This window comes from Dreissena polymorpha, chromosome 6 (genome assembly GCF_020536995.1).
Source record: "Dreissena polymorpha isolate Duluth1 chromosome 6, UMN_Dpol_1.0, whole genome shotgun sequence".
Taxonomy (NCBI): domain Eukaryota; kingdom Metazoa; phylum Mollusca; class Bivalvia; order Myida; family Dreissenidae; genus Dreissena; species Dreissena polymorpha.
In genome coordinates this window covers 112,193,337-112,337,515 of record NC_068360.1, presented here as the reverse complement: position 1 = coordinate 112,337,515, position 144,179 = coordinate 112,193,337, and the positions used below count along the sequence as shown (strand labels likewise).

At 35.2% G+C, this 144,179-nt stretch overlaps 1 protein-coding gene and 1 long non-coding RNA gene across 12 annotated transcripts; both read left to right on the top strand.

Annotated features, from left to right (window-relative positions):
• Positions 1-36,478: 36,478 nt before the first annotated feature.
• Positions 36,479-39,746, top strand: LOC127835382 (uncharacterized). The gene is made up of 3 exons (XR_008028504.1): positions 36,479-36,528; positions 36,686-36,776; positions 38,175-39,746. It is a non-coding gene; the product is annotated as an uncharacterized LOC127835382 (long non-coding RNA).
• Positions 39,747-49,518: 9,772 nt separating this feature from the next.
• LOC127835370 (ATP-binding cassette sub-family C member 4-like) lies at positions 49,519-143,013 on the top strand. 11 transcript variants are annotated; one of them, XR_008028488.1, is made up of 27 exons: positions 49,519-49,683; positions 56,271-56,381; positions 57,236-57,356; positions 58,137-58,352; positions 60,292-60,381; positions 65,184-65,347; positions 65,836-65,961; positions 111,870-112,125; positions 115,584-115,700; positions 117,724-117,813; positions 118,780-118,971; positions 119,773-119,954; positions 120,793-120,889; positions 122,146-122,469; positions 125,257-125,432; positions 125,910-126,184; positions 126,606-126,685; positions 128,436-128,586; positions 129,429-129,659; positions 130,628-130,728; positions 132,090-132,287; positions 133,780-133,935; positions 134,304-134,393; positions 134,748-134,920; positions 135,622-135,727; positions 136,915-140,180; positions 140,616-143,013. XR_008028488.1 is itself a non-coding variant. In XM_052361759.1 (26 exons), the coding sequence occupies exons 1-26, from the start codon at positions 49,610-49,612 to the stop codon at positions 137,548-137,550; spliced, it is 4,452 nt and encodes a 1,483-aa protein (XP_052217719.1). In that variant the 5' UTR covers positions 49,519-49,609; the 3' UTR covers positions 137,551-143,013. The 11 variants fall into 11 exon arrangements, 9 of the variants coding, with proteins under 9 accessions (XP_052217719.1, XP_052217714.1, XP_052217720.1 ...); XR_008028487.1 differs by having other exon boundaries at positions 136,915-140,615; positions 140,761-143,013; XM_052361759.1 differs by having other exon boundaries at positions 111,870-112,044; positions 136,915-143,013.
• The last annotated feature ends 1,166 nt before the right edge of the window (positions 143,014-144,179 follow it).

Below are 144,179 nucleotides of genomic sequence, written 5' to 3'. Positions count from 1 at the left end.
ATCAAGACTCATTATTACAATTAATAATACGTGTCGCGCTTCGCGCTCTATAGCGCCTTTATTAGTAACTTGATGGTTAATAGGATAGTGGAACAAAGAAGGTTTTAATGTGTTTACGAACCCCCCACCCTCTCACACATATATTTCATGGGCATAATAAAAACAAAAAATGGTTACAATAAAACAGCATATTTATTTAAACTAAAATATCTACATCAAAACAAAAAGTTAACATAGAACACAAATAAAATAATTTGATTCTTCTGGGCCTCGAACCTTGGACCTCTCACATGTGAAGCGAGCGTGTAACCACTACACTACGGAATCGCTTGAAAAATCACCTTCTAACTTAGATATTAAGGTAGTGGGAGCCTAATGGGTACTTTTCCAGAAACACTCTTTGTTATTATTTCCACAAAGTAAATTGTATATCACAACTAATTGCAAAATTTTAAAACTTTTTACCAGCCGGTTTACTTTTTATACTTGGTTGAATACACCTACCCCTTGACCCGGTTGGGCGTTTTCTATGGATTTACTCTATATCCAAAATATATAGTTTTTTGTAATCGGATATACATATATTTTGACAATTAACTTAATAAAAGTACTGGACTGGATTGTGTTAGTAGATACAGAATTAAAAAAGTGTCATTGAAAGAGAATTCTGCCTTTGATGTCCAATAATATATGCACTTATCTGGATAGAATGGCAAAAACGACAACAAATGGTTCAGTGACAAGAAACTCTAATTACGTTTTATGTCACTTGTAGCGTGATGAAATGCATTTATTGTACATATTTATTTAACACAACATATTGTCTACACACTGAATGAATTTCAGAAAATTTTACCATTCCTATCTCAAGAAATTTTACTTTGAGTATGCCTACCCCGATTCATTTTCACGCAATTAATTTCAGTATAAATTTGTATATCACTTTTTTTTGGATGTTACAGTTATAAACCATGACATGTGAAGACATTTAGCTAACTTTGAATTAATATTGATATAATAATACATTAACAAGAGCACCGCATAACGGGTGCCACGCTCGGCTGCGAAAGCTTGTCAGAATTGTTTTTAAGAGGTCACAGCGACCTTGACCTTTGACCTAGTGACCCAACGTGGGTGTGGCGTGTAGAACTCATCAAGGTGCATGTACATATGAAGTTTCAAAGTTGTAGGTGGAAGCACTATGATGTTAGAGGCAAAGTTAACGTTTTATATTAGGGGTCACAGTCACCTTGACCTTGGACCTAGTGACCCAAAAATGGAAGTGGCGTGTAAACTCATTAAAGTGCATGTACATATGAAGTTTCAAAGTTGTAGGTGGTGGCACTGTGATGTTAGAGGCAAAGTTAAAGTTTTATATTAGAGGTCACAGTGACCTTGACCTTTGACATAGTGACCCAAAAATGGATGTGGCATGTAGAACTCATCAAGGTGCATGTACATATGAAGTTTCAAAGTTGTAGGTGGAAGCACTTTGATGTTAGAGGCAAAATTAAAGTTTTATATTAGAGGTCACAGTGACCTTGACCTTTGACCTAGTGACCCAAAAATGGGTATGACGTGTGGAACTCATCAAGGTGCATGTACATATGAAATTTCAAAGTTGTAGGTGGAAGCACTTTAATTTTAGAGCCAATGTAAATGTTTTAGCACGACGGCGGACGTCGGACGACGAAGAGGCTATGACAATACCACGGAGTTTTCTCCGAAAACAGCCGAGCTAATAATGCAATCTTAAGACCACCTAGAGTCAAAAAGCAACATATGAATACAGGCACAGTTCACCACAAAATGTCAAATTTTTCCAATATTACGTAGCATAAAGACTTATAAGTAATCATGTTTCTTTAAACATGAAGCACAATAATATACAACTTAAAACAGCCAGATTAATGACAACTAGATGTACATAATTTAGTATCAATATAAAGCCATTGCGTGATTTTGACTGGCCGCGTGTCATTTGAAAGCCATATTGTCTCGTTCCGTCACTTTTTGTCACTGAAAAACTGACCGATTTTAGGGACCACTTCAGATAAAATATTTTATTGCGTTTGTGACTTTTGGTAGTCCCTCATTGTTTTTAGCAATGAAAGTATCCCTAAAGTCATCCTCTCCGGAACTAGAAAATATGGCTTTCAAATGACACAAGGCCAGTCCATATCCCGCAATGTTTTCAGTTGTTGGTCGCTTTAGAGTTCCTCTATGCAACAGTACGTCTAATAATCTAATGTTCTTTGCCTTTAAGACTTTTCATGACTTAAACAAACTGAATTATAGATTGCAGTAGCAGTAAAGATGTGGGCCATATTGTCGGTTATTTTACATGTTTAAAGCAAAGATCCCAGTGCTTCAACATCATCAGGAGCACTGTGGGCATTGCAGGTTGCCTGGAGAACACATTCACTAGATCTTCCTGTTTGTGTGACTGTCCAGGATACGATTTTTGAAAACCGGCAAAGAGTCAACAAAACTGCTTACACAATTACAAAACGTTTCAAAACAGTGTGTATTCAGGAATGCACAAACCAAAACCGGAAAATCAAACCTGCGCCCATTATGAGCAACAAAAATGGCTCTGGGGAAACTTTGCAAGCCACATCATACAATCATGTAGAGAAGTTTTAATTGATTCACTATCAAAACTTCCACCATTTACACGCATTATGCCATGATAATCAATAGAGATGCCAATCACTTTCTGAGCTTCGAAAGAAATTGGCACTATTGTCTCCACATATGTCGAAAACTTAAAGGGGCCTTTCACAGATTTTGGCATTTTTTTAACTTATTCATTAAATGCTTTATATTGATAAATGTAAACATTGGATCGTAAAAGCTCCAGTAAAAAATCAAGAAAAAAAATAAAAAAAGGAAAAGAACATTGCCCGGAGCAGGTTTTGAACCAGTGACCCCTGGAGTCCTGCCAGAGTCCTGAAGTAAAAACGCTTTATCCTACTGAGCTATTCCGCCGAGTACACATTTTTGACGTATTTTATACCTTATATAAGCAATCTTCGTAGTTTCACAAAATTTAACGACAAAAACAGAACTCTCCAAATTATTCAATCGTTTCGCGTTGCAACGCTTTATAATTTTTAGGTTTTAAAATCGTCAAAAGATGCATATAATGGCTATATTAGAGCATGGTTAATGTTCAGTATTACTGTTTCCTCACAAATATCATAACTAAAACGAAAACTTACGAATCTGAAACAACTTTTTTCAATTTTGTCAATTTACCAAAGCGTGAAAAGATCCCTTTAAAACCCGTCTTCAAATGCACAGCAGCAATCCGAGTAAATATCAGGCATTACTGTACCTCGAACTGAAATGCAAAAATAAATTCACACAATGCTTATTTCATGAATTTTATAATTCCCCTTTAAGTTTCATTCCGACGCCTTATATGATCGTTGGTTATGAGAAAAATCAATTTTCAATACAACAAGCACATTACATATTGACAAGTCGTTCAACTAAAATTATCGCTTGTGAAAAGAATTCACTTTATTTATATGAAAAGCTCAGAGTTTTAATATACCTATGCTCCTTCATAAGATTTATTACTACAAGTAATGAATTTTTTTTTTTTAATGTAATATTTGGAATAGCTTTTAATATTAATAATAACAATCACAAATACTTTTAATAATGTGCCTGCCCTGGGGTTCTAACCAAAAATCTTTTTTTTAAATGTTATTTTACCAAACTATGAACACAGTGCCTTTAATAAAACAATTATTATTAATATCTTTCATGTTCATCTGGAATAGAAAATAAGAAGACAGTTGATGAGAAAAAATACTACAATTTGGCACCAGAATAGTCAATAACATTGTATTAAAAGTTAGTTTCTACAATTACTCCATTTCTTTCTCATAAGCATCAATGGCAGCCTTGTTAGACGACGCAGTTGGGCTTTTCTTGATGGCCTTCACAGCACGAGCCTTCATCTTCTTAAGATTTCTTTTTGCAATAAGCGTTATGTTTAGAGTGGTTAGGAAGTTATTTACCCTCACCGGCCTGTCCAAGAAGTCCAAAGATCAATGGCAATTGTACAATGATTAAACATTGATAGAAATGGCAGATTGAAAAATGAAGACATGCATACCTGTTCCAAGCTTGGTATTTACGTCAAAGCATGGCAGTCCCCTGATCTTGAGATGGTGCTGCTTTCCATAAGCAACACGGTTGACTTTTCTACAGTCAGGGTTTTCACAAACAACGTACAATTAACCACTGAGGCCATTTTGTAGTTCGCCAACAATGTTATATATTGTCAAAGGAATGGGACACAGATTACAAAACTGACCATACTGTAAGTTGTTTAGCAAAACCTCCAGCTCAACGAGTCAATCAATCTTCTTCCATCCCCCACCCACTTATGCTTACTCTTTTCACGCCATTTAGCAAATGCGAATAGCTTTTACGTGAGTCATTTTCACACAAATCGCCATCGCAGAGCTCGGTAAATGAATAATTGTTATCGAACACAACGTTGTCGATCGGTGTTTGCTTCTTTTTCGATTTTGCAAATCGCTCGCTTTTAATTCGCACTTTCATTTTGCTAAGACAATGTGAACAACCGTGGCGTCATGAACACAAATATTTTACGAAACGAATTAATTTTATTTATATTGGTATTAAATCTTAAAGAGATAAGCAAATTTAACTCTTAAATAAAAAAAATACAAATTTATTTCGTGTACTTAGTATAATTTCCGGACTTTACCGTAGATATCGCTTATAGCCTAAACGCTTTCCGAATACGGCGATATCGACCGACTAATCCCGATCTCACTAGGCACCAACTACCTAAATAAGTGACTGTAGTGTAACGGTTATCAATAAAGCAATAAACCGTGTAATCGCTGTCGTCTTGTAAAATTGAAGAAAATACGCGTCAACTAAAACTCGAACAGCAAAAGTCTGCTCTATTGTTAGAAAAACCATAAAATAAATATATTTTGATTATGTCTTGCTTTAATACAAAACCAGAAAGTTTCGCGTATTTGCCAAGTCCTTGTGAAATTTCCCCTGTGATCAGTTATTATTTAAAACAAATAGCTTTGCATTATTGGCAATAAATGTTGTACTAAATGTAATAGGCACAAATGCAGTACTTGTTTACACTAATTTACACAAAAAATCACCACTATGCAAGATATTCTGACAACAAAAATATATACATTGATCCGTAAAATAACTTCTCCTCCCATAAGCGAAAAAAGGCATTACATACTAATCGCCGCACTCCAGTGCGACGCCAATCAGACTCGAAAATATTCTGCCCGCGTCAAATATTTTCGCGATGTTTTCATAGTCTACTTGAGCTACATAGACACTTTAAAAAATTCTACATCACACGTATATTTATTATTTTGTAGCGCATTGTTCTCTATTTTTTTGCATTATATGTTTTTCACCGCCAAAAATACTACTTTTTGCTCTCAATAGATTTGCTCAATGTTATCTGTTTCCCCGTAAGTATAACCCGCCCAAAATGTAACGCATGAATACCGATTTATTTTGAATATATTTGCTTCAGTATATTCAAGATATTATTTGTATTATTATCCTCATAAATCAGTTAACGCTTGTTTAAAAAAATGATCTGAAAAAAACATTATGGTCGGCATCTGAATTCTTACGGTATCGCTTTTCTTTCGGTTTTGCAATTGCGCCACCTGTAGAAAACCTACAGAAAGCAGGCACAATGAAAGTTAATGCTCATTGTTTGCTAAAGACCATGAACTAGGAAATCTACGAGTGTCCCTAGATTGGGGCTAATGGCAGCTATAAAAGGACTTTCGTTACTAGTCACAGAAGCACTGAAAATATAAATGAATAAGAGGTTTGGACTGATAGTACAACTTTTTATGGTGGATTTATAACAGAAGTTGAACCTTTAAACCCTTTGTTGGGAATAAAATTTCAACAATTCAAACAAGCACAACTCCAAATCAGTGGAGGTACGTACCGACACAAGAAAACCCAGCGGATATCGGTTCGCGAGGTGTAGATAGAAATGAACTTGTTGAAAACAAGAAGTGGTGGAGTTGAACAGAGTTTTTACAAAGAAGAGAAGATAAATGGCCTGAAAATAAAGTAGCGAAATGTAAAAGTACATGATCTACAGAAATCCAAAAGAATGTAAAACAAGTCGAAATTGATTTGTCAAGTGTTTACACAACTATTGTCTCAGAAGATAGATTGGATCGAAGAAGATACTCAAATTGGCTAAATCAAGTTAGAATTTTAGCTTGGATACTCAGATTTCTGCACAGTGCAAAAAAGTGATAAAAGAAAGCAAAAAGAAATCAATGCAGCCAAAACAATGAATGGCGCGGCAGAGGCCGACGCGTATCTCCACGCCGCATACTTGAGATTGACCGTATTGTCATAGGAGATGTTCAGTATCAATTAGAAGTAAATCAGTGTAGAAATGAAAAAGTTAATTAAAATAACCTAAAAAATTAGTGAAAATCTCTGACCAGGCTTCTCCCCAACCCCATAACCTTTGACCTAGGGGTCAAATCAAAATTCCAAAAAGTGCAAAAAGTGCACTGTCGCACATATGCTCATAGCTACTATGTGTGTAAGTTTTAAGGTTCTAGTGCTAATAGTGTAGGAGGAGATAGTAGCAAGGGCAGACGGACGGACAGACGGCGGAGTTAACCACATAATAGATTTTAAAATCTAAACGCGGACCCTAAGTTCAAGGTCAATGTCACAGGGTTAAACATTTTATGCGCATGGAGAGGTCTTGTCTAGATGCACATGCGTACCAAATATGAAAGCAATATCTGAAGGGACACATATGTTATGAGCTTTTTTTTAAATCGCGGTCGCAGATTTCGAAACCTGAACGCGGACCCAAAGTTCAAAAATAACATGCGCATGGAAAGGTGTTGACCAGATACACAAATTATACCAAATATGAATGCAATATCTGGAGGGACACGGTAGGTGTAAGCCCTTTTTGAATCGCGGTCGCAGATTTTGAAACCTGAAAGCTGACATCAAGTTCAAGGTCAAGGTCAGAGGGTAAAAAAATGTATGTGCATGGAAAAGTGTTGTCTATACACATGCATACCAAAGATGAAAGCAATATCTGAAATGACACAGTAGTAATGAGCCTTTTTCGAATCGTCGTCGCAGGAAAATCTCGTACCCGGACCAACCTCAACCCCCATAACTTTTGACCCAGTGGTCAGATCAAAATTCTAAATAATTCACTTTCGCACATATGCTCATAGCTACTATGTGTGTAAGTTTAAGGTTTTAGTGCTAATAGTGTAGGAGGAGATAGTGGCGAGGACGGACGGACGGACGGCAAAGCTGGAATAGTATTGATTCGGAGAACACAAGTTGAATATAACACAAAGATTACCCGTGTCTGACCAAAGGAAAGGACCTGTCAACGAACAGTAATTTTGTACAATTACACCCAATTGATGATTATGGACTGATACGTTGTGATGGCACACTCAAATTTGCGAACTTTTTACCATATGACACAAGATTTCAAATTGTGTTACCAAAGAAAAGTACACTAACAAAACGTATTGTAAAACATCACCATGAACTGAATGATCATACTGGAACAAAGTATTAGCTACATTATCATCAAGGTACTGGATTGACGAGAAATCGTTCGTCAATGGGAACATGAGTGCAGCTTCTGCAGAAGGCAAAAGACTAAACCCTCAGCTCAGATTATGTCACCACTATAGATATCAGGTTTAACATGCCATTGAGAGCGTCTGCGCACTGTTCCGTTGATTATGCGGGTCCTTTTCTAACAATTCATGGACGTGGGAAATGTAGACTAAAACGATACTTGTGTCTATTCACTTGCATGGCTTGCAGAGCAGTTCATGTTGAAATGGCTGACAAACTTGATACAAATGCATTTATTAACGCATTTGGTCGTTTCACAAATAGAAGAGGTATTCCGGAAAAAAATGAACTTTGACAATGGTAAAAACCATGTGGGGACTAATAAAGAGTTAAAGGGACATGTACAAGAGCTGAACAAGGATGAAATCGTTAGAAAGACTGCTGACAAGGTAATTCAGTGAAAATTTATTCCACCAATAGCGCCTCATTTTGGTGGAATATATGAGGCGATGATCAAAACAGCAAAACGAGCTGTAAGCAGAATACTTCAAAGTGCGGACATTAATGATGAAGAGTTGAATACCGCTTTCATTGGAGCAGAGAAACTTAATCATAGCCGGCAGCTGACATTTCAGTCGGCAAACCCAGCTGATGAAAGTGTATTAACTCCAAATAATTTCCTCCAAGTTCGATTGACACTACAGCATACAGCCCAAAGAAACGCTGGAGGTATGTCCAAGAACGTATTAGGCACATTTGGTGTCGTTGGCTATACGAGTTTTTGCTATCACCAAGACCAGGAAAAAGTGGTTCCGGACCCCCATAGGGGTCACTGGCCGCTTTGAAGAGTAGTCAAAGTATTTCCAGGAGCTAATGTCAATGTTAGAGTGGTAAACGTTCGTGTGGGTGGGGCAGTACACAAAAAAACTATTACACGATTATGTTTTCTCGAGCATAGTGACACAAAAAGGATACAAAAGCAATTCCAGATGTGTTTCGAACAAATAGTGTAAGGTTTATCTTTTGAAGAAAGCAGTGTCTGGTTCACTATGTTTTTCCGTTCAGCAAAATGGTAGATTAGCAAAACTATACATTTTTGGAAAGATTATTACATGGGCAATTAGAATATCAATGTTTACATTTGCGGTGATACCTGTATGGCCGCCATTTTGGATTTTCAAAATGGCCGCCGTAAAAATACATATTTTACTATATTTCTGCCTCTAATAACCCTAAAAAAAAAAATAAAATATACTAAACCTATGTTTTCAGGTACAAGAAATCCATTGGTTACATAATCAGACTCCTGACTGTAACAGTTCTTTCTTTTTTCAGGAAATATGCATCTAGGGAGCAGCCATTGATACAAAAAAATGTTAATATTTTATTTAATAAAAATGTTATTGATACAAAATCCTGTCTAATGCCTTCATCTACACAGGCAGTCATATCATTCACATTTACACAGGCAGTCAATAACCAAATATACACAGGCAGTTAATGGCATCAAACATACACGATTACAGAATATGCCATTTAAAGTTCGTCATCACTGTCATCACTGTCCTGTGTTTCGTATCCGACAATATAGTCCGCATCGTTTTCACAGTCCGTTCCACACAAGCAAAGGTCGGTGCAAGTTAAGTAATTTCTTCTGCATGAACACCGCTGGGTTGAGCAATAGGCTTTGCATTGACATCTGACTAACTCGACAATGGCCTGCGGAGCTGGTAGAACCTTGGTGGTGATAGGGAGTATATGGCCTTTTTCGTCCTGATGGTAGCCATGTTTGAGTGGGTCAAACTGCTGTTGCCACATGACAGTGGCTTGGCACCAAACTCTACTCTGTACTCGCACACGTTCAATGTGCTCCTCAAGTGCACCAGTTGTTGGAGGCAACTTGTTACTTTCTGCCAGATTTTTGCAAAACAGATGCCATCTTAGGTCAGGAATACTTGCAATCTGAATACCTTTTGGGCAAAACGCTAAGCATACAAAGCTGGCCAATGTTTCTACTCATGCGTTAGGTCACCATCTTCCGGTAGTTTCATCAGTGCACTGACTACGTCCCTTTCAGCCTTGATGTAGTGTTGAAACCACCTCGTTTTACCCACTCCTGAGAATCGACCAATATTGTCTGCTCCAGTAAACGCGTGGAATATCGGTAATGCTGCTGCCTTTTCTCTTCCTAGCGCTCTCCAGATTGGCCCTTCCTCCACGGTTCCTGATACCATCGTCATCGATGTGTTTTTGCAGAGCTTGTCATAGGCTGCAATAGCCAGAACCAGAACGTCTGTATCCGGGGTGAAGAAGACTAACTGTGCTTCAGGGCAACGTTGTGATGCTGCCGCTGCTAAGCTGATCATCAGTGTGTCAGCTTCCTCATGGTTGTTTGAGTCAAACTGCATGCTCCGATTGCTTCTAGTGTGGCCTGCTGCTGACGTGATGACTAACTTTGGAGAGTTTGCATTGTACGTGAGTGTTGCCTCAGCAAGGTACACTGTTAGATCAGCTTTCGTCTTTTCATGAGATAGGAAGCGACCCATTGGTATATGTTTGATGCTTGTGTCATCCGCAATCTGGTATTGAACAGGGTCTTTGCCTTGTCGTCGTTTTTCTCTGGTTTTCTGTTTTAAGGAGTCTGACTTGTACGTGTCGAAGACCAGGATAATCTCATCGGATCCTACTGTCAAGGTTATGAGGCGGTCATTGAAATGCTGGCCGAGATCTTTGACTGTGATGATTGTCGCTGGTTTCGTTGTCATCTACTGGACTAGCACCATTCCATCAACAACAGCGATTCTCCGACTCGTAGATGGTCCTTGAAATGGAGTTACTGCATCGACAATATCATCAGTGTGTTCTGTTGTTTCTGCTGCTTGAGCATCAGTAGGATTTTCATTCGTTTTACTTAAGTTCTCAAGGCTATGGATCAGCTGTGACTTATCATTGCATGGAAGGATCGAGCCATCAGGTGCAAACAGTGCTCTGGGGGTAAGAGTGAACTCATAGTTCCCAATCGCATTCTTCTGATCGATGTCACGGTTTGATGTGGCTAGTACCATCAACCGACCGTACAGGTCTTTCGTTTCTTTCAGATCGACTGACTGGTCACGGATCTTGACTGTTTGCATTAGGTATCCTGACATGTACATTTTGTTATTCTGCTTCTTGACTGGTGCCAACAAACTGACATCTCCATTAATGCGTTCTGCAACGTAATCCTTATAGAGCTTCTGGCCGTTATCATCGATATTCAGAATCTGTGGGACATACTCTTGTGGAACATATGCATGTGTGATGTAGTTGTAGAGCTGGTCACCCTCAGCAGCGAAATGATTGCCATGATTAAGTATGGCAGCCTTTATCCGGTCAACATTTTCATGCTCATTCCTGACGGCACTTGGTTGTAAATGATGATGCTCTTGTGGCTTGTCGGTATCAACATCGAATTGCTTTTTGAATTCTCCTGAAAGACGTGCCATCTCTGGTGTGGCCAAGAAGATCCGCTGACGAGCATTGGCATTATTGGAAATGCCAATTAACCCAGAGTGGATCTTCACTATCCTGTTGAGTTGTTCACATGCGTGATCTGCTCCAATAGAGACAAATGGGATGACACTCTTGGTGACAGAAATGTTTTCGTCTTGAAGTTCACGCCAGGTTTGTGGATGACTTGTCTTCAACTCATGCATGTCTGCGATGTACCGTGGCCAGAGACGCTTGTATTTTATTCGATCCAAGGCGAAGAACAGCTTGCTTAGTGCCTCCCCTGCTTGAAGGTGGAGAAGGAGATCTGAATTCCTGGATGCCTCGACAAAGTACAAGATGGTTTCAACTGGATTGATGTAGTTCATCAAGGACTTGAACGTCGCGTTTGTAGATTTGTGTGCTTCCCACGTTTTCAGCTGTTGAATGACATCTTCGTTGGTGAGGGTGTGCAGAAGCTCGTCATTAGCCATAGTCACCGCTCCTGGATTTGTGCTTCTAACAACTGCTGTTTTTGCACAAGCTTCGTGGACCTGATCTGCTGGTTTCAAGCAAATGGATTTAAGGTTGGGCTTCTCTGTGAAGAATTGTTCCAGGACAAGTTCATATAGAGCCATGTAAGTATGAATGTGTGCCCGAAGGGTTCTCTTGTAATGGGCGCACTTGAGGATCTGTCTGGTTGTGGCAGAGCCGTATACATCAGCCTCAATCCATGCATCGTCTATCCCTGAGTTTTCTATAGAGGTTCCTAGAGCTCTCAGCGCAGCCATCACAGTATGTAACTCACCCAGTCTGGGGACAACTCCTCCTTTCAGATCAAGTCTTGCATCCAGCAACTGCACTGCCTTCTCGTACAAGGCCATGTCGAATGTAATCACTGTTGGGAATTCTTCACCAACGACCAGCGTCTTCAATTCTGACGCTTGCAGGATCACAGTCAGCATCGTAGACCACTCGTGTGCAACTTCTGGCAGCAGTGGTAGTGCACCAACTTGGGTTAGAGATTGGCCAACTGACACTAGCGATTTGAATCCTGCCCAACCTGGGTATTGGCTCCGTTCTCCATTCTCCTTTGCTCTAGAAAGAGCGGAAGCTATGACCCAACCTAAGGTGGTCAGTTCATATCATGCAGGAACACCTGTGTTGTCGACCACAAACTTGTTCGCTCTCCTGTCTGGCCCAAGCTTTGGTTTGCTGCATGGCTTGATGGGAACATGATACGGAAGAACCGATAGGTTCTTTGCCTCGCGAGGTTTCAGGCTGGGTGCGATGGTTTCTCCAGTAGCATTTGCCATTTGATACACAGCTGTGATTGTCCCATGTGTGGTTCCTTTCTCATCAGCTGTGTCCTCTACAAAGTCAGTGTTGTCAATAGCAAAGAACAAAAACGGTCCTTTCTTGAGGAACGGTGGTACATACAGGCCATTGAACTCTCTTGTATTTTCTACAACAGCATTGGCAATTGATGTTTCCAGGAGCAGGGCACGGCTATAAGGTACACAATAGTCATGTGCGTGGAGGAGGTGCACCAACTTCTTGTTTCTGGTGTCATGGTGAACACTAAGTGCCAACCCTAGAACCTGTGGATTTTCTCGTTCAGACTGTGTCCGGAATGTGGCCAGTGCATGCTTGGGTTTGTGTTGTACCTGCCTTCGGGTCTTGAAAGCATACATTATGTTCTGACTTATGGTCAGTGCTGATCGGTCGACTGTCCTGCTCCTCATCTCTGTCTGTAGCTCTTCTGCGGGTCCTACCAAAATCCATCGTATCAGGCTGTACAAATCATTTGGAAAATCTTCTTTTGTGCTTGTTACTGTGACTGTATCGATCTGTATCTTCTCCTCGGTGGAGTCTGTAATGCGTCTGCGTATTAGGTTAGCTGTTTTGTAGAGCATCTTTGTGTTATCCATTTCACTTGCATGGTCTTTCATCATAGACGTGTTGACCATATCTTCCTCGCAGGCTTCTGGACAATAAAGTACAGAAGGCTTCTGTCTGTTTTTCTGTCTCACAGACGTTACACTTGGCAATTCTGAGAGCACCTTGTCCTTCAGCCATTGTCATGTCAACGTCGGTGTGTGCTTCTTTGCCTCATCACTACCTCCCAGCATCGAGATGTATGTTGTCTCAATGACATCCATGGGAAGATACGCTTTGTTTTGAGTTTCAATGTCCACAATATTGATCAACTCAATCAAGCATGCCATTTGCATTGGTAGGTCTGCCGTCGTGGGCCTGGCTTTGTTTCTGGCATCATCCCTGAGGACACGAAACACATGATTCGTCCAGCACAGCTTGTGGTATCTCACATCGATTGCATGGGCATCAGTTGGTGCGACTGCATTATTTAACCTTGTCATCAGCACTGGGTCTTGTGTAATTTGCATCGCATTCTTAAGTTCATTCCCAGCGTTTTCGGTTCGGACAGTGAAGAGACTCTGGCCGTCATCCACTTGACAGAAGAAACATCTATCTTTCGACAAAGGTGCTGTTGCAGATCGTGTGAATATCGTTGATGTGGTTGGTGTGTTTGCTTCCATTTCTGAGTTTGTTCTCTTATGGCCACGTTTTTTGACAGCATAACTTCCTGTGGACATGGAATGTTCAATGCGTTCCCTGGCGCGCTGCAAGGATATCTCATTAGTGGCGCAAGAATAGCAGCTTCGATGCCACATTGCTTTAGCTTCGAGCATCGTTTGTTTTGTGCAGTCCTGGAAAGGTCTTTGAAGGGTAACATATTCTCCATCCTGTACGCTGGCTCTGTCGGCCACTATGTCCAGTAACTTCTGGTACGATTCTGTCCTGGGATTTAGAACAACTGTCCCTTTATTATTGTTTTTCTCCTGGCAAATGGTGCACAGTTTCCAGTCTGTAGACTCCTTGGACGTGCCCAAAGACAACGTGCTTCCATCAGGATCTTCACTCATGATGAGCTATGCACTGAAAATACAAAAGAAAAAAACCCACTATATACACCTCCACCAAGTAGATAATTATATTATAATTTCATCAGGCTAAAGTTATCCTTTACTCCTACTACTAAGTGCTGTACTTCATGCGTGTTTATTGACAACTATAGAAGTACCCATTTCAATTATACCATTATAAAATCTGAACAAATGTAACGAAACAACTGCAAAGAAAAAAAATGCAAATGAAAGTATAATGTATAGGCTTTAGAAATTATGAGTAATGTATATGTTTGAAATACAGTAAGCTTACTTTCTACTTTCAAACTCTTAGATTTATTGTTTAGGAATCAACAGCGATTCAAATTGCAATAATAAGCATATAAAACAACACTTTCTAGAAAAGGGAAATATTTATTTGAGCAAACGTTATTGTCTTTACAATAACACACCAATATACCGCTTTTCTAATGCAGTTTCAGAGAAAAAGGCCAAAAACTTTATGAAAAATAAAGTGTTTCGAACAGGTGAATTTTGACAATTATGCGCTTCCGTAGAAAAAAAGTCAACAAAACCCGGTTTTAAAAATACACATATTTTACAATATGAACTCGCTAAACTACATGATTTATAACTATTTCATAACTTGTTGACATATTTATATCAAATGCATATACTTTTAGACAGGTATTACGACAGAGAATACGATCGATGCATGCCGTATCGGTTGTCAAGGTCGAACACAAAACAAGATGGCATAATCTATGATAAACGGCAAATATGAACAAATTCAGTATTTACTTACATAGTAATCTTCACGCACACAAGTTTTGACCACATTAGTTGTGTAATCGGCAGCAAACCATCGCCAATCACATCAAAATCCGTCGAGGTCTTCGTTGTTTACATTTCAGTCTTTAAATAAAACGCGCGTGAGAACTTTTCACAGTACCTCCAATCTGACGAGTACTCGGTATGGTGAGCGTGAAGTGCCATCACAAGTATATGTCAATTTTGGGTTTTTTAAGTGTCAATATCTTCATGCGCCCCAAGAGTTGAAAGCGCGATTTTTTATGATATGTTAGTTGGGTAGTATAGTTTCGTACAGTGTTAAAATAATTTATGTTGCTCATAGTTGAACCCCTTTCTTTAATTTGATTAGTCTAAATGTAAAATAAATACTGTAATGTAACTAACACGTGAGCAGTGTATGTACTTTTATGACGGGCAAATAATATGACTTAATTAAAATATGAAAACAATATTTTGATTGGCCAGCTTGTATATATACTTAGGTTATACAATTAGCATAGAGTACGTAGGTTTATTATATATGTACTCTATGCTTATTAGTTTCACTCAAGGTAAATATCTCTGTCATCTACGGCTTTTACTTGTAATATCTCTGCAATGTTGCGCTCTCATCCTCACAGAGTAGTAATAGTAATAGACTCATCCTCATAACATATAGGTAAGAAAGCGAATGCATAGAGAAAGGGCGAAATATACCAATATATATATTCAATATACATATATATATAATATATATACTCAATATACCAATATACCAAAATATTGACATTTTTTGTATCAATGGCTGCTCCCTGGATGCATATTTCCTGAAAAAAAAGAAAAAACTGTTACAGTCAGAAGTCTGATTATGTAACCAATGGATTCCTTGTACCTGAAAACATAGGTTTAGTATATTTTAAAAAGTTTTTAGGGTTATTAGAGGCAGAAATATAGTAAAATATGTATTTTTACGGCGGCCATTTTGAAAATCCAAAATGGCGGCCATACAGGTATCACCGCAAATGTAAACATTGATTTTCAGATTGTCCATGTAATAATCTTTCCAAAAATGTATAGTTTTGCTAATCTATCATGATTTTGAACGGAATATAATTTATTGACATTGTGAACCTGACTATAAAAGGCGTTATAATCCCAAGCTTTCTTTTATGTCTTACCTTAATTTCAAAATTTTCATTTTCATGAGTGACATAGTGTTAAAGGGCATAATTATTCCCTATACGATGCCATCACAATTTTAGTAATTTCAAACATGAAGCCAGTTTATGATTCGCGAGATCATCTCAGGAACAGTCTTAATTTTAGTGTTGGAACAAGAAACAAGAAAACTGTAAAATTAAATTGTGTATGTAAATAATTGCTTTTCTTTGTTGCTTATGTCATTTTATTTTCATATGTATGAACACTGCTTGTTTGTTTATATTGATCTTTTCATTATTAATGATCGCTGTGTTGTGTTCAAATGTGTTGTGTACAAGTAAAAAGATGTTATTGTATATAGAATGAAATTAAAAATGTAAACATATCATAAGAATACTCTATTTTAACTAGATCTTTAGTTCTTCACATATGACACGATGCAATCATATTTTTGTTATAGTTCAAATTAAAATTGACTTCACAATTTTGTTAACCTATTACTAGACTTTATTTCAAAACTAGCAATAGTTTAGATGTTTTTACCATTAATAAAAAAGGAGCAGTTGTGAAAAATCAGATACAAAATGGATTATAATACAAGTAAATAATTATAATTAAGTAAGTTTAAACATTTCTACTAAGAGAGGTTAATAGAATGAACTTCTATGTTGTATAGTTGAGTTATCTTTCTTGAATAATTACATATTGAGTAAATGATATGCATTTTAAAGATGTCAGTTTTATGTGTTGCAAAACAATGTTCATTTGTATAAGGTTGAATAATTAAAGAATAATTAATAGAAAAGGTAGTCTAAAATTCAAGTAAATTGAAATCTTTGGAATATAGGCAAATTGCTATCTATCCTTGTTATTAATATTATAAATCATTGATTATAAAACTTATTTATATTCAGTTGTCAAAGTTTTAAATGGTCATGTATAATTATATTTAAATTAGATTCTTGATTTCACAAAACATCCAAGTACTGACAGGGATGTTAAATGTGTGTATATGTATGGATTCAAGGAATCGAGAACGCATATCAAGTAAATTAGGGAAGGTATGTATAGAAACAGGTTAAGAAATGCGTGTCATAAGTATGACGATTAGTTTCATGATAAATAACATGAATGAGACGAATTATCTAAAGAATTGATACATATATGCATGTATAATTCCAGTGTTATTGTGTAATAACAGTATACATTTGTTGAATTGTTGTTGGAAATACTTAAACATGTATGGCAAATCGGTAACACTTGGCATTGGTATTAACATATTTTATAATAAATGGTATTTAGAATTTAAAATGTGTATTAAATAGTATTTAAAATGTAAGTCTAGATCTCGCAGTGTTTAAATTATTAATTGGTGCTATTTAGAACTGTCTATTTAGTCAGTTGTTGGAAATAGGCTACATCTATCAAAGGTGCGGAGAATCAGCAGAAACTAGAATTTATATGTTTATATGTAACCTTAATCGATTGAGAAATGTGCAGAAAAGATCGAGCATGATGGCGAATAAACGTAAAATTGAACACGTGTCTTTTGTCCAAAAAAAGTAAAGCATATCTTTGTTGGTTAGGACAATGGAAAGGTTAAATCGATCCACTAGAACACAGAATGTTCAAAGCAGTAAATGATTGAAAACAGATGCGGCGTAAGGTTGAACTATTAGAAATTGATACACGTTAAGCCTCGTTCTGGAAATCTGCGAGTCACGTGACTTCGCCCTCATCAATTTTAGCTGATTGTGAAAAGGGTCTATTGTTTGTTCTATTCAGCAACATAACATCATTCGTTTTAAGTCCTCATGTTTTGTTTCAGTTATAAGTATAAGGCATTATTAAAAATAATTATATTTTTCTAATTATTCTTCTTGTTTTGTTTTTTTCTTAATACTTTAGTTATAAGTTGTGTTATTATTATCATTATTTCTAGTAGTAGTAGTAGTAGTAGTAGTAGTAGTAGTAGTAGTAGTAGTAGTAGTAGTAGTAGAAGTAGTAGTAGTAGTAGTAGTAGTAGTAGTAGTAGTAGTAGTAGTAGTAGTAGTAGTAGTAGTAGTAGTAGTAGTAGTAGAAGTATTAGTAGTAGTACTAGTAGTAGTAGTGGTAGAAGTAAACCTAGCAAAATGCCGTGTGTTGTTTTTTTCAAACACAAACATATGCACCAAATTAATTCAGTATTTTTTCCAAAAAGTGCAACCGCGTGTTTGAAAACATACGAAGTGAAATGCTATGTGTGGTATATTTTTATTCAATCAATAAAAATGTTCATTATAATATTGTCGAAGATTTTAAAAATACTGAATTAATTTGGCGCAAACTTAACAAACTTGTGTATTTTAACAATGACCGGGCACTAATTGGGTTTGTTTTTTTTTTAAATGGTTTTGAATTAATGAAGAAATTATCAAAAACGTTACCTGAAGCGATGTTTTGTTGACAACCGATTGTCCCACACATAGCCGAAAAAGTCGCGTGGTACAGGAACCTTGATAATATAACAGTTAGAACGATATTATATCAAGTGCTACTGATTTATGTTGGGGGTCTTAACAAAGGATATAACTTGGAGCAATGTACTTTAAAAAGATTTAAGTCAATACCTAAATAACCTCTAATTATGCGTAACAAAAGAAGACTGAATGTTAGTGTAAAGTGTAATTTATACATTGGCAAATTTGAAATTAAAATATCAGTAACAAAACTTAAATACAGACTTAGTGACTAGATAGCAAGTAGCTTGGATTATGGATATGACTTTTCTTATGTACTATTTTGACTTTATAACAAAAAATATTATTCAATATTAATACATAAAGAGCCCATACCTTTTTTATGGACATTCCGTTCGTGTACAGTATAGACGTTCAAAACTATATAAAAAAAATTACACATTTTATAAACTTAAATAGGCATAGTTTTAAATACAACGTTTTGAAGACGGTTTTTACATGCACCATGCCAGATACAATTTGTTTTTCTAGTATACGATCGCGTTATGTTAATGCAAGTTTCATTGCAAAATTGTTAGATACTTTCATGAATGGGTTATGAAACTGGGCAAAGTCGAAAAATTTGTTTTTCATAGTTTTTATGTTTCTGTCTACATAAACAAACATAAAAGTAAAACAACACAAAATACGTCCTTCAACAAGGAAATGTTTACTATAAAATTAACAATTACTTGGGTTGAACCGTGTATGTTCAATGAGTTTGTCATTTATAATGCAATATCAATCCGCTGTGCTTTCCAAGCGTGACTCTTGAATGTACTCATAAATACACTTGGCACTCAGTGGTGTGTACATATATTTATCGGTATAGAAGAAACTTTCTATCGTTTGTATTTCTATACAAATTTGTTTCAGTCATTCCTTCGCCATAACGCCGACTGGTTTTCCGCTTTCTGCATATCCTTGATGTAGGATATCAATTTTTTTTTTGCCAATAGTTGTTTATATTTATATAAGTATATTATTACACGTTTTCATTTGAATACAACTGTTCAAGTACACTGAAATGATATAACGTTAATAATAACGAAAACAATATTGAAAAAACGGAGTAAAGCTCTATTGAATTAATAATAAATGTATGCTTTGAACGTCAGATTTACGAGACATGTAAATGTACTAAATAGTCGCTTTTATAACCAAACAGGAAGGATGGTGATTTGTATTCCCCACTCACACAACGTAAACGCGTTTTGAACAGAAACCGACATTATAATTATTATGTTTGTATTGCGGTACGTTCTGTGGTTAATATCAACTTGTATATATATATATATATATATATATATATATAAGATCTTTTTTATAAATGTTGTACTTTTGTCTAAAAAAAATGCAAAATCATATAACATTAAGTTATATGTTAAACATAATTAAAGCAGTAATGTACATTTGAGCACTAACTGTTTATTCTCATTGTATTAAATGTGTAAATTGATTCAGTTGAACGTCGCAGTTTTGTACTAATGAGAACGTTTTTATAATTAGCTACCAATTTGACGCTCTATGATTTACTTAATTGCGTTCGCTATGCATTAATAATTCAGTATTTTTTGTTATTTACATATCTTCTTCTTGTTCCTAAAAAGCACTAATAAGGAAAATCAAGAAAATGGAAGGGTAAGTACTTGGTATAAAATGTTTATATTAAACATTTTAGCATTAAATTGATCTTTCTAAAAAACAGCTTAACGGGAAAGAAGCTTGAAAAGAAATACACTAATTTTCAGAGGGAATATACTTTTTGTAGTGGTCTCAACTGTATTGTTTTTAATAAACAGTGTCACTTAATGGCATATAGATGCACAGTTGTTATATCGACAAACAATATTATTCACCCAACTGCTGTGTTTTATTTTCAGACACATTCAACAAGTCAATGCTCGAAACATTAAAGACAAAAACTTTAAAAATGTAATCAATTGCAATTGGTCAAACCTCAATGCTACCGTTCACATTTATTCGCAAACCGAGAGGACACAAGTGAGTGTTTCTACGGTAATATTGATTCATATGTAACGAATAACAAAAAAAAGTTATCGTCTTTAACTGAAAGTGTACTCTCAGGTCCTTTTCTATAGCACACTTTCTAAAATATATCGGTTCCTGTATGCCTTTTTGTAGTCCTGAAAAAAGCCCTGAAATGTGCACAGTTCCATTTGATAAAATGGGTTATTATAGTATTGTTCATGTTTTGTTTTTTCACGATGATGCACAGAGTTTATACATCCAGGCAATACATGAATTCCTTAAATTTAGATAACTGTATTAGTCCTAAAAAACTCAAAGGTAAATACTTGTCGTCAAAACAGAAGACTGGTATAACGATTAGTCAAAAATAAATTACTGTTTTACTTGACGATAATAATTCATAATATGTGGTATATCAATTCTTAAAGAAATGCAAATGAATTAAGTAGTAAGGTTAATTAAGGTCAGAAATACTTTTTACACTATCGTTAACATCTATATTTTGCTGTAAAATCATCACCGCGAAATTAAGAAATTACAAACCATATCACATAAATGGGCTATTGAAACGATCCAACGAGTAAATATTTGTCGCAAATTTATAAATCATAAAGTAATTGGATGAATACAGCTATAATTGTTCTGACACTTCTTTAACTTCTTATGTTTTCTTTTGACATGCGAACCATGAAATTAAATAATGTCAGACCATATCAAATAATGGAGCTTATGAAACCAATCAATACGTAAATTTTAAGTTCTATCGGTATTAGTCACGAGGCTATCCGATGAAGAAAGCCATTCATTTATTTCTGTTGTGTAAATTCACGTGCACAAACTTATTTTACTTTGTAATGGTTTTTAAGTGTGTTTTTGTGAAAGAATTTAAGCCTAATAAAGAGGCTTAATGTATTAAGATTTTACATTATCCATCAATTAACTTATTTTCAGTTTGCCGATATTGACAATTAAAATGCAAGAACCAAATATAATATGAACCAACTATTGCGTCATTACTCGGCAGACTTCTTACCCTAAACAATGTATAGTTCTGGTAAGGGGACGAGTTCAACAAATGTAATTTCTTTTAAATCTAACCACACATTTTTTTTTATTTGTATATATATATATATATATATATATATATATATATATATATATATATTGAAGCTCAGTACTTACGACGTCACAACACCTACTGATTTCAATATAGTTAATAGAACACAAAAGCACACTATTAAGCTTTCGCTTTTAGTTGCAACTAAAAGCAATTCGTTGCATGACATCTAATAACATGAATTTGTGTATATATATATATATATATATATATATATATATGAGCCGCGTTCTGAGAAAACTGGGCTTAATGCATGTGCGTAAAGTGTCATATCAGATTAGCCTGTGCAATACGCACAGGCTGATCAGGGACGACACTTTCCGCTTTTATGGTATTTTAAGTTTCAAGGAAGTCCCTCCTTACCGAAAATCAAGTTGAGGCGGAAATTGTCGTCCCCGATTAGCCTGTGCGGACTGAACGTGCTAATCTGGGACAACACTTTACGCACATTTACGCACAGGCTAATCAGGGACGACACTCTCCGCCTTAACTTGATTTTCGGTAAGGAGGGACTTCCTTGAAACTAAAAATACCATAAAAGCGAAAAGTGTCGTCCCTGATTAGCCTGTACGTTATTATAAATCTCTAGACAAACTAGCTCAGTGGGTAGAGTGGAGGTCTCATCTGAATAGTATTGATCTAGGTAATGGGTCGAATCTCGGCAGATCCTTTATTTTGTGTTGGCATGTGCATTTTAAAGAAAAAAATCAATTATGAAATTTCCACTTGCTTGTTGATTGAAAATAAGCGTTGTTGATTAATTAGCATGTATTTATACAGTACTTAATGATTTGGAAAGTGTTATATCAGAAAACTGGTCATACACAGGCGACTACCTCAGCGTGTTCAGGCGAGCGATGATAGCGACGCTGACACCAGCAGCTACGACGACATCAGGGTCCTGTGCGGTCAACGGTAAATGAAGTTATTGGTGGCAGTGATGACAGCAATAGTGACGACGAAGACAATAATAAAGATCGTCCATCACTTCCACCAAATGAAAGCCATTCACACAACTTTAACAGCTCTTCATGAGCTTCGGTATATCAGTTCATATTAGAAATGCGCGAGAAGACCAATGATGAAAAGGAAATGTTCATTATGGGACTTCAAAGCAATTGTACAGATACGGCTTCTAGCACGAAGAGACTAACTCAAGGTTCTTCTACGCACAGAACGCACGGAAACAGAGGACGAAGACCTTAGCACGCACTATGCTTTGATGATGTGAATCGGGTTGTCCAGTTTATCATGAGCACGTACGAAGAGATCGGTCTGCCATAACCAGCAGCACCAAGGGGAAGCGACAACATTCCAATCGTTTACCTTCCCGCAAGCACTTCAAAACTGTAATTGCACACGCAATATATTGCTGCTTGCGAAGAGCGAAGTGTACGGCGCCTTAAAATCTCCTTTTTCAAAAGCATCTTCCGCACATTCGAATTGCCAAACCGAGAGAGGATTTTTGTGGCACGTGCGAGCGACTTCGCAACTAAATTGTCGGCACTGTAACAGAAGAAGAGACGTTACACGCACTGAGCGTAATGGAGAACCACATCACTGACGCGCGCAAGGTTGTTGAATTAATTACAGCTTAATTTATTGTAAGCCAATAAATTTAAGTAATACTGTAATAAAATATTCCCATATTTTGCATGTTTAGTTAAAATGCCGGTCAAAACCCGAAAACTAAAGCGGTAATTGGTATTGATAATGAATTAATGTTCATATTTTAACAGGAAATAAATGTTTACTTAGACTGAGTGGAGCTGGCGTTACTGGAAGTCGTTCATAGACGAACACTTCAATGCGCTACCTGGCATACAGTATGTAGCAGCTATTAAATAATTTAAAAAGTGAATTGTACGCAAATATTTATTTACATTTATTTCATTTGGACAAATTACCATAAATATAATGTGAACTTCCGCTACATGAAATATCTGTACTTCCGAGTATCGTCTGCAACCCCCGGCGTAGTCATTGTGAAGACATGTAGCGACGGTGATGAAACCCCCTTTTGATTGTTGAAGAACGAATGTTTTCGCTTCACGAACACCAACCGCCCAGTGCCGATACTTGCCGCTGGATTATCTGCAGCACGGCGCGACTACTACTTTCGTGACAACGTGCACTCTATATTGTCAGCTCGGGGTCGCGAAGGCTTTCCGTGTTAAACAGCGTATGTGGCATTTGTATTGTTGCGTAAGTGTTTCATTTAACCAGTAATGGTAAATATATAATGTATTCTGCACGTTTGTTTGTATCACAAAAAGATAGAATGGGTAGGCGATTATTTAAATTAAAAAAATTTATAGTTAACGTTATTCAATTTTGTGAAGAAAATCATAAATTTATATTAACACAATATATGACATAATCAAACAGTAACACATTAACGTCATCAGTATCAAAAAGAAAAACATTGAAATTATCAATCAATGATTACGAACATTACAAAAATTAAAGATATCCTTAGTGAATTAGAAAAAAAACTCCGCACGACATGACGTCAAAATTACGTCGTAATGACGCTCGTCTCAGAGTTACATGAAAATGGAAATAAGTATAGGCTATATGAAGAAACGCATGACGTTTTATACATATTTTGAACCGGAAAAGAAAAGAACGTACATACCGAAAATGCAAAAAAAGTAAAAATCGACAAATGGGTCAATAAGACTGGTTAACTCATGGCGCGATCCATATATATATATATATATATATTTATATTTATAATTTATATTTATTTAAAAGTTCTCTAACAAATGCATTATGGTTTGAATACGTTAGAAATAACCATGCCTTTCAAGAGATATCTTCTGAAAATTAATGCTATTATTCATTCTTAATCAGTGAAGCAGAGCAGTTCCCATCACGGTTTTATTGACAATAAATAGTATTTTCGAAACTTATGAAGCTAGTTCAAAGGAAAGCTGATCTTTGACGTGCTACGCAAAGTGAATTTTTAATGATTTGAAAGTTGTATTCACCTCAAGCCGAATCCCCGGGTAGCGATAGAATTTGTTGGAATGTCAATATGTTCATTAATAGGCAAAACACAATCGGCAGGTTCGGCATATAAGACGGCAATTTATCGACGTGTTGTGGCGTTATAAGTTTAATAATATATTGTTTAGGAAAAGTTTAAATGTGTGGATTTAAAGATTCATATAAATTCGTGTTTTATAAACAAAATAAAATTCGTAATATTCTGATTTAATAGATATACAATATAAATGCATTATAATTGAACAAAGTAACCGCAAAGTGATGCTATTACCTGTGAAACGAAACATTAAAGCACAATCCGTATGTAATACAGCAAATTACAATCAATTTAGTTATGATCCTCGAGAATAAGTATCTTTAAAAACATATTGCAGTCTTAGAGCATCATAAATAACCATAAATTATTTGTCTAGCGTTTAGAGATTAACCAAGAAAAGAGACATTTCAAATAAGGTTCAAGAATTAAATGCAATTTTTATGCAAAATATGAGACATTATTGTAAAGTTTAAAGTTAACAGAACATATTGAAACTTCTGTGTTTAATGTTTACCTGAATGTTTATCTCAAGCCTTAATTGGAATTAATTTGTATGCCTAGCATCTACAGATGGCTGGAGGGATTTGAACGATTGGTCTATCACATTATATTATTGCCTATATTTGAGCACTTGGGGATAGTTATGCGTTCTCTAACAATTAAACTTATCGATGTTTATCTATTGATTTTAATTAAACGTCGCAAATATTGTATTATTTAGTACTAGACAGACGCAGGCCAATTATCGCTTTATTGAATATTTAGCATTTATGATTTGCATTGACACTATTCCGGGAGTGTCTTTGTCTACCCGCATGGTTACTGAATAACAGAACTTGAAGAACCATAGCTCATTTGGCGTTTGCTTTGGTACAAAGCAGAACACATGTTTGCTCTGACAGAAACATGGTATCGGAGGAGATCAGTCATGAAATTCAATCCAGTTCAGAGTATACTTTTTATAGTTGCATTCTTTGGGAATTACGAAATAAATGCTGCAGAGAACAAGTTTGTTCGGTATGGACCGCCGTTGAAGCAGGAGGTGGAAAGGATGATGGTTCCGGACACGCAGTTGTCAGCATGCGTGGAACTGTGTGCATTGCGACCATGGTGCAAAGTGGCTGGGTACCACAGCAAGGCGCGTATCTGTGAACTGTATTTCGAAACGATTAACATCGACGAATCATACTGTGAGAGGGACACATGTCAATCAATGATGTATTTGAACCGAGAAGATTTTTCCGGAGATGTGAGTTTTTTAAGAGTAAAACAATATTTTCGCGAATTAATTTATTTTTATAATTAAATAAATTAGGCACTACTTGAGAATCTACTTTTTTTTTTGGTATAATTAATGTGTTTTTGCAAATTTGAAGATGAATAATTTCACATATACATATAATCTGGACAATTTTTTATTGTATTTCCTGTTAATGTACATTAGTATTGATCTGTTTCAGAATGCAATTGTGTGCAGTAAACTCTGTCCAAAGGTTGGTGTGCTACAAAAGTGTGACTTGGAGAAGAACGAATGTCTTACGGACGGTAGGATTATAACTAGATTCGATTCTAAGCGTAGCACAGTTTAAGCTACAAACGGATGAGTATTCCTCATGCACAAACTACTTCGGTTGACATTATGTATATACGCAGTACATTTTGAGTAAGTGTTCTAATGTATGGCTCGATGTTATTAAACTAATGGCCAAAGCGCGCGAGCATAATAAGCAATCCACGATATAGAATGCCTTCGCTGGCCTCTTTGAACGATAACAACCATAAGCATGTAAAATATCAATATTATATGATGAAACATAGCTTAAACGTATTTGAAACAATAGAATGTATTTGGCCGCTTTCGACACATCCTGATCCTGTTTGTTCAAATAAGCCTTTTACGGAATACTTAATTTACTTATTAGCGCAACAACTATATTTGATAACACATGAAATCCTACTTTTATTTAGTGTGTCAACCATTTAGTGAAAAGGCTAATGGGAAGGTGCTTGGAAACACATACCACGCAGGATCTGTCCGCAGGCTCCTCTGTAACCGTGGATACAGTCCTCATGATCCGAACAAAGTGGAAAGCCGTTGCACAAATGGTCACTGGACAGATATGACCGCATGCGTTCGAGGTCAGATTGTTTATTTATTCCATATCATTACAGTTTTATCTAATTACTCTTGTGTTGTTGTGTGTTTTTATATATACAATAGATGGCATGTTACTTTAGTACGTTTTGATCAAAATATGTACATTCCCTACAGACTGCTCACCATATCAATCCCCGACAAATGGAGATGTCAGTGGGACGTCCACTATTGATGGTTCTACAAGAACACTGACATGCCAATCAGGGTATAGCCCAGCTGATCCAAGGAACGTGACAAGCACGTGTATGAATGGAGAATGGACAGCAATTACGAAATGTCTGAAAGGTAATATGATGTTAAGTATAATTTTAGTATTGCACTGTCTCGATATATTTTAAAATATTTTTCACCATTTACAGCCGTTATTGGAAGAGGAGGATTTAAGTGAATATATGAATTATGGTGATAATTGTCGATCAGTTTATTTCGAAGAAAGTCGGTATTCGCAAACCCATTCGTAGACTAAATGATAAAAATTGACTGAGTCTATTATATCTCACGTGACTGTATGCTTAATTTCGATAAACCAACCTATACTTTTTATATACAATTAAGTTGGAAGTTATTAGAAATGTTGGTGCTATACATTTAAATTCGCTAAGGCCTAAACATGTTTAATGATTTTTGCGAAAATTCCGATGAAACTAATAATACGAAGGGCCTTATACAAATGCATATAACAAAGATATGTTTATATGTGAATAATTTTATATAACATATACACGTTCGACGTCTTTGATATTTAAAGCGTATTGTTAAGTATAATGTAATAAATATCTTACGACTTTTGTTGGTGGCAAAATTATATCCCTGCAATTTGCTACGGTAACATTACAAAAACATGAACTTAGCCTTTAAATTATCTTAAATTAACGAAATTTCAAAACATATAACAATCGACATGCAACTCACAATATTGGTAGTCATCAACAAATATAAATCAATAAACCAAAAGTAATTATTAAAATATGTGATGTTGGATACTGCATACTCCAATTTATATATGTACATTCCCTACAGATTGTTCAACATATCAATCCCCGACAAATGGAGATGTCAGTGGGACGTCCACTATTGATGGTTCTACCAGAAACCTGACATGTCAATCAGGGTATAGCCCAGCTGATCCAAGGAACGTGACAAGCACGTGTATGAATGGAGAATGGACAGCAATTACGAAATGTCTGAAAGGTAATATGATGTTAAGTATAATTTTAATATTACACTGTCCCGATATATTTTAAAATATGGTTTCAGCATTTACATCCGTTATTGGAAGAGGAGGATTGAAATTGTATAGATGACTAATGGGGATTATTGCCGATCAGTTAATTTCGAAGAAAGTCCGTATTCGCAAACCCGTTCGTAGACTAAATGATAAAAATAGACTAATATAGTATACCTCACGTGGCTGTATGCTAAAGTTTGAGATACCAACCTATACTTTTTATATACAATTAAGTTGGAGTTATTAAAACCGTTCGTGCTATGCAGTTAAATACGCTTAGGCCTAAACATGTTTAAACGAGTTTTGCGAAAATTCCGATGAAACTTATAATACGTAGGCCCCAAAAAATTCATACAGCAAAAGCATGTTAATATGTGATGAATTTGTATACATTAAATAAACGTTCGACGTCTAGGATATTTTAAGCGCATAGTTAAGTATAATGAAATAAATATCTTAAGACTTTTGTTGGTGGCAAAAAAATAGTTTACCCCTGCAGTGCGTTTTTATACAAATGTAATACAATTTGCTATGGTAACATTACAAAAACATGAACTTAACATTAAAATTATCTTAAATTAAAGAAGCTATCAAAACATATAAGAATCGACATGGAATTAACATTATGGGTATTAATCAGCCAATATAAAACAAAAAACCAAAAGTAATTTTCTGCTAATGTGATGTTGGATACTGCATACTCCAATTTATATATGTACATTTCCTACAGATTGCTCAACATATCAATCACCGACAAATGGAGATGTCAGTGGGACGTCCACTATTGATGGTTCTAAAAGAAGACTTACATGTCAATCAGGGTATAGCCCAGCGGATCCAAGGAACGTGACAAGCACATGTATGAATGGAGAATGGACAGCAATTACGAAATGTCTGAAAGGTAATATGATGTTAAAGCGGGTATATACGATTTTTTATGTGTTTAATTGTAATATATTGATAAAATATGTTACAATAACACAAAATAAGCAAGAAAAATTATACATTAAAGCCGATTTTCATAAAATGCAGCAAAGACAAATTAGCGCCCCGAGCCGATAGTGACGTACATATTTTCCTACAATAACCGAAGCATTCGTCTTTGTATTAGGATCGGAGTTAGTGTTCGTGTGTCGTAGGAATAGATATCGTTGCAGGAATTCAAATTAACCGTTAAACTAAGTTTCGATTCAAATCGTACATGTATGGTATACATGCTGGCGAATTCGGCTGTACAGCCGTTTTCAATTTCAGAATTAAAAATCTGGCTTATTTCGCATTTTTCGACACATGTTCTTCTTATCTTTTATTTTATTTTATATTGAACTATATATATAATAAGTTTTTTACACAGTTTATATAAATTCCTAAATATTTGACAAAATCGTATATACCCGCTTTACGTATAACTTTAATATTACACTGTCCCGATATATGTTTTAATATCGTTTCGATATTTACAGCATTTACTGGAAAAGGAGGATTCGAATTGTATCAATGAATTATGGTGATCATTTTCGATCAGTTTATTCAAAGAAAGTCCGTATTCGCAAACCTATTCGTAGACTAAATTGTAAAAATAGACTAAGTCTATTACACCTCACGTGCCTGTATGCTAAATTTTTGAATAACATCCCGATGAAACTAATAATACGTAGGCCTTTAAAAAAATGCATATAACAAATACATTTTAATCGGTGATTATTTTATATAAGGTATGCACGTTCAACGTCTTTGATATTTAAAGCGTATTGTTGAGTATAATGAAATAAATATCATAAGACTTTTGTTGGTGGCAAAATAAATTATATACTACTGCAGTGCGCATTTATACAATATGCTATGTTAACATTATAAAAAACACGAACTTGACATTAAAAGTATCTTCAATTAAAGTAGCTATCAAAACATATAAGAATCGACTTGCAACTAACATAATGGGTACTTATCAGCCAATATAAAACACAAAAAAACAATAATAATCATTAAATAATGCGATGTTGAATACAGCAAACTCCAATATATATATATATATATATATATATATATATATATATATAAATGCATTTCCTACAGATTGCTCACCATATCAATCCCCGACAAATGGAGATGTCAGTGGGACGTCCACTATTGATGGTTCTACCAGAAACCTGACATGTCTATCAGGGTATAGCCCAGCTGATCCAAGGAACGTGACAAGCACGTGTATGAATGGAGAATGGACAGCAATTACGAAATGCCTGAAAGGTAATATGATGTTAAGTATAACTTTAATATTACAACGTCCCAATATATTTTAAAATATGGTTTCAGCATTTACATCCGTTATTGGAAGAGGAGGATTGAAATTTTATAAATGAATTATCGTGATAATTGTCGATCAGTTTATTTCAAACAGAGTCCGTTTTCGCAAACCCATTCGTAGACTAAATGATAAAAATAGACTGAGTCTATTATATTTCACGTGACTGTATGCTTTATTTTGAAATACCACCCCGATGAAACTAATAATACGTAGGCCTTTATAAAAATGCAGATAACAAATACGTGTTAATATGCGATTAATTTTTATATAAGATATGCACGTTCGACGTCTTTGATATTTAAAGCGTATTGTTGAGTATAATGAAATAAATATCATAAGACTTTTGTTGGTGGCAAATAAATAATATACCCATGCAGTGCGTATTTATACAAATGCTATACAATTTGCTACGGTAACATTACAAAAACATGAACTTGACATCTAAATTATCTTAAGTTAACGTAGCTATCAAAACATATTAGAATCGTCATGCAACTAACACTGGTATTAATCAGCCAATACAAAAGAATACCAATATTAATCCCCACGCTTTTCGGAGAAAAAGTGGGAATTATGTGGTTATCTCCGCCGTCTGTACGTCCGTCCGTCCTGGCCACTATCTCCTCCTATACTATTAGCAATAGAACCTTAAAACTTACACACATGGTAGCTATGAGCATATTTGCGACGGCGACGGAATTTTGATCTGATCCATGGGTCAAAAGCTATGAGGGTTGGGGTGGGGCCGGGTCAGAGATTTTCCTGCGACCGCGATTCGAAAAATGCTCATTACTACTGTGTCCCTTCAGATATTGCTTTCATATTTGGTATGCATGTGTATCTAGACAACACCTTTGCATTCGCATACCAACTTTTACCCCTGTGACCTTGACCTTGAACTTGAGGTCAGCTAATTGGTTTCGAAATCTGTGACCGCGATTCGAAAAAGGCTCATTACTACTGTGTGCATTCATATATTGCTTTCATATTTGGTATGCATGTGTGTCTAGACAACAACTTTCCATGCGCATACAATTGTTTACCCATGTGATTTTAACCTTGAACTTTAGGTCAGCTTTTTGGTTTCGAAATCTGTGACCGTGATTCGAAAAAGGCTCATTACTACTGTGTCCCTTCAGATATTGCTTTGATATTTGGTATGCATGTGTATATGGACAATACCTTACCATGCGCATACAATTTTTGACAACTGTGACCTTGACCTTGAACTTGAGATCAGCGTTTAGGTTTCGAAATCTGCGACCGAAATTCGAAAAAGTCTCATACCTACTGTGTCCTTTCAGAAATTACTTTCATATTTGGTATGCGTGTGTATCTGGAAAACATTTATCCATGCGCATGCAATTTTTGAACTTGGGGTCCGCGTTCAGGTTTGAAATCTGCGACCGCGATTGAAAAAAGCTCACAACGTCTGTGTCCCTTCAGATATTGCTTTCATATTTGGTAGGCATGTGTATCTGGACACAATACCGTTCCATGCGCATAAAACATTTTACCCCTGTTACTTTGACCTTGAACTTAGGGTACGCGTTTAGATTTTTAAATCTGTTATGTTGTTATCTCCTCCGTCTGTCCATCTGTCCTTGCCACTATCTCCCCCTAAACTATTAGCACTAGACCCTTGAAACTTACACACATGGTAGCTATGAGCATATGTGCGACATTGCACTATTTGGAATTTTGATCTGACCCCTGGGTCAAAAGTTATTGGGGTTGGGGTGGGGTCGGATTAGAGATTTTCACTCATTTTTTATGTTATTTTCATTGACTTCTTCATGTCTACACCGAATTTACTTTAAATTAATACTTAACACCCTGGGCGCCCCTGGGTCAAACATGCGACGTGGGGATATGCGTCGGCCTCTGCCGTCCCAATATATTTGAAAATATCGTTTCAGCATTTACATCCGTTATTGGAAGAGAAAGATTACAATTTTCTAAATGAATTATGGGGATAACTTTCGATCAGTTTTATTCGAAGAAAGTCCTTAGTCATAAACCCGTACGTAGACTGAAGAATAAAAAAAGACTGAGATCCAAACAATTTTACTTTATAATATTGTCAACCGCAAGGCTTTAATCATAAGAGAAAATATGAAGACATGGAAAACGGACATCTTCTTGTGTTGAATCGTTAAATGAACACACCAACAGTTTATTTCGAATTATTTGCTACTAAATACAAATCACATGTTCTTTGGCGTCAACATATATCTGCGACGGCAACTTATTAGTATCTATGTTAAATGTTTGTTTTTTAAAGATTGTCCGGAATCAAATGATCCCCCGGACGGTAATTTTGAGGGAACAAATGTGTACGAAGGATCAAACCAAACTCTTCGGTGTAGATCTGGATATGCTCCGTTAGACAGCGCCAATATTACAAGCCAGTGTAAAGATGGTCGCTGGACAAATGTTACACGCTGTTTGAAGGGTAAGGTCTCAATTAAAAAATCAAACAGTTCTTTGTATATTATTTTTGATTAATTGGTGTTGCAGTTGATGTATTTGTTATTGTGATTTGTTTTATTTAAAAAGGATATGGTTAATACAAAACGTTTATATGTAAAATGAGTCACTTTTTTCAAATGCTCATTTTATAACTTTAAGGCAATTAAGGTTGTCCCATATTTGTACATTCCATTTATTTCCATATTATATTGATAATTCCAGTTATTAACAATTGACTGAGAAACAAATGATTTATGTGTTTTTCATGTGCAAATCCGTGTCGGATCACAAAATGATATCGACATTCTTTCCGTATTGTCGACGAAATCCAAATAAAAAGTGGCCCTTGTGAGTGGTATTTATAATTTTCAAGCCGACTTGATCGATAATATATAGTAAATGTACAAGTTAGGACATACGAAAGTTCACACAATAATGTAAATAATGTAATGCAAGCCATATACGTTAACCCTTTCAGTGCGGGAACCGAATTTTAAAGGCCTTTGCAAACAGTTTGGATCCAGATGAGACGCCACAGAACGTGGCGTCTCATCAGGATCCAAACTGTTTGCTATTCTGATAGTATTCTTTGAAAAAAATAGAAGAAAATGCTAATTTTAGAAATTCAGCAGACGACATTTTAGCAGAAGACAAATAACCCAGCATGCAAAGGCTTAAAATATAGATAGTAATCAAATAAGTGTACTAGTATCTTTCAATTTTAAACTTTACTTTAAATGACGTTGTATAGCCTTTAATGAGAAAACATATTATGTTCGGAAATTACACAATGCAGTGTTAAGAAAAAAAAAACAGATTACTTTTTTAAATTTGTGTTTAAACATTATAGGAAGAAATGTTCGTTAAAAAATATTGGAAAACCGTCATAGAAATTACAAATAATTGGGCGACTTTTAAATCAACGTGACGCCTTGTCGGTGCATGACTATAATGTTATGTTTTGCACTATTTCAGTCGCGTTCCCGTTCATGATATTATTTTGAAATGCAACCCGGTTTAACTGACGTGTTTGGTTGGTAAGACAATTGCAGTGTCACGTTTGGAAACTAAGTGACGTAACGTGCCTATTAAAAATCATTTCCTAATATAACGTGTACAATAATTAGACTTATGCATCCTTTTATAACCCATCTTCGTAAAGCCTTGCCTTTTTATATCAAGAAGATCAATGGTGATGATAAAACTGTATCGTGATAGCAATTGTATAATATTACTCTCTTACATAACACCGTAATTAACGCGCCCATTGAAATACATAAAGCAAACGACTGATGCGTATACGATCACGAATAAGAATAAGTTCCCGTGAGACCAATCAGGCCTGACGCCGCAGATATCACATTATAATCCGGGTTGGTCGTGCGACATCAATTCAATGCCGGTACATGCTTTAATCCACGGAAAGACATAGTTCTCTTCATGCGCGGCTCGCTGGTTCATGTATTCAATCTCTTGCACGACGGTTACATTACATTCACCTCTGTGTTGGGCTCAGAACGGACTATTGTTATGAAAGCGTCTCATTCATGTCATGATCATACCAAGCGTTCATCATTGAGGTTACAGTATACTAAACAATCTCTTGCACGACGGTTACATTGCATTCACTGCATTAAAGAAAACCATCTCATACAATGATATCTTATGTCAGTCTTAATTCATTATTATAAAATTGATATGGTTTTTTGATGTTAAAAAACCAACATACATACACACGTCGAAGCAATTCCTAACGTCACTCAATAAACATTATGTTCATTTGTTTACATTTGTAAAGTGAGTGGAATGATTCCATCTGCGTAAATGGACAATAAAATAGTTCCAAAGAGTTGCATTAAAATTCGCAAGTTTTTGCACGATTTATCGTACATTTTAAAGTCATTTTTCTTAATTTAATGCATTCGATCTTAAATATCCAATCAAATATACATTGAATGCGATTGTTCGGTTTTAGCTATTTGGTAGACAAAATGGCGTGCTGAGCCTTTCGCAGAGTTTTATGTGAGAGCAAGGAACGACAACTCTGCGTGGAGATTGTCATGTATTATAAATGAGGTTTGGTACTTGATCATCAGAGTTAATCGATTAATCATTTATACTACCGAGTAAGTAGCGCTTTAATCGACGTTTACTTACACGTTAATAAGCAAATTATCTATTAATCCTTTTATCTAAAACCGGTTCCTAATTAATTCATAAAATTAGAACATGAACATATACATCTGAGACAAACAAATGTTAAAAATCGTTCGATTGCATTGTTGGAGTACGAGCCATTCTTAGAGTCAGAGATTGTTTACCTTGCGAATCGCTTCTCTGAAATTGCAGCCTTCGGAATATTGCTCACAAAAGCATAGCCCGATGATATTGCAAAGATACCCGAGTTAGATTAGATATTGTTCTTCTTGAGATAGAGAGAGAGACAGAGAGAGAGAGAGAGAGAGAGAGAGAGAGAGAGAGAGAGAGAGAGAGAGAGAGAGAGAGAGAGAGAGAGAGAGAGAGAGAGAGAGAGAGAGAGAGAGAGAGAGAGAGAGAGAGAGAGAGAGAGAGAGAGAGAGAGAGAGAACACGGACCAGGGTCATGACTTATTAGCGCCGCCTAAACAACGAAATTACGGACGCTTCGCTTATGATTTCCATTAAAGAAAATATGACGCACATTTCAGTAGGATGTTATCATATTCAAGTGGAGCAAACGCGACAATCGTTTTCTGGATGTTTGACATCTTTGAAATATTCAAAGATTATTATTCCTTAATTGCTTTGATGTACGCAAGAATTTATTACAAGATCTTTGCATACTAACAACTATTTTGTTTACATTTTGACACAAACCTTCAATTACTAGTATTCGATGTTCATAATGATCACTTTATCCAAAATTGCACGAATACTCGTATTTAGACGTAACGGCAAGGTGGGATATCAATTGAAAGCCTTGCCAATTAAGTAATGAAATCCCTTCAAACATTGGTTTGAAACCATGCGGGGATTTCAGATTACGAGGACATAGAAAATATCATTACACATCTTTGACATTTATATATTGCTTCATTTCAGATTGGTGTGTACTTAAATCAGGCAGATTTAAAGAATCCGTGTACTTGTTTACTGACAAAGAGAAAGACAAGTTAAACGAGGCAGAGGTAAGTTGTTTTATTGGTCAATTAAAATCCACGTGTACTTTTATTAAAACAATGAATGGTTATAATTGTAAAACATCACTATGCAGTGCGTTGTTTGATACAGACAACACACTAGACTTTATTCGTGTTCTTCTTTCTATCTTCATATGAAAGATTAATCGAAACGTTAACTAAAAATCGTTTGCAACAGATGATTACGAGCTACATGTTAATGTTGCATCACTTGTATTTACTTTGTTTCATCATGTTCGTGATTCTTGAATTACTTTTAACCTGTTGATTATGAAAACGGTGATAAATGTATCGAATGTTTATTCAGTTGAATGAATGTTCTCACTTATAATTCGTTTATGCAATTTAATGCAGCAAAAATCGATTTTCTTCACCCGTTGATGTCTCTGAACTTTGATTTTTAGACTGTTGTTTATATAACATCGTTTTGTATTATTAAACAAAACAAGTAGCGTAGTTAAACATATCTCATCTCGCAACAAACACTTCTCAATTTTAGAGTCATACTAACGCAGCAAAACTCTGGCATGTCACGAGTAAACAGATTACTGGACTTAATAGTTTGATCGATTTATCAAATTATTACATACATATATTGTATATCATTTTTCTCAAAGTGTTTTCATCGCAGTGTAATTGACATATTTATTGTGAGTATTTACTGACAATTTATTCAAATATGTTGCTTTTAAGGACGTCTGTTCCGATTGTGGAAGTCAAGTTGTCACATTGGAATCCGAGGAAGAAGACAAGTTCGTTACTGCAAAGTTCATTTCGTTATATGGTAAATATGTTTTACATGTATCATGTTTCACAAATTGTCTATTTGTATAGGAAGAACAATAATATTACACATGTTCCATGGTTAATACGCTTTTGCTCCGTTTCGAAAAGACACGTGTTTGTGTGTGTGTGTGTGTGAATTCCTGAAAAAAAAACGTTTTTATAATTGGAACCGGTGTGTATCAAAGTAATAAGACAAACATGGGAAATTATTACAAAGATGTTGATACTAAATTCACGCTTTTGTGTATAAACATGTAGGATTCAGATGGATGAACAGCAGTCAGTATATTGTTTTCCTCTTTACGAAGGTGCTTTGTCGGGGTTGCAATCTTCAAAAGAGTGTTTTAAACAAATACGTTGTGACAAAGTTATATACCAAAAACTGGTATTACCATTTAATTTGCATTTGTAATTAAGATCTCTACGTCAAACGTCAGTTTCTCACACGTATGCTGACGTTGGCATGGTCGTTTTTCATTAACTTTAACTATGTTTAATGTGGACATGTTTATAAAACGTGTATGTGTAAGCTTCTCGACGCAGAGCTACACGAGATATCATGATCTGGACAATTTTGACTGAAACCAATTCACTGACAAACAAATAGAAATATTAATATATTTTTCTTTTTAATGATTTACAAAGTTTTGAACGCCTACTAAGAGAATTAAAGGGATCTTTTCACGCTTTGGTAAATTGACAAAATTGAAAAAAGTTGTTTCAGATTCGTAAGTTTTCGTTTTAGTTATGATATTTGTGAGGAAACAGTAATACTGAACATTAACCATGCTCTAATATAGCCATTATATGCATCTTTTGACGATTTTAAAACCTAAAAATTATAAAGCGTTGCAACGCGAAACGATTGAATAATTTGGAGAGTTCTGTTTTTGTCGTTAAATTTTGTGAAACTACGAAGATTGCTTATATAAGGTATAAAATACGTCAAGAATGTGTACTCGGCGGAATAGCTCAGTAGGCTAAAGCGTTTTTACTTCAGGACTCTGGCAGGACTCCAGGGGTCACTGGTTCGAAACCTGCTCCGGGCAATGTTCTTTTCCTTTTTTAAATTTTTTTCTTGATTTTTTACTGGAGCTTTTATGATCCAATGTTTACATTTATCAATATAAAGCATTTAATGAATAAGTTAAAAAAATGCCAAAATCTGTGAAAAGGCCCCTTTAAAGCTTATCATGATAAATATTAATATATTTTTCTTTTTAATGATTTACAAAGTTTTGAACGCCTACTAAGAGAATTAAAGCTTATCATGATAAAGGAATATATACGCTATGTATGCATCTTTGAAGTGATGGCGCATTTAATGTTATGTTAATGTTGTTATTCTAAATATATAAGATACTAAAATGTGTAATCACTAAACGAAATATTACAGAAAATGGATCTGTTGGATACTGGCTGGGCATTAAGAAAACAGAAAATGGATCTCTTCCCAATGTGAGCTACAACAACTTCAGCCCAGTTGAAATGAATGGCGGCCTAAATGAGATGTGTTTCGGCGTCTATGAAGCAGCAAACTGGACTTGGGTGGACCTGAGGTGTGATATGAATTATAACATTCACGTTGTCTGCGAAACGGTTCCATGAATACACCCGTGTATTAGAATGTATAACATAAGGAGTGGGGTATTGAAATACTCAACACACTTAGGAAATACGATTTCTGAAAAGTTTAAAGCAAATTAATGTACCCTATTTGGAACAATTGATAATTAAACATACTTAACTTATGTGTTTTACGTGAATAACAGCATTCAAAAAATATTGCAAAAAATATACATGAAGAACAACTTTATACAACTGAATATTCAAACATTAAATTAAAGTAGATAACAAGCTACTGGTGTAAACTATTTCGATATGTTCTGAAACTGATATGCTAATTAGTTTTTCATAGAACTGCAACTTCAACTTTATCGTCGTATACGCAGTTTTCTTAGTGTCTTAATCTTATTGATTATGTATTCCATTATTTTGCAAGTGATCGCCTGTCTACTTTTTTGCAAGACTGTTTGGTTTGTGTTTATTCACGTGAGTATACGCCACGTTGCTTTCAAATCTAGATATTTTGCATCGTTTTCCTTTTCATGTCCTATTTACTTTTTTCCGTCATGAATACAAATGTAAATGTTGATGTCTTTAAATTCACTGCTTGATCTGGCAATTCTTTATCAACAATATTTAAAATAGTGTGTAATTTACGAGAATATACATTAAATTTAAATCGGTTGTTTGCATGGCAATAACTTTAATATGACGTTAGCAGACATCCATGTCAACAACGAAGTGCAAGAAAGTGAGTGTTTGAATCATAGGCCAGTCAATCATGGGCCAGCAAACAAGCATCCATAAACTACGTTACCTCTCCGATCACATGTTGATCTTATCAAGGAGATATTATCATAAAAATCTAATGTTATTTACTCAAATTGACAGCCTTTGGTGTAAGTTTAACCAATCAACGCAAGCCATGCACCATTGCCCCAATATGACCATGCTCATTACAAACTGGGCAAAAAATAACAAATACTCTTTGTGATCATATGTTAACTTTATCTGGTCAATGCAACCAATTATAACAATTATTCGTGATTAAAATGCATACTATGATCAATAGAAGACTATCGAGTGTTGTGTTACGCTTTTTGTGCTTTGACTTAAAAAAGGTTTCATTTCATATGTTTTTATAATTGTATAAATCAGTTCTTTATTTGGTAAAGGAAAAAGTGTGTTCGCTGTTAATAATGTTTATCTTATGTTCGCAGTGCTTTTTCAACGGTCTTCAAGACCGGTTACTCTAAATTCGAAAGAGAGCGTTATTCTTGGTAATTAATTGATCTTATTGTGGCTGTCAGGAAATGTTAAGATAACGTGTAAGTGCTATACAAACACGCAATTATTGACGATATGGAATATTGTACAATCGACCTATTTATATGCGTCTTGTTCTGAGAAAATTGGGCTTAATGCATGTGCGTAAAGCGTCGTCCAAGATTAGCCTGTGCAGTCCGCACAGGCTAATCAGGGACGACACTTTCCGCTTTTATGGTATTTTAAGTTTCAAGGAAGTCCCTCCTTGCCGAAAATCAAGTTTAGGCGGAAAGTGTCGTCCCAGATTAGCCTGTGCAGACCAAAGTGTCGTCCCTGATTAGCCTGTGCGGACTGCACAGGCTAATCTGGGACGACACTTTATGCACATGCATTATGACCAGCTTTCTCAGAACAAGACACATATTGTGTAACCCAATTATATTACATTTTTTGTATTCAACCTATATGCCTATTTTGCATGCAATTTGTATCGTATCTCAAGCTTTAATGCAATAATGCGCTTTGCACAGTACCGGGTAGTTGTGTTCATTTGGATTTTCCCTGTGTCATATTTAAAAATGTGTCTTGTTCTGAGAAAATTGGGCTTAATGCATGTGCGTAAAGTGTCGTCCCATATTAGCCTGTGCAGTTCGCACAGGCTAATCAGGGACGACACTTTCCGCTTTTATGGTATTTTAAGTTTCAAGGAAGTCCCACCTTGCCGAAAATCAAGTTTAGGCGGAAAGTGTCGTCCCTGATTAGCCTTTGCGGACTGCACAGGCTAATCTGGGATGACACTTTACGCACATGCATTATGCCCAGTTTTCTCAGAACAAGACACAAATTATCTTCGAGCCCTCGCTATAACTGTTTCTCAAACGTCCCTAAATATAAGTTGTAGAAACGGTAAAAATTCTTATCAAAGGACGGAACTATTAACTGACATGTTACAAACACAAATCGATGAAGGAAAATACGCGTAGAAGTCTAAACCTTTAGGAAGCCTATTAATACCACAGTCCTTTCTGGTTTGAGTGTGCGTTATAAGCTTTCTCTAATGACTTAGTTATCGTAATTTACGTCGTACGCGATACAAAAGAAAAGTAAAGATAACATAACGGGCAAGCCCTCGATCATACGTCAAGAACAAAATGAGCGAACATGAAAACGATGTTTAAAATGGTGTATGGGATGACATAGTTAAATATCGAAAAAGAGAGGGCGGCCAAGAAACACCTGGCGGAGAGATCTTGATGCAGACGAAACACATATGGGCAAGACGCGGGGCCAGCTATAAAGGCTCACCCAGAACCACCTATGACAGGCGAAGATGTGATAAGATGAAGTAATAAAACAGCTAACTTTTACTGGATAAACATTTGTTCATGTGAAACGGTAAAATTGTACATTGTTTCTACGTGAAATATTGTTGGCGTACATAAGGAAGCTTGTTTATCTACAAAAGGGGTTACATCACATGTATTATTTCGTTTTCAAATAACATCCTGCAATATTTAAACGAAAGGATCAGCCAAGAAATCCGCAATCAAAGCCCAATTTATGATTTCAGAATAATACACAATATCGTTAAACATATTGATCAATAGTTTGAACAATTGTATTTTAGCTCGATTGCAAGCTTTGGGTTTAAAGAAACACTCTCAAGTGCGTTTCCTGTGATTAACCAGTGATTAACTTCTTTTGAGAGATCTAATGAAAGCTTCACGAGTGGGATAGAATCCGTGATCCCCCCTCACAAGGTGGACACTATGTTCTCTATATTGCCTTAGTGTTAATATGATTAATTATTCCCGTTCCATCAAAATATATGACAGAGCGTGTTTGTACTACGTTGTAAACATTTCGATAATATTAACTGCATTAAACAGCAATTTGTGAAATCGTTTTCTTGTGAAGAGACAAATTTGTTACCTTGACATATCTTGACAACCCATCCTGATTGGGTTTTACCACCGGAGCATATAATAACATGGCGGTCGACTAGACTTTTCAATGATCGCTTAGTTTGATGATGCGGCTTATATATTTATTTTTTTATGCAAATAACATGCAAATAGGCATTGTATAAATTATACATATTCATAATGCTAATACATTGTTCTAAAGACATTAGCCGATATTTTTGCGACACTTCACAAGGAACTGATTCTGACGTAGGACATGTACACAGCAAAGTAAAAGTGACGTCTGTAAAACAAGATAGCAAAAAAAATCGACACAAATTTCAAGTATCATTCTTATCGAATTTTCTAGTTGCCCAAAAGGGGAATTATTTCACTGACAATACTGTAATAAACACTTTGAGAGCCCAGGTTAAATACCAACAGGCGCTCATAAATGTGTACAATATAAGTCGTATAAAGAAGTCTCTTTAAAATAGCCAAAGAGGAAAAGCAGGCGGGAAAACGGGCGTGGCTGTCATACGACACTTTATACATCGACGGCAGGCCAATAAAGGATGCATAGGAGGGGCCGGATGGACTTAAGTGTGTAGTTTGGAACTGTAATGGTTTGAGTGCAGCCAAGCGGGAGGATCCGGATTTCGTTTCTTTTTTATTGAATTATTTTCTTAGAATCATGGACTGACAAATCAAGCAAAATAGAACTTTCTGGGTACGATTATAATAACTTTTTTAGGAAATATAGACACAGGCAAGCCAAGCGCAATAGTGGCGGTATAGTAATATATACGCGCAGTAGCATAACCAGTGGAATATCGGTTGTTAAGAATACTCACGACACTATAATATGGCTTAAACTATATTAATCGTTTTTTAACAATAATGAATATATATTATTTTGCAGCAGTATATATGTGGGGAAGCGAATCGCCGATGGCCAACTTGATAGATACGGACCTGTTTGAAAGTCTCGGTAGCGATAGTAACCATTTTCAAGGGTTGGGCACAGTAATGTTAGCTGGGGATTTTAACGCTAGAACAGCGTGTAAATGTGATGCCATTCTTTGTGATTCATATGTATACGATATTGACCCCGAATACTATTTAGCTGATAACACGCTACCAAGATTTTCGATGGATAAGGGAAGTAACTCTCTAGGAAATAATTTACTTGACCTATGTAAGGCCACGACATTGAGAATCGCTATTAAACGGGAGATTGGGCTCGGATTATAGCATTGGTAAATACACATGTTTTAATACTCATGGTGCACGTGTCATCGATTATTTGATTCTAAGTGAACATTCCTTTAATATAGTAGATAACTTTAGTGTAAAACAGTTTAACAATTTCAGTGATCATGCCCCGCTGTCTTTTAATATAAAATGTAACTTGCGAGTTTCAGTATACGAACCATACATAAGCGAGCACGTGAAATGGAGGGATGATGAAAAACAGCATTTCCGAGATGGTTTAATAAGCAGGGCAACGGATTTTAACAATTTAATTCATAGTCACGTAGATCAAAATAACGAAAATATTGACACAATAGTTAAAAATTTCACAAATATTTTAAGAGATGTAGCAGACCCATTATTTATCAAACGCGTTAAAAAATATCCACAATTTAAACGACAAACTATATCGGACAGCGATAAATGGTTTGATCAAGAATGCAGTGAAGCGAAACAGTTGTATAAAGATGCATTGCATATATATAATAACTCAAATGATTACAAAAAATAAACGGAAAGCATACAATCTTAAACGCTGTAAACAATTCGAAGACCTTAAACGGAAAAAAACCAAGGAATTTTGGAAGTACTTTAGGTCGCAGAATACACCTTCTTACAATAGTAATACGTCGCTCAATGATTTTAAAAATCATTTTCAGCAAATGTTTTCGGACGAAAATCTTACTCATAACGCTAATGCAGAAGAATTTAATTCGAACCATGACTTCGAAAATTTCGAAAATGTGTTAGGTGACCTTGATAACCAATTAACATATAACGAAGTAGTTAAAGCTATTGCCCTCTTAAAGAAATGTAAATCGCCTGGTTTAGATAAATTGCTAAACGAATATTTTATAGAAGCCTGCGATATTTTGGCTGGTTATATAACAACGATTTTTAACATCATTTTAAATACAGGTAAATTCCCGTTAGCTTGGACAGAAGGGATTATAATCCCTATACATAAGAAGGGTGATAAATCCGATCCTAGTAATTATAGAGGTATCACCTTATTAAGCAACTTTGCAAAATTGTTTACATGTATACTCAATCAGCGAATATCGACATGGTGCGAAAACAATGATGTTATATCTGACGCGCAGTTCCGGTTTAGAAAAGGCAGGTCAACTATAGCTGCAGTTTTCATACTCCATTCAATTATTGAAAAATATGTTACTATGAACAGACGATTGTATTGTTGTTTTATTGAAATGAAACGTTGCTTTGATTCCATATATTTAAATGCATTATGGCTAAAGTTATATCAGTCGAATGTGGACGGCAAAATATTGCGCATTATACGCAGTATGTACCAATCAGTCAAATGTTGTGTTAGACATTGCAACACATACTCCGAATATTTTAATATAGCAGTCGGGCTAAGGCAGGGGGAGATAACATCGCCGATACTTTTTTTCTCTTTTCGTAGACGATCTTGAAATGTTTTTACAAAATAGACATAATGCGGGAATAAATTTACAAGACATATGTTTAATTCTACTTCTGTTTGCAGACGATATGGTTGTCATAGGTGAAACGCCGGAAGATCTACAACAGTCTATCGACCGTTTATATGAATATTGTAATACCTGGGGTTTGCAAGTTAACATTCCGAAAACCAAAATTATTGTTTTCCGCAAACGCGGAGCTATCAAACGTAATGAGCGGTGGGTATATGGTAACGAACACATAGACAATGTAAACGATTTTATATATCTGGGTGTAACACTAAATTATACAGGGAACTTTAATCTAAATACTAACACTCTGCGTGGTAAGGGTCTAAAGGCATTAAATATATTGCTATCAAACTTGCAAAACTATAATTGTACACCTAGGGTAGCTTTACAGTTGTTTGATGCGTTTGTTTCTTCAATTATTACATACTCGTGCGAAATATGGGGTTTTTCAAAGTGTAGCGAGTTGGAAATATTGCACCTTAATTCTGCAAAGCTGTTCTTGGTGTAAGGAAATCAACTTCAAATGTAGGCGTTTACGGCGAACTTGGTAGACACCCGTTATATATTAACAGATATGTACGCATAGTAAAATATTGGTTTAAAATGACTTAAAGTGAAAACATTATATTACGATCCATACTGGAAGAAGGTTTGGCTGACTTAAATGATAATAAATGTAACTGGTTCGGAAAGGTCAGGGACTTGCTATGTAAATACGGATTCAATTATGAGTGGTCTAATAACTCACAAATAAATGAGGCAACTTTTTTGTCTTTGTTTAAACAAAGAGTTATCGACGAATACCTACAAGAGTGGAAACGAGATATTGATGATAATAGGGTACTCATTGTATATAAAGCATTAAAAACAACATTTTCTTTTGAATCATATCTCGAGACGATTTTGTCAAGAAATCTAAGAAAGGCGATAACGAAATTACGCATCTGTGCACATAACCTTAGAATTCAGACGGGTAGATATGATAGAATGGAAAGAAATATGCGACTCTGCCAATTATGTAACAGCAACGAAGTGGAAGACGAATTCCACTTTCTGTTGAAATGCTCCAAATTTGTCCAAATCAGAGAAAAATACATTAAAACTTATTATAGATTCAGACCTAGCATGTTCAAACTCAAACAGTTATTGACCACACAAAGTAAAAGTGAAATGTTCAAGTTAGGCAAGTTCATATCAGAGGCACTAACTATTCGCCAAGTTTACACTCATAGTAATGTATAATTGTGTTATATGTATAACTGTAGTGTTATATGTATAACTGTAGACTGAATTCATTATGATACATTATGCTATAAAGTGATAGGCTGCATTTAACCATGTTGTGTAACTATTGTATGCTGATGTAGTTGTTGCATTAACATTAAGTATAAATAAAATTCGGTATTCTGTGTACTACTAACATTTAACTGTGATTCAAATTGTATTATGTTTTATTCTTTTAAAGGATACTGATTTATTTTATTGATCATGTTGTGTAACTATTGTATGCTGATAGAGTTGTTGCATTAACATCAAGTATAAATACAATTCGGTATTCTTCGTACTACTAACATTTTACTGTGATTCAAATTGTATTATTTTTGTTCTTTAAAAAGATATTGATGTATTTTATTGGTCATGTTGTGTAACTATTGTATGCTGATGGAGTTGTTGCATAAACATCAAGTATAAATAAAATTCGGTACTCTGTGTAATACTTACATTTTACTGTGATTCAAAATGTAATATTGTTTGTTCTTTAAAAAGATATTGATTTATTTTATTGATCATGTTGTGTAACTATTTTATGCTGATGGAGATGTTGCATTAACATCAAGTATGTATAAAATTCGGTATTCTGTGTACTACTAACATTTTACTGTGTTTCAAACTGTATTATCTTTTGTTCTTTAAAAAGATATTGATTTATTCTATTGATCATGTTGTGTAACTATTTTATGCTGATGGAGTTGTTGCATTAACATTAAGCATAAATAAAATTCGGTATTCTGTATACTACTAACATTTTACTGTGATCCAAATTGTATTATTTATTGTTCTTTACATAGATATTGATTTATTTTATTGATACAACGACATATTAAAGCAGTTCCATATATAGCTAGATAAACTGTTATCATGTTTGTCTAAAATAGCTGTAAAGTTCATCCTTTTACCAAATTATGATATTTCTGTAAGAAAAAAACAACGACTTACTATATTCATGTATTTTGTATTATCATTTTGTTTAACACTAGAAACTGTAAAGTTTATGTGTAATAAAATTCTGTTCTTTTCTGTTTAAACATATATATTGTGTGCAAAACTGCTCTTCTTTACAGTTCACGTTAAAGAGAATTCCATCAATAAACGATAAGTAGTTCTCTCGTTAATACAAACTTTCTTACATGTACTAGAGTGTATGACTCGAATTTGGCATGTTGTTCCTTACACAGTTTCCGAATCACGTGCAAAATATTCCTCAACTTTTGTTTATCAATGCCTTAATAAACAGTTGTTCAGTCCGATTTGATTTTGTGTCAGAATAATACTATTAAGTGATATATAATGAACTGTATTTGATGAGTGAAGTATGATTGGGGTTGCAATTAAATTAAAGGACCGCATTGATCAGCTTTGTCATGTATGTGACGAGCTAGGCAGCTCAAAGAAAAAATAACCAGCACTGTAAAGTGTTGAGGTATCTCTCAGTTGTATAAAAAATACTCGAGTTTTTTATCATTCACTTTTTGTCAAGCTGATGAAAATCGCGCCAAATTACCATGTGTTGTCATATTGTGTGACATATGTTACAACAAACCTGTGTCTCTTAACCGATCAAATGACATTATCGTATCGCACATCATAATGCGAAGTTTGAGAGGTGTTTAATAAATGTTTTGTCTTGTATTCAAAAATAGGACTGCTTTAAAGATCCACCAAACGTCTAATTGCATGCTGACTCAATGTTTGACAAAATATTTTCAGAATGTTCAAGAACAATACGGGTATGCAAATATATATTTGAATACTTTCATTTGCAAATACAGCACGATCTTGTCACATTCGTATGTGGTCAAGAAATGTCACAGCATCATAGAGGAATTATTTTAATGCTACTATTTTGAACATATTAAATTTCAAGTTGATAATAGCAGGTTTTTACAATAACATTAAAAAAGGTTAGTATTAGAAAGGCATTCGATATAACATTAATCTTTTTTTAATATCAACAGTCCCGGCATTAAAGGGTCACTAACATGCAATTAATTCGCCGGCTTATTTAAAAAAAAAAACGAGTTCATTAATATCAGTTAAATCTTTTCTTACTATATCTGAAATGAGGACATATTATTGATGCAAATATCGGTCTATATATAATGTAGACTAATGACCTCAAAACTCATAACAATTTGGATTTCTAGAGGTGATATGTGCCCCGAAGTAAATGCTTGTCGGGGCCAAGGGAAGTACATTTATAATCATGCTAAACAATAACAGATAAAGAAATTTAAGTTAGTAGATTTAACCTAGAAATGTTAGATTGAACCTTCACTGAAACAAATTAGATAATACGGTGTTTCTTATTTTGATGTGTAATGAACTAATTATAACAAACGATTACTGCACATTATGAGTTTGCTATGTAAAACAAACAATGGTTTGGGGCTTAAAATAAATCAAATAACGTCCCATTACATCCATCAAATGCTAATGTTCTCTCTTTTATGAAAATAAAGTTTCGTTTGAGACAGATGCATTATTCTCGCCCATGAATAGTTGTATTTACAGCTTAGCTTCGCAATATAAAATATTATAAAAATGCCAGTACATGTATGTCAAAGTATGAAAATTGTCGCGTGTAATCTGCATACAACCGAATTGAAAACTGAAATCCAATGGTGTGAAGGTATACCTGAATGTCAAGACATGTGAACGTTTTTAAATGAACAGTTTACTAAACAATACAATAAGCCATGCGCTTTATATAACAATAACAAAATCATCAACTTGGTGTATTCCTAAGGAAATAAAATCACATTTCTTAACCTTTCCAATCTGCCAACTGAAGCCGTCAATTACACGTTTATCAATGCAATCAAGTTTTAGTACTGACAATATGCTGTTCGAATTGCTTTGTTCTTGTTTTTATCAAGATACCGAGTAACATTTATTCGGAGCAAGACCAACATTGTATGGTTCCACAGAGAAAACCACTTAACAGAATAAATATTGAATTTGGGATAGGTCAGTACTAAAAACATCAGTATAGTATTATACCATGAGCAATTAAGCGATCACCTGACATTGGATTAACTTGTGGTGCCTTGTTTGAGCTTTACGTAGTTTGAAAAAGAAAATAATAATGCTATTAAGTTTACACAGGTCGGCAGTTTACAATGTTTGAGAGTTTTCTGTTTGGACGGCAATAAGTTTATATTAAGTGAAAAGCGCACGACAAATGCAGAAGACTTGACTAACAAGTTTTTGTATAGCTATTATTATTTACATTTGTAAGAGAATATAGATCACAATTTTCTAATCATTATAAGCATTCTTTTATGGATTGTCATTGAATGCCTTAATACGTACCAAGTTAATAAATGATATCAGCTGCATGTTGCTGTCGTAGGAAAGGGAAAAACTTCTACAGGAAAATTGAATTTTTCAAATGGTCGCAATACTTCTTTTACCATGTTCAGATTTTATGGTTTATCTATATTACGTAAATAACATCAAATAATACACTTTCGTAAATTTAAATAATACATAAATAATGATATATTCGTTTAGTTATTAGTGCGCAAGATTTAATATTATAATTTCAATACTCCTATCGACAAAGTATTTGATTATTGCATTCCAAACTACGTTGGTTTTGCCTCTACGCGTTGTGTTTTTCCCCTTTACATCTGTGTATATGAGTATTTGTATTGCAATCGAAACTGTGTTGATTATGCAAATCCAGGCATTTTAATCAACATATATAATTTGATATGATATGTATGGTAAGCAAACATATGTATTATGTGTAACTGACATTTGTATATCGGTCATTTCATTTATCTGTAAAGTTACTGGAAAAGTATAATTAGTATAATAGTTTAAAGATCTATCCATGATATATCATTCGATAACGGTAGAGGTAAATATGTATCGGAAAATATATTATCTGGCGCAACCAGGCAGGATATGAATTCACGGAGTGAAGATTTATAATGTAAGTGGAATGCAGCCAAGATAGTAGGGTGAATCGTTTATGACATAATAATACTCAGTATCCGTTTTCGATTTCATAATAGCTTGAAATGAGATGTCGGCATGTTCCACCTGAATAACGATGCTTAACATTTGGTGATCGATAAAATACTTCGTTAAATATGGATGAGTCCATCAGACACCACAATCCTAACCCGATTTTACGGGCGAATCCGCTTTCCAAGTTGCTTTTCTGGTAAGTCTTTGTGTTTGACCTTAGTCTGTTAGACTAGAGATTCCGTTTGCTTTAAATAATAAATAATGAATTATTTAATATGTGATTATCAAATGTACAATGATTTAATTCAGCAATTTAAGTCTTAATTAAAACATAAAATTTTCAAAGAAATACTGCTTGAGGACCAATGGCCACAAAGGAAACATGCAATTGTAATTGGAGATGTATAATGATTCCTCCAGGGACCAATAATTGATATATGAAGAAAGAACAGTAACAGCATTTTTCTGAATTTATGCAAAGAATGAAACAACAAACAATCAAGACTTTAAAATAACACTTCCAGATTTTTTTTTTTGAAACACTAAAAGATATTGTCTAAAAGCCGTAACATTTCAAATATCAGGTGACCGTAACTTTGTCATGATGTTTTCAATTGTGTGGCTGTGTGGCTTCAAAGAATTGTGTTTCAACATGTGGTTCATGTTAAAATCAGCTCTATAAGTAAATATAATATTGATATCACTTATTCTCAATTTTGAAGTACATGTATTTGTCACAGGTGGTTAGCATGTGGCTATGATATTAATTAGTGAAAACATCATTTTGAATGATAAATAATCATATTATAACGAAAAATTATACATGACGATTGTCAACTGGGTCATGCTAGTTGTGTATCCTGTTATTTCTTAAAAGTTGACCCAGCATTTGTAAAAATATTGCAAGACATATACATTTCCAGAAAGGAAATTCATTTCTGCGTTGAATAAGACCGAGATCGTGAAAATCGCTGCACAATTGATGAAGATATGGCTGTTCAGAGCGATGCACCCCCTTTTGGGGTGATTTTGAGTTGCATACCTTGTTATATATATATTTGATAGTGAATTTTTTTTTCAGAAAAGTGAATTTTTTGTTATAATATGATTATTTATCATTCAAAATGATGTTTTCACTAATTAATATCATAGCAACATGCTAACCACCTGTGGTATTTGTTTTTACAAAAACACACTCACACATATTTTCCAATTATATTCAAAATCAAGTGTCTTTATAAACTTACTACAAATATGAGTGCACTAAAGATCACAATATAATAATTCTCCTCAAAAGCGGTTCAGCGTGAAACGGTATGTGTAAAACAGACTTCCCGAAACTCCATCGGACCTATGGACATGTGGGACACAAACAGTCAGGGGCAAATGGAAATTCTAAAGTCGTTTGCTCAAAATGTCGGACACAAATATTTTTAGGAATTTCCAAAGTAATAAAAAGTATTTATAGAACATCAGCAAAATACACAGTAAAAAGCAGATTTTGTGAAATTCAAGTGTATTCAACGGTCAGGTAACCTGCTGTTGATTGGTCCAAAGTCTTCTTGTCAAAAATGGAAAATAAACTATCTGTGTTCGATGAAGAATGTTCTAGAAATACATTTGGTTCCCTGCATATTGTCGACAATCAAATAAGTGCATGCTTCAAGCCGGGATGGGTACATTTGACCTTCATTCGATCGACTTTTAGTTTAAACGAAAGTTAAACAAAACAAAACAACAGCTTGCAGTTTTCAACAAAATCGAGGAACTGGCATGGAGTTTAACAGGGATTTTTAACCAGGTGATTTTGTTTTCCTTTTCCTTTTTTTGAATAAAATAAATTTGTAGTAAATAATTTAATATCAGTTATCTGATTTCTGTAACGACTTTCAAGATCAGGAAGGTAATTTAAACAAATTACTTTGTAACTCAAAACGATGTGATTAAGAATAAAATGATGTTATCTTTTCTTTCCAGAGCGATTTCCCGAGCCTGGACACTCGCAGGATGATGAAGAAGACTGTGAACAAGATGACAGTGAAGATGACATAAAGCTTAAAAATAGATACGATACACATACTGAGATAGTGATTTTATTAGTGACTTCAATAATGAGGAAGTGAATGTTAACATACTTTTTTACTTTACTGTGTTACTCCAAGTAATATGATACAAATTAAAATGGTAAAGCAATATTTGTGTATTTCTAATTATTTACATTTTTCTCAGTTTTGTTCAAAATTTCATGTATTTTCTTTGGTCTGACATGATAACCTAAGGTCTGACAGAAAATTTCGACCAGTTAGACTAAATGTCTAACTGAAGGCTGTTGAGTTTCAGGAAGTCTGATAAAACGACACATAGTCAATTGCAATTCGTTTCTCCATTATCCGAACACATTACTTATAAATAAATAATTATATTACAGCAGAAAGTATGTACATTAAAATCTAGCATATTTATCAATCTATAGAAAGCAAAAATAATTTTCTTAACAGTGAAAGAAAACCAATATATATGTATGTTAATTTTATGTATGTGGTTCTGTTTAATGTAAATAGGAAATAGTTTTTTTAATTAAAATTGCTTATCACTTTAAACAATTGAAAACAACAAATGACCTTTTAAAGGTTAAACTTTCTACTTAAAAATTACAGCATGTCTTAATTTAGTGTCTTATCAGTGTACTGTATTGCTGTGATAGGCTCCATCAGTTTTGAAACTCAAACTTACCGATATGATGTTACGCAATAGCTCTGAAATGTTGAAATGTTCTCATGATGGAGACATGCCGAGTGTGTTATCTTAACCCTTTACCACTTAGAAACGTATTTGGACGCATTTGTAGTGCTTTAGAAAGTCACATTTAATTAAATTATTTTCTTACTAAATTCAAGTTTAAAAGGCTTTATTTCCAACCCTTGGTTACTGATGAGCAGCAAACAGCATTAAACCTGAACAGACTGTAAGTTACTCGCAGGCTGTTCTGGTTTGATGCTGGTTGCAAAAGTCATTTTCACTTTGCTTCTTATGCGGTGTGTGTTATCTTACAGGGACTTGTTCACAGATATTAAAAATTGAAGACAAATTGCACACAAAAAATCAGAAATTCGAATTAGAAAGTATGCATTGAATTTAACCGAGTGACTTTTCATAAGTGACTGGCATAAAACACCAATGACTAACATTTATAATATTTTCCCGCAACCTCAATCGGTCCGGATTTAATCGAGAAACAGTGTCCGAATATTTAAATCCGAAATCATGACAAATTACGTTAAAATATATACCATTTATTTTGCTATTCATGGAGATGGTATAATAAATGTACAAGTTAAAATCCCTTATGCATTATTTTTAAACGGAACATACGAGTTGTCTCATTTTGTTTTATCATTTGCTATTTCATTGACATTGGTTGTTTCGTGTGCTGTTTTATCTAACTGTTTTTCATCGTTGTCAATATTATTTGTCTGTGTAAATCTATACCGATGTTTTAAATCGTTGTCAACTCGATAATAGCTTACAAACATGCATTGAACTAAACAAATGTCTAGACGTGCGTAGGTTTGTTACTGACAATAACAAAACCAAATAGTTAAGAAATAATTCATGTACATTATAGTTTGTAGTCAAATAACCCACGGCCGATATTTAAGATGCGTAGGGGTTAAATGATTTGAAACCACGCATCTAAACTTTCGGTCGTGGGTTATTCAACAACAAACAATAAAGAACACGAATTATTTCGATTCTAACCCGATTTTTACTGAAGATTTATACAATGTATATTATTTTTCTTGTGTTCTATTTTATGTGAAGTTCCGCCCATAAAAATAAATTTCGGCTGTTCTGTCAATCAGATCCGCGACTTTTATTTATTTATTGCTGAATTATTACGCTGGTGGAAAATGTATCGGCATATTTTGTTTAATTATAGCGCGTGCTTTCAGTGTATAAGGTCCGTCCACAATTATTGCAGAATATCTGATTTTCTTCTTTGTTTATATGACAGTTTACTGTATCATGCATGAAATGCACAATTTCCACGAGGATAACATCGAGGTTTGTATCTCTGAAGTAACTGTCAATGATTTTATCCTGGACTAGTACACCTTACGAACCGATTGTGCTAGGTATAAGCCAGTGAAATTATCGATTGATATTGACACGGGGTTATTCACGTGTGACTAATACACAGACGCGCGAATCTTTGCTGCTTGGGGCCATACTCTGATACAAGTCGGCTGACATGCAATAATCTGGTCCTGACCGGTTTAGGGACTGCAGCAAATGGTTTATCACACCTAATCGAGATAAGAATGTAATTAGGGTGTGCACTGTGTAATTGATTTCATGACATGGGAATTTTAGCAAACAGAATAAGACCGACTGTTTGGGATTTTCAATCGGTCTTTCATGACCTCAATCAGTCTAGGACCGACAAAACCGACAAAAATATGATCCCTGTTTATAAATATATATAAAATTATAAAGAACTTATAATGCCCTTCCTGAGTAACTTTTACAGAATGTGAATTACTAGGATACTGTTATAATCTTTAAAAGCCTGAATTGGAAATTATTAGATTACACTCCATATCTGGGGTTGATTCTTGACGAAGATTAAATTCTGTCAACTTTATTTGGGAATGAGATGTTACCTAGAAAATGTGTGTGTAGCTAGCTTAACCCTTTGCATGCTGGGAAATTTGTCGTCTGCTAAAATGTCGTCTGCAGAATTTCTAAAATTAGCATTTTCTTCGATTTTTTTCAAAGAATACTATCAGAATAGCAAACAGTTTGGATCCAGATGAGACGCCACGTTCTGTGGCGTCTCATCTGGATCCAAACTGTTTGCAAAGGCCTTCAAAATTTAGTTCCCGCACGGAGAGAGTTAAGTGCAGATCTAGCTTGGGATTGCATTTCAAGCAAATGTAAGCAATGTGACTAAGGTCAATGCCACTGGTCCTAATTGTAAAAAAACAGTTTCCACTTAATAACTTGTGTTTGGATGGAGGTATTGCACTTCAAATATGTGCCTAGGTTGTTATCATGTAGACCTACATTTAGTTGTCAACTAAGCAAGATGTACTAAGTTAGACAAAGCAATAAAAAACAATCTGCGCAGAAAGCGTTAATTTTTTTTATACGATTTTATTTTCTTTTTATGCAGTGCTCTTGTTTTCTTTAATTGCACATTTCATAATTGCATAATGGCCTGTTGGATAAAGTTCAATGTAAATGACTCGAGAGCCTTTCTATAAGCCTGAGGCTTTTGAAGCAATTGAGCTGAAATAAATAGGTTTAAACTAATGTCAATGTTGCTTTAAATAGAAAAATTGTTCCTTCTCAGTAAATTGAGTTTTGAAGGATGTATTGCCCTGGCATTTTGTGGCCTTTTGTGTGTAGTTAGATTGCATGTAACCTCATGCAGACCTAACTTGTGATTTCACAATCAATTTTATCAAAATCTATTAATATATCATACGTTTAAGATCAGTGTTTAATAAGGTTTCAATTATTCTTGTTTTCTCAAGTAGTAAAGGTTATTTATTAATTCCCTTTACTATTTATACCCATTTACTCTTTGTGGGAAATCTGTCCTCTCACCAGTGTTCATTCACCCATGATAGCTCATGCAATTGTTTTGGTCCAATCATAATAAAGGATTGAGCCAATGCAAGATTCTAATTGGTCTTCAATATAATTATGCTCCCCTTTGAAGAAGAGGGGGTATATTGTTTTGCACGTCGGTCGGTCCGTCCACCAAATGGTTTCTGAAAGATTACTAAAGAACGCTTAGGCCTAGGATGATGAAACTTCATAGGTACATTGATCATGACTGGCAGATGGCCCCTATTGATTTTCAGGTCACTAGGTCAAAGGTCAAGGCCACAGTGATTTGAAAGAGTAAAATTGTTTCCGGATGATAACTCAAGAACACTTAGGCCTAGGATCATGATATTTCATAGGTACATTGATCATGACTGGCAGATGACCCCTATTGATTTTCAGATCACTAGGTCAAAGTTCAAGGTCACTGTGACTCTAAACAGTAAAATGGTTTCCGGATGATAACTCTAGAACGCTTAGGCCTAGGATCATGAAACTTCATAGATACATTGATCATGACTGGCAGATGACCCCTCTTGATTTTCAGGTCACTAGGTAAAAGGTCAAGGTCACAGTGACAAAAACGGATTCACACAATGGCTGCCACTACAACTGACTGCCCATTTGGGGGGCATGCTTGTTTTACAAACAGCCTTGTTTAATATTATAATTGTTTTATTTCATGGTTAATTAACTGACCATTCTTGTATTTTCCAAGACTGTCTAGTGGACGTAAATCCGTCCTGCTGGTCTTCATTTATTCCAACCTGTTGAGTTGTAAAACAGTTTTCCTTTATTGAACAATCACAACCACTTCATCAAATATTTTCTGTCTATGATTGGTACTACAAATAAATACATTCTACAAAGATCAATGTTAACCCATTTATGCTTATCGTCTAGAAAAAAGGCCTTGGCAAACAGCGTAGACCCAGATAAGACGCCGCATGATGCGGCGTCTCATCAGGGTCTGCGCTGTTTGACTAAAGGAATTTCTGTAAGAAATATTCTAAATATAGAAATAAATATACTAGACACCCCTAATTTTGGAAATAAATTGATTCAATTTAGAAGGATGGGAGAGTCCACTAGGCATAAATGGGTTAACCAGACATTTATATAGGCGTATTCTGTGACATGTAAGAACTGGTGTTGTGTCTGCTTTAGGTGGATGAACCCATTATTCAAGAATGGATATGAAAGACAGCTGGAAGTTGAGGACATGTACAATGTGGTCAACGAGGACCAGTCTGAAACCCTTGGCAACAGACTAGAGGAGTAAGTAAACCAGTCTGAAACCCTTGGCAACAGACTAGAGGAGTAAGTAAACCAGTCTGAAACCCTTGGCAACAGACTAGAGGAGTAAGTAAGACATGGTGTCTTTGGGGGATATCTAAAGAATGCTCCCACGGTGGGGATCAAACCCATGACTTCGCGTCAATGCCTTTGACCTTGATTAGGAAAATCCCTTCAAATGTCATTTACTTGTGATTGTACTTGTGATTGTACTTGTGATTGTACTTGTGATTGTACTTGTGACAGTGACTTAAGCTCTTATCTCATAGGAGAGCTTGTTTTCAACTAAACTCCTAATAAGACACTGGTCAAGTGCTGGCCTGGATTGAACCAGGATTGCATAGATAAGATACATCAATATGAATCCTCTTTTTGATAGCCCAGTTATAGACCTTGTGGGCTGTGGTATTCACAAAGCTCACATGGGAAATCTTGACTTAAGTTGTAGTATTGTAATGGTGGTTCTTAACCCTCTTACACAGATACACATTATCACGCATTTGTAGTCCCTTAGAAAGTTTTATTTAATTTAAGATTTTTCTTACTAGATTCAAGTATTCAAGGCTTCATGTCCAAATCTTAAATACTGATAAGCAGCAAACAGAATAAAGGGGGCATTGTGAATTCATTGCATAAAAAACCAAGACCCAGAAATTTGATAGGCTTACTCGGGAATGGACTAGACTTTGGAAAAACCCACTAAAATAGGAATATAAACTGAACTGACCCATTAAAAATCATTTCTAAATCACATACCAATGTCTCTTACAATGTATAATTATTTGCATGGAACTTGCTCGTTTAACACTGCTTCCTTTTTATTCTTTCCTTCACAGAGAATGGGCGAAGGAAGTGGAGAGAACGAAGGGTGGGAAACGTCAGCCCAGCCTCTTCCGAGCCCTGTTTCGCATGTTTGGGTTCGAGTACCTGCTGTTGGGGCTTATCTTACTGCTTGAGGTGTGTGGAAAAGTTATAAACAAAGAAGATAATACTAGGTTTATTTTGAATGCATATAAGTTTATTTATCAAGTTTAAAAAGCCCAAATCATGTTTATTGGCAGAAATAACTGGAAACATAATGCATCAACAAAATTACATCACATTAATGTGCACTTTTACTATATTCAACAATAAATACAGCTAAGTTTACGTCATGAGGTGTTATTTTGTCAATTTAGATGGGATAAATAATGTTTTTCACTGTTAAGTACAGAATAGATGCTTCTATAAAAATGGTTTAAATTAAAATTAACTGCCAATATTTTCCAAACTAGCACACGGATATTTCCAATATTATTAAATCCTCACTTATTCATTCATTTGTATTTTGGCATTCAAACAATTGTAAATGGTCAATCTTTTTCAAATGTTTTATGTCTTAAAAGAATAGATCAAACGTTTTCACATAAAACAATCATTTGAAATATTTAACATTAGCACTGGTACAATTTAGCTATGTATGAAACATGGATTGGACATTTACACATAAGTAACATTATGCTTTATATGTTTGCATTAGACAAATTAAAGTTAATAAGAAACATGGATCAGAAATTTTCATAAAAGTACCATTTATTATATACATAACAATTTCTCTGAAATTTTTACTCTAAGTACTATTTCACTTCATAGAAAATTTATCTGACAATTTAAATGTATGGTCAATTTAAGTACAGATTTCCCCTTTTGTGACAGCTGACCCTTTATAAACAGACCTCTTTGAACTTTGACTGTCAGGAAGCCACAAAGGTCATTCAGCCCCTACTGCTGGGTGGCTTGATCCGCTACTTCACGCCGGGGTCAGGCGTCGGAAAAACCGAGAGCTACTTGTTTGCAGGAGGAGTGAGTCTATGTGCGCTCGTACTGGCGGTTACACACCACCCTTACTTCTTTGGTGTCCAGAGGATCGGCATGAAGATGAGGATTGCATGCTGCTCCTTGCTGTACAGAAAGGTAACTGGAAGTGTTGTAGAGCAGAGGTTTTTAAATTCAAACTTGGGGCTTTTAAAGGAACACATTGTCAAGGTTTTTTTTTCTCATTGGAAAAAATATGTTTTCCAAATGGGAACTAAAAATTCCCAATTGAAGGATTGAAAAAAAAATATATTCTTTAAATAAATCTCAACATTTAGTGAATGTCTCATCCAACTCTATAAGTTAAACCTAAGTAAATATAATATTGAAAACACTTTTTTTCTCAATTGTGAAGTATTTGTAAACAAAAAAAAACAACAGCCCTTATTTCCAAAAGTAGTCTAAAAGGAAACCATTCTTCCCAATTCAAAGGAACCCGGCCCCATTCCCAACATGGGAAAGTGACAATTTAGAGTTAAAGGGACATTGACACCTTATGTTGCTTTACAGAAAGGTAACCTGAAGAGTTGTAGTAGAGTTTAAGGGATGTTGACAGCTTTTGTTGCAAAACAAAAAGGTTACTTGAAGTGTTGAAGAGTTAAATAGATATTGACACCTTTTGTTGCTGTAAAGAAGGGTAATTGTAGTGTTGTACAGTTAAAGGGATATTGACACCTTTTGTTGCTGTACAGAAAGGATACTTGACTGGTTGTAGAATTTACTAAACCTAATCCCTCTTGTGTCTTAACACACTGCAAAATCATAGTAATGTCTATGGGCCCTAGCATCTTCAGGAAGAGGGAATTATTTTACAGCATATGTCTCATTCATTTAATTTATAAGACATAACTCATAAGTCTCTGAAAATGTAGTAATCGCAATTTGTTATGCCCCTCCATATGGTCTTAATATCTTTGCCTTTGTTTTTCAGGAAGGTTCCTTTGTACAATAATAACCTAAAATCCTTTCGAGTCACTTGACATCGACCATAATGTGTTAAATCTATGAACACTTGTTGTTACCCTTATCAAATTTGTTACTCACTCCACTCAGTGATTTTGTTTCTTTTTTATGGTTCCCCAAATTTTTTTGGGGGAGCATTATAATAGTCGATGCTTCGTCTGTCCGTGTGTCCGTTCGTCCCTGCACAATTTTTGTCCGGGCTATTTCTCAGCAATTAATGACCGGAATTCAATTAAACTTTAAGGGAAGCTTCACTACCAACAGGAGATGTGCATATTATCAGCCGGTTATGGTCGGATGATTTTTTCACAGAGTTATGGCCCTTTGAAATTTTCTATAAACTGTACATATAGTGCAATTCTTGGCTCCCCCAACTACTGACTGAAATTCAATGAAGCTTTATGGGAAGCTTAACTACCTTGAGGAGATGCGCATGTTATTTGTGGGTTCTGGTTAGATGATTTATTTATAGAGAGTTATGGCCCTTTGAAATTTATAAGTTGCTAAACCATCCATCGTATTATTTTGTCCAAAGTTATGCCCATCAAAACGTTTCCTTTTATCTGAATATAAAGTGCAATATTGTGACAAAAAAAACTTTGGGGAGCATAACCCATCTCCGACGGTTTCTTGTTTGATAAAGTACCCATAGAATGCCCAAACAAAAAAAAATTGCATCAATTTTGCTCCAGAAGAGCATTAACAGCATGTGAACAAATGAAATGAGCACTTTAACAAAACATTTATGTTAAAAGGCATGTAAAATAATTCTTAGATGGGTGTGTGAAATGAAGAACCTAGCAATTTGTAAGCCTTTGCGTTTAGGACAGAGCTGTTTTCTACTGATGTCCTTGAATAAATTCAACACATTAGAGTTACTTTGAGACCTTGAGTTACTCGCAGGCTGTTCTGGTCTTATGCTGTTTGCACAGTGCTATTTCCACTTTGCTTCTGAGTCAGAAATTGTTAAGCACATGCATTAAGCCCTGTTTTCCCTTACTGTGGCTCATATTTAAAGATATTAAAATGTGCTACTCTCTGCATTTGATGTAAATGTCTTGCCTGTCTTTTTCAGTCTTTAAGGCTAAGCAATGAGGGCCTGAGTAAGACGACAACTGGGCAAATCGTGAACCTGCTTTCCAATGATGTGAACAGGTTTGACCAGGTTGGTTTAAATACTTTCTTTATTATGAGCTAGCACTCAATGGTTGAAACAGTGTACCTGTTGGTTGGTCCTTATAAATTGTTTTAAGATTACTTCCATGTTTCATAGGAGATAATTGAAATTGTATCCTAAAGTGTAAATGTGGAAGAAAAAGTTAATTCACTAGTGTTTTGCCTTTGCCTTTGAACATATCTGAAACTGATGTACAAGGGTGTTATTAACATTTGTAGTGTTTTTATAGGCTGTTCTGGATTTATGCTGATTTCACATAGCCATTTTCAATTTGCTTCTTAGTGAGAAAGGGTTAAGTTGGATGTTGACCTTTTATTGATAAACCTCTTAAGATGGGATTATATCCTATCTTATCCTTGAAGCACACTTCCTTGGACCATTCTCCAAAATCAATATCTCAAATACATCTTGTATCAACTTCATCTTGTCTTTATTAAAAAGCTTAAGCGATATAGAATCATACAGTTTTTTACATTCATACAGTGCCCCAGATAAGCTGCGTATCTGCGTCTTTCACCCTATTAAAATGTTTTAAAACGCAAAGAAATACAATATCATGCGTATTAAAAATGCAACCAATTTGACTTTAACGCAAATTCGTCAAATTTGATGTGTACAATACAATAGCTTCGATTAAAAATTCTTTGCTCGTTTTCGGAATTTTCTTAACTTTGGAATTATTATCATAACGCGGTGACGCTTTCATTCAGCAAGCGCACAGATAACGGAGCAGTCAAATTTATTAAAACGCTCTGCGGACTAGATTTCACAGTTAAATAAAGGGTCTGACCAAATAATTGACGAAGACATACACGCGTTTTCAATCTGACATAATTCGTCGCTCATTGTACATGTATTTGTAAAGCGTCTGTACTTTCAGTTTCTATTAGGAATGAAATCAACATGTTTAAGAGAGATTAAAAGACGTCCACGATTGTTGCGCCAAAATATCAGTTGATTGCAAACTTATTCGAACCAAGAAAGCAAGAGCCAAAAAGTGCAGAATAATTCATGTTATCGATTTTTTTAAAGTTTAAAGTTTATATTAAGGACAGTTTCAAGGATTAGAGATGTTATGAAACTTCAGTTTATTAAAGTTAATTATGATAGTTTACAGTTTTATTGAATCAATACAAGTGTGCAGCTTCAACAAAAGTAAAGCAGCAATGAATTTAAAATGTGCATTTTTATAAATCATTTCACCCTATTTCAAGAATGAAATCACCCTATTTTTCAAAATGGATGGGTGAAAATCTATTTCCCAAATATCATCATTGTGCAATGCAGGAAACAAGCTCAGACACAGCTGTGTTTAACATGCCAACATTCTTAAAACTACATCTGCTTTTTATTGCGCATACCAATACCATCCAACTATTTTTATGTTTGACAAGTAGAATGTTTCATGTTACCAAGTGAGAAACTTTGTTTATGTTTAAATTGTTCCAATTGTTTGAATACGTTTTTGTCTTGATATTTCGGTACTGTTATATATGGACTACAATCTTCTTTCATCGTTGTCTAAGGGCTACAATATTTTAACAGTTCTGGTCTAAATTCTTAACAATTGTCAAGTTATTAACATAATTAGCTTAAGTGTAAAAAGTTTTTTATCCCCAGCCAGAGGCGGAGGAGGGATATTGTTTTGGCGTTGTACGTCCGTCCGTCGGTCCGGCTGTCCGTCCCTCCGGCACTTTTGTGTCCGGAGCCATATCTTGAAAGTACTTTGGCGGATTTCATTGAAACTTCGTATGAGTATATATATGCATAAGAGGATGATGCACGCCAAATGGCATTGTACACCATCTGTTAAAAACAGAGTTATAGGCCTTTGTATCTTGAAAAAATGCTTTTTACTATAGGCACTTTTGTGTCCGGAGCCTTATCTTGGGAGTGTTTTGGCGGATTTCATTGAAACTTCGTATGAGTATATATATGCATAAGAGGATGATGCACGCCAAATGGCATTGTACACCATCTGTTAAAAACAGAGTTATAGGCCTTTGTATCTTGAAAAAATGCTTTTTACTATAGGCACTTTTGTGTCCGGAGCCTTATCTTGGGAGTGTTTTGGCGGATTTCATTGAAACTTCGTATGAGTATATATATGCATAAGAGGATGATGCACGCCAAATGGCATTGTACACCATCTGTTAAAAACAGATTTATGGCCCTTTGTATCTTGAAAAAATGCTTTTTACTATAGGCACTTTTGTGTCCGGAGCCATATCTTGGAAGAGCTTTTGCGGATTTCATTGAAACTTGGTATGAGTATATATATGGATAAGAGGATGCTGCACGCCAGATGACATTGTACACCATCTGTTAATTACAGAGTTATGGCCCTTTGTATCTTGAAAAAATGCTTTTTTCAGTGTCAAATATAATCCCATTGTGTCAAGAAGCATATAGGCGGGGTATATCAATTCAACGAATTTGCTTGTTTTTTACTCCTCCCTGACTGACCCTATATTTATGTCAGTTACTAAAATGACCAAATTGATTATTAAATCATAATGCTCCCTCAGATTGGGAGGCATGAAGAATTGCACCTTTCCGTGCATATGTATCTTCATCATGAAGCTTTAACTCATCTCTATTAAGGGGACGGATCTTGCTCAAAATTTCACAGTTGAATGACCTAAATGTGTCAATGAACTGAAAGAAAGAAATTTCAGGGGTGGTTTGTTTGGGCAGAATTCTCGCCCTATGTCTTTATATCCTCTGTAGAATGTAAAGTCCGTTGAAGCTTTGTTTTCAAGTCCTCTTTTTCATGTCCCCCACTTACTGTGTAGAGATGATCGTCAAGAAAGGAATTTTGGCTGTCAAAAGTTTTTACAGAATTATGGCCTGTGTCTATATCAATATAGACTATATTTTATCCAAACATTTTGCTATTTTTACTCCCCTTCAAGAACTAATCTATGTGAATCTAATAGTTTTATGAACTGTTTGTGTATAAAATAGTCAAGTAAGGAATATGACTTTGACCAGTTTTGGCTGAGTTATGGCCCTTTGTCTCAAAATTGACTCTGATCATTGAATTACCGTATTTATCCATGCATAGCGCGCAGTTTTTTACCTTCAAATTTCAAAATAAAAATTCAGTGGGCGTAATACATTGACACAACGCTTTCCTGGTTGCTAAATTGCTAAAAATCCATTTCGTAATCGTAAATCTTCACAATTGCCGCCATTTTTGTTATTGCAAAGAAACTACACCCTATAATGTTATAGACTGAAGGGGCCGTTGTCGAAACAACAAATAGCGGGAAAGGTTAGGAATGACCGGGGTAGTAACAGTTTTGACAAAAATTAAAAGATGAAAAAAATGTCTTTGTTGGTGTTTTCACACTTCTTCATTGATTGTTCATTAAAAAAAATCGAGGTATATCGATCCCCGTGCGCCGCGGTATTGTTTGTTAAAGTTTTTGTTGTCATGAAAACTCGTTGATTTACAACGCAAAACGTCTTATTTGAACTGAGGCTAATCATTTCAATAATATTTCTCAACTTCGCTTTTGCTTTATTTTGATAATTTAATCCAAAGTTTAATGTTAGCAATTCCGAAAATGTGCACTCTATGTGAAATGACAGTTTGACGTCATCAAAGGAAAGCCGCTTCCTGTCTGAAGCAATAAAGCGACAAGTTTCTCGCCGACAAAATTGGCTTCCTTTGTCTAGCAATCAACATGCCGAACCAATCATGTGTTTGTTCCTCAATGGCAATCGTCCAATTAAATAATAGCACATGCAAAGCTCCGCCTTCGAACCTTTTGCAGAGAACGGAGGTGGAGTTCAACGGTTAATTGAGCAAGTGTTTTACGTAAGTTGAGTTCCGATTTGCCGAAATTACTAGGCCCTAAGCATTGAAACGACGAATACATTTATCAATGATTTTCCGATCTCTGCATAAATATGCTACTGTGCGAGTATACTACGTAGGTTACAAACCAACAATAGAGATATAGACTCGTTTTATTTTCTTTCAATAGAGACAAACAAATGAAATTTGTCAAATGGCTTTACGCCGATAACGCCAACTGTATGGAATTGAGCGTTCGGGTGTATTCTTTGTCTTACTATAAATACTTATCAACTAGACGCAGTGCAGGGGCGAAATACCGGGTCAAACTGGATTTATTGGGGAGCATCTCTTAAAGGGAAATATTTAAGTCGATGAAAAATAAAATGGGATCCACGGACGATTTGTGTAAAATTGGACATTGAGATGTTGCGGGTCTGCAGAAGATGTCATACGATGTTGTGAGCGGCAGGTAATGAAAATGTTACACTGTTCAAATGTGAGGAATAGGTAATAGTGGTTCGAATTTAACGCGCAGGGGTCTTGAAAAAACATGCGCAGTGCGCGGCATTAAGGACATAACGGTGTACTTGAGAGAATAATCTTAAAAATTGTCAAAAATATAGTGCTATGCAACCCATGCTCCTGATCGTATAAATGCTCCCTACTTTTAAACAAAAAATTAAGCGCCCGAAAAACTCAGATTAAATGATTGCGCAATATAAGAATGGCGGCCATTTTCTGCCAAATTTTCAGGTTTTTGGTCTTGAATTCTTTTTTTTCTCCATTTTGGCTTAAAAAAATCGCATGCGCGTTATACATGGTAGCGCGCTATACATGGTAAAATACGGTAGTCTGTGGCAAAATATTATACACAGTTAAAAAATAATTAAATATTTACCTTGTGCCCTTGTTTAAGATGTACTGGATTGCAAAAACATATTGAACCAAGTTTAGTTATATCTAACCTCTGTTCATTTTTCAGGCTGTGATTTTTCTGCACTTCCTGTGGGTTGGTCCCCTGGAGGCTGTAGCAGTGTTAGCAATATTGTGGCATGAGTTGGGTCCATCCACACTTGCAGGATTTGCAGTTCTCTTACTTCTGGTTCCCGTGCAAGGCTGGATGGGGAAACTCTTTTCGAAATTCCGGTACCAGCTTCTGACATTCAGTATTTGAACAATTAATTTAAATTTTTTGTTTGTTTTGTTAACACAACACAATATACAATAACTTACTTAATACATTTTTCAGCGTGTAATGTTATCTTTCAGATTATTTAGTTATGTTCCCAAGATATTATACAAAAATTCTGACAATATAAAAGGGAATATATTTTTCCATGCAACTTCTCAATTATGCCTTTTTATGACTGTGTCATAAAAATGTTTCTGTCTCTACAAAAATGTTTGCCTGTATGCAGTTTCATTTATCTAAGAAAAAAAAAGAAAAAAAATTGTATATAGTGTGAAAAAAATGAATGTTAAGCACGTGAAAAGCTTTCAAACTTCACTTATCAGTTTTATATGATGGCCTAACACAGTGTTACATGAGGGAAAACAGAACAAATAGCATATTCAATTTGTTTCTTATGTCCATGTCTTGGTGTATAAAATGCATTGTAATTGCTGCATTTCAGAACGAAGACAGCAAAGTACACTGACGAGCGAGTTCGACTTATGAACGAAATCATCGCAGGAATGCGCGTCATAAAAATGTACTGCTGGGAAAAACCTTTTGGTGACCTTGTAAAGAAAGTTCGAAAGTAAGCAGCATACTTTATATTGACACTATGTCAGCCATCTGGGCCGGCATGCTCAAGATAAAATTGACGATATTAAGATGCAAGATACTGCTCAAACTTTTAGTAACAATTTAACACTTTTTCACTCAGAAGTAATGTGAAAATGGCTATGTGCAAACAGCAGAAAATCAGAAGAGCCTGCAAGTAACTCAAATACAAATGTCTAAAAAAATGTATCTATGTGATAATGGGTTAAATCACAACCAATTACCTGAAATTGTTTGAAACATGTTCATCTCTTTGCATTTGTCCTGTATTTTAATCAACTCCCACTAGGATTAAATGTGTTTTGCTCTTTGCATTTGTCCTGTATTTTAATCAACTCCCACTAGGATTAAATGTGTTTTGCTCTTTGCATTTGTCCTGTATTTTAATCAACTCCCACTAGGATTAAATGTGTTTTGCTCTTTGCATTTGTCCTGTATTTTAATCAACTCCCACTAGGATTAAATGTGTTTTGCTCTTTGCATTTGTCCTGTATTTTAATCAACTCCCACTAGGATTAAATGTGTTTTGCTCTGAGAAAAGGGAGCTTAACCCTTTGCATGCTGGGAAATTTGTCGTCTGCTAAAATGTCGTCTGCTGAATTTCTAAAATTAGCATTTCTTCGATTCTTTTCAAAGAATATTATCAGAATAGCAAACAGTTTGGATCCTGATGAGACGCCACGTTCTGTGGCGTCTCATCTGGATCCAAACTGTTTGCAAAGGCCTTCAAAATTCGGTTCCCGCACTGAAAGGGTTAATGCATGTGTATAGTGTCTTCCCCAGAGTTACCAGAAACTTTCAGCTTTTATTGCATTTTTAATTTAAAGGAAGACTTTTCTTTGTAAAAATCCAGTTAATTAACCCTTAACCACTTAATACGTATTTTCAAGCATTTTTAGTCCTTTAGAAAGTTATATATATTTAATTTAAGACCTTTCTTACTAAATACAAGTTTTAAAGGCTTTATTTCCAACCCTTAGATACTGATGATCAGCAAACAGCATAAAACCTGAACGGTTACTCGCAGGCTGTTCTGGTTTTATGCTGTTTGCGAAAGCCATTTGCACTTTGCCTCTAATGGGTGAAAGGATTAAGCTGTTAGTGTCATCCCTAACTACATTTGTAGCCTGCCCAGACTGCTTAGGCTAATCTGGGATGACATGTTGCACATGCATTAACAGCGATTTTTTTTGTCCAATTGGGAAAAGTACCCGTACCAGTCCAATTGCCAAAAATTGAGTCGTGAAAACCTGAAAATTGGGGAAAATCATGTTGTGAAACCCTCAAATTGGGAAATTGGTGTATTTGATTTTATGCTCCCAAATACTTTAAAATTGATTCTGTTTTCAAGCTGTCAATATTATATTTACCTAGGTTCAAACCATAGAGCTGCACAGGGAAACTAACAAAATGTTGCATTTTCCAAAAAAAATAAATAATTTATTATTATTATATTTTTTTTACCTTAAATTGGGATTTTTTTGGCCAGCAATTGGGAAATTTGTAGTTTTTTCGTAATTAGGAAAGTGCCGTTTACCGGTACTTTATAAAGAAGGAAAAAAATCGCTGATTAAGCCCAGTTTTCCCAAAACCAGGCTAAATCGATGCTGTGGACGTATAATGTGATAGTCCTGCCCTTCTGAAGGAAAATACATAGGTTCTTGTACTCAGTTGTGGCTTATAGAAACTTCATTATCCAACTATATACACAACTAACTTTTTATGTGGTTTCCCCTAGCGACCAGCAGATCAGGAGTTTTATCCCCATTGTGGTACATCCAAGACACCAAGCACTGATTCTAACCAGGGAAAGACTCGAAAGAGAGCCTCAATAAGAATTGGATTTTTTGCTGTAACAAAGCTAAAGAAATACTGGTAGATTTAAACTAACTGACCTTGAGATTGACCTTGAATTTGTTATTATTTTGAATCAGATTGACTGAAAACAACACCAATGGGGCACGTGTGTGTTGTGTATTGTTTAAGTACAATATATTATCAAACAGATATGATAATTGTTTCTAAACACTTTGCCCATTAGAGGTAAAGTGAGAATGGCTTTTGCAACCAGCATAAAACCAGAACAGCCTGCGAGTAACTCCTTTCTTACTTTATTCACATTTTTAAGGCTTCAATTCCAACTCTTAGATACCGATGAGCAGCAAACAGCATAAAACCTGAATAGACTGCGAGTTACTTGCAGGCTGTTCTGGTTTTATGTTATTTGCACATAGTCATTTTCACTTTGTTTCTAAGTGAGAAAGTGTTAACAAACATATTTTGTGATGCTAATTATTTTCCAAAGTAAGCAGATAATTTATTTCCTTGAAGGGACATAAATGTCCAGCTTTAATAATGACACAAAACCATTATTAAGGATATGCATTTATAACTGAATCTCGGTAAAGTGTACCATTATTGGAACAGCCTTAATATGACAATTATACAAATTAGCATTAATTATACATATCTGCATAGCAATCATACATATTAGCATAGCAATCATACAATTAAGAAAAGCAATTAAACAAAAAAGCATAACAAGTATTCAAATGTGCACAACCCTGATACACATAAGCACAATACGATATAAGTATAGACGTAAACTTGTGTGAAGCTTGTGCATATGTCTTCCTAGCAAAATGTTTGTACCTGGGATGTCTAAAAATTTAGTAAACTTTTGTTTATGGGCGGGCTTTTGTTCAGACACTGGCTTACACATGTACGTAGACAAATATTCTCTTTTTAATATAAGTTTAGATTTGTTATTTATGATAATGAATGTCTTTTCACCACAGCTCCTCTTGTTTCCTTATTATTATGTATTTAATCTTCGCCATACTGTACCAACATTTTGAGCTGTTTTATGACATAAAATATATAAATAACAAATACATTTGGTGAGTATTGCCTTTTCAATATTATATATTACTTTTCTAATTAAATGGAGTATACAATAATAATACCCATTTTGTTTGGTATTTCCATGACAACAACAAAAAATGAGGTTGATGTTTGATTTTCCCAATATCTCAACAGATGTCATTATATAGGCCTTGCCCCAATTATATAATTTAAAACAAATTGCTGCTTTGAATTTACCCATGTGTATACAATTAAGGAAACATAATAACATACTAAACATTAATTTAATTTACTTGAAGAGTTTCATATTATGAAATCTTTTGGTCAAAAATGAGTTGTTAAGGGTTAACTGACACTTTATCACACTACTTCGGTTTAGAAAGATATTACGATCTGTTCCGAAAAAGCAAAACGCATTTTTATAATGTGCATAATTCTGTTCATATTTTTAGCCAGAGCTTTAACCCATTTATGCCTAGTGTCTAGAAAAAAGCCCTTGGCAAACAGCATAGACCCAGATGAGACGCCGCATGTTGCGGCATCTCATCTGGGTCTGCACTGTTCACTTAAAGAAATTTCTGTAAGAAATATTCTAAACATAGAAATAAATATACTAGACATATCTAATTTTGGAAATAAATTGATTCCATTTAGAAGGATGGGAGAGTCCACTAGGCATAAATGGGTTTAGTGTGAGGTGTTGGTATCACTCATTGTTGCCAAGCAAATGTACTGTTCTGAATTGGTTTGAATAAAGCAATAAACAACTTGTATATGAGTCTTGCAGTTGGAAAACAGGGCTTAATGCATGTGTGAAAAGTATCAGCCAATATCAGCCTGTGCAGTCAACGTAGGCTCATTAGGGAAAACACGTTTGGACTAAACTGGATTTTTTGCTAAGAAAATACTTACTTTAATAGAAAAATATAAAAGCAGAAATATTGTCCCTGATTATTCTGTGCAGACTGCACGGGCTAATCTGTGATGACACTTTACGCACATGAATCAAGCCCCATTTTTCCAGATCCAAGCTCATATATATCAAATGTTTATTTCTTATAATGGTGAATGAAAAGAGATAAAAAATTGTAAGGCCAAACTTTAATTTTCGTTCATTGTTTGTCAGAGCATAAAAAAGCAGGTATTTGAAATTGTTATATCAACCTCTTGGTGTTGTTTATTTTCAATGTAAAATAAAACATCTTGTGTATTTTCAACAGTTTAAAAATGTCAAGTATTTGTTTTTAAGACAGTAGTGTTAGGCAAAGGTTATTTCTAATACCGTAGCTGTTAACATGACTTTAAGAAACACGAACGGTGGCTTTTATCTTTAAATTTTCTACAACACCATTTGAAAAGTAGATTGAAGAAAGTTCTTTATGGACTGCTTGTTCAAGTTGATTATGATTATGTGCATAATTTTAATTTGAAATAGGTAAATCTATACACTTTGAATTTCTGCAATTTCTTCGACTAAATCTCTGTAGTATAAAATCTAAACACTTTGAATTACTTTACTCTATAGTACATATCAGCCCAGATCTGCATAAACTTTCCTTTTTTATCACTATCCTTTTCAGGGACGAAGCATCCAAGGTCAAACTTCTTGGATACATTAGGGGTCTCATTCTTGGCCCCTTTTTCGTGTCTGTTAAGCTCATCGCCTTTTTAGTATATTTGGCTTTTGTTTATTCGGGGGGCATTTTGACGTCTGAAAGAGTGTTCGTTTCGATGGCACTTTTTCAAGCCGTTCGTCTAGCCTGTGTACTGTTCACGCCATTCGCAATTCAGTACATATCTGATTCAAAAGTCACCTTTAAAAGGATGCAGGTTTGTGTTTGGAGTGTGATCCATCTAGTTTGCAGTAGCACCAGCATGCTGTTAGTAGTTTATTGTTGTGTTTTGTATGCTCCCCGATATGGGGCAGCATATTGTTGCCATTTGTCTTAATTGTAATGTTGATGTTATCAGGTGTGGCTGGGATAACAAATGGACACATTTTTGTGATAAAAATATTCGCCCTCTCTTCCTGGTAATTTGTAACCAATTTAGATTTCAGAAACTTATGATACGCATTTGATTAAACATTTTATGCAGCATTTTTAAAGGTTGGACATACATATATTATTAGGTTGTTCCGCACTATGATTTTTCAATTATCAATTGATCTTTTGTTACAAGTAGGACATTTAACTTGCTGTTCAAATTCTTCGAAACTAGCGATCCAAATACAAAGACATTTTTTCTTGGTAGCAATGGTCATGCATGTATTATTCGGTTGTTCAGGTCTGTTCTTTCATGAATTGTTTGCCCTGAATGTTCTTGTTCCCATGGTTACAATCAACCCATTATCCATAGCCAATCTAAAGTATCGGGGAGCATCCATCAGTTTCACAGATATTCTTTTCTTTTAAATGTTTCTTAAAATTATGGATGGCATAAACTCTGGTTTCTGGTGCTGGTATTTTCAAAGGTTTAGCTGTAAAACTGAAGTGTCTGCTTTACATTTGTATGTATCAAAAAGTATAGTTTCACACCTACATCTGCTTTACAATTGTACATAACATGCAACAGTTTCACACTTTAATAACCAATACATATGCATACTAAAAATATTAGTTGAACGGTTTCATATTAAATCTGCATGACTGTGTTCCTTATTAACACTAGTATCATATTTATGCCCCCCTTTAAAGAAGAGCGGGTATATTGTTTTGCATATGTCGGTCCGTCTGTCCGTCCACCAGATGGTTTCCGGATGATAACTCAAGAACGCTAAGGCCTAGGATCATGAAACTTCATAGGTACATTGATCATGACTGGCAGATGACCCCTATTGATTTTCAGGTCACTAGGTCAAAGGTCAAGGTCACAGTGACTCCAAATAGTAAAATGGTTTCCGGATGATAACTCAAGAAGGCTTAGGCCTAGGATCATGAAACTTCATAGGTACATTGACCATGACTGGCAGATGACCCCTATTGATTTTGAGGTGACTAGGTCAAAGGTCAAGGTCACAGTGACACGAAATAGTAAAATGGTTTCCGGATGATAACTCAAGAATGCTTAGGCCTAGGATCATGAAACTTCATAGGTACATTGATCATGACTGGCAGATGACCCCTATTGATTTTTAGGTGACTAGGTCAAAGGTCAAGGTCACAGTGACACGAAATAGTAAAATGGTTTCTGGATGATAACTCAAGAATGCTTAGGCCTAAGATCATGAAACTTCATAGGTACATTGATCATGACTGGCAGATGACCCCTATTGATTTTTAGGTCACTAGGTCAAAGGTCAAGGTCACAGTGACAAAAAACGTATCCACACAATGGCTGCCACTACAACTGGCAGCCCATATGGGGGGCATGCATGTTTTACAAACAGCCCTGGTTATTTCTGAATTTTGTTTACTGAGATACACAAGTTTCACATTTAATTCTGCTTGATGTTTTGTTTAACTATATACAATAGTTTTACATTTAATTTGGCTTTTCTATAATAGATGCAATAGTAAAACTGTTTCACACTTATATCCAATTGAAATTGTGTTTGTTAAATACAAAAGTGTCAAATTTATTTATGTTTTAATTTTTTTATTAGAAGATAAAGTAGTTTCATAGTGAAAGGGGCTTTTTCACTGATTGTTAAAATGACAATTTTACAACATTTTGTCACAGATTGAAAATAAAAGAACACTGAACATCATGGTTTGAAATGCCATAAATGGCATAGACTCATAACTTAAACTTGCTGTCGTTTAAGCAGGATGATCATTTGAAATTGATAACATTATAAAGCATAATAAACAGGAAACAATTGATAAATTTTGACTGTTTCTGTTGTTTTAACCCTTTGCATGCTGGGAAATTTGTCGTCTGCTAAAATGTCGTCGGCTGAATTTCAAAAATTAGCATTTTCTTCAATTTTTTTCAAAAATTACTATCAGAATAGCAGACGGTTTGGATTCTGATGAGACGCCACGTTCTGTGGCGTCTCATCTCAGGGGTTTTTCTGCCTATTTTGGGAAAAGGAGTCTGACCAAATTGGGAATTTTTATTGACAAAATTGTCCATTTTGGGAATTTTCGAGTCGATGAAACGGTCAATTTGGGAATTTTATCATGCTTAACCCTTTGCATGCTGGGAAATTTGTCGTCTGCTAAAATGTCGTCTGCTGAATTTGTAAAATAAGCATTTTCTTCATTTTTTTCAAAGAATACTATCAGAATAGCAAACAGTTTGGATCCAGATGAGACGCCACGTTCTGTGTGGATCCAAACTGTTTGCAAAGGCCTTTAAAATTCAGCTCCAGCGCTTTAAGGGTTAAATAAGTAGGTGGTTTTACAAAAAAACATGTTTTTATTTGTTATTTTGTCTTCAAAAACAAACACTGGTAACAGGTAAGTAAGTCACACAAGTCACAGCATGATTTTTCTTTGCTTTCTTAAAATAACATTAGACAGAAATTAACTACACATACAAATAAAATGTTATTATTTCCAATTGGATTCTTCAACTCATAGCCACAATAGGCAAGCCAGTTACATTTAACAAAACATTAATTTTACTGCTACATTATTAATTTATTTAACGACTATATCATTTTACCTGATACTTCACCGCTCATTACATTAGCACCATCAAAGCCAACAAATCTACACCGCCGTATGTCGATCCCTTTTCCAATGCAACACTGCTGTAGTACTTATCGTTATGGGAAGCCATGCTTGAAAATAAGCGTCTACAGATTTGGACTAGAATGTGTATTGTGCGGCTCTATATACTTGTTATAATGCGGAACAGTTCGAACCTTATCGCTGTCAATGTTGGCAGATGCATCCGACAAATACACCTGCTAAAATCTGAGTCGCTAAAGGCTTAATTACGTCGCGGATGAAGGGAAGTCACTCTTTCGATATAAATTATGTTTACTTTTTACGATTTTGAAAGAATTTTTTTTTTGGAATTGGGAAATATGTAATCAAAATTCGGTTGGGAACGGGTCCGTTTGCTTTGGGAATGCCTCCGTTGTCCGGAGGCGCAGACAGTGCAGAAAAACCCCTGCATCTGGATCCAAACTGTTTGCAAAGGCCTTCAAAATTAGGTTCCAGCACTGAAAGAGTTAAATGTCACAACAATAGTTGGATTAAACTTAAAGTATAAAACAAAGATTTTCTTATAGCAGTCTGGATGGCTGAGTGGTTGAGGCAATAGCTTTTTAATTCAAAGGACATTGGATTAGTTTAAACCTATTTATTTTAGCTCGATTGCATCGAAAGCCTGGGGCTTATATAAACGCGCTCGAGTCCGTTTCCTGGGCCTAGAACCAGTACTTGGTGTTTTTGGGGGTGATCTAAAGAACCCTCCCACGGTGGGGATCGAACCCGTGACCTCCCAGTCGCTAGGCGGACACCATATCCATTACACCACGGCGACCTAAATGGACATTGGATTGATCCCTGTTAGGACACATTTTTCTTTTAATGTTCTATTATCCCCCGCCAAAGGCGGAGGGATATTGTTTTGGCGTTTTTTGGCAATTTTTGTGTCCAGAGCCATATCTTGTAAGTGCTTTGGTGGATTTCATTGAAACTTGGTATGAGTATATATATGGATAAGAGGATGATACGATGCATGCCAAATGGCATTGTAAACCATCTGTTAATAACGGAGTTATGACCCTTTGTATCTAAAAAAAATGCTTTTTTAGCTGAGTGTCAAATATAACACTTTTGTGTCCAGAAGCATATTGGCGGGGGATATCAATTCAACAAATTGGCTTGTTGGATAATTTATTAACAGATGTCAGGCCTTACCTAACTGTGTTAATTTGGGAATCAAACAAAAAGTAGTATTATGATAAACAGCAGAAGTTATCATTAATGTCATCTGTCATTTTTTAATGTTTTGAATAGTGTTTTATCAATTCTAAACCACATGCATTTCTCTATAAACCACACAAAAATTATGAATGAGATAAACTTAAAATTATAAGCAGATTCTACAGTTTTAAGTTGAACCTTCGGCGAATTACTTTATCTAGCTTGTTTTATGTTGTTGTACACAATTAATCACACTGTCATAGCATGGAAGTAAGCTTTAAAGCGAAGTTAATGTAACATTTTAAATGGATAGAAGGCCATAAGGGGAATATGGATATTATTTCAGGTTTTGTCAGAAAATAATTGTGATTGCAATTGGAATAATTGAAAATCTGGATCTTGTGCTAAACCTCAAAAGAACTTAGACAAGGTTTTGTCAGACACAATTATGGCTGCTATGGTTATATAATTAAGTGAAAACTGTTCTTTGAGATAGAGACATAAATCCTGTTCTTACTCTAACAGCATCAACATGGTAGGGAACTGCTGTTTTGCTGTTTTGTTATTAAACAAAGTTGTTACATCGCAGTGTTTGTTTTTATCATTTAAGTTTGGGTCCGGTAGGGGAACCATTCCCAATTGAAAAAGAATATAGTTTTCCCAAATGAGGCCTAAAACTCCCAACTGAAGATTATCACACACACAAAAATCTACATAAGTCTCAACACTTGATCATCTCAAATCCATCTCTATAAGTTGAACCTTAGTTAATATAATATTGAAATCACTTTATCTCAATTTTAAAGTATTTGTTAGGTATGAAATAACTATCTCAATTTTAAAGTATTTGTTAGGTGAATATCAACAAGACTAGTAGCCCAATTTTAGTCAAAACGACACAATCTTTCCCAAAGCAAAGGGATCGGCCCCATTCCCAAAATGGTGGAAAAAAAACTGCTTTGACCATAATGAACATGGTTGTTGCCACTAGCTGCACATTTATATGTAGATATTAAATTCAATTGTAGCTGCAAGTAAGCAAAAACAAAACAATCCTTTCACCTTCAGGGTTTCATATGTTGTCAACACAGTGCATGAACAATGTTTTAGTTACTTGATTGTTTAGATGTATTTATAAGTGTTTCTGTTATAATTGGGGGTCATCCTCAGCATGATAGTCCGTGGACTACCAGCATGAAAGGTTTTCACTCCTTAGGAATTGTGGACCAATACCAGTGATTTTTTTGCTTCTTTGGATGGGTCCGGTAAACGGACCTGTTCCCATTGACCTACGGACCCGTTCCCAAAATGAACTGGACCCTTCTCAATTTCTAAAAAAATGCAAAAAAAATACCAATAAAAATCAAGTAAACACTCCCCGAAAACGCCAACTTGACATATTTCGAGACAATTTTATCTTGTGGCAAATTTGACTTCTCAATCATTGACTGGTTAAAACATTCGAAATTAGGCCTAAAAAGGACAAGTAATTTTTCCGGTTACCCGACCAACCCTGTTTTTTAACCGCCCACTCAACAAATTTTCTGTTAACAAAATCAGCATACGAAATTTTTGTCTGAAACTTTCGCAACTGGGGAAAGCGTCTGAATCCATATCCATATGTTACACATTGGTGTAACACAAAACATTATTCCATGTAAGTATTTTCAAATGCCTATGATTACATTTGTAATCCAAAAACCATTGCCAAGTTTTATTGTTCAAGAAAGCATGCACAAACACGGACTCTAGATGACAATATACGCTCCGTGGCACAAATTAGAACCCTGGTACAAAATGACATCGTTCATCCTCATGGAAAGCATGGGCTTTAATAGTAGTGCATTCTGACAAACTGAGAGAACTTTACCATTAAATTAAAAGCAAGAAGTTTACACTGTATGTAACGCGCAAAGATTGTTGAGATCTATAGGTCAGTACTGACTTGTGACATTTACAGTTAAAATTGTATACACCTTCATTTACATGTGTTGACTGGTGTGTTTCGGCAGTTCGAAGAAAATTCAATAGAGAATGGTAACACCTTAAATAACCTGTGATGTTTGGCAAGTGGGGTTATTGTTTATCGCAGTACGCAGGTGTTAAAGTGATATACAATGAAAGCAAACAATCTGGCAATCTGGTCAAAACTGGATTATAAATGTCGGATTAAACAGAAAATTAAAGTGGATAATAAAAAGAGTTAAATACTAGCTTGAAGCGGATTTGATCTCAGCAAATTCTCAGATTAAAACATGTTATTTGGGAATTATGCTCGGCAGATTTTTGGGAGCCATAGCTGATTTGCCATTATATAAGAGTCGCAGTGTATTCAATAAAGTGTTGTGGTAAGAAAAGGGAGGGTGGGTTTGGGAACAAGCTTGTCTGGGCCATAACTATGTCGTTCATTGTGCGATTTTGAAATCATATGTCACTTTTGTTCACCATCATTGGAGGGTGTGTCATGCGAAAAAAAAATACGTCAATATATGCAACGTCAAGGTCACACTTTGAGTTCAAAGGTCAAAATGGCCATAAATGATCTTGTCCAGGCCAAAACTATATCATTAATTGTGAGATTTTAAAATTACTCCGTACATTTGTTCACAATAATTGGACAGTTTGTCATGAGAAAGAATTACTTCAATATCTCCAAGGTCAGGGTCCCCGCGACTAAAAATAGATTGAATTTGACATAAGGGGGGTAATTAGGAACAATCAGTAACAATGCACATTTTTAATTGTCTCCCTTTATCTGACTTTTTTTTCTTTTCAAATTGAAAACATGGTTTTGTGTCAGTTTTTCCCTTGTTTTCATTTATATTGCATGTTTGCCTCCCTGTTAATCCCCATAAAAGTGAGAATCTTTGACCATTAAAAGGAAAAAAAACCCAGATCACCTTGGGAATAGCAGTGTCATGGTTGTTGATCCTTTGTAAATATGAATTTAAAACCCCCTTGTATGTTCCCCATGTCCCACAGTTGTTAAACGGTCTTGAAATGGTAGCAAATGATGTACAAAATAGATCATTAATTATTTGGTAAATTCTTGTTTTCCCACCACTGTATTATAAACAGCTATCATGACAGTACAAAGATAAGTGGCATTTTTTAATCTGACTCATAACGTTGATGACTCATTCTTTATAGATCCCAAATACTGGGCATCAGAAAGGTCTATTACCTGGAATCATTTTGGGAGGCGGTCACCATAAATGGTCGTCATCTTTGTGTGGTGGCTGTTATTGGGTTGATGCATTACCTTCGTCAGCCAATGCGTACGGGACCTGTGTATATGTTGATATCCTTCTTTAACTTGCTGCGACTTACCATTCTTCGTTTTGCTGGAAACGGTTTCGATTATTCCATAGCCGGTTACGTCAGCTTAGTTCGTGTTGAGGTAACATGTTCTGCCTGTAAAAAATCCTGGGTGGCAGGTCCTCTTATGCCTTTAATTCTGTTACAGCTGCAGTTTCTCTTTGTATATGAGCCGCGCTCGCTGAAAAGAGAGTTAAATGCATGTGCGTAAAGGGACAACATTTTCCGCCTTAACTAATTTTTTCTATGAACAGACTTTCTTTAAACGAATAATATCATAAGAGCGGAAAGTTTCATCCCTGATTAGCCTGTCAGGACTGCATTAAATCCCTTTTTCACAGAGCATGGCCCATATTTGGTTAACATATTACTGACTAGTTCCTTTTCACATCTTTATTTGTGAACACCTAACTAGCATTAAAGGACCCTTTTCGAGTTTTGGTAAATTGACAAAATATAAAAAGTCGTTTCAGATTTGCAAACTTTTAACCAGGTTTTCCGAAAAAACTGGTTATTAGATTGGTGTATGTCGGCGGGTGGGCGGGATGGGGGGCGGAACAAACTTGTCAGGGCCATAACTTTGTCGTTCATTGTGAGATTTTAAAATCATTTGGCACATTTGTTCACCATCATTAGATGGTGTGAGGCGCAAAAGAATTACGTCGATATCTCCAAGGTCAAGGTCACACTTTGAGTTCAAAGGTAAAAAAATGGTCATAAATGAGCTTGTCCGGGCCATAACTATGTCATTCATTGTGAGATTTTAAAATCATTTGGCACATTTGTTCAACATCATTGGACAGTGTGTTGCATGAAAGAATTACGTCAATATCTCCAAGGTCAACCAAAAATAGATTTATTTTGATTCAGAGGGGGCTAATTATAAATAATCAGTTCAGTTTGAGTTGTCTCCCTTTATCTGACTGTTTTTCACATTGAAAACCTGGTTTTGTGACAATTTTTGTCCCTTGTTGTTTTAGTTATGATATTTGTGAGGAAACAGTAATACTGAACATTTACCATGCTCTAAAATATCCATTATATGCATCTTTTGATGATTAGAAAACTTGGAAATTATAAAGCGTTGCAACGCGAAATTATTGAATAATTTGGTAAGTTCTGTTGTTGTCGTTATTTTTTGTGATATAGGATTGCTTATATAAAGTAAAAAATACAAGCTCTCCTAGGATGAGCATTGGCGGTCAAGTGGTTTAGGCGGGAGACTTTAACAACCAGGCCTCCATGTGTCATTGGTGCGAGTCCAGTTGAGGGTTACTTTTTTTAGCTATCCTGATTACAACGTGCTCATGGTGAGCTATTGTGATTGCCTTTTGTCCGTCGTGCGTGCGTCGTCAACATTTGCCTTGTGAACACTCTAGAGGCCACATTTATTGTCCTATCTTCATGAAACTTGGTCAGAACATTTGTCCCAATGATACCTCGATCGAGTTCGCAACTGGGTCATGCTGAGTCAAAAACCAGGTCACTTTGGTCAAAAAACAGAAAAACCTTGTGAACACTGTAGAAGTCACATTTGATGCCCAATCTTTATGTAACTTTGTCAAAATGTTTGTCTTAATGATATGTTGGTCGAGTTCAAAAATGGTTTTGGTCCATTGAAAAACATGGCCACCAGGGGGCGGGGCAGTATTCCTTATATGGCTTCAGAGAAACCTTGTGAACACTCTAGAAGTCACAATTTTCGCCCAAACATCATGAAACTTGGTCAAAACATTGGTTTCATTGATATCTCGGACGAGTTCGAAAATGGTCCAGATCAGTGAAAAAACATGGCCGCCAGGGGGCGGGCAGTTTTCTCTATAATGTATATAGTGAAAACATGTGAACGCTCTAGAAGTCACATTTATGGTCCTATCTTCATTAAATTTGGTCAGAACATTTGATTCCTGGATACGACACTTGAGTTTGAAAATGGTTCGGATCGGTAAAAAAACATGGACGCCAGGGGGCAGGGCAGTTTTGCTTATATGGCTATAGTTAAACCTTATTAACACTCTAGGAGTCACATTTATAGTCCAATCTTCATGAAACTTGGTCTGAACATTTGTTTTTATGATAGCTAGGCTGAGTTTGAAAATGGTTTTGGTCTGTTGAAAAATATGGCCGCCAGGGGGCGGAGCAGCTTTGCGTATATGGCTATAGTGAAACCTTGTTAACACTCTAGAAGTAACATTTGTAGCCCAATCTTCATGGAACTTGGTCCAAAGATTTGTTGTATTGATAGCTTGGCTGAGTTCGAAAATGGTTATGGTTTGTTGAAAAACATGGCCGCCAGGGTAGCGGCAGTTTTCATAATATGACTATATTAAAACCAAACTCTAGTTGTAATGCGGATGTTGGTGCACAATGATGATGATGATGATGATGATTATGATGATACTGGTAATGCACGGATTCAGAAACATTAACCACAACCCAAATATCTAATTATAATTATTGCATTACTCAAATTAATTATTGCCATTACTTATGGTTGTTATCTACATCTTGGCAGAAATTTAACATAGTGGTAAAATCAATAAACATCAAGAAGTGTTGCATATGAATCTTATTTGACTTTTTATTCACTTACCCTAGGCTACTCTCTATCAAACTGATTTATACCTGTGCCTGCATTGTTGCCAGGTGGTAATTGTGTAACACTCCTGGAAATTGACCCCAATTAACTGGGCACTTTCAACAAAGACCTTTGTGTTGATGTCAGGTGGAAACCATTCATAAGATGGAAAAGACATTTCAACTTGAAATGTTTTACCCCTACACTTTTCAGTTTGTCAGTAGTGTGTGTATGTGTGTGATTATGAAAGATTTGTGATTTTAGCAGGTTTCATTGTTGTTTCAATTGGAAATATCAATGCAAGGTGAGTCCTAAAATTGTTCCAGTTGTTTAAAACACTTTGTCAAAAATGTGAACAATTTGGTAGTACAAAACAACAACTTATCACATCTTTTAAGAAGCACAAACAACTGTTTGAAAAAAAGTTGATTTGCATTTGTTTTTGCAAGAATAATGTATTCATGCTACAGATTTGTTGTGCATTTAAATTACAAATAGTTTGGTAGTTGTTTTGATATGATACATTTTCAAATGTCTTGTGTGTGTTTACTTCTATATTTGCACACATTTATAAATATGAGAAAGATCAAGTGATGTTTTGTACTATAAAAGAAGATCAATATTGAATTTCTAGTAGCTGTACATATTCTCGTACTCATTTACTTTTTTATAACTGACTTTTATATATGATAACAATCCAATATATATTTTATTTAATTATGCAAAAACTATTTTATAAAAACACAATCTCTAGAACAAATATGGCTGTTTTCAGTATCTTAAAGTGTTCTTGCTAAACAGATTGTAAACAGTCATCCCCTATAAGATGCTGAGATGCTTATCTAATGATCTCAAATTTTGACAACAATTTGTTGAAAAATGTACTTCCATTTTCTTTTGCTGATGCTCATTATTAAATAAATGTCCTTATATTACTTTTATCCAAAATAATAGCTTTGTCACAAGGGGTAAAAAATGTCTATTTGAAAAAAAATAAACACACACACACAAAACTACTGATAACGCATAATGTATATATCTGCCGAAACAGAAAACCTTTTCTTTTCACAAAACAATGTTAACAACCCTTGTTTCCTGGACGGTTGAGTTCAAAAATGGTTTTGATCCATCTAGTAACATGACCGCCGGGGGTGGGGGGGGGGGGGGTAATTTTCCTTATATTTATATACTGAAAAAGCCTGTGAACACTCTAAAAGTCACATTTTTTTACCAATCATCTTGAAACTTGGTCAAAAAATTGGTTTTATTGATATGTCGGATGAATTTGTAAATGGTCGTGATCAGTGGGAAAACATTGCCGCCAGGGGATGGGGCAGTTTTCTCTATATGTTTGTAAGAAGCATTTTCTTTATATATATATATTTTTATTAAATCTGGGTATTAAAAACATGGCCACCAGGGTGGGTGGGGTAATTTTCTATATAGGCCTATTGTGAATACTTTGGAACACCTAATTTTTAAAGTCAGTCTTGTCCTACTAATAATTTGAAATATTTGCTGAAGTCTTTGTTTCTTTCCATCTAAGTTTCTCAGGTGAGTGACCCAGGGCCCTTTGGGGCCTCTTGTTTCTTTTTTTAATTGTATTCTTGTTTTTTTTTAATGGAGAGTTTTAGGTCAAGTGTTTAAATGTATCAATATAAAGCATTTAATGACACTCTTCAATATATGCCAAAATCTGTGAAAAGGCCCCTTTAAACAACTAACTACTTATAAGTTCCTTCTCACAGCTGCATAGATGAACAACTACAACTACTAGCTAACATCATGCTCACAACTCTGGTTGATGAATGCCTTAAAAGCAAATTCTCTTGTCTCAACTCCTTTTGGTGAAAACTTAATTTACTAACTCTCTTGGTACTTTATAACTTAAAACTGGCTGAGAGAGGGGGTTTGATATAGGCAAACAACTTTTCATACAGAAGAAAACCAAAAACCTGAGCTGTGTGACATCTCCAAGCTTTCAGACTTGTCAATAGGTCATGCAACGGTATATAGATCCACACGGTTGTTCTTGTTATGGTTTTTCTACAGGTCCTTATACCACTGTTTCTTTGTATTTGTTTGTGTTTGATTGTAACTTGGTTTAGATTTTGTTGTTGAAGGTACCAAACTAAAGGAGCCTTAATTATTTGTTCTTTTTCCATTTACTGGGTCTTGAAACTGTTTCTGTGTGCTGTCTCCTCCGTCACCTACCAAATGTGTACTTCAATTTGTCAGTTCATTTCTTGCTTGCATGGGTGTTCCACAATTCGTATGCAGTTTGGTAGATTTATACCCAGCTCCAAGTCCTAATTTTCCTTTTTACTGCTAAATACATGTAATAGTTTTGGAATAATCACAGCCTTGCTGTTTCTGTCCAATTGTCCTGGTTTGTCTTTTTTCTGCAAAAAACCGGTTTTCCTTCCTGAACAATTGAAGAATTGTGGATTCTAGAACTAACTCATTTTGTTGTTATTGAGGCCCCTAATTTTATTGTTGTTTTTTAGTTTCTTAAAATTGGAGGCATTGCTTTTGTCCAACTCTTCGTCTTTATTTTTCTATTTCTAGGTCTGAAACAAATGAGCTGCATAAGATTCTGCACATGAAGGCGGTCTGGGAATGCATAAGTTTCTTTGGTCGTCACATTTGTGTGGTTGCTATGGTCATCACTAATGTTGCTGCCAATGTGCCCGTCACTCCGGAATGGGTGTTTGTTTCTATGGCGATATTTAATCACATTCGTAAATGCTGCCTAAGGTTCATGGTTGCCGGTGTTCGAGGCGCAATTGAAGGGAAGGTTTCAATGGACCGAGCACAGGTTTGCTTAGATGTTATGACTGCTTTAAGCATGTATTCTTACTTATGATCGGGATGTGTTTTGTACTTTTGCTTTTTCATCCTTGTGGTGTGGAATAAGTGCATTTTGTACATATTCATATTCTTGTTGCCCAATTATGTAAGCTAAAAATCTGTAATACGTATGGAAACTTTTACAATCGAAGAAAATCAAAAGAAGAAGAATATTTGGCACTGCAAAGATAATTGATACAAATAATTAAAATAAACGACCCAAAAAGTAAAAATACAGATATTATCGAAAAGTATATACCTGCACAACTTATTTCCATTTAAATTCTTATTTTGTATATATTATGAGCACTATTATAAGTTTTATTCTTCAGAACTTAATATGCATCAGAGACATATGCATCAGATGGCTTAAAAAACTTAAACACTGCTTAAATATCAAGGCACCATTTAACAATTTTGTCATTTGATGAAAATATTTTGCCTTTTTTGAGGACAGTTTTTTTTTATAAACTTATGGAGTATCATACGTGTTGCCCCAAATCAATCACTTCATAGAATAAGAATGCTAAGTTTTGCCCCAAATCAATCACCACCTAGAATGTTAAGTTTTGCCCCAAATCAATCCCCACCTAGAATGCTAAGTTTTGCCTCAAATCAATCCCCACATAGAATGCTAAGTTTTGCCCCAAATCAATTCCCATCTAGAATGCTAAGTTTTTCCCTAAATCAATCCCTATCTAGAATGCTAAGTTTTGCCCTAAATCAATCCCCACCTAGAATGCTAAGTTTTGCCCCAAATCAATCCCCACCTAGAATACTTAGTTTTGCCCCAAATCAATCCACATCTAGAATGCTAAGTTTTGCCCTAAATCAATCCCCACCTAGAATGCTAAAGTTTTGCTCTAAATCTATCCCCACAAAGAATGCTAAGTTTTGTCCTCCAATCAGATTCAATCATCACTTGGAATGCTAAGTTTTGTCCTTCAATCAATCACCACCTAGAATGCTAAGTATGTCCTCCAATCAATCATCGCTTAGAATGCTTAGTTTTGTCCTTAAATCAATCATCACTTAGAATGCTAAGTGTTGTCCTCCAATCAATCACCATTTAAAAATGTAATTGTTTGGCCTAAATCAATCACCACAAGAAGGCTATTTTTTGCCCTAAATGAATCACCACAAAATGATGTTTTTTACCATGGGTCAATCACCAAATAGAATGCCAAGTAAATATCCACATTGAATGCTCATTGTTATACCAACAGTTCATTTAACAGGGAACTGTTCACAGTTTGATATATATATAAAATTGAAAATCAATGTTTCAGATTTGCAAATTGTTGTAGTTACGTTATTTAGAATGAAAAACTAATATTGAACATTTGCCATGCTCTGAAATTTCCATCGTATGCATCTTTTGACGCTTTGAAAATCTGAAAATTATAAAGGGTTAACAACACGAAAGTATTGATTAATTTGAATAGTTTGAAGAGTTCTGGTGTTAAAAGTATTTTGTGTCAATACAAGGATTGCTTATATGATGTGTAAAATACATAAATTATTATACATGTAGCAGCATGGATGGCCAATTGGTTTAAGCAATAGTCTTTTACTTCAAAGGTCAGTGGTTCAAGCTCAGGTGTGGATAACTTTTTTTCTTGTTTTATTACACAATTTCAAACAGTTGATTGTTTCACAAATTAGATCTGATCTTCTAGAGGTATCAATATATTTTGGACACAGTTTTGTACATTATTTCCATTGTATAAGATGTTTTCACCAATAAACACCTACACCTACTAATCCTCTCCCCCCACCCCCACCCATTTTTAGGCAACTTTCAATTTTTATGCCCCTGGATCGAAAGATCAGGGGCATATTGTTTTTGGCTTGTCTGTCTGTCTGTCTGTCTGTCATTCATTCATTCATTGTGTGTGTCCCAAAACTTTAACCTTGGTTAAAGTTTTGCAATAACTTTTGCATTATTGAATATAGCAACTTGATATTTGGCATGCATGTGTATCTCATGGAGCTGCACATTTTGAGTGGTGAAAGGTCAAGATCATCCTGCAAGGTCGCCGTGGTGTAATGGATATGGTGTCCGCCTAGTGACCGGGAGGTCATGGCTTCGATCCCCACTGAGGGGGCGTTCTTTAGATCTCCCCCATAGACACCAAGTACTGGTTCTAGGCACAGGAAACGGACTCGAGAGCGTTTATATAAGCCTTAGGCTTTCGATGCAATTGAGCTATAATAAATAGGCTTAAACTAAGATCATCTTTCAAGGTCAAAGCTTCAAAACGGCACAATAGGTGGCATTGTGTTTCTGACAAACACATCGCTTGTTAACAATTATAATTAATGCATGTATTTTGCTTAAAATACTGGTGTTAAATAATTGTTTTGATGCAGTGCAGTCAAAATACCTCCTTGTGAATTTTGTTTGAGAATAAATTGTATATGTAACCCATACATGCATAAAGTGCCCATTAACACTTCACAAATTACATGTCAAGGTATCACAAAACTATTCTCAAAACTCATATACACATACATTTCTACAAATCCCACGAATACATGTACACACCGTCTAAAATAAGTTTTAGAACCAGTAAAGAGTTCCTTAAAAAGAACTGTTTGATTTGGCTACAAATCTTAGCTATATTTGTTTGAAATACAGTTGAATTCATTATCTCCAAGTAATCAGGAATGCAAAAGCTACTTTGACATATCTGTAGATAGACTTTTCCTCACTTTGTGAATTTGGCATAGTTAAATAATAGTATGTTCAATGCTTACAAGGCGCCATTTTAAGAAAGACCCTTTTTGATTTGAACTGCAATATTTGAAAATTTATATGCAGTAATAGAAATATTTAATCATATCTTTGAGTAAATCATATTGTCCTTGAAAAGGGATTAAAATGGGCTCAAGAATATTTCTGTATGGGAGCATTTGTGTATAAATTTCTTAACAACAATAACTGCTCATGTTAAAAGAATGAGTGGTACTGAAATAGAAAAACGACACAATTTATAAACTAATATTGTTAATGGACACAATTTATAAACTGGCAGAGAAAATAGACGCAATCATAAAACAGTTATTAAAAAAGTTAAACATCTCTAAAAACTCATAAAACGTTTAACTTTTAAGATAATTTTTTTTCTTGTATATGATCTTACATAAGATGGTCAGTTATAATCTGGCAAACGGTTTGAAGACAAAAATTCAGAAAGGTTTGTGCCCCATTAAAGCAATGTTTGCAATTTTCACAGCCCTTATTTTTCACAATTATCTGACGTTTTTTCAGTACTCTTTTAAAATGTTGGTTCCCTTGACATGCCCATCAACAAAGTTTTCAATTCTTTCTGCATACTGTAAACGTATAGAAATTCGTCGGTATGAAATTTCGTGGTTTAAGAAAAAACAACTAATTCGTTGACACGTAATTTCGTGGTGAAGACTAACAATCATAATAATTAAACTTTTATTAAAACAACCAGAGTAGTAACGAAGCGTAATCTGCTTATCTGTGTTGACAGCAAGACTTGAGGTTAATGTGCACTGAAGCATGAAAGTGTTGCCAATAATTGTCGATAAGAGCAATAAAGCGGTGCACTCTTGGTCCCCGTTCGCTAATTGCCATCAATGTTGTTTTGACAATATTTGCAATTCTCTGCGCAATCGGTCCCCCAGTAGTAACAATTGAGTAATAAGGTCCCCAAAATACACGTGTGAAAACCATTATGTCTCTTTTAACTTTAATTGGCACTAATTGACATATGTGATAAATCTGCAAACTGTTAATTTGACTACGTCACGTAAAAGAGAACAATCGTTGATATACAATTAAAATACCTTGCTTGATTTAAAAAGTATTATTACTCAAACACTTATCAAGAAAACAACATATTGTATTAACTAGCATATCTCAATCAAAAATCGGAAATGACAGATTTTGGATTAAAAATGTATAAATAATCGTTGGTACTTGAATTCGTGGTTCAGCTGACCAACGAAATCCACGAAAATTCGTACCACACGAAATTTAATGGTTTTACAGTATTGAATCAACATTTCTATCTCTATGGCCTCTCAATGGTCTGGCTTCTTCCATACAGAGCTGAGGGTTGAAGGTTTGAGTCTTCCATTGTGCTTGTTCTAATATGGCTAATTATATATACCTAGCTGCTAGTTCAAAGGATACCACTTGTCTTACATGATTTCTACCAGAGACCAGGCATGAACAATAGCAATCTGAAAGAGGGATGTCCATCAATAAGTGTCCCATAAGTTGAGATTGTTTGGCCTTTAATTCCTATGCCCTGCATGGTAAAAATTAACAATTTTACTTGACTTTTAAAAAGGGCCTCTTCGTTAAACTAACGAAGAATCTTTGTTTACACTCTAGAGACCACATTTATTATCCTATCTTGACGACATGTTTGTCCCAATGATATCTCAGCTAATTTCCAGATTTTGATACTCTAATATAATAGCCTATACTCAAAAAGCTTACTTTAAATGCCTTACTTTTCTGTATTGAAGCTTCAAAGATGAGTTTTCCTCTTAGTCTCAGTTTGCTATTGTTTTCCTTTCAGCAATGAAATACAGAAGGTCTGGCAAAGACAGATTATTTCAGCTGTCATTGCCTTTGCATGGGACATGGGACCAAAAGGAATCTATTTCGTTGTGATAATGGCAGCCAGCCAGCTCGGCGTGGCTTTGCTTCCGGCTCGTCTGTTTGTTTGCCTTCCCCTGATGTTTGTCATGGCTCAGAATATGCTCAGTTTTATTAACATGGCTGTGAACGGTGTTAGCGATGTCAAGGTCGTTCTGGGCCGGTCATGTGTAAGTGGACACTGTTGCTATGGCAACTATATATATACATGTACATGTAGCTGTTGTTTTAGAGGTGACACACAACTAACTATTGTTTGTTTCTTTTCATCTTGTACTTTCCTTGTGTTCTCATTACTGTTGACATGTCAATTTTTTGTTCTCTTTACCTTTTTACCCTAACATGTAAGGTTTCTAGTTTTCTTGATCCTACATAATCATGACTAGTACATAAACAATGCCATATAGGATTCAGTTGACCAATAATGGGTTTTCAATTATTTCAGAGGAGAGTCAGCTTTCTAAATTTCCTGATTGCTAAAAAACTCATATTTGTATACAGAGGTAGATAATTGTTATTAACCAAAGGCTGAGTTGCACAATGAAGGGATAATAGTTTAGTGGTTAATATAAACCTATTCCCTATCGATTCGCCTTAGACCCTTGGACAATAATTTTGGACAGAGCTAAATATTTCCACTATTTAATTATAATATTTGTTTACAAGCACTACATTATGTCATGTCTAATTATTTGAGGAAATATAAGAAAAAGAGGCAATCAGTTTTATATAACAATTAAGAAGGTGCTTTCTAATTTACAAGAAAATCAGATGAACACAAAAAAATGCATGTATAAATGTTGTGCATAACACTGCTATCATTTGGTGTTTGTTTCAGGGTTTTTTTAAAGCTTATTTTATAAGCTTTTTATTTTATTGTCACAAAATGTATCAATGTTGGTAAACAGTTTGGGCTTTCAACAAATTTCATCCAATCTACACAAAACTTTTTTAAAATGTGAAACATGCATGCAACTCCATCTGTTGTTCACGTTTGTCTTATTTAAAGGGGCCTATTCACATATTTGGCATGTATTGAAGCTTGTCATTTAATGCTTAATATTGATAAATTAAAACATTGGACCTAAAATCTCCAGTAAAAAAACAAGAATACAATTTTAAAACGGAAAAAAAGTAACCCGAAACTGGGCTCGAACCACTGACCCCTGGAGTCCTGAAGTAAAAGCTAGTCTCCCGCCTAGACCACTCGACCATCCGTGCTCATGTAATGAGCGGATGTTTTTTTACTTATATAAGCAATCCTCGTAGTTTCCCAAAATATAACGACAACTACAGAAGTTTCCAAATTATTAAATCGTTTTGCATTGCAACGCTTTATAATTTTCAGTTTTTCAAGTCATCAAAAGATGCATATAATGGATATTTTAGAGCATGGTAAATGTTCAGTATTACTATTTCCTCACAAATATTAAAACAAAAATGAAAATGATAGTTTTAGTAGACTTAAAAGAATGAGTGGTACTGAAAGAGAAAATCAACACAATGTATAAACTGATACCAAAAATGGGCGCAAGTTATAAACTGAAAGAGAAAATAGACCAAATCATAAAATAGTTATTAAAAAGTTAAACATCTCTAAAAATGTTTTACTTTTAAGAGAATTTTTTTTCTTGTAAATTATCTTACATAAGATGGACAGTTATATAATCTGGCATACGGTTTGCAACAGACATTCAGAAAGGTTTGTGCCCCGTTAAAGCAATGTTTGCAATTTTCACAGCCTTTATTTTTCACAATTATCCGAGGGTTTTTAATACTCTTTTAAAATGTTGTTTCCCTTGACATGCCCATCAACAAAGTTTTCAATTCTTTCTGCTTATTGAATCAACATTTCTATCCCTATGGCCTCTTGGTCTGGCTTCTTCCATACAGAGCTGGGGGTTGAAGGTTTCAGTCTTCCATTGTGCTTGTTCTAATATGGCTAATTATATATACCTGGCTGCTAGTTCAAAGGATACCACTTACATTATTTCTGCGAGAGACCAGGCATGAATAATAGCAATCTAACAGAGGGATGTTCATCAATTAAAGTGTTCCATAAGTTGAGATTATTTGGCCTTTAATTCCTATGCCTTGCTTAGAAAAATCAACAATTTTACTTGACTTAAAAAAAAGGGCCTTTGTTAAATTAACAGACAATCTTTGTGTACACTCTAGAGACCACATTTATTGTCCTATCTTGATGACATGTTTGTCCCAATGATATCTCAGCTAAGTTCCAGACTTTAATACTCTAATAGAATTGCCTATAATCAACATGGGAAGTTTTCTAAAAGCTCACTTTAAACGCTTTACATTTCTGTATTGAAGCATCAAAGATAACTGTTTTGAGAGAGTTTTCCTCTTTGTCTCAGTGTGCTATTGTTTTCCTTTCAGCGATGAAATACAGAAAGTCTGGCAAAAACAGATTCTTCGGCTTTCATTGCCTGTGCATGGGACATGGGACCAAAAGGAATCTATTTCGTTGTCATTTTGGCAGCCAGCCAGCTCGGTGTGGCTTTGCTTGCGGCTCGTCTGTTTGTTTGCCTTCCACTGATGTTTGTCATGGCTCAGAATATGCTCGGAGTTATTAACATGGCTGTGAATGGCCTTAGCGATCTCAAGGTCGTTCTGCGAAGGTCATGTGTAAGTGGACACTGTTGCTATGGTAACAAGTGATATAGCTGTTGTTCTTGAGGTGGCACGCAACTAACTATTGTTTGTCTCTTTTCATCTTGTACTTTCCTTGTTTTCTCATAACTGCTGACATGTCAAATTTTTTGTTATTGTTTACATTTGTTATGCCCTAGGTAGGGTGGCATATAGCATTTGAACCGTTCGTCGGAAAACTTTAACATTGGCCATAACTTTTGGAATATTGAAGATTGCAACTTGATATTTGGCATGCATGTTTATCTCATGGAGCTGCACATTTTGAGTGTTGAAAGTTCAAGGTCATCCTTCAAGGTCAAAGGTCAAAAAAACAAATCCAAGGGAAGTAACAATCTTTAAAGGGAGATAATTTCTATTTATCATTTTGCAGGTACAGATTATTTTTACAAGGGAAGTAATATTTTTTAAAGGGATATAATCAAAAAATATAAATAAATCAAAGCGGCGCAGTAGGGGGCATTGTGTTTCTGACAAACACATCTCTTGTTTCTTTAAAATTCATACTTGCTAGTTTTCTTTGTCCAATATGATCATTAACTAGTACATAAACAATGTCAATAAGGATTCAGTTGACTAACAAGGGGTTTACAATTATTTCAGAGGTATATAATAGCTTGCATATTTTCCAGATTGCTAAAAATCTAAAAAAAAATTATTCAAAGGTAGATAATTGATAACCAAAGGCTGAGTTGCACAATGATGGGACAATATTTAAGTGGCAAATATAAACCTATTCCCTATCAATTTGCCTTAGACCCTTGGACCATAACCTTGGACAGATCTAATTATTTCCACTATATAATTGTTATATTTGTTAACAAGCTACAGTATGTCAAGTCAAATTATTTGAGGAAGTATAAGAAAACAAGAGACAAACAGTTGTATATTACAATTTAGTGGGTGCTTTATAATTTAAAAGCAAATCAGATGAACAAAAGAAATGCATGTGTAAATATTGTGCATGACACTGCTATTATTTGGTGTTTGTTGCAGGGATTTTTTTGCTTATTTTATTTCAAATTGCATTTTTTGTCCTTAATCCAGTCCATGATTTCGCACTGGATGGTTTGACTTTCAGATGTTTGGAAAAAGTGTAGACAGAAAAAGGTTGAAGTTGTAATATCAATTGAAATGATATTGTTATGTTAAATATTTGTTCTTATATAAAAGTTTTATAAACTATTATTGACAAGTTATAAAACCAATAACAAAATCAACCAACATGTTTTCCCCTATGTAAAGTAAATCAACGCTAAAATTGCCAATGTCACAGGTATGGGTAATATTTTTTAAATGGTTAAAAAAAACTAGCTTGGCTTTCATGGCTTTATTTTACTGTAACAAAATGTATCAAAACTTTTTGAAAATGTGAAACATGTATACCACTCCATCTGTTTTTCACGTTTGTCTTATTTAAAATAAAGATTATTTTCCACCCTTGTCACCATAACAGGTAAACATATTAAAGAACAATACTCTTGTTTAAAAGACACATTAAGGGAATTTTGAAAATAAAAAATTAAACAATTGTGATTAACCCTTTCACACTCAGAAGCAAAGTGACAATTGCTATGTGCAAACAGCAAAAAACCAGAACAGCCCTGGAGTTACCCGCAGTATGTTCAGGTTTTGTGCTGTTTATTGCTCTTCAGTATCTAAGGTTTGGAAATAGGCCTTTAAAACTTGAATCTAGTAAGAAAGGTCTTCAATTAAATGTACCTTTCTAAGGGACTACAAATGCATAAAAATATGTATCTAAATGGGAAAGGGTTAAACTAAGAAAATCCCATATGATAAACTTATGGACATAGTGTGTAACAAATTAGCAAACAAATATAAACTTAAAAGGAACAGATAATCCAGTGTCTGGACTTAAACCGACTGTATCCATATTAAAATTTTGTGTCTTACACATTTACCCTTTTTCTTCTAATTGAAACAAATGTTAAAAAAGAGAAGTTTTTTTTACAGAATGATAGATTTTAAGTTTGTTGTCAAAGTTCTTTTTGTATAAATGCATTATTAGTTAGTTCAGAATAATATTATTTTTTATGTCCCCCACCACTATAGTGGGGGTCACATTGTTTTTGCCCTGTCTGTTGGTTTGTTGCTTTGTTTGTTTGTTTGTTTGTGCAAACTTTCACATTTGACATAACTTTTGCAATATTGAAGATAGCAACTTCATATTTGGCATGCATGTGTTTCTAATGGAGCTGCACATTTTGAGTGGTGAAAGGTCAAGGTCATCGTTCAAGGTCAAAGGTCAAATATATGGGACAAAATTGCTCATTTAATGTACACTTTTGCAATATTGAAGATAGCAACTTGATATTTTGCATGCATGTGTATCTCATGGAGCTGCACATTTTGAGTGGTGAAAGGTCAAGGTCATCCTTCAAGGTCAAAGGTTAAATATATGAGGACATAGTCTTTCACATGTTTACAGATGCATTATAAGCTTTGCTTTTCTGTTTATCTCAAACAGCTGTCACAACGTTTAAAAAAATGAATGTCCATTGTAGGGGTGCTATTTACATCTAAACATAAAGAACGTTATGAGGTATTGTTTTGGGAATAAATCAATGTCATGGTAGGGTTGCTGTTAACACCCAAAGATAAAGAACGTATGAGGTATTGTTTCTGGAATAAATCAATCTCATTGTAGGGTTGCTGTTTACACCTAAAGATAAAGAACGTAATGTGATATTGATCAGGGAATAAATCAATCTCATGGTAGGTGTGTTTACACCTAAACATAATGAACGTTATGAGGTATTGTTTAGGGAATAAGTGGCCAGCCAAATGATGAAAACTGTTAAATGTAATTATAGGAGTACTTTTCATGATTGATTACAGCAAGTTCAACACCTTATCTCATTTCACACAGTTTTAAATCTTTTAGAGCATTCTCCTTTTCATTCTCATTGAAATCAACTTCAGTCGAAGGTTTCCTTATTAGCCGCTGACTGGCTCTGATGTCAGCGAGTAAAGGGTCACTGGAGATGACCTTTCTGAAACCAATTCAAGTGTCTCTTACTTTCGTATTCACTTGGTAAGGATAAGAAAAACACGCTTTACTGTTAAGATCTTTTTTGATTGCAAAACCTGGTTAAAACCTGCAATTTTACTGAAAGATGAACTGATCTTGATCTTTTATGGGATTTGATCCTTAAACCAACCTGCAATTGAGGAATCATTAGGATTTGACTTAGAATGAAGTTCAGATTCCATCTAGAACCCCAAGCAAGTCTTTTTGCTTTCAGTGAAGAGATAAGATACATATGGAGGAAAAAGATACTCTCCGCAACCGTTGCAGTCTCGTGGGTCCTTGGACCAAGATTTGTGTACCTTGTTGTCATGACAACAGTTTCCCTGGTTGGAATTCATTTGCGTGCCAGGCAACTGTATATCTGTCTGCCGTTGTTGTTTCACATGGGGCAGATGATGATGGGCGTTCTATTTGTAACAAATCAAAATATTCAGGACGTGAAAGTAGTTTTTATTCGATTTTATGTAAGTGACCTTTCATTCAAAAAGCTGCCTGTTGCTTCCTGTGTATTCATTTATCTGTAATGATATCTTACCCAACACAATATGCAGAGTATTCTGCCTGTGTAATCATTTAATGCTATGTATCGTTGGCTAGTTAGTGGTGAATTTGCTTGAAGCTTTTTTTGGTTTACAAGTACATTTAAAGCCACATGTCCACAGAAGCAAAGTGAAAATGGCTATGTGCATACAGCATAAAACCAGAACAGTCTGCGTGTGATTCACAGTCTGTTCAGGTATTATGCTGTTTGCTGCTCATCAGTAATTTAAATCACTAATTAAGGGTTGGAAATGAAGCGGTAAAAGGTTAAGAAACTATTTTTTCGACATATTTGTTTGTGGACTTTGGCTTTTATAATACATGGCTTTTATAATACTATATGCACTATGCTTGTTTCTTTGTTGCACTTACTCCTTTGATCATGTTCATACTTTACATGACATTGCATTATGAACTATCCTGACATCCCCATTAACTATGCTGATATATTAACTATGCTGACATCTGTATGAACTATGCTGACATCTCAATTAACTATGCTGACATCTCAATTAACTATGCTGACATGTGTATGAACTATGCTGACATCTCAATTAACTATGCTGACATCTCAATTAACTATGCTGTCATGTGTATGAACTATGCTGACATCTCAATTAACTATGCTGACATCTCAATTAACTATGCTGACATGTGTATGAACTATGCTGACATCTCAATTAACTATGCTGACATCTCAATTAACTATGCTGACATGTGTATTAACTATGCTGACATCTCAATTAACTATGCTGACATGTGTATGAACTATGCTGACATGTGTACGAACTATGCTGAAATATCTCCGTACTCTTCATCATCCAAGTCTTTGATAACCACTAGATGCCAATTAATTTAACAAGGTCGTGAAGATGTGGAAACGGTGTCTGTCTAGCAACTTGTTGACAGGTTCAATTTCCACTTAGGGAGTGTTCTTAAGATTTTGGAAAGATGTCAAGTACTGGTCCAACTCTGTAATGGAAATAAGGGATGTTTTAATAAGGCTAAGGCTTTTTATGAGGAAGAGTTAAAGAATAAATAGGTTTTAATTAAATAGACAGATTACTATTTTCCAGCTGTCAACCAACAATAGACTTTCAGATACTTTTTTATTGCCAACATTTGGTCGGAATAATAAGGCTATTGATGTTATCAAATGAGCGGTTTGTGTAAAATAAATACACATGTACCTCATAAGCAGAGAAATCAATTATTTTGAAGATTGCTGGGTCATTTTTATCATACATGCCATAATTTTTTCAGACCAATTCCGGGACATTGAGTTAAATTGTCCGGGACTTTTGCAGATTTTCCGGGACATGTATAAAAATGTAGCGATATTTATAGACATATGCATTTTTGGTACGTTTTTTTATTTTGTTTCGCATCGTTAATTGCAAAAGTTTGAAAGCCTATCCGAAATACACTTGATCTATTAACGTAAAATTAAACATTACTACTTCCGTTACTAGATACAAGCCACGTGTTTTCAGTGTAAGCGTTCTAAACATAGATGGTGACGTCACTGCGTTCTTGTTATTAAGACAGGTGTTTGTATGCACCTGAAGATGGCTTATAGGCTTGTAAAGGATTTAAGTAAATTGCAAAAGGCTGGAATTGTAACTTAAAAATGTAGTTTATTATATATTATAGCTACAAATAATATTTATACATGGAGCAAGTGTTCAGTAGTAAATGAACTAATATTTTGTTATATCGAACATAGTTCCATAATGGACTAGCACTAACTGTATTCCTGGTTTGTGTTAAAACAAACATTCACTAATAAAAGTAAAATACAAATGATAATAGTATGCAAAAAACGAAAATGTGCAAAATCAGTAACAAAACAATAATAACATTAAAACATTAAATACATAATTAAGGGTCATGCATTAAAAACATACACAATACACAGAAATGTATTAAAACATTGAAATAGACTATCACAATAAACACAAATATATGAACACAATACTACCTTTCAAACTTAATTAAACATGTTTTTAGAATCATGTTAAGTCCGAACCCTTAAATATTTATTTTAGAAAACATTTCACTTAACAGTGCAGGATGACTTGAACTTCTCTTTCCCTATTAACAGTGCTTGGTGACTTGAACTTACTTCTCTTTCCCTATTAACAGTGCTTGGTGACTTGAACTTTAACTTCTCTTTCCCTATTAACAGTGCTTGGTGACTTGAACTTACTTCTCTTTCCCTATTAACAGTGCTTGGTGACTTGAACTTACTTCTCTTTCCCTATTAACAGTGCTTGGTGACTTGAACTTACTTCTCTTTCCCTATTAACAGTGCTTGGTGACTTGAACTTACTTCTCTTTCCCTATTAACAGTGCTTGGTGACTTGAACTTACTTCTCTTTCCCTATTAACAGTGCTTGGTGACTTGAACTTACTTCTCTTTCCCTATTTACAGTGCTGTGTTACTTGAACTTACTTCTCTTTCCCTATTAACAATGCTGGGTTACTTCAACTTACTTCTCTTTCCGATTAACAGTGCTGGGTTACTTCAGCTTACTTCTCTTTCCCTATTAACAGTGCTTGGTGACTTGAACTTCTCTTTCCCTATTTACAGTGCTGTGTTACTTGAACATACTTCTCTTTCGCTATTAACAGTGCTGGGTCACTTCAACTTACTTCTCTTTCCCTATTAACAGTGCTGCATTACTTCAACTTCCTTCTCTTTCCCTATTTACAGTGCTGGGTTACTTCAACTTACTTCTCTTTTCCTATTAACAGTGCTTGGTGACTTGAACTTCTCTTTCCCTATTTACAGTGCTTGGTTACCTGAACTTACTTCCTTGTCCCTATTTACAGTGCTGGGTTACCTGAACTTACTTCTTTGTCCCTATATACAGTGCTGGGTTACCTGAACTTACTTCCTTGTCCCTATATATATTGCTGGAGTACTTGAACTTACTTCCTTGTCCCTATATACAGTGCTGGGTTACTTGAATGTACTTTCCTTTCCCTGTTAACATTGCTCAAGGGTACTTGAACTTACTTCCCTTGCCATAATAACATTCCTGGGTAACTTGAACTTACTTCCCTTGTCATAATAACATTCCTGGGTAACTTGAACTTACTTCCCTTGCCATAATAGCATTCCTGGGTAACTTGAACTTACTTCCCTTGCCATAATAACATTCCTGGGTAACTTCAACTTACTCTCCTTTCCCTTTTTAAACTGATCAGTTACTTGATCTTCTTGACCTGTAAACAGCTAGAGATGGGGCTATTTGATTTTACTTCCCTTGCCCTATTTACAGTTATTAGTTACTTGAATGTAACATACACTGACTACTGAAATCAATTACATGCTTTAATTGCTGAGGTTTCCTTACTAGCATGCTGGCTTGATCTCAAGTCAATTGGCATGTAGTTACGTTGAGGTGACCATTCTGTATCCGTTTAAATTGTCCCCTTCAAAATACTTGCTTTTTTTTCATTTCATATTGAAAAGAAATAAATGCCTTTGCTCGACAAAATGGAACATGCAATTCTACTGAAAGATCATCTCATCTGTTTGGGGATTGGGTTAGGGGATTGGGGGACATCCTTACACCATTGAAATTATTTTCATTCTGTATAAAGTATTAGTAAAAGGCACTTTCCCAATAAAGGAAAAATAACCAAATACCCCAACAGACCTCTCTGAAAAATTCCAAAAGGAAAGAAAGTTGTGTCAATTCATTCCAAAAGCGCATTTTCTGCAAGTCAACAAACAACATTTGCACTTAAATACTGAACATTTCAGGAAAGTGTCATGTAAACAAATACTTTTTGTGCAATAATATTCCAAGCACTTAAAAAGACCCTTTTAATAATTCCCAATCTGAAGATTTCATGAAGCCAGTTTCCCATTTTTATTGGCCTTTGCATTCATATTTTCCGATGGGGCAAGCAAAATTGCTGCTTCAACAAACAGTTGAATCATTTTTAAGATTTTACCGTAAAAACACAGTCATAAGTCGAGATTTTTTACCTCAAAAATTTGATTAAAATTACGGTATCGACTTATGAGGTTGACCAAGAAAAAAATTATGAAATTCCACGAAGATTGATTCCCGCGGCAATTGTTGTTGTTGTATAAAAAAAACTCGTTGATTTACGACACATGAAATGTCGTCTTTTAACTGATACTTACCAATTAATGTGACCACAGTTTGCAACATTTCCATTGTTTTTATTTTCAAAATTTAATCCAAGGGTTTCATGTTAGCCGGTGTTTTTTATATCTGAACGCATAAACAAAAGATCAGGTCATTTTTAGATTTTGGAGAAAACCTGAGCTATTATCATAGCCAGCTTGTCCGAGTTCTACACGCCACACCCATTTTTGGGTCACTAGGTCAAAGGTCAAGGTCACTGTGACCTCTAATATCAAACTTTAACATAGGCTCTAAAATCAAAGTGCTTCCACCTACAGCTTTGAAACTTCATATGTAGTTGCACTTTGATGAGTTCTACATGCCACACCCATTTTTGGGTCACTAGGTCAAAGGTCAAGGTCACTGTGATCTCTAATATAAAACTTTAACAAAAACCTTAACATTGCCTCTAAAATCAAAGTGCTGCCATCTACAACTTTGAAACTTCATATGTAGATGCACCTTGATGTGTTCTACACGCCACACCCATTTTGGGTCACTAGGTCAATGGTCAAGGTCACTGTGACCCCTAAAAAAAAAAAAAAAAAGTTCTGACAAGCTTTCGCAGCCGAGCGTGGCACCTGTTATGCGGTGCTCTTGTTAAAGTCGAGCGATAATTGGCAACCTGTGTGAATTAACAGTTTGAGATCATCAAAGGAAAGCAGCTTCCTGTCAAGAAGCCATTAAGCATCACCCTTCTCGCCGATAAAATAAGATTCCTTTAATTTGTGAAGTGACATGTTTAACTAATCGCAAGTTTGTTATTCATTGGTAATTGTCCAATTATGTTTGAGCACATGCATAGCTCCGCCTTTTAAACTGTTATGTAGAACAAAAGTGGAGTTTAAGCGGTCTATTGGTTATGTCAATCATTGTAATAAAAACGTGTTTTACCGAGGAAGTAATCAATTGTTTTGATGGTCAGATTAAAAGTGCAAAGATTTGATAACAGTGATCACAGTGTGTCATCGGATTATAAGTTTGTGGATTATTACTAGCGTGGACAATTTAGTGCAAACTTTATAATAATAATTTATTAATTTGACTAACACATTTGATTTGTGAAAATGCCTGGAAAACGCAAATGCCATGCGTATGACAATGCGTTTAAAATACGCGTGATAGAATTTGCAGAGCAGTCAAATAATTATAGTGCTGCTGAACGCGAGTTTGGTGTTTTATTTGTCATTGTTGTGTAAATTACGATGTACATGTATATACGTCTTGGTTTCCTATGTTGTTGATTTAGTTTTTTTTGGTTCAGAATGATTTGCTTGTCTATATTTTTATCTATTATTTTCGATTTCCTAAATATACATGTATATCGTATTGATTATATTACACAAAGTACATAAGACATGTGTCTGCTATTTCTACGTCGCACAGGGCTATAATGACGTCATGGTCTATGTATAGAATAAAACTTGGACATATTCAAAATCTCCGATGTTCGTATCATCTTTTACCCCCCGACTTATGAGCGGGCAGACTTATGACTGGGTTTTTACAGTACATAGGACAAGATTGACTCAATCTAGACTCCCAAGAAGGTCTTTTTGCTTTCAGTGAAGAGATAAGATACATATGGAGGAAAATGGTTCTTTCAGCAGCCATTGCATGCTCATGGGCCGTCGGACCAAGATTTGTGTACCTCGTTGTCATGACAACAGTTTCCATGGTTGGATTGCATTTGCGTTCTCGTCAACTGTACATTTGTCTGCCGCTGTTGTCTCGCACAGGGCAGATGATGATGGGCATTCTTTTTTCGACGATTCAAAACATTCATGATGTGAAAGTAGCGCTTATTCGATTCTGTGTAAGGGGTTTGCTGTGTTGAATGCTTTAAAGCTTCATGTCCACTGAACAATAATTCAATAATTTCCAAATTGTTGTACAAATAAAAAATGGATTTTAATGAATTTGTTTTTTATTATACCCCCACAAACGAAGTTTAGGGGGGTATATAGGAGTGAGCTTGTCTGTCTGTCGGTCAGTCCGTATTAAGTGTCCGCTCTCTAATTCAAGCTGTTTTCATCCGATCTTCACCAAACTTGGTCAGATGTTGTATCTACATGATGTCTAGGCCAAGTTCGAATATGGGTCATGCCGGGTCAAAAATTAGGTCACGGTGTCACTTAGTGCGTTTTAAACATTCAGCATGTTGTCCGCTCTCTAATTCAAGTAGTTTTCATCCGACCTTCAACAAACTTGGTCAGAAGTTGTATCTAGATGATCTTAAGGCCAAGTTCGAACATGGGCCTTGCCGTGTCAAAAACTAGGTCACAGGGTCACTTAGTGCGTTTTTAAACATTCAGCATGGTGTCCTCTCTCTTATTCAAGAAGTTTTCATCCGATCTTCACCAAGCTTGGTCAGAAGTTTTATCCAGATGATCTGAAGGCCTAGTTGGAACATGGGCCATGCCAGATCAAAAACTAGGTCACAGGGTCACTTAGTACGTTTTACACATTGAGCATGGTGTCTGCTCTCTATTTCAAGTAGTTTAAATCAGATCTTCACCACACTTGGTCAGAAGTTGTAACTAGATGATGTGTAGGTCAAGTTCGAACATGGTCCATGCCGGGTCAAAAACTAAAAGGTCACAGGGTCACTTTGTGTGTTTTAAACCTCACAATGTTGTCCGCTCTCTAATTCAAGTAGTTTTCCTCCAATCTTCACCAAACTTGGTCAATAGTTGTATCTAGATGATGTCTAGGTCAAGTTTGAATATGGGTCATGCTGGGTCAAAAACTAAGTCAAGGGGTATCTTAGTGCGTTTTAAACCTCACCATGTTGTCCGCTCTCTAATTCAAGTAGTTTTCATCCAATCTTCACCAAACTTGGTCACAAGTTTTATCTAAATGATCTCTAGGACAAGTTTGAACATGGGCCATTCGGGGCCTAAAACTAGGTCACAGGGTCACTTAGTGCGTTTTTTAACATTCAGAATGGTGTCTGCTGTCTAATTCAAGTAGTTTTCATCCAATCTTCACCAAACTTGGTCACAAGTTTTATCTAAATGATCTCTAGGACAAGTTTGAACATGGGCCATTCCGGGCCTAAAACTAGGTCACAGGGTCACTTAGTGCGTTTTTTAACATTCAGAATGGTGTCTGCTGTCTAATTCAAGTAGTTTACATTGGATCTTCACCAAACTTTGTCAGAGGTTTTATGGAGATCATCTTAAGGCCAAGTTAGAACATGGGCCTTTCTGGGAAAAAAAACTAGGTCAAGGGGTCACTTAGTGCATTTTAAAAATTGAGCATGGTGTCCGCTGTTTTTTGTGAAGACGACATGCAAAATATTATGTGTCAATGCGGCATGTGGAGGTATTCGTCACGTCTGTGACAAAGCTCTAGTTATTATTGAGCTTGACCATTGGGCAGACATTTTACAAATGTAATTTGACAGAATGGGGTTTCATTTTTCCAGGATTTTGCTCTTGTGGATTTTATAGTACTTCTGAGAAATTACAATGAACTTCTATGAAAGAAGAAGTAATAGGCATAGATTGCCAAAATTTTAGTTGTTCTAACCTTCATCAATATGAGATATCTTTCTAGTTTTTCAACAGGTAAAGACATGGGTTACCATGGTTGTATAAAAATTAGTGTTATTTTTGTGTGTGATTTTTTTAGAGTTAATTGGGCAGAGCAAGTAAAAATATAGTCCTTTAATTTAATTAACAGCATACTTCACTGCTTGTTCTTTTTATTGTTTCTTACAGAACACAATATAGAATGGTTCTGCGCTGTCACTGGGTTTCAACAAGTCGAAATTTGTCGTTCGATGTCTATCCGAGAATTCTGTATTTCTTTGTTCTGCTCGTACCCATGATTCTTGGAATTCCGATTCGTCCAGCCCAGTTGTACGTCTGTCTGCCTTTCCTATATATTGTCGAGAGGCATTTCATCCATCACGCGATCTTATATCAGATTTTTATAATCACTGGAACACGTGTTGCTGCCAAGAGACTTGAGGTATATACGGGTACTGGTCTGTGTGTGTTTAAAGCTACATTCTCATTTCTTTATTCTATGTAAATGTTTAATATTAATACATTCATACACATGGGCTGTCTTCAGTTAACATAATAGATTACAAGCTTATAGTATATTTTCTGTATGTAGAGCGACACAATTTTATATAGTTGTTAACCTCTGTCAGTTACTAACTTTTCTGCAGACCCTGGTGTTCTGGTACACTTTTCAAAGCACATTTTTCAAACTTGCAGGAATTGTTTCTTATGAAGTTTTGCATATGCTTATGTTTCTACGTTAAATTAAAAAAGTGTTTCTCCTAACTTAGACATTTTGGTTTGTGTAGTTTGTGTACTCTTTCATCATTAAGTTTTAATGAAAGCATTTTAACCAATATTTGTATTGAGTAGTGCTATTTTTCAATTCTCTGCTTCTTAATTTATTTGTATTTTTTTCGCACCTAAGCCAGAAGTAGTGATGGTTAACTATTGTGATCACCATATGTCTTGTGTCTTGAAGTGTCCTGTATGGTGTTTTGGGAACTTTTACCTCATGGTTACCACACTAATGGCCACATTTTACATCCAATCTTAATGAATTTTGTCTTGAAAATAAAAATAGGCCAAAATTCAAATGTGGGTTACAAGCATTTAATGCCTTGGTCACCAGGTCAAATCTAAGAAAAACCTTGCTACTATTCATGAGGCCACATTTATGACTGAATCTTGATTAAACTTGCTGAGAATCTTTATCTTGGCAATATATCTAGACTGAGCTTGAATCTGGGTCACATGCATTCAAAAGTAGGTCACACGACAAGGCTTATGCAAATATAGTTACCACCCTAAAGACCAATGTATGACTCAATCAGGATGAAACATGGTCAGAATGAGTATCTTCACAATATCTGGAGAGTTTGAATCGGTATTATATGCGTCCATAAACAAGGCCACCAGATCAAGTCTTGTATGCATTTTGTCCCAATGCTAAAGGCCACATTTAACTACATCTTAATGAAACTAAGTCAGAATGTTTATCTTAACAATATATGTGTCCAAAAAGTAGGCAACAATTGTATAATCATTGAAAAACCACTTAACCACTAAAGAGGCACTCATATGACTTAACCATGATAAAACTTGGTCAGAATATTAATCTTGACAATATCTAGGCCAAGTTTGATTCTGGATTATGTGCATCCAAAAACAAGATAATTCCAAGGTCAATTTTTTTATTAAAATTCTTACCACTTTAAAGACATGATTTATGACATAAGCTTGATAAATCTTGGTCAAATTGATTATCATGACAATATTTTGGTTAAGTGTATATTTGGGTCATGTGATTCACAAAACTTGAAAACAAAAGTTACCACTCTAGATTCCACAAGTATGACAAACTAAACTTGGTCAGGTGATTGATCTGATCTGATCTTGACCAAGTCTTCAGCAATTTGTGTCATTGAACTCATGTGAGTGTTTAAGTGCCATCATTTCCCTCTTGTTTGTTTTATGTCCCCCACTATAGTAGTGGGGGACATATTGTTTTTGCCCTGTCTGTTGGTTGGTCTGTTGGTTGGTTTGCGCCAACTTTAACATTTTGCAATAACTTTTGCTATATTGAAAATAGCAACTTGATATTTGGCATGCATGTGTATCTCATGGAGCTGCACATTTTGAGTGGTGATAGGTCAAGGTCAAGGTCATCCTTCAAGGTCAGAGGTCAAATATATGTGGCCCAAATCGCTTATTTTATGATTACTTTTGAAATATTGAAGATAGCAATTTGATATTTGGCATGCATGTGTAACTTATGGAGCTGCACATTTTGAGTGGTGAAAGGTCAAGGTCATCCTTCAAGGTCAGAGGTCAAATATATGTGGCCCAAATTGCTTATTTTATGAATACTTTTGCAATATTGAAGATAGCAACTTGATATTTGGCATGCATGTGTATCTCATGGAGCTGCACATTTTGAGTGGTGAAAGGTCAAGGTCAAGGTCATCCTTCTAGGTCAAATATATGGGTCAAAATTGATCATGTTATGTAACTTCTGCAATATTGAAGCTAGCAATTTTATATTTGACATGCATGTGTATCTCATGGAGCTGCACATTTTGAGTGGTGAAGGGTCAAGGTCAAGGTCATCCTTCAAGGTCAAACGTTATATAGGGGGACATTGTGTTTCACAAACACATCTTGTTTTAAATTGGGGATTGATTTGTTTTGAAAATCCCAATACATTTTGCACTTAGCTTTTGAGTTGCTGTGCTTTGCTTAGTGTTCATTTACACAATATATACCATAATTAACTTACCTTAGGGCTTAGGAAGTTGCAATATTTGCTTCCAAACAATTAATTTACCATTTGTATTATTTATTTCTATGGTTGCTGTTTTTCTTGGATACATTTTTTGTACATAGGAATGCCATGTTTATCTTTCTTATGAAAACTGAGACCTTTGGCCATGAAAGGTAACATGTTACAGACTGCAATTATTAATTCCGAATCATACTGTATACTTTATATACCAATGAAAACATGGAATTATAAGCATATATCTCACTTCCTACAAAAATGACCTAATCCGATTGGCTAAGAGCTGTCAATGTGTGACGTGCCCATGGAGTATTTTCCATACACCCCAAGTAATTTCCATACACCCCGAGTAATCGAGAAGTCGCTAATGAGATTTAATCGTTACTCAGTTAGTAACTGATGGTGTATGGGATATACGCCCTCAGTTTCTAACAGTGAAACTAATTATCTTCCATAATCATCCACATATCATATTTATCATGTACTAGAAGCATTATATTTTATTTAATGCTTATTGTGATGAAATATTGAGAATGAACTGATAATTATTTCATGATCATTTTCTCATTTTATATTTCATGATCATTTTCTCATTTTAAAGCCTAACTTGTGATTTCATTTTAAAATTCCTGATTAAATTTGAAATATAGTTTTGATTTATGCCATATCATTGTAAATCATTATAAATAATCAAAAAGAGGTACATATGAATAGAAGTGTTCAAAATAAAATTACAAATCATTAATAATTATTAACACACTGTTATTGTATTTGAAAATGTAAAATCTTAAATATCTTACATGTTTATTATCATTGCTTTGTGTTTCCTCATTTGTTTTGGTAAATATAAGACGATTGAACCTATCAGACATCTCAGCTCGTCGTCTTGGTACAAACTTTTTAATTCAATTCTATTTAACTCAAAAAATTATATCTGCCATTTGCTATTCTAGGCCATATTTCTAAATCAAGTACAGTGACATTTCAAAATAAAAAAGGAGATAGTATCAAGTTATACCTATGCATTATCTCTTTCAAAACACTCTTCCACACTACATCTTTGTCAGTTTTGCATTTTAAATAGCACAAATAACCGTGTGTTCACCTTCTTTAAGAAAACACATCTTCATTTCAATTTTGTGTTACATGACCGTAAGGGTCCTAGTAATTAGTTTAGTGCCAACAGTTACAAATTAACAATGTTCAAACTGTTGTCACACTTGTAGCTACCGTGGAAACCAAAGTTGCATTCCAAAAAAAGAGCTGATCATGTTTTTTATTAGGGGTGTTTCTTCATGCTCTGATGAGCGCCGTGTTTTGTGCTGGTTCATCACTCATCAGAGTATTCTGCTCAGTATGTTTGCCTGTATCTGCAATACCTCTTTAAACATTTTGCAACATCATCCATTTCTGACGGACACGTTCTTCTTCTGCCTCTTTACAGATTGGAATACTGCAGCAAGCTTAAAGGCCGCTGGCTTTCCACTTCAATGAATCTCGCTTTTGACGTGTATCCACGGATCTTCACATACAGCGTCGTGATCACCCCAGCTTTGCTTGGGTCTCCGCTGCGTCCCGAAAAGCTCTTTCCCTGTATTCCCTACATTTACTCGTTTGTTCTGCGCTCAATTCATTTTGGGCTGTTGTATCAAGTATTCAACTTTGCTGAGACGAGAATCGTTCTTTTGCGACTTGAGGTAACGGAGGTCACTACTGCTAGTTGCATGTTTGCAGCTTTCCCTTTGCTTATTTGTGGCTTTGGTTAATCAGATTGTTACTGAATATCCTTGGCCTTTGTTAGAGTAAATCCTTGACCTTTATGATAATAAAACCCTGAACATTTCAATTATAAGTCAATGAACGTTATGAGTATAATTCTTGACCTTACCATTAATAAAACATAGACTTTCATAAAAAATTAATACATAATCTGTTCCAGAACAAATCCCTGACCTAAACAAGAAAAATGTTATGACCATCACAAAATAAACACATCTTATTCTATTCTGTCACTTACTTAAAACTTGGTATGACCATGTTGTTACCTTCTGATAACCTTTTAGTGCTAGTCTCGATATCATAGCTTTGAAAGTGAAACTAGAAGTGAAAGGTGAATTGATTTAGGGTTATCAAAGTTTTAAGTATAAGGCACAATTTTAAAGTACATTTGTGTCATATCTGTTGGAAAATAAGTATTTTACCTATATGATAGAACTAATTGTATAATCACTAAAATTTAATTCACATAAAATCAATAGCAAATGGTTGTGAATAAAAATTTGTAAAGAGCAGAAGGTTTGTGATTATAACAAAGTCAATAGCAGAGTGGTAGTTATTCAAACAAAGTAAACAATTCACAATGGTCTTGAATCAAATAAAGTAAATAACAGAAGGGTTTTGAATCAAACAAAGTAAATAGCAGAATGGCTGTGATTCAAACAAAAATAATAGCAGAAGGTTTGGTATTGCAACAAAGCAAGGAGTAGAATGATTGTGTTTGAAAATAAATCAAATAGCACTATTGTTGGGATTCAAATTAAGTAAATTGCAAAATAATTATGACTCAAACAAAGTAAATAGCTGAAGGGCTGTGACTCAAAGATTATAGGAGAATTTAAAGATACAGCATCTGAACCATATGGTAATATTGTTAGATTTGGGCTGCCTTGCAGTTATTTCTTGTTTGATGGTGTTTGAGCATGTCCTTCTTGAAGATCTTGTTTGAGCTCCCTATTGGCAATATCATTTTAGGCACTGCGTTGTCATGTGTTAGAGATCTATATTGGCAATATCATTTTAGGCACTGTGTTGTCATGTGTTTGAGCGTCCTATTGGCAATATCATTTTTGGCACTGTGTTGTCATGTGTTTGAGCGTCCTATTGGCAATATCATTTTGGGCACTGCATTGTCATGTGTTAGAGATCTATATTGGCAATATCATTTTAGGACTTGTGTTGTCATGTGTTTGAGCATCCTATTGGCAATATCATTTTAGGCACTGTGTTGTCATGTGTTTGAGCATCCTATTGGCAATATCATTTTAGGCACTGTGTTGTCATGTGTTTGAGCGTCCTATTGGCAATATCATTTTAGGCACTGCATTGTCATGTGTTTGAGCGTCCTATTGGCAATATCATTTTAGGCACTGTGTTGTCATGTGTTTGAGCATCCTATTGGCAATATCATTTTAGGCACTGTGTTGTCATGTGTTTGAGCATCCTATTGGCAATATCATTTTAGGCACTGTGTTGTCATGTGTTTGAGCGTCCTATTGGCAATTTCATTTTAGGCACTGTGTAGTTCTGGCTACCATTACTTTAAATATCGCTTTTTATGATTTTTTACTGGCGCAACTTTAAAGTTATAAATCAACCCCATTAGGAAAGTCAACCAGAAATTCCCGAAAAGTTGACAGTTAACAAAGACCGGTCCAAAACAGCTTTTAAATGCAGATATTGGCCCAAATAAACCACTTGATCGGAAAGATTGACATTTTCACATTTAACTGATATATTCTTTCACAAAATACTATCTTAATGTTTACAAATTCAGCAAAAAATGTCAAGGTCGATCCGAAAGTATCAAAATGAAAACTGGTCACATGGAAAAACGACAATGGCGTCAAAATTGTGAATTTCAGGGTGATGAGAGTTATTTTCATCTATTGTAAGATGCATTTGAAACATTTGAACCTTAAACTATGCCCCAATGCAGTAATTTATATTCATTCACCAATATATGTAGAAATGTATCCAAGAAAATGAACTGGGTTTGATTTATAGCGTGACATAAATATGTTACGACTCTGGTTGACTTTCGATATTGGGTTCGCTTCAGCGTACAGGTCTGTCAATACTATATAAACTGTACGCTGAAGTTTGTTTAGCTAGGCACTGTGTTGTCATGTGTCAACAATTGTAACATTTTTATGCACTTTTGCTGCTTAGTGAATATATTTTAAAATATTTTCAATCCATGCATTGTTTCCCAGCTCTAGTACAAACATAAAAAATCTTTACAGTAATGTTTTACAACCAATGACTGGATATTACCATTAAATGAATATTTTCCTTGTTTTTGTGCCACTTGACTGAGGTACATTGGCCTTAACAATTCCAAAAAATCTAACTTCTATGTTAAAGCCAAAAATCCAAAGAAAAAACAGCAGAACACAAAAACAACCTTAAAAACAGTAAGATTGTAATATTTGCACTCTATTTATGTTTACAAGTTTTTTTTATAGATTTTAGCAGCTGCAAAGGAATATTCCCCATTGGCCAATGTTTGACTAAAGGTCCATGAATATCCATGAGTGTAAATTATTTTTACATACTTTTCAAAAGAATGTCCTCATATGTCTGTGTATGATGGAGGGCGTTATGTGTTGCAGTGAAAGGCGCAATTAACCCATTTATGCCTAGCGTCTTGAAAAAATGACATTGCAAACAGCGTATACCCAGATGAGATGCCGCATAATGCGGCGTCTCATCTGGGTCTGCGCTGTTTGCTTAAAGAAATTTTTGTAAGAAATATTCTAAATATAGAAATAAATATACCAGACACCCCTACTTTTGGAAATAACTTGATCCAATTTAGAAGGATGGGAGAGTCCACAAGGCATAAACGGGTTAATGAAATCAGCCTCAAATGCTGTATCTTGGAACTTGTTGTGTTATATTTTTAAACATCATACGCATACGTGACTTTAAGGACATTCAAAGAGAAGAATTTAATAATAATTTGGTAATTCATGAGCAGAAAGTTGAATTTAATGTGAAATTGCAGTAAAATACTTAAACAAAATGGAAAGTATTTTGTTTAGGATAAGAAAAGGTAAAAATATAGTCTAATGTTAATTTACATTTATCCTCAAGTAAATTCCTTTTGCTGATCAATGTAGATTCTATCTCTACTGCTTGGATTAAAATTGGCTGTACAAACTCAAGGCTGATCCTTTCACTTAAGCACAATTCCATTTGATACCTTCTTTAAGAACATTGGTATTTGTCCGTCACAAAATTAACCAAACAATTATGTTTGTGGTAAATTTAAAGAAAAAGTTCTGAAACAAAAAAAATTACAGAATGAATTCTTTGTTTTCCTTACATATTTGTAATGTGGTAATAATATGATAAAAGTACTAATTGGAAAATTTCATCATGCTTGATACAAAACATTTTGTTGTTTGGCATGTCTCATGCTCATCTGTTTTTGAGTCTCACTGGACTGCATCAGTCTGCTTAATTGCCTTGCACAAAAATATTATACAATATGTGACAAGTCTGTATTTAAATTTCCACAAACGTATCATTCAGTATTTTGTATTGGCAAATTCGTGTCTCCATTTCTCTATACAATGCTGGTAAAATTCAGCGGGCAATATTTTGATCTGTCTCATGGCAGTTTATTCTCTAAAAATACTTTAGCCAACGACATCCACAGGTGGAAAAATTTAACGTTAGCCCTCCAACAATGCAATATTGGTATATTTACAAATAGCCTGTCTTTCAGATCCGAGTACAAGTCGCTGAAGCGCTTATCACTGCTAATGGTGAACATTGTGGTAGCATTTGATATTCTCACAAGACTTTGGATCTATCTCATGGTGATATTAGCAACACTGGTTTTTTCTTCACCCATACGACCTGCCAACATTTTCCCGGCAATGCCGTTGATATGGAATGTTGTGGATTGCTTCTTCTGGAGACTTGTTCTTTCTCTAACGAAGCAAATCGCTGAACTGAAAATAACGACATCTCGAATCACGGTAACAGGCTAAGCTAGGTTCAAGATGCAAATCAATCGCTTTTATGCTCTTTGTACAAGTCCTTAATGTTTACCCTTTGTGTATTGTCCTCGCTTTAAATCTACATGCTTTTTGTCAAGCTGCACAAAAGGAGGATGCACAAATTGAAGCTTTAGAATAAACAATGAAAATAGTGTAGTTGATATTTTAATTGTTAGAATATTGTTGCGTTTTTTTTAATAATAACTGGTGGTTTAAGGTTTTAAATCTCTAGTTTGATTTACTGATGAATTACTTGTGATGCATATGAAGGATAGAATTACTTGTGATGCATATGAAGGATAGTGGTAAAAACTGATGTGTTTTTCACATAGAACTTTGTCCATAATGACAGAAGACTGAGAGGAAGTGCAGATTAAAAAAAGCTATTTCAAGTTATTGCCCTTTTCTTTATTTTGTTTAGTCATCAATCTGTCCTGCTTTTTGTGTGAGTATAACTTGGGAATATTGAAGGGATTCAAATGATTGTAACTGATCGAAAGAGATTTAAATAAAAGTTCATATAATGATGTAAATCTGTAACAGCAAGTTCAGAGTCAAGAACCATAACTATTTCTTTGATATTAATGAAGTTATCGCCCTGTTTATTTTTGTGTGGAAATCATTACTATAAATATAAAATTGATTGTAATTATAATTGATTTTCCCCAACATTAAAGGTCAAACGCAATATTTTAGATCAAAACAATTCTGTGGGTGCAAAATAAAGATACAATGTGTGATAAAAGAAAACGGAGTACTGTACAATTTTGTGATGAAATAAATAATACAGAAATGTAATTGACCCCATTTGTCATGTGATTTATTTATTTTAATGCTGACCTGTAAAAAAAGGCCATCAAATAAGCACAGAGCTATGAGTAACATGACACCTCATGTTCTTGGTGTTAACATTTGAGCAGTTTAATATGAAGGAAATGAAGCTAATGTGCCGATTCAAATGAACCTGTTTTAGTTCGGTTTCCAGAATATAATTAAATATGCATTTTTTATTTGCCTGACATGTCAATAGGTATAGGGTTTTTGGCCAATCACTCAATGTTTTTGAAATAAATCTGCAATATTATATTACTTATTTGGCATTTAAGCTATTGGATACATAAGGCCAAGTACATAATATATGCAACATTCTGCAGTAGAGTCCCTCACTATCTTTGTAAATATGTTGAATTTATTTCAATCCTTAAACTTTTGATAAGCATATGAAAGCCCTGCTCAGTCTGTTTGACTGACGGCTTTTAGGGATTTCCCTGCTTTTTGTTTCAGAAAACAACAGAAGTGGCTTTGGCGTAAAGCTATGGTTGATGTTTACATCGAGATTATATTCTATTATTTTTCGAAGTTCTGGATCTACCTCTTGTGCCTCGTTGCCGCCTTTGTTGCTAAGCGACGGCTGACACCAGATTTCGTATTTGCCGCCATCCCTCTAGTGGGCATAGTGGTGCATAGCTTTCTGTGGAGAACCATCATGTTTAATTACAAAAGTTACTGTGAAATGAAAGTTACAACGCAAAGAATTGTGGTACAGTCAATAGAGAAAATAATATTGTGCTATTCAGGCTGTTTGAATCTTTGCAAAATAATTCCTCAATTTTAGGTCATTTGGCTTGGGAAGGACACCTTTTGTTAGGCTTGTGATTTTGACAAGAAAAAAATCCTGATATGGTATTCTGGTTATTTGCCATGATACAAATAATTATTCATAAAAGGTTGCACATGATTATTTTTCAATATTATTTATGATGTTACTTCATGGAGGTAAAAGAATTTTCACTTTGACCGATTATCGAATCATGAACTTCAGTTTTAATAATAATTGTGCACATTATTAAGTTTTTGAATCAGAACTTCAGTGTTTATAATAAAAACGCACAGTTTTTTAGTGATATTTTGAATGTTCTTGTTCGGCAAAGTACCATTTAATTGATTTTATACGGGTTTTATAGCATCTCATTTATGGTTAATATTTTGTCTTTCAATAGAAACTACCTTTCACACTTACACTCACTGTCTAATCTTACACTTTCGCTAAAAGGATTCTATTCAAATACAACATTGAAGCGCAATTTACTAGTAGTTCAATAGGACATTTTATTAAGTGTGTGTCAACTGTAATCGCTTCAACAATTTCATTATTTTGCCAGTTTTTTGCTTGGTTGCATTTTCTTCTGGAATGTCTGAAATAGAATTGCTAGGACATTAATTTTGCTGTATTCTAAATTCTAGTCCTTTAAACGTTAATGATGATATATTGTTATGCCAATCTTTTAGGGTTAAAATCCTACTTAATGTCAAATTGTTGCATTAAAAGATCAAATGTTATCTCAAGGAAAATGTAACTTGGGTGCATGTTTTTAATGTTTTGTTGTGGTGTTGTTGTCCTAAATTTACAGTACTGCTGTTATTGTTATTGCTCCATACACCTGCAATATATGCAAGCCTTCCAATGCATGCACATGTGTTTGTGTTGTTTGAAATGTAAATACAATAAAATTATTATATTAATAATATAGTAAATAAAGCATATATTAATCGTAATGATTATTTATAACTTTGCATTTTTAGCTCACCTGAGCACAACGTGCTCATGGTGAGCTTTTGTGATCGCCTTTTGTCCGTCATTCTTCGTGCGTTGTCCGTTGTGCGACGTCAACATTTGCCTTGTTCACTCTCTAGAGGCCACATTTATTGTCCAATCTTCATGAAATTTGGTATCAATAATATCTTGGACGAGTTCGAAAATGATGCTGGTTGGTTGAAAAACATGGCCGCCAGGGGGCGGGGCATTTATCCTTATATGGCTATAGTAAAACCTTGTTAACACTCTAGAGGCCACATTTATTTCCAGATCTTCATGAAATTTGGTCAGAAGATTGGTTTCAATGATATCTTGGATGAGTTCGAAAATGGTTACGTTTGCTTGAAAAACATGACTGCCAAGGGGCGGGGCATTTTTCCTTATATGGCTATATATGGCTATAGTAAAATGTTGTTAACACTATACGAGGCCACATTTATTGTCTGATCTTCATGAAACTTGGTTAGAAGATTCATCCTAATAATATCTTGGACGAGTACAAAAATGATGCCGGTTGGTTGAAAAACATGGCCGCCAGGGGGCTGGGCATTTTTCCTAATATGGCTATAGTAAAACCTTGTTAACACTCTAGAGGCCACATTTATTGTCCAATCTTGATGAAATATGGTCAGAAGATTTGTCTTAATGATATCTTGGATGAGTTTGAAAATGGTTATGTTTGCTTGAATAACATGGCCGCTAAGGGGCGGGGCACTTTTCCTATTATGGCTATATAAGGCTATAGTAAAATCTTGTTAACACTCTAGAGGCCACATTTATAGTCCGATCTTCATGAAACTCAGTCAGAAGATTCATCCCAATAACGTCTTGGACGAGTTTTAAAATGATGCTGGTAGGTTGCAAAACATGGCCACCACAGGGGCGGGGCTATTTTCCTTATATGCCTATAGTAAAACCTTGTTAACACTCTAGAGGTCACATTTATTTTCCGATCGTCATGAAACTTGGTCGGAAGATTTGTCTTAATGATATCTTGGGTTAGTTAGAAAATGGTTTCGGTTGCTTTAAAAACATGGCCACCAGGGGCGGGGCATTTTTTCTTATATGGCTATAGTAAAACCTTGTTAACACTCTAGAGGCCACATTTATTGACCAATCTTCATGAAATTTGGTCAGAAGATTGGTCTCAATGATATCTTGGATGAGTTCGAAAATAATTATGTTTGCTTGAAAAAAATGGCTTCCAAGGGGCGGGGCATTTTTCCTTATATGGCTATAGTAAAATCTTGTTAACACTCTAGAGGCCACATTTACTGTCCAATCTTCATGAAACTTGGTTAGAAGATTCATCCCGATAATATCTTGAATGAGTTCAAAAATAAGGCTGGTGGTTGAAAAACATGTCTGCCAGGGGGCGGGGCATTTTACCTTATATGCCTATAGTAAAACCTTGTTAACACTCTAGAGGCCACATTTATTTTCCGATCTTTGTGAAACTTGGTCATAAGATTTGTCCCAATAATATCTTGTTATCTCAGGTGAGCTACTTTGGGCCTTTCAGGCCCTCTTGTTAACTTAAAGCACATTTATATGAATTTAATAATAAAATGTTATTTTCTCAATCTTAAACTAGCCCATTAATATGAGTGAGTAATGTGAATTGAATTATATGAATTGCCTTGTAATGGTACCAAAACTCAATTATTTTTTACTTCAACAAAATGCATATCAATCAATGTCAATACTCTTTACTTTAATTTGTAATTGAACCGAAACGTGTATTTATAAGTAAAATGAGCAAATCTGTAAGAATAATGGTGATTTCTTGAAACTGAACATTCTTTTGAACATAAATGAGCTTTCTACAGTAGACACAAAATTATTTTTAATTGTATTAATCTTTTATTTCATACGTTTTCTGGCACCACTTCTTCTGAACTTTAGTTTTATCAACATTTGAACTGTTTTGAATTATTTTATCAAGATAATAAATATATGCGCGCTTAAAATATTCTCTTTGAAATATTTGTAATATCTTATTTTTTAATAGTATTCTATTTAAATGAACATTAACAGTAACTTAACTATAAAATGTTAGATTATGGACTTATCTTTGGGATTTACTAATTGCATATAAAATTTGTAATTGGTGCTCAAATTTTAACATATAATTGTCTAAGATAATGTTGTATTATCATAATATTCAACTAATTATATAATTAATAATTAAAGCTATTCCGATTATAATAATCACAATAATAAAAATAATTATATGTTATGATTATAATTCACCTGCATGCAGAACACATATAGTGCTATATAAATTAAGAGTAAAGTAATGTTATTTAATGTTTCAATATGATTAAACTAGAAAATAGTTGTTCTATTTAAAGCCTGTTTAATGGTTATCTTTTATGACTTGTATTGTTTTTGTTCGACAGACATTTTTACAACTAAGTGAACTGCCCTCAACAGAACATGGCAGACATGAGAAGGACTATTCACCTGCCAAGAACTGCCGTATTGTCATCGAAAACGTGCATGCCAAATGGGACAAGGTAATTATCTGACTATTATCAACTATTAACCCGTTACCCTTTAGATACATATTATTTTTACGCATTTGTAGTTACTATGAAAGTTATATTTAATTCAAGACCTTTCTTACTAGATTTATATTTAAAAACTTTCATTTTTCAAGCCCTTATTTACTGATGAGCAGCAAACAGCATAAAACCTGAACAGACTGTGAGTTACTCACAGGCTGTTCTGGTTTTATGCTGTTTACGCATAGCCATTTTCACTTTGCCTCTGAGTGGGAAAGGGTTAACTACTATTGCATCATAGCCATTTTCACTTCGCCTCTGAGTGGGAAAGGGGTAACTACTATTGCATCATAGCCATTTTCACTTTGCCTCTGAGTGGGAAATGGTTAACTACTATTGCATCGTAGCCATTTTCACTTTGCCTCTGAGTGGGAAAGGGGTAACTACTATTGCATCATAGCCATTTTCACTTTGCCTCTGAGTGGGATAGGGTTAACTTCTATTGCATCATAGCCATTTTCACTTTGCCTCTGAGTGGGAAAGAGTTAACTACAATTGCATCATAGCCATTTTCACTTTGCCTCTGAGTGGGAAAGGGGTAACAACTATTGCATCATAGCAATTTTCAATTTTACTCTGAGTGGGAAAGGGTTAACTACTATTGCATCATAGCCATTTTCACTTTGCCTCTGAGTGGGAAAGGGGTAACTACTATTGCATCGCAATCAAAGGCTTAATGAGGTATAATTGACTGCCGGGGTGTGATTTTTCTTCCTTTCCGCTGATTTACTCCCTTTATGCCAAACTTAGTTTACAAATACATATAAACTTTGCTTGATCTATGTATAACTGAAGAGTTAAGTTGAACCAAGCAAGGGAATGAGGGCAATTTCCTCTCCTGAGGTGGTTCTTAAATCTCACCCCAGTTGAGTCAGTTTTCTTCATAGAACCAATACAAAGTGTCAAGGGAGAAAATCTTGAGTGGGGTTTAACCCTTTCACACTCAGAAGCAAACAAGTCAGAAGCAAACAAGAAATGGCTTATGCAACCATCATACAACCAGAACAGCCTGCGAGTAAATCACAGGCTGTTCAGGTTTAATGCTGTTTGCTGCTCATCTGAGTTAGTATCTAAGGATTGGAAATGGAGCCATGAAAACTTGAATTTAGTAATAAAAGTATGTAATTAAATTAAACTTTCTCTAGGATTACAAATGCTTTAAAATACTTATCTTAGTGGTACATGGTTAAACCAGGACCTCCTGATAATGAGGCGGACATTATATCCACAACACCATTATTACCTGTAGGTTATGAAACCGGAAGTTTCAGATTTTAGGTGGGTTTGATTGTTTTTCCTGGAAATGGAATTTTTAAATGAAAAAATGGATTATGTATGTTAAAGTTTGAATGCATTACAATTGGTAAACTGTTAACTATTAAGTGTCATATTGTTGTAGTTCCTGAATGCATAATGTCTGGTGATGCCTCTCCAGTAAATCAATCATTTTGATTTTGTGAAATATCTTCATACCAAGCATGAATAGTGCTGCTGTGCATATGCCTTTAGTAAATGCTTTTCTTTCACACAATGTTGTTTATAGTGCTATGAACATCATTAACTTGTTTTTATGGATTGACTTGAAGTAGAAGAACTACTTCTTTTCTTAAATGCATTTTTTAGCTCACCTGACAGAGCTTAATGTGCTAATGGTGAGCTCTTGTGATCACCTTTTGTCGGTCATGCAGCGTACGGCGTCAACATTTGCCTTGTTAACACACTGGAGGCCACATTTATTGTCCAATCTTACTGAAATTTGGTCAGAAGATTTTTGTCAATGATATTAATCAGGATTCCAAAACCTTTCCCAAACATGAAAAGCTTTCAAATGATTTCTCTATGCAATGAAAGCTTTCAAATTATTTCTCTATACAATGAAAAGCTTTCAAAGTATTTCTCTATCCAATGAAAAGCTTTCAAAGTATTTCTCTTTCCAATGAAAAGCTTTCAAATTATTTCTCTATCCCCATGACAGGAAGTAGACCAGCTCACACTCCAGAATGTCTCTGCCACCGTGGAGTCAGGGAGACTGGTTTCCATCATTGGACCTGTGGGAGCTGGGAAGGTACAACTTGTATAGGGTTTTGAATTGAACATACTGAAAAAAAAACATTAGAGCATGAATTGAATTTAGCCTTGTTCTTGGAAAACTGGGCTTAACTGGGCTTAATGCGTGTGTGAAAAATGTCATCCCTAATTAGGCTGACAATTTATGCTTTTATAATGAAATAATTGTATTTTATGTTTAAAAGAATAATCTCCTAATTAAGCAAAAATACAGTTTACACAGAAAAGGTCAGCTGGCTTGGCTACACATGAATTGAGCCAATTTTTCCACAAACAATTTCAAATACTGAGATTTAGATTTTAAGGTTGAGTGGCCATATGGTGTAGAGATTGGATTAAACCCTAAGTTTGTTAGTTTAAAACTATGTATTTAAGCTCGATTGCATAGAAAGCCTTAGGTTTATTTGAAACGCTATCAAGTCCGTTAACAGGAACGAGAACCAGTACTTAGTGTCTATGGAAGAGATATAAAGAAAATTCCCACAGTAGGGATTAAACTGTGACCAACAGGTTGCTAGGGGGACACCATATCCACTTCCCCATGGCAACTGCTTAGTTTCTTATGTTGTAATACTTAAGTCTTATGTTGTAATAAGCTTCTGCAATATGAACCTGTATCAGAATGTAATCCTGTAATTGTTGGCATGACAATCTATGAAAAATAATAATTGTGGAGGCAGGGAGGTCTGCTGTCTTTAACCAACTGTGAAGAAAGCATGATCAAACACACAAAGTATATTTCGCTTAAATGTTATACATCATCATCATTATTATTGTCCTCATCATAATTTTGTTATATAATCAAGAATTAAAAAATCGTCAAACCAATTCCCATGTCTGTATGTTGAAAGGCAATTAACAAGTGTGTTGTATGCACTCTGACCCAAATAGTTTGTCAGACTGCAAAATATTATTTGATGACTACCTCAAAGAAATATGCCTGGTATAATTAATTGTTCAACAGTCCTCATTGCTGATGGCGGTGCTAAATGAACTCCCGCTGCTTGAGGGCAGTATCTCGGTGACGGGTCGCCTTGCATACGTATCCCAGCAACCCTGGGTGTTCTCTGCCTCGCTGCGACAGAACATCGTGTTTGGAAACAAGTACGAGAAGGCCAAATACGACAGGATCCTGAAAGCCTGTGCACTGAATAAGGTACGTTATTGTTTTACTGTAACTATTCGTGACCAAACTTTGACCGCTAAAAGACAAATTATTCAAAGAGTTTTAAGTTGAAAGAGGTAAAGTATTGATCTATTAGTAATAATGAGCAAAGATGAAATGTTTGTAATTGTATATCTTGGGTACTTTCTAAATGTTGTCAAAATGTGGCTAAATGTTTTATATGACAAAATGAACTAAACATAATTGTTCACCCTTCAAGGTTAGTATATATTTTTGCCTCGCAATATTTTACATCAGACAACGGAATATAACTTAAAGTACTCTAATGAATGCAGTGTATTTTGGGAATTTGTTATTTAACCTTTTCAGGAGTAGCAATTATGTTGCACGGCAATTAGACCCTTGATCTTTCAGTTGAAAGCGATTATACCACACTTTGGTTGATATTTTTAGGACAATTATTCCACACAGTGATTTGACCCTTGACCTTTTCAGGACATAGCAATAATGCCAAAAGGTTATTTGGCTAGTTGACCTTTTTAGCACATAGCCATTATGCCAAAAGGCTATTTGGCTAGTTGACCTTTTTAGCACATAGCCATTATGCCAACAGGTTATTTGGCTAGTTGACCTTTTCAGGACATAGCAATTATGCCAAAAGGTTATTTGGCTAGTTGACCTTTTAAGGACATAGCCAATATGCCAAAAGGTTATTTGGCTAGTTGACCTTTTAAGGACATAGCCATTATTCCAAAAGGTTATTTGGCTAGTTGAACCATTCAGGACATAGCAATTATGCCACAAGGTTATTTGGCTAGTTGGCCTTTTCAGGACATAGCCATCATGCCACATGGTGATTTGACCCTCATTGGTGACCGTGGGGTCAGTCTGAGTGGCGGTCAGCGGGCGAGGGTCAGTCTGGCCCGAGCTCTGTACATGGACGCAGACGTTTACCTGCTGGATGACCCACTCAGCGCAGTGGACGCAGCTGTGGGGAGACACATCTTTGAAAAGTAGGCTACCGTATTTACTAACCTGTTCTTAGATTAAATACTAAGAACCTTTTTTTTCAATATCATAAGAAGTTAAGGGTATAGTAATATTACTTTAAGAAGCGTAATGTACATTTTAATGAGTAACTACTGATTTTAAGCTAAAATGTAAATTTTAAAAAACCCTAGTAACAATGTGTTGGCCAATGAGTGGAGTATATTTATTCCAACAATGCAGCATTTTTTTTTTACCAATTGGTAGAAGAATTGGTACCAGCCCAATTTGGAAACATTTGCACGAAAACCCCTGAAATGTTTTTTGTTTTTGTTTTTTTGGAAACCTTCAATTTGGCATTTTTGTGACAGGAATTTGGAAATTATTATTCTTTTCCCAATTGGGAAACTGCTGTTATCCAGTCTTATAAAGAAGGAAAAAAATCGCTGCAATGAATCACTGTACAAGGGGTGTGATGCATCATTGCTATGTATCATTGATTGAATTTTAGCCTTGATTGTCTGCTATTAACAAATTTTTCTTGTTGCCCTTGTTGCTACGAACTATTTCTATGTGTTGTTCCTATAAATTGTTGATTTGAATAGTTGCTATACATTTTAACAAGGTATTGCTGCATGAATTGCTGCTTACAAATCCTTAAAGTGAATTATGATATGGATTTTTGCTATTAGTCTTGTCATTGAACTGGTGGTATAATTTTACAATTCATGGTTGCCTTAAATCGCTTCCATAATTCATCACAATGAATTGTTGACATGAACTGCTGTTATGAATCATCACATTGTTGATATGAATTGTTGTCATTGATCTTTGTTACTCACCGTTGCCATGGCAATTCTTCAGCGTAGTGCAGGGATACCTGAAGAACAAGCCACGAGTCCTGGTCACTCATCAGCTGCAGTTCCTCAAGGAGGCAGAGCAGATCCTCATTCTTAAAGAGGTAGTTACTAGGCAAACTGGGCTCAACCCATTTATGCCTAGTGGACTCTCCCATCCTTCTAAATTTGATCAATTTATTTCCAAAATTAGGGATGTCTAGTATATTTATTTCTATATTTAGAATATTTCTTACAAAAATTCCTTTAAGCAAACAGAGCAGACCCTGATGAGACGCTGCATCTTGCGGCGTCTCATCTGGGTCTATGCTGTTTGCCAATGCCTTTTTTGTAGACGCTTGGCTTAAATGGGTAATGCATGTGAACACACAGTGTTGTCCCAGATTATCCTGTACAGTCACCACAGGCTCACAGGGGCAACACTTTCTGCTTAAATGGTGTTTTTTTTCATCTTTAGGAAGTCTCGTCTAAGAGAATATCCATGTTGGAAGGAAAGTATGCAGGATAATCTGTGACAATACTTTACATACATGCATCGAGTCCAGTTCTTCAGAACAAGGCTATTTCATTATTGTCTCTATTGACTTAAAAGAAATTGTTTGGCCTCTTTGATTGGCTGTCCCCTGCTGAATGATTTTAAGAATGTGTCACAGGGGAGTTCATTGTGCAATTGCTTGCCAGCATTAAATATTTTAAATTTGCTTGGCTACAGACCTTGGCTTTCATTTGAAGTCTACAAGTAAATTCTTCTTACAGGCATTTTACGACAAAAACTAAGAAGTACAGAAGTTACAAGCATTTTAAGTCGTATCACAATATTTTATTAATTTTGGTATATTTAATAGAATACTTAACCATGGAATGATTTTAAACAATGAACAAATAATATGATAATCCATTCTCAGCATCCTGGGCACCAAGTGCTGGTTAGCTATTTGGTGTCAGTATTCTTGTGTCTTTGTAAGTTGTAAACAAATTCCTAAACCCTTTCCCAATCAGAAGCAAAGTAAAAATGGCTATGTGCAAACAGCATATAACCAGAACAGCCTGCGAGTAACTTGCAGTCTGTTCTTGTTTTATGCTGTTTGCTGTTTATCAGTATCTCAGGGTTGAAAATGAAGCCTTTTAAACTTGAATTAACTAAGAAATGTCTTTAATTAAATTTAACTTTTTATGGGACTACAAATGCGTCAAAATACTTATCTAAAGGGTAAAGTGTTAAAAAAGACATCTCCTAAACTCCTTGGCACATTTTTATGTAACTAAACAAGAAATATATCTTTTAAAGTTGTTGAATTGCCTTTTTACTATTCAGTAAGGAATTCTGCCCTTATTCATGTGAAAATTTCCTACTTTCAAGGGAGAGATGATTGGCAAAGGGACGTTCAAAGAGCTCTCCATGTCAGGTATAGACTTCTCCTCACTTCTCAAAAGTGACGATGAACAGACTGATAAAACTGCATCCGGTCATGTGACCTCCACCTCGGGATCTCACCACCTGCAGCGGAGCATGTCCCATGAGCCCCAGAGCAAGTTGCATGAGAGTAGCCGCCATAGGTTACACAGCACCTCATCTAAGTCACACGAGGTCATTAACGGGAATCTTCGATTTTCCGTTCACGAGTCGATGCGGGGGTCAGAACTGTCCCTGACCTCTGTTGGCACAATTGGCGATGAATTCAGTGTAAGTTCAACTTAAAAGTTGAAAAACAGCAAGAAAATGTATAATATCTTGTTTTTGTTTCTGACATAGCTTCCATGTACTTCATAAACATTTGGGTATACATCTTGTTAGCTTTCTCTACATAGTTAGATTTCTATGGTTTCTTTCAAGTTCAACTCAAAGTAATAAGGAGAGAACTGATTGTTATGTTTGTAACAGATCACAGGTAAAGTCTTTGTAAATTCAGACAAGATTGGATTTTTAATTATTTGATGCCAATTTGTTTTTCTTAGATTGTACAGAAATGATTCTCAAAGCTATAATTATGTGTGTCAGCTCATACTTTTACCTTTATGTATCTTGGACAAAATCATCATGAAATTTGCTCATGCAAATTATTTGTCCCACTTCCATCTGAGCAATGTTAAAATCTTGAGAGCTAGGCCAAAACAGTGTAAGTTGTCATAGCCAACAGGGAGGCGGAAAACGACAACGGGCGAGGCATGGTATGGTATTGCGCAAGGGGGGGTTAGAGGGTAAGGGTTAGGGGTCGGGTTAGGGTTTGGGTTAGCCTAAAACCGACCCTAACCCTAACCCGACCCCTAACCCTTACCCTAACCCTTTTTTGGGGTTATCACCCCTGACCATGCCTCACCCGTTGTAGTTTTCCGCCTCCCTAGCCAACATGGTATTTTGGCTGGTATACTTTTTGTTATAAACAGTTCAGGTTTGAGAGGTTGCGAAAGCATAGTGAATAATGGTGTCCACTGAGCGGTTAGGAGGTCCATGTTACAGTCTCCACTCTGGGAGAGTTCTCAAGATTTTCTCTATCAACTCCAAGTACTTGTGCTGCTCTAGTACAATAATAAGCTTAAGGCTTCAGAAACAACCCAGTTAAAATCAAAAAGGTTAAAGCTTACAGTTTAAGTTTTGATAGTCTCTCAGGTATTTTAAGCCAGTAGATTTTGTTATTAGCACTTGGGCTGCCCGATTCGCACAGTAAATAGTACGGGGCTCCCCACCTAGATTATCAGTGATGAATTACCACTTGCCCCCCCTGTGAGTTTGGTTGGCTGTCACCATACAGGAAAGGTTTCATATTGGATGGGTGTTCCTTGTTTTGGGCTCCATTGTTTTCTCACATAACCTTAGGCAACAACAAATAAAATGTATTTAAATATATATTTAATCTGGAAATTGAAGCTCTAGTAAGAACTTTGATCCTGCTATTGTGAATCAAAGAGGTTCATTAGGTTTGAGTGCTTAGACATACTCTTGTTTCTCTCATAAAGCAGCCTCAGTCTTAGGAGGACCTCATGGAGGTACACGTGTCTTTTGTGCATGATTATGTTGAATGGTTGTTCTTTATGAAGGCCAAGGAATTATAATGTTCAATCTACAGCAATCAATAAATGAGCTGCATTCTGGGATTACTGTGCTAAATGTGCATATATTGTATGTAATGTGTCATTCCAGATTAACCAGTTCAGTCTCCTCATGCTAATCAGGGGTCGTATTCCAGAAACATCTTAATGTCATTTCTTAAATATTTTCACTTAAGTTCAAAATTACAATATTTATGCCCCCCTTCGAAGAAGAGGGGGTATATTGCTTTGCTCATGTCGGTCGGTCAGTCCGTCCGTCCGTCCACCAGGTGGTTGTCAGACGATAACTCAAGAACGCTTGGGCCTAGGATCATGAAACTTCATAGGTACATTGATCATGACTTGCAGATGACCCCTATTGATTTTGAGGTCACTAGGTCAAAGGTCAAGGTCACGATGACCAGAAATAGTAAAATGGTTTCCGGATGATAACTAAAGAACGCACAGGCCTAGGATCATGAAACTTCATAGGTACATTGATCATGACTCGCAGATGACCCCTATTGATTTTGAGGTCACTAGGTCAAAGGTCAAGGTCAGGGTGACCCGAAATAGAAAAATGATTTTTGGATGATAATTCAAGAACGCATATGCCTAGGATCATGAAACTTTATAGGTAGATTGATCATGACTCGCAGATGACTCCTATTGATTTTGAGGTCACTAGGTCAAAGGTCAAGGTCTCAGTGACCCGAAATATTAAAATGATTTTCGAATGATAACTCAAGAACGCATATGCCTAGGATCATGAAACTTCATAGGTAGATTGATCATGACTCGCAGATGACCCCTGTTGATTTTGAGGTCACAAGGTCAAAGGTCATGGTCACGGTGACACGAAATAGTAAAATGATTTTCGGATGATAACTCAAGAACGCTTTTGCCTAGGATCATGACACTTCATAGGTACATTGGTCGCGACTTGCAGATGACCCTTATTGATTTTCAGGTCACAAGGTCAAAGGTCAAGGTCACAGTGACAAAAGTCGTATTCACACAATGGCTGCCAGTACAACGGACAGCCCATATGGGGCATGCATGTTTTACAAACAGCCCTTGTTTGTATTTCTCTACTTAATAAAGACATGCATGTTTTTTTGGTATTCCTCAAATAACATTGACATAATGATGTTATTTTGATGAAATTTTCGATGCCTAACTATTGCAGTATGAAATGAAACACTTAAGAAAAAATCCCAATTTAAGGATGAAAATAAAATGTAACTTAAGATGCTTCTGGAATACCACCCCTGGGACAACCACTTTACGCCTAAACTAGATTTAAGTTTAGAATAGGCTTCATTTCATTGAAAAACTCCATGAAAGTGGATAGGGTGGTCCCTGATTAACCTGGCATAGCACTTTACGCATATGCATTAAGCCAATTGTTCAAGAATGCAAATCATATCTTCTATTTGTTCAGGCGGAAGAGGTTCAACTCCCAGAAGAGGAAGAGCGACATCAGGGTACAGTGGGACTCAGCATCTACTATGAATACTTCAAGGCTGGGGCAGGCATCATCAAGTTCCTCCTTCTTGTGTTTCTATGTCTCGCCGCCCAGGGAGCATACATCCTCAGTGATTGGTGGCTGTCACGCTGGTAATTAGGCAGCCATTTTTTTATGCCTTTCTCTTCAGGGGTATGAATTCTCCTCCTTTCAGCTGAGATTTCCTCTCCTTTAATGACAAACTAATTTTACAAATGCTTATAAACTATGGTTGATCTATATATAAGAGAAGAGTTTAGTTGGTTACCCTGGAAGTGGGGATAGGGCAAGTGTTGGTTCTGAACCCTTTCCCACTCACAGGAAAAGTGAAAATGGCTATGTTTAGACAGCATAAAACCATAACAGCCTGCAAGTAACTCGTCACTTCTGAGACCTAACTTTCTGCAAATGTTTGTTGACATAAAATGGAAAAGTTTGAAAACCAGCATTTCAGAGTAATTGCCCTTTTTTGATTTAAAAAAATGTGAAATTTTTCATGACTGTGTGTTTTAGTTTGAATAAAATGGATTAGATAAAAATAAAGAAAAACCCGAATTCAACCGAAACTCTGGATGTATTTTTCTATGCAGGTCAAATGAAGAAGAGGCCAGATATTCTGCACTTGAAAGACACAATGCTCTTCTGGCCGAGGGCTACTACGCCACAAACATCACCATTCCGATAGTCGACACAAACTTCAACGTTTCCGTCTTCAGCGGGATTATCGGCGGGGTGTTCCTGTTTGGAATACTTAGGGCGTTGATGTTTTTCAAGGTCACAGTAGATGCCTCTCAGGCCCTACACAACACAATGTTTGCCAGCATTTTGAGATCACACATTGGGTTCTTTGATACAAACCCAGTCGGTATGTTTGCTCATTTCACTTTGATTTCAATGAATTGTGAAATACTGGTTATTAATAATGCTTTATTTACAGTGATGGTAGCAGAGTTGAGGTTGATTTTGGTGATGATGATGATGATATGATGAGGATGAGGATGGCAATGATGATGATGATAGTGATGATGATGATGATGATGATGATGATGATGATGATGATGATGATGATGATGATGATGATGATGATGATATGAAGCCCTGGATATTGATGATTATGTTGATTATGATGATATTTGTAATGTTTCAGTTGTTAACATGTTGGATATTTTTCGTAATTTTGATTAAGGCAAAATGCCTTAATATCAGAAAAAGAAGTACGATCTATTGATTAATTGTGTATTTATATCCCCTAGGATAACTCCACTGAGCACAATATTATCTTTCAGGTCGTATTTTGAATCGGTTTTCCAAGGACATCGGACATATGGATGATCTTCTGCCTGTTACCTTCTTTGACTTCACACAGGTTCTGATGTCTTATATCTAGCATTTTTTAAAACATCTTTATATAATTTTGATTACATAAAAACATATGGCTTGTTGAACTAGGTTTGAGTCTGTTTACAATTTTTATACGCCCGTCTATGACGGGACGTATTATGGTATACCCCGCGTCCGTCTGTCCGTCCGTCCGTCCGTCTGTTAATGTCGTACGCTACGTCAAATATCCTTTGACAGATTTTCTTCAAATTTTAACACAATCTTAATATTGATAAACCCTGATCCCCTTTCGTTTTTGACGGAATTCTGAATTGTCGTTCCAGAGTTATGGGACTTTGTTCGTCAAAATTTCGTGATTTCATTGAATGTCCTACTGTAGCTCAAATATCCTTCGATGGATTTTTTTCAAATTTCAACACAATCTTAATATTGATAAACCCTGATCCCCTTTCGTTTTTGACGGAATTCTGAATTGTCGTTCTAGAGTTATGGGACTTTGTTCGTCAAAATTTCGTGATTTCATTGAATGTCCTACTGTAGCTCAAATATCCTTCGATGGATTTTTTTCAAATTTCAACACAATCTTAATATTGATAAACCCTGATCCCCTTTCGTTTTTGACGGAATTCTGAATTGTCGTTCCAGAGTTATGGGACTTTGTTCGTCAAAATTTCGTGATTTCATTGAATGTCCTACTGTAGCTCAAATATCCTTCGATGGATTTTTTTCAAATTTCAACACAATCTTAATATTGATAAACCCTGATCCCCTTTCGTTTTTGACGGAATTCTGAATTGTCGTTCCAGAGTTATGGGACTTTGTTCGTCAAAATTTCGTTATTTCATTGAATGTCCTACCGTAGCTCAAATATCCTTCGATGGATTTTTTTCAAATTTCAACACAATCTTAATATTGATAAACCCTGATCCCCTTTCGTTTTTGACGGAATTCTGAATTGTTGTTCCACAGTTATGGGACTTTGTTGAATGTCAAGGAGACGGCGCTCCATGCTCATGTACTTATAAAATAAACCATGTATTCAAATAAAAATAAACTGAAGTAAAAAAATGATTCAAAGGGTTATTTATTACCTTACTACTTCATTGGCGAACGACGGGCGTATCATGCGCTCATGGCGCAGCTCTTTTTAGCTTAAGTCAAGACTAAAAAATAGTATTTAAATGGAATATTCAAGAATTGCTTTAATTATGAGTCAAACTTGGCATTCTTCATATAGAAACATCAGTGATTGACATTATCACGAGTTGAAGCCTGTAAGTATTTACTTCGTTCAAAGTCTATTCTTTATTCTTCAGTCTTAGAATTGGTTGGTGAATACAATGCCACTTTTATATCCCCATTCACTACAAATATGTAAGTGGTCAATACTGAAATCAGATTGTCTGTCAGCCCATCCATTTTGAGGTCATTATTTCAGTCTTTGCATATTTCTAACTAGAATCAAATTGACTCTTTTGTTTACACATATGTGTCTTGTTCTGAGAAAACTGGGCATAATGCATGTGCGTAAAGTGTCATCCCAGATTAGCCTGTGCAGTCCGCACAGGCTAATCAGGGACGACACTTCCGCCTAAACTTGATTTTCGGCAAGGAGGGACTTCCTTGAAACCAAAAATACCATAAAAGCGTAAAGTGTCGTCCCTGATTACGCACATGCATTATGCCCAGTTTTCTCAGAACAAGACACATATGCATCAAACTCAGTTTTCCTAGATGCTGACTCAAAAATAGCCCCCCCCCCCCCTTTTTTGCAGTGTGCCTTGCTGATCCTGGGTATAGTGGGTGTGGCAGGTGTGGTCAACCCCTGGGTGTTTATTGTGGTGGCCCCACTTATAGTTCTCTTTGTGATCATACGCCGCTACTACATTCGAACTTCGCGGCACATCAAAAGACTGGAAGGAACAAGTAAGCATTATTTGGCATTGCAATATCAACACTTTTTAAATTACATACATTACAATTACTACACATTTTCTTTTTTATGCCCCGGATCTAATGAACAGGGGTATGTTGTTTTTGGCCTGTCTGTCTGTCATTGTATGTGTGTGTCTGTCATTGTATGTGCGTGTCTGTCCCAAAACTTTAACCTTGGGCATAACTTCTGCAATATTGATGATAGCAACTTGATATTTGGCATGCATGTGTATCTTATGGAGATGCACATTTTGAGTGGTGAAAGGTCAAAGTCAAGGTTATCCTTTAAGGTCAAATATATGGCTTCAAAGCAACGCATTAGGGGCATTGTGTTTCACAAACACAGCTCTTGTTAAATAAAGAATTAAGGTTTTTCTTTATGCTAGGTAGAAACGTAGAGAATAAATATATGGAATAAACAACAACTAAACATTTTATGAAACGGTATCATCAAGTTGTACTATGGTAATATAAATTTGATTTAAGTTAAATCCATATAATTGCAAAAGTATAATCATTGAGTACCTACCCCAATACTAACTTATTTTCAGTAATGCCTGTAATTTATCTTCAATCTTTCAGTTGTCCTTTAGTTTAGGAACATTTTTATAATAAATCTTCATATATTCCTTATGAGCTTGAAATTCTGTTGTAAGAAAGGTCTTCAATTAAATATAACTTTCTAAGGGACTGCAAACATGTCAAAATATGTATCTAACTTCTAAGTGGTGAAGCGTTAATTGGTTCAAAATCTTCGAACAACAAAACCTGGTAACCTGGTGTGCTATCATATAGCTGATAAGAAAAAAATCTCCATTTTCCCTATTTTCCAGCCCGAAGCCCTGTGTTTTCTCACCTTAGCGCCTCCCTGCAAGGCCTGCACACTATACGAGCCTTCAGCGTGCAAGGGAAGTTCATCGAGGAGTTTGACAACCACCAGGACCTGCACACGGAGGCCTGGTTCCTGTTCCTCACCACGTCTCGATGGCTCGCAATTCGCTTGGACTGGCTGTGCGCCATGTTTGTCGCTGCTGTCTCATTCTTCTGTGTGGTGGCAGCAGATAGTCAGTATTGTTTCTTGTGCTTTTATTCTCTAAAATTCAGCCCCATTTTAACCCTTTTCCCCATAAAAAGCAAAGTGAAAATGGATATGTGCAAACAGCATAAAACCAGAACAGACTGTGAGTAACTCGCAGTCTGTTCAGGTTTTATGCTGTTTGCTGCTCATCAGTATCTAAGGGTTGGGAATAAAACCTTTAAAACGTGAATCTAGTTAGACGCTCTTTAATAAAATACTATGTAAAGGACTACAAAGATGTACAAATATGTATCTAAGTGGTAAAGGTTTAACTGTTGAAGATTTTTTCCATTTAAAAAATTGAGATGCGGTAAGTAGGTCCTAATCAAGATGTCAGTTTTGATTTCTTAACAAATCCTTTTCTCTGTTTAAAAAAAGTAATTTTTAAACAAATTTGTTAAATTTCCTAAACCAGTTTAAGACCATCACCCTTAGATCTTCTTTCAGGTTTACACTCTGATCTCAGGCCAAATGTACAGTCTTAACCACTGATCTTTTTTTTTTTTGGTCTATTAAACAGGGATCAAGGGATAAATGAGAAAAAAGCACTGACATTTGACCTACCAGGGTGTGATTTCTGCTCTTTCAGCTGATTTCCTTCCTTTCAATGTTAAACTAATTTTACAAATAGTTATTAACTTTGCATGATCGATGTATGAATGGAAAGTTTAATGGAACTCTGGAATTGTGGTAGTTCTTTTTCCTACCCTCTGAGTGGTTCTTAAATCACACCACTGAACCAACTTAACATGTTGAAACAATACATTTTGTAATAGATCTACAATTAAGGGTTTATGGATTGACCTTTCACCTACTTAACAGTAATAAAGGACTGACTTTTGACACTCTAACTTTTTAAATAACAAACTTGTTTAATTTCTGTACAGGTTTTATATGCTGACCTATGAACTACATGACTATTATAATCATGGATACATTTAACCTTCATTACAGGCTTAAACGCTGGATTAGTGGGTTTGTCCATGACCTATGCCATGACCTTGATGGGTATGTTCCAGTGGGGAGTCAGACAAAGTGCAGAGGTTGAGAATCAGGTAAATAGGAATACTCATCTATTAAATTCTCCCTAACGTGATTATTTTGTATTGATGTATCACTAACTGTAAAAACAAAGTAGGTCAAGTTGAGCTTTTCAACCCTACTATTTAGATACCTATTTTCATGCATTTGTTGTTCAGGCTTCATCGTCAAACCTTAGATACTCATGACTACCAAACAGCATAAAACCTGAACAGACTGTGAGTTACTCGCAGGCTTTTGTATTTTTATGCTGTTTACAAAAGCCTGTTTCACTTTGCTTCTTATGGGGGAAACGGTTAATAACCACATGTCTAGTGTCGGGCTTTAAAGGTGAGTCACAGATGACTTAAATCTTTATCAATTGGTCAAATCTTTTGAATACATTTATTTATGACTTAATCTTGATTAAACTTGGTCAGAATATTAATCTTGAATATGTTTAAAAAATAGTTTCATTATGGGTTTTGTACATAAAAAAGCAAGGTCATCAAATCATATCTTAGAACAACCTAGTGACCTTATTAGGGGGCAACATTTGTGACTCAATCTTGATGAAACTTTGAAGGTTTAAATTGGGCAGAAGTGCATTCCAAAACGAATATCTATGAAACTTGGTGAGAATATTAATCTTGCTGCGTTAATCATTGTCATGTGCATCCAAAAAGGTCACCACTAAGGTTGATTCCTAAAAATAGTGTGGCCCCTGTAGTGGCAACATTTATGACTTAATCTTGCTTAAACATATTGGAATGTTTAGTTTGTCAGCAAGTCTTGATAAAACTTGATCAAATTTATATCGAAAGCTTCTCAGGACTGTCTATTTCCTCAGATTGTTTTTCTTCTTTCATATCTTTAAATTGCATTTTCTGTCTTCATTGAAAAAAACTATTGAGATTATCAGTCACCAACAGCAAATTAGCTTAACAGTTTGAACTAACTACTATTTCTCAATAAAAAACAGCAAATCATATTTATTGTCTGAACAGCAACTCCTTCGGGAAAGAAAGTGTTAATCTTGGTGAATACTCAACATTCTACTTCAAATGATCTTAGTGCAGTGTGTCCTCTATTTCAGATGATCTCAGTGGAGCATCTTCGCTATTTCAGATGATATCAGTGGAACGTGTCCTCTCTATTTCAGATGATATTAGTGGAACGTGTCCTCTCTATTTCAAATGATATCAGTGGAACGTGTCCTCTCTATTTCAGATGATATCAGTGGAACGTGTTGTCTCTTATTTCAGATGATATCAGTGGAACGTGTCTTCTCTATTTCAGATAATATCAGTGGAGTGAGTCCTTTCTATTTCAGGACTCAGTTGAGTGTGTCACCTCTATTTCAGATCATCTCAGTTGAGCCTTTACTCTATTTCAGATGATATCAGTGGAGCGTGTCCTTGACTATTCTCGCCTACCTTCTGAGGCCCCGTTGGAGGCCCCTAATGACAGGAAGCCCCCACCAGATTGGCCGCAGCATGGCAGGATCTCTGTGCAGAGGGTCAGTCTCAAGTATTCGACGGACACGCCCACCGTTCTGAAGAATATCAGCTTTACCATAGAGGCCAGAGAAAAGGTGCGTGTGATTTAGGCTTACTATATCTATTGTTTAAAACTTAAAAATTGTCTTTGTTATCTGCTTATAATTTAATAAAAATGTTTGTATCATAAAGATGTGGTGGGGGGTTTCTCAAAAAGGCCTTGGACTTATTAATTTTCTTTTTAATTACACTTTCCATATATTGTTTCGAAACGCTTCCAATTATATATCAAAATTATGGTGTTTCCCAGACTTATTCAGTTCAGTTATTATAGATAAGATATTGCCATTAGAAAAATCCTTCTCTTTTTTGAGGTAATGCAGGTTGACTCACACACCAAAAATCAGGTCAATATCTGAAAGCTTTTAGAGGAGAATAAATGGCCCAAAGACTGTTATTTTAGAGGAAAAAATGTATGCCCAAGTCCTGGTTCATTGTCAATTATCAACAAACCATAACTTTGTCATGATGTATTCAATGGGATATTGCTGCTGTGCAACCTTTAAGTGCATTGTGTTTCACCAGCTCTTGTTATCCCCTGCCAAAGGATAAGGGATATATAATTGGCATTGTTCTTAAGTCCTTCCATCTGTCCGTCTGTCAAACAAAAATTTTCTCGTGGGTTATAAATTCAAAAAATTTGCTTGTTTAAAAATTATTCTATGTCAGAAGGCCTGTTTTTTATGTCCCCCACTATAGTAGTGGGGGACATATTGTTTTTGCCGTCTGTCTGTTGGTCTGTTGGTCTGTCTGTCTGTTTGCGCCAACTTTAACATTTTGCAATAACTTTTGCTATATTGAAGATAGCAACTTCATATTTGGCATGCATGTGTATCTCATGAAGCTGCACATTTTGAGTGGTGAAAGGTCAAGGTCAAGGTCATCCTTTAAGGTCAGAGGTCAAATATATGTGGCCAAAATCGCTCATTTTATGAATACTTTTGCAATATTGAAGATACCAACTTGATATTTGGCATGCATGTGTATCTCATGGAGCTGCACATTTTGAGTGGTGAAAGGTCAAGGTCAAGGTCATCCTTCAAGGTCAGAGGTAAATTATATGTGGCCAAAATCGCTCATTTTATGAATACTTTTGCAATATTGATGATAGCAACTTGATATTTGGCATGCATGTGCATCTCATGGAGCTGCTCATTTTGAGTGGTGAAAGGTCAAGGTCAAGGTCATCCTTCAAGGTCAGAGGTCAAATATATGTGGCCCAAATCGCTTATTTTATGAATACTTTTGCAATATTGAAGATAGCAACTTGATATTTGGCATGCATGTGTATCTCATGGAGCTGCACATTTTGAATGGTGAAAGGTCAAGGTCATCTTTCACAAGGTCAAGGTCATCCTACAATGTCAAACATCATATAGGGGGACATTGTGTTTCACAAACACATCTTGTTGTGCAGATTGGATTCATGGGTAGAACAGGGACAGATGAAGGATCGTTGATCGCAATTATTTTATCAAACATTATTTGAACAAAAATCTGTATGGAAACTTGCTATTTTTTCTGTAGATTGGAATTGTGGGTAGAACTGGTGCTGGTAAAAGCTCGCTGATCACAATGCTGTTCCGTCTGGTTGAGCCAACAGGCAGCATCACCATTGATGACGTGGACACACTACAGATAGGGCTGCATGATCTACGTAATCAGATCTCCATTATACCACAGGTCGGTGTGGTCAGCATTTTATAATGAACAAGGTTCTATGAATTCTTATGCATGACTGCCTACACTTTTTGTTACTTTCAATCTTATATTGCAAATAGTATATATGTACATGTGTTCATAACTGCTAACAAACATGTGCTCCAACAATAAACTCGTAGACTACTTAAGTTAAAACACCAATGAAACTGAAAAAAGGAATTGTTTTATCAAATCTTCCTCCTATAAGAAACGTTATTGGATTTATAAGCCCTGGTCATTTTATACAATACATATGAGAAAACTGACATTTAAATAAATAAGCAACTGTTAATTATAAAGGCTATGTATAGAATAAAATTGTGATGAAAGTATTTCTTCTTATATTTCAGGATCCGGTTTTATTCACTGGAAAACTTCGCAGAAATTTGGATCCATTCAGTAACCATAGTGATGATGCATTGTGGAAAGCATTAGGAGAGGTGGGTCAGTTTTCTGTATATACAATCTTCATGACATGCCCTTAAAATGATATGAGCTGTGCTCTGTGAAAAGATGTTTTAATGCATGTGCGTAAAGTGTCATCCCAGATTAGCCTAATAATCGGGGACAACACTTTCTGCCTTAACTTGATTTATGCTAAAAAGGGACTCTCTTAAAAGAAACATATCATTAAAGAGGAAAGTGTCGTCCCTAATTAGCCTGTGAGGACTGCACAGGCATATTAGGGTCAACACTTAATACACATGCATTAAACCCTTTTTCACATAGATTATTTTCCTTTTTTATTATACTAGTAACTTGTATGATTTAATTAAATAATGTATTTTTCTTAGGTGCAATTAAAGAACGCAGTAGAGGACCTTCCTCATGGTCTCGACACAGAGGTATCAGAGGGAGGTATCAACTTCAGCGTGGGTCAGCGTCAACTGATATGCCTGGCACGTGCCATTCTTAGAAACAACAAGATACTCATGATTGATGAGGCAACAGCAAATGTTGACCCGAGGTTTGTGGGATAGCATTTTTGTGGTTGGTTAAAACGGCCAGTCTCAATAGCACAGGGCTTAGCTAAAACATATATATTTACATGTAACTCAATTGGATTGAACATTCAGGTTTATTGAGTCCAAACTTGTGGTAGAACCACTACTTGTCTTGCGTAAAGATCTTGAGAATGTTTCCATAGTGGGAATTTTACAAGGGACCTCCTGATTGCTAAACAAACACCATATTGAATAACTTGCATTCACCTCCCTGTGGAGGATTTTTCCTGATGGTTCTAGCCTCCAGGTTTATTCACTAACTGAAACTTACCAAACTTATTCAACTATATCCTAGTAACACAAGTATTAATAAATTAATTCATATGCCAGCTCATTCTGTACTGTCATTTAAGCATTTACAACTCCGCTCCCCATCCCGACCTCTAGTCAAGGATTGGTTTAAAATAATATTAACAACCCTTAATTCTTCACTTACCTCTAAATTAAGTACGACAATTTTCTGCTTTAAGTAAGTACACTTTATACTGGTGATGGCTGAATTTCCCAGAAAAAGTGTGAGCAGGCTAACGAACCTTGGTGGATTGCCTGGAATTTGCCATATAATGTGTTAGTGTGTTAGCTTACCTCTAAGATATTACTGAGGGACTTTTTAGCTATGGTGAAATTTCATACCCAAAATCTGTATGCTCTCCTCCCCCTGCAGGACTGATGGCCTGATCCAGCAGACGATACGTGAGAAGTTCCGGAAGTGCACCGTGCTCACCATCGCCCATCGGCTACACACCATCATGGACTCTGATAGACTGCTGGTGAGATAGTCTTCACTTTTGAAGGGCAATCCTTATTTATTTAGTTATTATTAAGACACCACATGGATCGCTAAATTTCTAATAGTTAATAGTTAATAGTTATAAAAGAAACACATGGCTGGATTCCTTCCTTGTAGAGACATCCATATTTATTGGTTACTTATGGTTCTGATAAAGACACATGGCAAGATTTCTTTTTATGCCCCCGGATCAAATGATCGGGGTTATATTGTTTTTGGTCTGTCTGTCCGTCTGTCTGTCTGTCATTGTATGTGTGTGTCCCAAAACTTTAACCTTGGTCATAACTTTTGCAAATCATGAAAATAGCAACTTGATATTTGGCACGCATGTGTATCTCATGGAGCTGCACATTTTGATTGGTGAAAGGTCAAGGTCATCCTTCAAGGTCAAATATATGGCTTCAATGCGGCGCAGTCGGGGGCATTGTGTTTCTCAGAAACACATCTTTTGTTTCCGGATATATTGGTTATTAATAATTCTAAAAATGCTTATGATGACAAGTTTTCCATATATCAGGAAATCAGCCATGGGTATTTTCGCAAAAAAATATAAAAATATGATAAATTGTTTATGTGAAATTATTAATATTAATACACACCGCAAAAAGACAAATTAGAACAAACAACCTATTCTACATTATGATTATGAATTACGCAAAATATCATGGTTAACTGGATTTAACTTTATATCATTGATTTATTGTGCATTATTCATGCATGTAGTACTTTGCATTAAACTGAATGTATAATTATGTTTCAAAAATACCTTTAAAAAGAAAAATCTATTAAATTGTATGAACATCTAAATTATAAATGGGTTTGCATTAATTATTGAAATAAACACATAACGTTCTTTTTCTTTAAAACCTTTGCCATGTATTGTTGACAATTAATTGTTATGCCCTTGTAGGGAGGCATATAGCAATTGAACTGTCCGTCAGTCTGTCCATCTGTCTGAAAACTTTAACATTGCCCATAACTTTTGCAATGTTGAAGATAGCAACTTGATATTTGGCATGCATGTGTATCCCATATAGCTGCACATTTTGAGTTGTGAAAGGTCAAGGTCATCCATCAAGGTCAAAGGTAATATATATTGCTTCAAAGCGGCGCAGTAGGGTGCATTGTGTTTCTGACAAACACATCTCATGTTCTGATTGAAAACAGGTCCTTCATGATGGAGAGATAGAAGAATTTGATGCACCACATCTTCTTCTACAAAAGCCAGAGGGACTGCTTCGAAAGCTTGTAGAACAGACTGGGAAGACAGAAACTACCAACCTCATTGAAATTGCCAGAAAATCCTACGAAAATAAGAACAGAGATGACATCAATGAAGAGGTTCAAGCCTCCAATCTTGCAGAAATCATGCGAGCCATTTCCCAGCATGATGTTGCCATGACAATCGAAGAGCTCGATGAGTTAAGAATGGCAGAGAGTAAGGAAAAAGAGGCTGAAAATGGGACTGGTGATAAGGAGGAAGATATAGAAGATGCTGCTGAGAAAGTTAGTCGGGAGGAATCTGAAACAAAAGATCCGGTTCAAGATATTGGAGGAAAGGATGAAGATTTAAATGTAGATGTGGGAGAAATGGATAATGGAGTTAAGTCAGTAGATGGCCCAACAGGTGAAACACCTGTGGGTGATGTAGATGATGAAGTTGAAAGTGAAGAAAAATCAAAACTTCTTGCTGATAATGGCAAGAAGGCAGATGACCTAGATGTGGATGTGGGAAAAGTAGATGAAAATGATGAAGCGAATGAAACAGAAAACCTCCTTAGCAAAGATGAACATAGAAAATAAAAAGAAAGGACATTTGTTCTAAGAAATCCATCAGGCTTGTATACACAATTAAAAGTTGACAAAAATGTTGGTGGTAAATACATGTATCAGTTTATGAATATTTTGAATCATGTTAATATTATATTAAAGGAATTTGTGTGCGATTGCGTTATATAAAAGATTTACCTGAATGGAAATAATAAAGATTAATAAAAATAAAAATAATGAACTGTCGTAATTTGTGAAAATACCAGTTTAAAAAAAATCATCCTACAAAACCTTGTTTATCAAATATTTACATATTTCCTTTATGTGTAATGTGACTCTAGTTACATTGTTTTAGTTTATTTTGTTTAGTTGGAAAAGATTGAATAGAAAACCACATATTATGGGAAACTTGTCATGTTAAAATGGTTAAATACTAGTAAAACTAACCAAGCATTATTTTATCATTCAGTTCATAGTTTAAAATTTCTTGCCAGTAGGAAGGTTGTATGTGTACACACATTAATGTAAGGTTATATTATGCTGGTTTTTCGATTTAAAATGTTTCATCAAAATTATGTATCATATCAGATGGATGGACTTAACAGCAACTTTTGTGCACTCATAAATGACAAAGTTATGTAATTTTAAATTAACATAGGAGAATGTTATTGTCCCCTACCGGTGAAACCGAGGGGGGGGCACTTATGGTTTTTCACTCTGTCTGTCTGTCAGTCAGTCAGTCCATCACACTTTTCTGGATCCTGCGATAACTTTAAAAGTTTCATTTTGTGCTTACGTCAAAAATTTTGGTTGCTATGGCAACAAAGATATATTTTAAAAAATACTGACAATGGTGGAGCTTCACCGGTAGGGGACCATATTGCTTGGCAATCTCTTGTTATAATTATTTTAAATCCCAATGTCATTGGAAGAAAAATTACCATAAATCATTGGGAATATGAAAAATGTTTTAGCGTTTAAGCTGTAATATAATTTTAAGTACCAATGGGCGACTGGGCCTATTTTATTCTGTATTGGTACAATTTATGTAAAGTCCTATTGTAGGTTAGATTTAAACATGTTGCTTTTTACTAAAAGGAGGGTTGTAGTTGTACAAGTGCCAGTTGTTTAACCTGATCTTTGTTGGTTTTGCATGTGAAGAATATTATGTGTTACTTTAACAAATCTCAACAACAACAGACACATTTAGTTGATAAATCTTTGTGAAATGAAGTGCTTGCCTGCAAATCAAGTTAATGGAGGCTTGTATAAATTCCATTGACGTTTTTTAATATTGAAGATACAATAAAATTCCTGTGAAATAAGTGCATTACATAATAAAAAATAAGAACAATTACATTGAAAAAACATTAATAAAAAAATGAATCAGAATAAGTCCCTTTAAAAAATGATGAGAACCGTTTCTTTGGCTGTTATTTCTCACTGTTTGAAACAGTAAATAACCAATTTGAAATCGTTCATATTCTTCATGGAACCACAAAAGATTTATAAAAAAATTAAGTCTTTAATAATTTAGAAAGCTTATGTATTATTATGCTTAGTTTATTGATAGCTTAACAAATGATAAATAACTATTTTAGATTTTTCAAAGATGACTATGTCATACTCTCAGTCTATGTATAGCATTTTCTGAATATGGTTGTACTATCATTTAGAATGAACACTTTCAAAAAAAAAACTTTCAAATTAGTCAATATTCTTTAGGATTAATGTTTTGGGTTAATATACAGCAGGATTTTTTTTATTTGTGAAACTAGTCATTTCAAAACAAAATACGTGTTAAGTGTTAGTTATTGTATTTTAAATTGTGGTATTTTGGTATCTCCTATTATTATTTGTAAAAGTTGTTTTAGTGATTTACTTATTATGCCCCCCTCGAAGAAGAGGGAGTATATTGTTTTGCACATGTTGGTGGGTCCGTCCACCAGATGGTTTCCAGATGATAAATCAAGAACGCTTCGGCATAGGATCATGAAACTTCATAGGTACATTGATCATGACAGGCAGATGACCCTTATTGATTTTCAGTTCACTAGGTCAAAGGTCAAGGTCACAGTGACTTGAAAAAGTAAAATGGTTTCCGGATGATAACTAAAAAATGCTTAGGCCTAGGATCAAGAAACTTCATAAAACACTGTATTATGTGAATTGGGAATAAGACATCAAACTGGGAATGGACATCATTTTGGTGATTTTCTTAAACAAAGCTATTCATTTCATGATCTACATATATTTGTGTAATATATTATCTATAATTTAAGCTTAATAATAAATTTTCCATGACTTTTTGCATTAACAGTGATTGAATTTGTATCATTTAAAGTGAATTTTTTAAACCGTGTCCATGCGCGGCATGGACACAGTTTCATTTCATGAGGATTTTTTTAAATTAATAAAAAATCTAGTTTTTAAGGAAAATCAAAATGATGCTATTATATATGCAAGTATATGTTTTAATTATAATTTGTAAAACTAGATAAATGCAACATATAAAACTGCATATTATTGACTTTTGATAAAACACAATTTATTCCCAAATTGATGCCTTATTCCCAATTCACATAATACAGTGTTATAGGTACATTGATCATGACTGGCTGATGACCCCTATTGATTTTCAGGTCACTAGGTCAAAGGTCAAGGTCACAGTGACTTGAAATAGAAAAATGGTTTCCGGATGATAACTCAAGAACGCTTACGCCTAGAATCATCAAACTTTATAGGTACATTGATCATGACTGGCAGATGACCCCTATTGATTTTCAGGTCACTAGGTCAAAGGTCAAGGTCACAGTGACTCTAAATAGTGAAATGGTTTGCTGATGATAACTCAAGAATGCTTACACCTAGGATCATGAAACTGCATATGTACATTGATCATGACTGGCAAATGACCCCTTTTGATTTTCAGGTCACTAGATCAAAGGTCAAGGTCACAGTGACTCAAAACAGTAAAATGGTTTCTGGATGATTACTCAAGAATTCTTACTCCTAGGATCATGAAACTTCATAGGAACCTTGATCATGACTGGCAGATGACCCCTATTGAATTTCAGGTCACTAGGTCAAAGGTCAAGGTCACAGTGACTCTAAATAGTAAAATGGTTTCCGGATGATAACTCAAGAATGCTTACACCTAGGATCATGAATCTTCATAGGTACATTGATCATGACTGGCAGATGACCCCTATTAATTTTCAGGTCACTAGGTCAAAGGTCAAGGTCACAGTGACTCGAAACAGTAACATGGTTTCCTGATGATAACTCAAGAATAATTAGGCCTAGAATCATGAAACTTCATAGGTACATTGATCATGACTGGCAGACGACCCCTATTGATTTTCAGGTCACTAGGTCAAAGGTCAAGTTCACAGTGACAAAAAACGTATTCACACAATGGCTGCCACTACAACTGACAGCCGTTTTGGGGGGCATGCATGTTTTACAAACGGCCCTTGTTTTTAAATGTGATTTTATGTGTTGCTATAATTGGTTAATGTCCAAATATTGTGATACTATATCGTGTTTGCAATTCACATTTTAAGTATTGTTTTATTTAGGCATAAGTATAAAATTTGACTTTGTTCATGACAATGGGCATTTAATCAGAGATTTATATATAACAGACATTAACGGTTTTAATTTTAGTTTCATATATTTTTAAGGTTATCGTTCTGTTTTACAAAAGTTATGTTATGGAAATGAGAGAGGCAGTGGTTTAATTGGTACAAAACAATCAGTTTAATGGTGATATGTTTTAATTTTGATACATGAACTACCTTGTGGTGTCAATACGGTTGTTTATTTTCGCTAACTCCAACAACTGTTATTTTTATGTGCCAACACTAAACTTATTTTTATAATTCAGATTGATTGTTTATGTAATTGTCCCCTACCGGTGAAACCGGAGGGGACTTAATGTTTGCGCAATGTCAGTCTGTCCGTCACACTTTTTTGATCCTGCGATGCTTAAAAAGTTCTTCATATTTTTTCATGAAACTTAAAATATGGATAGAATGCAATATGGAGATTATGCACGTCATTTCTTTTTGTTCTTATGTCAATAATTATGGTTGCTATGGCAACAAATAAAAAAATATAAACATTCTGAAAATGGTGGAGTTTCACCGGTAGGGGACCATATTGCTTGGCAATCTCTTGTTTTATCATATTACCCGTAAAACAAGGAAGTTTGCTACATTTGATTATATTCTCTTAAAGCACTGTAAAATTACATTATATACACATAATAAAGAATGTTAAATAGATATTTATGTTTTGGCTAGTAAGTGGAAGTAAGATACATTTTCTTTTTGCCTGAGATGTATTTGAATGTGAAATCATTTGTGTGTTTTGGTACCAATAGATCCGATCTCATGATCCTTGGTTGGTAGTTTGTAATCTATGTTTGCAACAACCCACTAAAATAAGTTGTTTAATAGTCTTACTGTTTATATTGAATGGTAATGTTTACAGATATCATACCTTAAACGTGAAATATGCAAGATTCGTAGACTAAAACAATAAAGTTTATATTGAATGTTTAAATTAAAGAAGTAGTTTTTATGCCCCCGGATCGAAAGATCAGGGGTATATTGTTTTTGGCCTGTCTGTCTGTCTGTCATTGTGTGTGTCCCAAAACTTTAACTTTGATTAAAGTTTTGTCATAGCTTTTTGCATATTGAAGATAGCTACTTGATATTTGTCATGCATGTGTATCTCATGAAGCTGCACATTTTGAGTGGTGAAAGGTCAAGGTCATCCTTCAAGGTCAAAAGTAAAAAAATACAATCCAAGGGAATTGATAAGCTTTAAAAGGGAGATAATTTCTAAACCTGCCATATGATATTTTGCAATTTTCTTTCAAAGCGGTGCAAAAGGGGGTATTGTGTTTCTGACAAACACATCTCTTGTTTTCCATTAACGTGATAAGTCTTTTTTGAGGATCCCTGTACTATTAAGCTCAGCATTTTGTGCTCAATGAGCTATGAACGGAGTTATCCGGTCAGCATCCTTTAATTGTATGAACATTTTGTTTTATTTAATGATATAGACTTCGGTTGTTATTTGATCCTTCCCTTTCTGGTGAACGTAGTGTTTGTCCTTTCACTTTCGAATTGTTTATCAGCGTATTATAAGGTCAGAAATCAGATTTGTTCGGTAATATTATTTTCAATCTTATATGACATAATGACCTACCGGTAATTACTAAGGTGAGAGCCGTGGTCACTCATTGTCTTCTTGTTAACTTTGGCATAAAGCTTGCCGCCAGTATTGTGGAGTGTCAATTTTGTGTAAAGTGTATTGTATTTACGCATGGTCCTCTTGTTAAGATGTATGTTTCACTGCATTGTTCTGTCTATCAGCTTAATACTTTATTTGGTACAGGTTGCTTTCCATTTATCTATGCGATGTTAATGGTGATAACATGACGTTTAGAACGTGCTGAAATAATAAAATGCATACTGCAATTTACGTTTAGTTGTTGTGTTCTTTTTTATGCCCCCGGATCGAATGATTGGGGATATATTGTTTTTGGCCTGTCTGTCCGTCTGTCATTGTATGTGTCAAAAAGCTTTAACCTTGGTCATAACTTTAGCAATATTGAAGATAGCAACTTGACATTTGGCATGCATATGTATCTCATTGAGCTGCACATTTTGAGTGGTGAAAGGTCAAGGTCAAATGTCAAATATATGGCTTCAACGCGGCGCATTAGGGAGCATTGTGTTTCTGACAAAAACAAAAACATCTATTGTTAAAATAAATAACTTGAAATAATTACAATGCCTGACCTGTATTTCATTTCCGACTTTTGCTATATTTCTCTACAGGAACTTACGAATTTTTTAGCTCATCTATTTTTTGAAAAAAAAAAGAACTATTGTCATCACCTTTGCATTAGCGTCAGTCTCGTTAAGTTTTGCGTTTAGGTCCACTTTTCTCATAAAGTATCAATGCTATTGCATTCAAACTTGGTACACTTACTATCATAAGGGGACTTGGCAGGCAAAGTTAGATAACTCTGGTGTGCATTTTGACAGAATGATGTGCCCTTTTTATACTTAGAAATTTGAAATTTTTGGTTAAGCTTTTGCTTTCATACTTGCAACACTTACTAACTATCATAAGGGGACTGTGCAGGTAAAGTTATGTAACTCTGACTGGCATTTTGACAGAATCATGTGCCCTTTTTATACTTAGAAAATTGAAAATTTGGTTAAGTGTGTGTTTAGGTTCACTTTATTCCTAAAGTGTCAAAGCTATTGCTTTCATACTTGCAACAATTACTAACTATAATAAGGGGACTGTGCAGGCAAAGTTATGTAACTCTGACTGGCATTTTGATGGAATTATGGGCCCTTTATACTTAGAAAATTGAAAGTTTGGTTAAGTTTTGTATTTTGGTCCACTTTACCCCTAAAGTATCATAGATATTGCTTACATACTTGGAACATTTGCAAACTATCATAAGGGGACAGTAAAGGACAAGTTGCATAACTCTGGTTGTCATTTTTACGGGATTGTGGCCCTTTTTTGACTTGGTTACTTTGAATATATCGTTAAATTGCGTATTTAGATCCACTTTACTTCTAAAGTATCAAGGCTATTGCTTTCAAACTTCAAAAAAATTCATGCTA

Bases quoted from the DNA above. Each gene is read 5' to 3' on its own strand.
- LOC127835370 (XM_052361754.1), top strand. From the start codon at position 49,610: ATGGATGAGTCCATCAGACACCACAATCCTAACCCGATTTTACGGGCG. The intron at 115,701-117,723 runs GTAATTATCTGA...TCCCCATGACAG, and splicing joins TGCATGCCAAATGGGACAAG to GAAGTAGACCAGCTCACACT. The intron at 134,394-134,747 runs GTGGGTCAGTTT...TATTTTTCTTAG, and splicing joins TGTGGAAAGCATTAGGAGAG to GTGCAATTAAAGAACGCAGT.